We start from the raw sequence: 116,772 nt of genomic DNA, 5'->3' as shown, positions 1-116,772 counted from the left end.
TGTTCCAAGGTGAAAAATTAAAAAAATAATAATAATAAAAACATAAGGTTGGTATAGATATTGATGTGCTCAACAACTCTCAAAAGAAAAGCGAGTTCTAGTTTTGGTAATACTCGTTTAGTGAATACCAATAACATTTTCAACTTTGATGTCAAACATCTGTTAAATCCCAAATAAAGAAATGAAAAAAAAAAAAAAAAAAAAAGCCCCGAAAGTTTGCGTCCTCTGTTAAAAAAATACTGATAAAGAAATGTCTACAAGATGTCATGCGAAGTGTCAAGATTGATCTTGTACGGTCCTTATAAATGGGACTCTCTTAAGTGGCTGATCATCAATTGAACGTTGAATGGTTTGGTTTAATTAATTTCCCTCCATAAACTCTGGATCAAAAGTCGCCCACAGAAGATGCAGCGCCACGCATAGAACCCAACGTTTCCATAAAACAAAATGAAACTTCTTTTTATTATTTTCTAGACAAGAATGTTACAATGCCCTTCTACTTTTGCACCCACAGATTTAAAAAATAATAATAATAATAATAATAAAAAGGAAAAAAAAAAAAAAAAAGAGAAAAATAAAATAATAATAAGAAGCATCATCCGGCAACTCATATAGAGATCCTTCTCAACTATATCTCCCCCATACAGTATATTGACAATAAATTACAAGGTTACAGCAAAAGAGAGTTGCCCACATGTAATTCCACACTCATTCCTTTTTGCAGCTGTTGCACCACTCTTCAGAGTAGAAGAGAGAATGTGAATTGGTGAAACATTTTACCGAGTAGGTTCCCACTATGAACAGGAATGTACTTTTGCAGCAGTATCTTCCGACTGATGTATGGTATTCGTTTTTACAAGTCAAGCACTTCCTTTGCATCAAATTGGAAACAGGTGAGGATGTCAGCATATAAACTGGGTCAATTGCTTACTGAATCGGATTACTCGTGAAGCCATTTCCATGCAACAAGAAATTGAAGGAAAGAAAGATATTTAGCTCAAGGCATAATGAACTCGCTCTAGGAGTCGCACAACCTCATTCAAAGGGATGGATGAGGATGACCATTTCAATTTTGACCTTGGCGTATCTTTGGTGCCAAGAGGAAATGATAATATAGCCTCTTGTTGCAGATTTGTAAGCTCCAAGAATTGAGCAAGCATGTCACCATCAAGTATCTTAGGCACTCCGATCTGCACCAACTCAAAAGTAAAGAAAGACTACATTAAAAGACACTAGAATCTTACTTTACACAGTAGAGGTTGCTTCTACAAATACTGTTTTTGCTTACTCTTAAATCTACAAAAAGAAAATCTAGTATTGAACACAATTATGTTTGCGACTCTAATCACATACACCATTTTTAGTGAAAGCATACTAAATAAAGCTAGAACTATCTTTAGTTAAAATTAACTTTTGCAACCATACTATTTCACACATAAAAATTTAGTTAAAGCTCATTCTACAATCAGGGCCCTGATGAATTTGATACGAACAGAACTTCCGATGCTATATTTTAGGTAGTTCAGTTGTGTCTATGGCATGCTGATGAAGACATAGCCAAAAATACAAATAAAATAGATTTAGATATCCAGTTTATTCACCTGGTTTTCACGGCTACGGTACTCATTATGATCGTTTCCGAGGATAGGAGCTGTCAATCGATGAACAATGAGTCTAGCTTGAACAGCTTCTAAGAGTTCATATTCTTCCCTACAGGAAAATAATGATAGTGGAATAAAGCTTAGATTACACAATATTTTAGCTTTAATCACAACTCTGGATAGATTAGACAATCCTCAACTACCAGTAATATTTGTAGTAAGGGGGTAAGTTATAGCAGATTCCTTCTAAGATAAACCATACCTTGATAGTGGAATAAAGGTAATAATGCTTCCTAGCAATGTGCTAGCTACAAATGTGTTGTGCACCGAGTCAATATTCTCATTGCTTCCCTTCAATGCATCATCAGCTGGAAGTTTATAAGAAAATGAACCCTACAAGATAAACATGAGAAAAATCACAAGGATGGATATTTAAAGAGTAAACAAGTGCCTACAAAATCCATAAAATAACATTAGCATTTGACGACAAATTTTGGAACTTCAGAATCAGAATCCAGAAATTATGGAAGAGGTTAATTACAAATCTATATGGACCAAGCACATCACCATAGAGTCTCCATTCTTGAGACAATCATATGACTGACCCTTAGCTTGACCAGTTCCCTGACGCTAACCATTTAACGTGCTCTTTACATGATCACATCATCCAGATAAAATAATATATAATGTAAATCAACAATTATTAATATCTCTAGGCATATATTTGAAGAGCATGTCGAACAATAAACATCCCTTATAACAAAATGCTCTCCTACCAAGTCACGAAATCTGTTTTGTGCTTTGACGTTTCAACATATACATCTTTGACTCCATGATGGTATTAAAGTTAACATGAAAGTACAAAGATGTACCTTTCTGATGCTCATAGCTATTTCACCCATATAGTACGCACAGCTGACTGCCAAGTTGCACTCTGGACTTGCATTATCTGAAAAGCATGGTATTTTGGCATTTATTTTCCATGAAAATAAATACAAATAAAGTGAAGACTAAAACTAATAAATTTGTTTTGACTATATTTGAGGATTTTTCATCCGACCTGTGGTGTTTTCTTCTAACAATAAACCCACCTTTCCTAATAATAATAATAACAAACTAAAAAATTGGAAGTTTATACTCAAACGACCTCTTCATTTCCAGCTAGGGCACTAATATATCACTATTATGATAGGATCCTCCATTTTGACATACCCACACCTTGATGGTTGGATATGGGCTATGGAGTAGATCAGCATGCATAGTGAAGGTTTATCAGAAGATGAAAAGCTTTTTTTTCTTCTTTTCTTTTCTTTTTTTTTTGGGGGGGGCCAACTTGCAGAGGAAACGTTGGTAAGGGCTGTAATAGTGAAAGAAATATCAAAAGGTTTTTTTCAAAAAAAAAAAAAAAAAAAACAAAAACAAAAACAAAAACAAAAAAGAAGAAAGGAAAAAAGAAAAAAAGACAGAAGAAGAAGAAGAAGAAAAGAAGAAGAGATCAAAGTTCTTTGGAGAATAATAATGTATTTCGCTTCATTATCTTCAATCTCACCTTGCCAGAATAGGATGGGCTTCCGGTACTTTAATTACATAATAGGTTTCCTATATTCTCAATAATTTTCGTTTCTCATATAAACATATGTGGGTAGGTGTGGGTTGGCTCTCTGTGGGAGGAGGGGTGAGGCCGCTAATGGTACGTTAATTACTCCATAGTTTCCTATATTTTCAATAAATTTTTCTTTTTTTCTTTTTTTTTTTTTATATAAACATGTGTGTTCACGCGTGCGAACACGCACGCATGCACATATACGTGTGTGACATTCTAAGCAGATTGCGTTTTTATATGAAGACTTGAGTGCAAGCACTTTATTTCTCTAAATCTTTAAATTCATCATACAGAGTATTCCAACAAGGTCAAGTTTACATATAAATATACTTTGTTGCTTTAGCTTCTTGCAAAAACTAGAGCTACTTTTCAAACTCAATGCATGGAGATGCATCCTTAGTAATTTCTTACCTTCTAAACGATCTGAGCATGATAGCACAGCGATGCTCCCCTTCCGATCTGAAACAACAGCAGTATCAACATCCATCAGAATACAATCTGCAACTAATCTCTGTGATGGATCACAATAAAGTTGCTCCAGTTTTCTAGCCTCCTGCATAGAAGAAAGATATCAAACAATATCAACACAAATATAACAAATTAAAAGCAGTAACCCTACTATTCCGATAAACAAGATAGATTAGATTAGAAGCAAGAAAGAAACACGATTAACCCATTTAAACAAGATTTACTAACAGATTAAACTTGCTCACCTCATTGTAAGAATAGAAAAGTATACCATCACGGCAATCTCCGACAGCAATTCTTGTATAATGTGCAGTCAAAGAAGTAATCATGAAGCGTGTTCTCCCTACAGCTAACTTTCTAAACTTTTGGCAATTGTCACTAGGGAAACCACATACAAAAAACTGTAAAAAAGGAAACCAATATCCTTATAAGCAATGGTCATCAAGTAATTCAAATTCATCATACATCTGAACATATTTGATATGTAGAAGTACACACACACACACACACACACACACACACAATCACATACTAAATTATTACAAAAATATGAATAAAAATTTGAAAAATAAGAAGAAAGTTAGTTCCTACTTACAGCATTACCAGCAGATGCCAAGAAGTAACGATCAAGATAAGGACAGATTGCGAGTACCATTCCAGGCCATAAAACTGAGCAAGACAATCGTAACTGCCACGATTCAGTTTCTTCAAGTTTAATTCCATCACAGCTAGTGTTGTCATCTGGGCTGCTGCAAAGACTACTGCTAGATAGTTGCTCTGTGGCATATCCAACAATTTCACGAAATGGTGAAGCCCGTTGAGAAGATGAACCTGCCTTTGAACCTAGTGTCGTTGAACCACTATCTGAATTTTGCATGTGTTCTAGGCAGAGAACAATAAGACGGCCCTTGGTACTGTTGAGAACAATTCAGTTAGGATGGAAAGCTTCATGAAGCTAAATGCATAGAAAGGATAAATGATTTCCAATGAACATGATACATATTCAGTGAAAATTACATAAACTTCAAAGCTCATGAGATTTTTCGTTTCCAAAGCCACATACACTTCTAAGCACTTATGCATGCAATAATAAATTTTCTATAATAAGTAACCATTTACATAGGTAGAAAGAAGAGACATTCCAAGTCAATTACATTAACTCTATAGACCTTAAAATTGTCCTCAACAAAAGCAAGCCATTAAGTGATAAGGCATTAAGTATTTTTAAAAAAACAACATAAAAAGAAGCATTACTATTTGGAAACCAAAAAGATATCGAATTAGATGGTACACCTCTCAGCCTCACCACTCGGCATTATTGCTGGACCCGAAGATCGACTGGTTCCAACAATGAGAACTTGTTCATTTCCCACCCTCACTAACTGCATGGATTTTCCTGTTTCTCCGAGATCAAGTTTAAAAGATGATAGCACTGTACCACTGAGAGGATCCACGCAACATATATCAGATGAACATGTATCATTATTCAGTTCAGTTCTCATCACAATCAACAACTTGCTTTCACTATGATATAGGACCTTCCGAGGAGTGCCTTCTAGACTAAACTTCTGCACATTAAGCCTCTTACTCTGCCCCATCTCTACCTACAGCACCATAATGTACAAACTAGTATCAGAATGACCAACTTTAAAATAGAATTTACTAACCAACAGTCTATTCATTATACTGCCAGAAATTTATTTATTTATTTATTTTTTTCCTTATGATAAAAGAAATGTCAGATGCTGCAGCCTATAAAAATAGTCACTTCAATTAAGAAAAATAATTATATAGAACTAATAGCAAATGTAACGATATGTTAAAGGATCCATAAGCGCAAGATTCTTGACAGCATGAACTTAATACTTCATAGAGCATAAATTAAAATCCGATCATCCTGGAAGATAAATATAGACCTAATCATGATCAAATACTTTTTGTATCAACTCAAGTTTTCAGAACTAAATGGAACAATGAAATCTCAAACCTGAGATCCTCAGAGCATATAACTCTTCTACCCAAATCTTTAACAGATCTTTGTTTCCAAATTCTACTAAATAATGCCTATACTTTGTACACAAGTAGAACAAGAAATAATTACATATATAACTATATAGAAACTATTAAAAAGAAGGGAAAAGAAGTGAGCTCTACAAAATGGTTCCAATAATAATCCTAGAAAGCAAAAATAAACTTATATACGTTTCCATAATAAATGCCTAAAATTCTTATCATTGAACTGCATGGAATGAGTTGACAAGTCACAACACAAAGCATCATTCTTACAATTCTATGAACAGTATGCGACTGCTGAGAATTGCATAGCATTACATTTGATTCAGTCACTGTAGCACAAAAAGTTGTCAATTTTACAAAATTTAAATACTTATATGAGATCATAAAGATTTACCAACCCAACTTAGGGAATTAAATTTAGAAAAATATTTGGTAATAGCATGATATTTCTTTTCTTATATAATCCAAGCATCATAAACATAATTTCCAACAGTTAGAAAACAAAGACTAGTTTTTTAAAAAATGAAAGAAGAAACCCAAAAACAGCACACGATAATATAATCAAAATTCTTACCAAGTTTAGGCTGTTCTCTGCAACAAACAAAATTCCCTTGGGGCACTCAACTGAACATACAGGAGTTACATGTGTTGAAGACTGAAATGAGATAGATGTATAAGAAAGGCTATGCTTTGCAGTATGCAACAACCAAGGTCTGTCACTTAGTGTAATTATATCAGCATCAAGTGAGTCACTCAGGGGAACCAAGAAAACAGGAGTGATGCCAATGCGACGTATAGCAATCAATTGAAGAGTTATAGGAAAATTATAATTTGTCTTTTCAGATAATTGAACATCAAATCTTTGGAGGCCAAAAGCATTTGATGCTGATATGGTCAGGTTGGCAGCTTCTGCATTAGCTAAAAGGGAACAAGCAGGATTACGACCAGGTGTTGCTGATGAAGACATGGTCGAGGTAATGGGCCACTCAAACCGAAGCAACATTCCATTTCTCAATCCAGAAAGAACATAAAACCGATCAACTAATACAAGCCTTACATCTTGAGGGACGCAACCACTAATGGCAGTTCCCAAAGTATTTGTCAATTCAATTGTCCCAACAGCAAGAAGTCTTAGGCCTTTATCAGAATCAAAAGACAAAACTTCCACAGAGGGTTTATGTGTGCCAACAACAAAGCATTTACTGATGTCGACCTCAGATGGAAGGGCTGACACACAGCTCTTATCCACCAAATTTAAGGGTGGATTTGTATGCTTTCGCTCAAAACATTTTGGAGGGATGGAAACACAAGATAATTCATAATGCAATCTTAAATGTTGCATTTCATATATTTCATAGTGAAATGCCGACAGCAATCTGACCCCAAGAATGAACAAAAAGCATGGACTAGACGTTGAAACAACTATCAAATTATCTCCAACAGCCCCCAAATTAATACCCATACCATCTGGAAACCAAGATGTACATACTGGAGACGGCAAAGGAATACCTTCGGAATGGGCAACCTGGGTGGGCAAGCAAAGCCGAACTGCATGCTGGTGAATCTGGACCAGCAGCCCATCGTTTACAAGGCCACAAGCCAAAGTACAAACATCAGGCTGGAAACCAACTGAATCGGTCACATCGATAAAGCTTAAACCAACTGACAGTACCCTGGTTTCTTCAACAAATGATAGCACAAGAAAAGAATGGTATGAATCACTTACTTTCATTCTAACTGTCCAAGTACCAGTTATTCCTTGATAGATAGGGGCAGTCTTCAGTAGCTTTTCTACACTGATACCACTTCGAATGATCCTTAATGAACCCTCTGGGACCACTCCACAACAAGCAAACATTTGATCCTGCTTTTCATCATGCCAATTGACAACCGACATATCCAAGATGGGGGAAATGTTTTGAATAGGATTGCTGTATACCAGCCTTTCATTTTCCAGCTTCAGAACCATCCCATCCCCCATCTCCACAAGAGAAGCCACATAACCGCCTTCCACCCACAAAACCGCCTTGCATGGTAAACCTTTATAAAGACAATCAGATTGCTGAACCTTAAGGCCATCAGAATCAATGTAAAGCTCCATCAAGAAAAACTCTCCAGTATCGACACAAAAAATCATTCTTGGATTCTTAGCATTTCCTGGTTCCCAACTCCATGCACATGCACGTTTGTAGGTAGAATTTAAATTGTCACTGTCAGCATCTATACACATGGGATCATAATCCCTCAGCTCCAATAAAGCACAGGCGGCAACATTAAATAAACCTTCATCATCCACATCATGTACCCTACATGACTCGTCCACAAAATTCTGCTCCTCAACTGCATTAGGTGAAAAATTTAAGTTTGTTCTATACACACAACAAGGTGCATGAGCATCTCTAAGATTCATAATGAGAGCATCACCCACCCTAAAGATAATGGCAAACCCATAACAATGAGGAACTTCAGCAACATCATATGCGAAAGGTCCAGCTTCAACATACTGCGACAGAATACAAATAGAATGATCTCTAATATTCCATCCCAATAATAGCAGTTCAGTAAGAAGTGCTCCTCTCCTGTAATGAGAAAATAATTGCTTTATATTAAGATCAACACCAGAAAAAAATTAATAAATAAAAACAAGAAAGGCAAAAAAACTTTAAAGCATGGAACCTCAAACTCCCTAAACCATAATTATCATACCTATTTAAAAGAATGGCAAGTACAGGATCATGCCCCTTACTTGGTTGATTAGGATCTTTCGATATAAAGCACATGCTCCATATAGTACCAGATATACTGTTTTTATGGACACTTCTAGCGGTAATCACATCTGCTTCGTTCTCGGAAGGATACATTATTTTCTGAAGAAGTGTCACACGGCAGAAAATCAGAATCACTTAACATGGAAAGCATATATTTACAATGAAAAAAAAGTTTAATGTGTTGCTTTTTCTAATGCAAACAGCAGCACAAAACCTGTCGTAAGAAGCAAGTATTTCAACCTTATCAATAATATCACTGCCTGCAGACACTGAAACAGAGAACATAGCCAACCGGTTTTCATAAGCACTAGCAGCAATGAAACATCCACTGTAAAAATAAGAGTAAACAGATGAAGATTACAGAAAATCACAAAGAACTCCAAAATCCATCTTTTCTTTCATTTTCGATGGATCAATTCATGTTTGAGTAAGTAGGGAAACAAAAAAAGTAGAGAAGAAACATGTATCATACACATACACACTACTTCCAAAAGCTACATGATATTGGTTGATAAATTGCGATACAAAAGAGGTTGCACAAGAGCATTCATATCTAATTATAACTCCAGAAATGAATTATCAAGATGATAAAATGATAAAACATAAAAGTGACTTATGACACAGTGGTATAGAATTCTTCAAAACTCGCCATATTCAATAGTCTAAGTAAATCACATAAAGCTTCATCCAGAGGAGGGTATACACAAGATTAGCCCCATGCACATCGGGGTACTGTCAATTTAATTATTAAATTTTCAATTGAAACAATTAACTTCCTACAGTTTTTCCATTATGTTAGTTAACCCATCCATCAATGGAAACCGTTTGTTAAACAAATTTGAGGTACACGAACAAATTATTAAATACTCAACTGACATTTTTATCACTTGAATAGGACTTCAATCAAATTTAAAAAATAAAAAATAAAAATAAAAATAAAAATTGTCGATTCATATAACAATTAAGAAACAAATCGTTCCATATTTCTATAATAAAGCAAGTATAAGCCAAAGTAAACACACACAACATAAGGTAATAGACTAACCTGGAATCAACAGCTAGCATTCTTCCAAGCTGATTCCTAGAGTTTCCAGGATTGGAAAGTTGAACTTGCGTTACTGGGAAGAATCTATATGAACAGTCCATATAAAGAAAAGATTATGAATCACTTCACAAGAAGTAAAGTGAAAGATAGAAGACTTAGCAGAGTCATGTCTTTCTTTTCAACAAGCAAGAATGAACAAAGGGATAAATTTAAGATCACCTGTGCATTTCATTGCTAAAAGAGAGAAACGAAAGCTTCCCAGAATCAGAAATAACAATCAACAAGTCTTTACCCAGCATCTACCACAACAAGAGCAAAAGGACCATTATATAGCATTTATATAAATTCCTTTCAAAAATTAAAAATTAAAACAACTGACTAACCTGGGGATTACGAGAACGGAACTTGTCATTCCAGGGTAAGATGGCAAGGTCTTTAATTGTACCAAACACAGGCTGTTCGCTTACGGATTGAACTATTCCATCCTCACCAATTATTACCAATTCTATGGAATTCTCCTGAATTCATTTAACATTAAATCCAATTCAGAAATCACACTAGCAAAAGTTGCAGAGTTGCAGAGGAGAAGAGTGAGAATAGAATTAAAAAAAAAAAAAAGAAAAAGACAGAGGAGGACCTTTCCAAAAACGACGTCAAGCGAGCTTGGAGAGCGGATGTGACCATAAACAACCTGAAGAACGACGCTTCCTCTAAGGACGCACTTAGCCAAGTAGTGATTACTGCTGGAGGCCGATGACGATGATCGTGACTTGGCAGACGAGCATTCTTCCTCCGATACCGCCATTACCGTTGCTTTCTCTTAGTTTTTGTTTTTTTTTTTCCTTTAATTTTTATTTTTGTGCCAATCGCTGAATAAATAAAAGCAAGGTAGAGAGGTGTTTGTTTCTCGAGAAAACTGAAATATTAGGGCAAGAAACTAGTGAGGGAGAGAGGGGGGAAGAGAGAGAGAGTTTTCTGTGTTCTCATTCAGAAGGAGGAGCGTTCAATATCATGGTTCCACGTGGCGAAACAGGAACATCCCCTGCGTCCATAGCTGAGGCTGTACGTGTGTCCGCACGCATGTTATTAGCGTGATCTCTTCTATGCAACTTGATTGCCAATCTTCACTGTTCAGTTACCGATCATTGGACATGCTTCGCTGATCGTCTGACACTCGGTTGGGCCTTCCCCGATACCGGGGACCACTTTTCGCTTCTTCCCTTTTCTTTTGTTTTCCTTTTTTCTAGATATATACTTCCTTCTCAATTTTGGCTGAATAATCGTCCAAAAAACAAATATATATATTACTGGCTGAATAAAAAAATAATACATAATAGTGGATCCAGATTTTTGGGCTTTGTTGTTAAGAAGTAGCCCAAATAACCGGCACATTAATCTTAACAAGTTTGGGCCTAATGAATTCAGCCCACCAACAATCACTTCTTTTTAGTATAAGGGGTTCCTTCATTTTCAAGTTAGGTTTTTCCATTTATTCTTTTACTATGGAATGGAGTATTCCAACTTTGGTATTTTACAACAAAAAAATAATGAATTCAACATCCATATTGGTTTAAATTGTACTTATGTTTAAGTCCAAAAAATTTATTTGAAAGAAATATTGTTAAAGGTTGAATGAAAATCATGTATACACCCACCACCCAAACAAGCAAAACAGCTGAAAGCGAAGGGAGGAATCTCAAATATGAGAATACCCCTGAGTGCAGCATGTGAAACCAGAATGTTATATGGTTCCATTTGGCGGTTTGCACCCATTTTAATTTTATCACTTGCAGGACTAAAAAATTAAGACCTTCCTCACATTACCTTTAAAATTCGTACAAAATAATAGACACGGTAGGTGTCAAGGATGATTTTTTCCCTTTCTAAATTAGCATTGAAAGACACAAAAGAGAACCCCGGGTTACAAAAAAAAAAAAAAAAAAAAAAAAAAAGGAGAAGCAAAAACAGAAACAAAATCCAACAGCAGCTGAACCACGCAAGCCTTCCCAATTTCGACACCAAGTATGAAATTAATGTGCATCCAAAGCTCCCAGAGACTCCTTGAGAAGTCTTTGTGCCTCTTCTCTTCTCCTAAACAATCAAAAAACAGTGAAATGGAACAACAGTTAGGAGAAACTACGTACACAACAGGCCACATTGCGGTCTGCATGTGGTCATGCTGTTGGTAGATCTGAGGAAATAATAAACACTTTCAGTAATTACTCTGACCATACACGCGTCGCTTCTTTTTAAAGAAAAATTTATAGAAAAATTCCTCACAGTTTAATGCTAACATCTGCAAATAACTAGGCCGTAAATAGCCAAACCCAGTACCAAACTGCTCAAGCCTAATTTTATTTCTCTGATTTTTCTTTCTTCAATTCTTTCAATTGTTGATTTTAGCTTGAAAATATATGAGCTAAGAAATAGAAATGTTTTTTCTTACATCCGTCAAAAGAAAAATTCCTTCTGGGCTGTACAACAGGACACATTGAAAAATATACATAAAGAGCAATAGAAACTATCAACTCAAATGCTCAAAGGACAGAACAATTTTCTTTCAAATACTCCAAAAAAACAAAACAAAATATTTTATCTTGATACGCTTATCAAACATTTCACATATTATTAAACCATACCTCTTTATATCCTCAACAGCTTGTTTACGGCGCTGTATCTGGAGTTCTAGAATGTGAATAATAGTTGCTCTAGCCTGTAAGGTAAAGAGACTACATCAAGGAGCATATTCTCTTAAAACGAATTGAAACTGATATTCCACTTGTTGAGGTATTATTATACCTGATGAGGCCGTAATGAATTAAGAAGGTGATGTAAGTTTTTGAATATAAGAGATATGTCCTCCACTCTCCTAGCATATTGTGATGGTCTCTGAACAAGAACATCAGCTAGTTCCAAAATATGAAGCTGTAATTCCCTGTTAAGAGACCTCAGTTCCTTCTTGTAATCTATAAGGAATTATGATTTTTGTCAGAGGAGCAAAAGAGAATCTATCAACATTCCCAGTTTCTTTTTCATCATTGATATTCATTCTTAAAATAACAATCAACTAAAGTTTAAAAACCCAGCAACATAACATTATGTTATGAATCCCCCCATTGTCCATATTTTCTTGTCTGGAGGTTAAAATAGGACCCAGTGGTTCATCTCTTTTAGTTGATACCACTCTTCTTATTCATATTTACCTAAAATGACGGAACAAAGAAATCATATCTCGGCTTGCCTCTAAATGGACAGTAAACTAATTTTTTCAATGCATAATGAATCTCAAATAGCCAAATCATGTAAAAAATCCATAATGAAGACCACATCACTTCCAACCTTGACGTACTGTCAAAGCTAAAAGATTAACAGAAATATTATGCTTCATTACCATTAGCGTCACAACTATAAACAGTCTTATGAATTAACCAACCCTTATACTAAATTTGGTGATCAGATAATGGTTTGGAGCATGACGGCATTCAAATTAATTCATGCTTGCAAAAGTAATACTTCCACCTGAAATACAGACAAGCTAAAACCAGAGTGGAGGTAATCTTACCAACATTTGGTCCTTTTGGGTACAGCTGTCTCACACCCTGCTCTTCCAAGCTCGGAAGCACGTCATCAGTCTAGCATAAAAGAAACAGAAACAAAATCATCGAAAAGAAAATTTTCAAACAAAATTCAAATGCATCAAAAAGCAGCAACGTCTTTCTAAGATGAAAAAAGTCCAACAATTTTTCCTTTATTCAAAATCAAAATTTCAATGATGCGCCAAACATTGCATTCCTTGCCCCATCCCTTCAGCAATTTTCACCAAACTATTTTCCTTCTCACATCATAAGTCCATGAACAAATGGGTCATTAAATTCTTCTGCTTACAGTACAATTTACAGAGTTCAAATAAATTCTGAGAGAAGAATGAGAAGAAAGAGAAGCACTCACAGTGTAATTTCCACCAAAACAAACGTATGTCCCTTCAATTGGAGGAGGAGGCTCCGGAGCAGATTTAGGGTCTTGAAGATAATCTTTGTAGAGCCTGTAATAAGGCGGTGGTGGCGGGTATGTAGCTGTTGCCATTTGCAGCACTTTCTGACAAAACCTAAGCACGCAAAAAAAGCCCAACAACACAATTTAATTTCTAAGCTAAAAGATTAGATTAAAATTAAACGACTTCGTAGAAACCCTAGCTATCATTTGGTCCCTCATAAAACGCGAACAAAATTGACTTTTATGTAGGGAATTGCTACTTGTGTAAAAGTTAACTTTCTGTTCGTTCGACGGGAAACATAGAGAAATAGAAAAGGGTAAAGAAACCGAAAATTTTCATCGTTCTCTACCTGAAGAATGTGAACCTCTCTAGTCAGTAAATTTGAAATGTACAACAAGGTTGGCTTTGACTTCCGTTTATAAAGACGAACACTTAACAATGAATGCCACGGGCTTGAAATTTTTCTTTCGATTTTCCCCTCCTTTCTCAGCAACCAAACACTGCCACAAGACGCAGAGAGCGAGAGGGAGCACAAAGCTCTTCGACGACGACGAAATTGATAATTAACAAATCAAGCCTCCATATCAAGTGCGGTGAATCCAGACAATCAATAATACACCTAAGGCTCTTAATGGCATCAAAACCGTCCAGACATTAGACTCGCGGTTCATATCGTATCAAACGCCTACGAGTGGGACCCACTTAAAAATTTCACGTGGAATAGTAGTATTATAGTAGAGAAAATTTATTATTTAGTCAATGGGACAAATACAGTTAGAAACAGTTGGCTTAAAAACAGAGAACGAAACCGCTAATTTTCCTAAGCATCTCATCATCAAGACTTTGTGAAAATCTGCAGGTGTTCTCGAAAATGAAAAGTAATTAATTTTAAAGAAATCGTTAGAAATCTAATTTTCAAATTGCTCGGTTTCAATGAATTTCCATTCCTTTTGCGATTATAGAGATGAAATTGTTGTTGTTATCTTTGCAAAATGTTGTTCGAGTTCAATTGTGAAAATTGTGCTTATCCAGCGGTTTATTTTTATTTATTTATTTATTTTCTTTTGTCACTTTTCCCATTATGGAAATGTTTGATCTGATTATTGTGGGATTTGAAATGATAAAATTTACCGGGGTAAAGCGTTTCTGGAAAGTGTAACCAATTTTTTCTATAAATGGGATTTGAGCTTTATAATAGAGTTTAGAATTCAGGCTTTATCATTGACAATAGAAAGATAGATGTTTGAGCAAATGCAGCTCCACATTGATCATAGTAGGAGCTTTCAGCCAAAGATTATGCAACAATAAATACTTTTTTTTTTTTTTTTCACTTCAGACATAGTATAAAATGAAAATATGCAGAGGATAAACAATCATTTCAAGAAAAATATCTGGAAGTTATTAATATTTGTTCTGTTTTCTTTTTATTTTTTTCAAAATTCTTTATGTTTTTCTGTTTAATATTTAGAAATAGGGCTCCTGCATAAGTGGTTTCATTAGCCATATGTTTTTTTGTAGGTATCTTCTAGCATGGACCATCTTGAAACTAGCACAGAACATATATCAGAGAAGACAGAAGATGGTAAAGAGGGAGGTCCCTCATTCCATTTTGATCTTTATGATACAGAAATAGTTCACAAGATAGCTCAAGCTTTCCTCACTGGACTAGCTACAGCTTGCGTGGACACAACACGACTGGTGATATCTTCAAGAGCCCTGCTTCAGTGACCATTGATATGAGAAAAGAAATGGTGGACTATATTACTAAAAGAAGCAAAAATTTTGGTTCCAGAGTTTGTTATCCTAGACCAGAAATGATAGACTGGGGTTTTTGATTTCATTGATGAGTTTGCAAGTTCAAAGAGAAATTTATTTAGTAGGGTATCAAGGTGGATGGAAATTAACGGGTTTTGCAAATTTTGTTTTCAAGTGCAAAGTATATTATATTTGCTTCAAGCAGCCAAAAATGAAAATTTGGATGTAAGATCGTTTTACTACCGAAAATTTGGTTGCACCTCTGCCTGAACATTTTAAGCACATTACAGCTAATAAGAACACTTTTTAGGTTTTTTGAATTGATAGTGTGATGTTGGCTATGTATTTTCTTCACTTCCTTTGAACATTGTACAGGAATAAGACTGGCAAAAAACATATTCTGGATAAGTCGTTATTACTTGTTATATTTTGTAATTTGCACTCAATTTCTCAAGTTCATTAAACCACCTTCCTGTTTATTTCTAATTCTAGTTGGAACCATTTTTTATACTGCATGACAGGCATCATCATCTAATGGGTTAGCAGAAGCCCGAAATCTAAGATCCTTAACCTCAAGAATCAAGGATCTTAAAACAAAGCTAGGACCATTCGAAGTGAAGAGCAAAAGCAAGGATAACGAAGAAAAGAGTGTGGAAATTTCAAGTCCCATAAATTCATCAGAAAAGGCTGAGAGCTGAATTCATGGCGGTCAATTATACTATGTTAGCAAACCTTATTCATGAAATGCAAAAAAATAGTTAAATCCCATCCAAGTGGAATATGCAACTTTTCCCTTAGATTTTCACATAATTCTCTAAACCTCTTTTGGTTTAAAATCTTGGGTTATCTTTCTTTCCTCCTCCGTATTCTCTTTTTGTTCTTTTTTTTATTTTTTTATTTTCAGAAATGGCTTCATATAGCATTCTTTTCCCCCTATATGATATAATAAAGTAAATAGACAGACTTATTGTTCAATTTGGATATTTGTAATGACAACCGGTGATATTTTCCCAGAATTACCTAGAATATTTTTACATGGTCCCTTACATTTTCAGGTCATGTGAATGTTTGCTTCTCAATTGCTTCAAGCAACCGCCAGAAGAAAGTCCTACTTATGGCCTTGAGCTTTGCATCATAGACATTGGCTGCAATGTTGGGCATTTCAAGTAACACAGCATATATCAAATGGAACGCCTCCACGAGCTCAAGATTGAAATGCATATGATACGGCATGTGTTGTGTCCTCTCGAACCTTTCCTTAAGAAGAAGGGCCAGAGAAAGGCAGAGAAAAAAAACTAAGATAATTTGATGAAATTTATGAGTAAATCATAATCTACTTGGATAAGTTAAAACATTTTTATTTCTACTATAAAACAACAACAACAACTACAACAAGAATAATAATAATAATAATAATTCAGTTTTTGATATAAAAAAATATGTTTAGTTACAAATAGTTAAACGACTTGATATTGTTTAATGGATGTTTTCAGCTGGAGTCTAATAAACAATGATATGTTAAAAATACATAAAATGTAATAAGAGAAACAAAAGTGGTAGTGTAAATAACAGCACTCAAGGTGTTAATCACATTTTTGGACTCGTTTGTTTGGCCTCCAACTTCAAAATGGCTGTTCTATTTTCAGTTATTTCATAAACAGTGACTGGTTTGCTTCTGGTTTCAGCATAAATAAATTGAAAATGGAGATTCAAGGGACGTTTCTTTTAACCCCAATGACTCTCTTGTGCTAAAATTTAAACTATTTTTTGCCATTTTGTTGGTTTCACTCATTTTATTGGGGTGACCACAATATGGCCCATTGGGCAGTTCTCCAACAGAACTGAAAAAACCCATTCATGTTTTTGCTTCAGCCCAAATTAAGCCCATTCTATCACTCAATTGTCTTCCCAATTTCAGCCTACTCCTTATTAGGACCAGGGGCAATAAATATATATGTGGATATAAAGTGAAGCTAGATAAAATTTCAGGATAAGTTAAAAGCATCTATGTATAGATGATAAGAGTAAGCTTAGATGTCAACAAAAATATAAAATTAAGAAATTAAAATTAATAAGAAAAAATGAAATTATTACCCTTAAAATAAATGAGATGCAAATAATCCATAAAAAGGCATAAAGTTACCATCTATCCAACAAATTGCTAATTCCCCTATAAATTTTTCTTTATCTGTTGGGGATAAGAGGGAACTCACTCGAAAATTGTACGGCGTTTCCTGAAAATCTTAAGGGCCATTTTCTGATATGGTTTGACCAAACTTTATGACTAAGAGCATTCAGCTTTTGAAAGCCACAAAACGCAAACGACTAAACGGAGAGTGTCGGTGCTGTGTGAGAGAAGCGCGTTGTTGGACTTAGACATTGAAAGGCAAAAGCAGCATTCTCAGATTCCTTTAGATTCTGTCGAAACAAAAACAGAGAGGTCTACTACTGGAAAGTATAGCTGTCCGTAATACGAACTATACTCCAAACGCCGCGAACCAAAAATAATAGTAATTTTTTATTAAGACACACGTGCCCCTATGTACCTCTTGGTGCTTTCCAGCTGCACTGACTTTTATCTGAGCTTAATTCTGTTGATTACAAAATCAATCCTGAAACAGGTCATAAACATACCATCCAATAATCACTCTAAAAAGAAGTTCCACCAATCCCTTCGCTAAACAGAAGCAACTAAATAATGCTCAACCCACCCTAAACTCAAAAAAAAAAAAATATATATATATATATATATATATAATACACTTCCTTTAAAAATATTAAAAAAAAAAAAAAAAAACCACCTCACCTCCTATTTTCTTATGATTCTCTCTCTTTTGTCAGCTTCACATTCTTTGGTAAACTTTTTAACTGAAAATTTGCCTAAGCCACCATTATGAACCAAAGAGAAGATATTACCTAAATGTATGTTATGTTATCCTCCGTGACGTTCCATTAACATAAACTGAATAACCTATAATTATGGACAATGTTAAAATAAAATGTAAGGAACCCATGAAACAGATTTTTGAAAGATTTGTGACTTTGCATTAATGATAATATACATGCAAATATTGACACATGAAAAAAAGAATAATAATAATAATAATAATTCCTAATCCAAAAATCCTATTTAAATTTGCGGAGGTTCAACATAAAGCCACGTCTCAATGTGGGCTCCACTACACTTCAATGAAAACCGTACGAAATAAGTACATAGCTGTCTGCATGGGAATATGGAGCCAACAGCTGGCTCATGACGATGCGGTGTCAAATGTTAGTTTGACTTATTCTACAGCATGAACCTCACATCAAATGAGAAATCGGTGGGGACGTGGAACAAAAAGCGGGTGGGTCTGGTACGCTTTTAATATAGAACAACCTCGTTTTGTAAAGAAGCATTGTACTTTTGTGTACAAGCATGGTGTAGCGTTAAAGTGGGCGGTGATGGGTTGACTTTGAGCTCTCTCCGACAGTCATTATTGTTATTCAGAGAAACAGTGTACGGTGGAATAAGAAATCATATCCACCAATTAAAAAATAATAATAACAGAAACCTAAACTGCGCCGTTTCATAGCTGTTTTTTCATAATTACAATTTACATTAATTGTTTGGTTTTTAAAGTAAAGAATTTATATAAAAAACAATACCCAAAAAAAAAAAAAATTTTGGATGTAATTCTTTATTTTTTCTCAACAACAAAAAAATTGCCAATTTATTTGTTCTATTTTTTTTTAATTATGTCATTAATTATTTGATCTGTTCACATTTTGTTTTTTATATATATTTTTTCCTTATGGTATGCTTGGATAAATATAAAATTATTGAAAATCTAATTCTTTTAGAAAAGTGATAATTTTTTTTTTTATTTTGATACTTACTATAAAGTGGAAAAGTGTGGATCCAGGAAATTAGATTTTCACTAATATAGAAAAATATATGAAAAAGTTATTTTCATCTATATAAATGTTATTTTGAAAATTCCAAATAAAATAATTTTAAGTTTTTTTAAAAATACATATTTATTCTTAATTTATTATATAATATTAAATTTAATTACTTATCAATTCCATTTTTCCATTACTCACCAAACAGATCAAGAGAAAAAATAATTACCAGAAAACTAAATATCGAGAATCAAATTTTCTCTCAATTTTAATACTTCCCAAACACCCCATTAAATCTATTCATAAGGTTAGGAATTCTGTAATGCATGATATATCTTTGATATAGTCATTTCTTTTTTATTTTTATTTTCAAGGACCACATTTTTACTGTTCATAAAAATGATTACCACGGAAATCTCTATACAGGTCATAAAAGTTAATTAAAGCAGTTAGTTGATAAACCTTAAAATTAAATCCTTAATGTGATCTATATTAATATTAGAAAATGGTCAATTTGCCAACTCAAAGTTGTGCTGTGTCACTGATCTTATCCATCCGGGATATATAATACCTCAGTGGCTCAACTAAATCCTAATTACCCATACATTACAGAATCTAGTAGTAGGTACTTATATTCTCCAGTGACCAGTTAAGTTTGGCCATCTATGTTTTTTGGGTCACCCCCACCCATCTTAGGCAGATCTTTACAAAATATTGTATATGTTAATATAATATTATATGCTTTAATTAAGTCAAAAGGACTTACATTACATTTTCCAAGTGCCAATGAAATACAGGAAATATAGTGAACACATAATTTTCAAAACAAAGATGCATACATACACCTGAGCTATACAAATTATCATCACCATCATTATTATTATTGTTGTCATTATTTAATTATATTGAATGTCTTTGAAAAAATAATCCAATTAGTAAAAACTAATGTCTGTCTGTATCTCTCATACAAGAATTAAAATTTAAATTCTCCGCATTCAATATCACATATATATATATTAAAAGTTTAAGTATTTGAATTTAGAATAATTATTTAAAGAAATAATAATTCTGCATAAATATAATTATACAATTAAGCATTTTAATAATCTATGACATTATGTATTGTTTACATAGTTACCTTTAAAATCGGATTTTGGGTTTTAAGATGGATCTCAAGCTTGCCAACTTTAGTGTTCTGTTAGCCTATCCAAGGAAAAATAAAAACTCAAATGCTTTTTGTTCCAATGAACAATATGCTTGTGAAAAAAATGTTTCTTTATTTCAATTAAGCATAAATTAAGTATGTTTAAACAATGTTTTTTGTTCCAAATTTGTTAAAAAAAAATATAGAAAGTTATGGATTCATTTTTCTCTCCAATAGATTTTGCCTTCTAACAAAAAGGACGCTCATTTACTATTTATCTTAAAATCACCATTGTCTAAAGTGCCTCATAAACTCGTCTGCACCTTAACAGAAGCAGTGATCAGAAATACAACTTTTATATGTGGTTGAGATCAGTACAAAAAAGGTATTTGAGAGACTGCCCATCTGGAACTAACACTTTTTCCACTCTCTCTCTCTCTCTCTCTCTCTCTCCCCACTCCCTCCCCCTATATATAAATATCGCAAGAATAGCATCGTTAAGAGCCAAGTTAGCGGAGTTTTGCAAGAAAGAGAGAATTTGCGCCACAGAGAAAGAGAAAGAAAAGCTTTTCTTTCTCTCCATTGAAAAACCAACTCTCTGTAAAGATTGAACCTCAACGAAAGCTAAAAAATTTCATCTTTCATCTTCCCCACATTTCTCGGTCTCTCTCACGTTGTTACCTACCAACCCCATTTGGTCATTTCTCTTTTGGGTGGGTTTCCTTTCTCTGAATCTTTCTCTCTCTTCCTTTCCTTGATTCTCTCTTTCCCTCAATCCTGCCTTAAACAAAGTTGCCATTCTGATTTCACCTTTGTCTCCGATTAAGGAAAAGGTAATGTCTATTCCTTTCTTTGTTTTTGCTGCTAGTTGTTCTTGTAGTTTTTTTTTTTTTCAAAAAAATATTTTATTGTTTTTATCTTCCATTGCATTTCGATGATGAATGTAACACATTATTATTTGGTCAAAAATGTACACAGTTCTATGCATTTTTGGTGCATTAAACCCAGTTGATAATAATTGACCTCTCTGTTTTGTTCTTATGCCATTTGATTTTAATGGGCACCAAAAGATTGCATCTCTTGGTGTTTTCTTGTCATACTGTTTATTAGAGTGTAACATTTTGTACAAAACCCACATAGGCGTTTCATAAAAAAGGGAGGAATGCTAGGAACGCTAATAGATAGTTTACTTTTCTAGCATTTTCCTTTCCAATAAGTTGAAGGGCTATGTTTTTTCTTGTAATCTGTCTTATACCTCCATTAATGGAAAAAGTAGAAGGACTATGTGTTTTCATCATAAAATGAGCATTGGCTCATGACATGGAAAATACCAAAGCTTCATGCATATGCTATTCTCTGACTCTCTACACTTTTTTTTTTTTCCCATTTCACAGGTATCGAGACCCCATAGATCATAAGATCTTGGTTATTTTGGGGTGTAAACAAAGATATCCAACTACATTCAAATGGGGGTATCGTATTCATGTCCTAATTTTGATGATTTGGATAGTCGCTTTGAAGCTGTTCTGGTGAAGTCTATTAATTATGAAGGAGGAGATGGGAGGAACCTATCACGGTCGCTCAGCTTCAATGGCCGTGATTCCAATCCAACACCTACATTGGAAACATATTCTTCAGAGAAGGTGATATTTCATGGATCACTAAGCTTTAAGGGGAGCATGGTTTCCAACAAAACACCCGGGACAGGTGTGAAAAATGATGTGTCTGGTAAAGCATCAACCCCGAAAGTCCAAGATTTCGGAGACGAAATGCCAAGATCAGAAGATAGCTCTTCTGATGAAAATATTGAACCCCCACCAAAGGAGCCAAACCATAGATATCAGGCTGCATTGAGGTTGCAGAAAGTATATAAAAGTTTCAGAACTAGGAGACAGCTAGCGGATTGTGCTGTTCTGGTGGAGCAAAGATGGTATGCAATTACATTTCTTTTGTGCATTCATGGAGATCAAAAAAGCCGTGGAGTTTTTATTGATTTATTTATTTTCCTACTCCAAAGAAAATTGAACAAGATTATGTTTTGTTTGGTGTCCTAGCTTCCCTTGTTTGTCTCCAGAACAATGTTGCAAGATTTGTGATTTTAAGGCTTGCCATTGTAGGTGGAAGCTCCTAGATTTTGCTGAACTCAAACGGAGTTCTATATCGTTTTTTGAAATCGAGAAACCTGAGACCGCTGTTTCACGTTGGTCTCGAGCAAGAACGAGAGCTGCCAAGGCAAGTATTTAGAACCACAAAGTGCACAATTCTGTTATTGCTCGGTTTTTTGGTTCTAAATTTCTGGCGCTTCACTTATTTTGCAGGTTGGGAAAGGCTTATCTAAGGATGCAAAGGCTCGTAAGCTTGCTTTACAGCATTGGCTTGAGGCAGTGAGTCTTATTAACATAGAATCTTTTAGTCAAACTACAAGTTGTTTGTTTGTTTGTTTTTTGGATTTTTTTTTTTTTTTTTCATTTCTCCTTGATTGAGTTCCTTCTTACTAATAGATAGATCCGCGACATCGTTATGGTCATAATCTTCAATTTTATTATGCCAAGTGGCTTCATTGTCAGAGTAAGCAGCCTTTCTTCTATTGGTAAGATTACTTGTAAACACATACAGAACCATTAGAAATTTTTTATGTGTTTTACAATTAACAACACTAAACACTTATTTCGTATTTATGATATTTTGACATTGAAATTGTAGGCTCGATATAGGAGAAGGAAGAGAATTCAACCTTGATAGATGCCCCCGATCGAAGCTTCTACAACAATGCATCAAGTATCTTGGTCCGGTGAGCCTAATTTTCTCTTGTGATTTATCCTAAGTAGCTTCTGGCTGCAAAGAAAAGTTGGTAAAAAAAAAGAACATAACAAGTTAAATGTATTCAGTTGCATAAAGTAGTCATTTCTTTTATAACCTTTCAGAGCTTCTAAATGGCTCATTTAAAAAAAAAAAAAGAAAAAAAGAAGAAGAAGAAGAAAACGAAAATCTGTGTACTGATAACATGCTGATTGATTCTGCAGATAGAAAGAAAGGCTTATGAAATTGCAGTGCGGGATGGGAGGTTCATGTACAAGCAGAGTGGGAAACTTGTTGATACAAGAGGAGAACCAAAAGGTTCTAAGTGGATATTTGTACTTAGCACATCCAAGACCTTATATATTGGGCAGAAGAACAAAGGCACATTTCAACATTCAAGCTTCTTGGCAGGTGGAGCTACATTATCTGCTGGAAGATTAAATGTGGAAGATGGAATTCTAAAGGTAGGAAAAGCAGAAATTTATCAAAGAACTGTAAAAGTACATATGAATTCTTTATGTTCTAGACTATTATCATACATAATGAAATAATTTCATTTTCCTCTTAAATAGGCAGTTTGGCCTCACAGTGGTCATTATCTCCCAACAGAAGAAAATTTCCAAGAATTCATGTCATTCCTCGAGGAACACAAAGTGGATCTAAACAATGTAAAGGTAGTATACACAGACTTCAATTCTCATATAATGTCGACAACAAAATTATCTTGGATTTTTTTAGGAGGAACTAATAAAAAGTCCATCTTTCTTCAAATCATGATTATTTTGTGAATTGGAACGCATGTTTGTAAATTGTAGCTTCCTGTCTTCCATTTCGATATGTTCAACACATTCCTGTATCATGACATACAGCAACTAACTGATGTTACGTTTCTCCCATGTTATATCCACCAGAAAAATCCAAGTGAAGAGGAAGAAGAAGACGTTATGAAGAGCAATGTTGCTTGCATGCGAAGCATTCAATCAGAACCAGATTTGTCTACGGTGTCAAGAACAAAGAATGTCGAAAGCTTTGATCAAGAGAATACCAGTTCAAGATGTCAGGACTCTAATGCAACAGAGAATCCCAGTATACCAAAGATGTCCAGATTGCAGAAAAGACTAAGCAACCAAATAGCCAAACTCGAAATACCACAGAAAAGTAATGTTTTTGACATTTTCAAGAAGGATTCACTCCCACGAAGTTGCCGCAATCTTCAACCAGATTCTCCTTCCGAAGATGGTTATGAAACAGCTGAGGAATCATTTCTTACAGAGGAAGATTTCATGTGTACAAAAAGGAACTTGTTTGATGATGAAGATCAAGAAGAAGACAACGAAAAACCGATCCCAAAAGAGAAAATCATGCAGAGAATAGATTCACATAAGGGAATGAAATCATATCAGTTGGCTCAGCAATTAACTAGTAGATGGACAACTGGAGCAGGACCAAGGATTGGTTGCATGAGGGATTACCCTTCGGAGCTTCAATTCCGGGTTTTGGAACAAGCAAACTTGTCTCCAAGATCAAAAGGTGTTAATTCATCTTCGAGGAACTTAAGCCGGTTCAGTCCAAGGGTGGTTCCAAGTCCACCTTCTTCATGTAGAGAGACTTCTTCTGCTGCTTCTACTCCATGCAGAAGTCCCATTTTCCAAAATCAAGTGCTACTATCTCAGACAGCACCACCACAAATTTGAGAAACATATAGGATTTGTTTTGCATTCTTTCTTTCTTTTTTTCTTTTTTTCATGTGATTCTTTTATGAAAAAAAAAAAAAAAAAATTTACTCCATAGATCTTACGGTAAAAATTGGGATGAGAAATATAAGAGGGTTTTGCTTGCTCCACTTATCCCAAATTCATTTTCTTTTCTTTTCTTTTTGTTAAAAGATAACACAATTTTATAAAGTTGAGAGTATATTATAATTTCTAATATCGTTATTTATTTATTTTTCAATGCAACGTAAAGATGTGTATCTATTACTTTTTTTTGTTTTTTTGGGACAATTGTGTATCCATTACCTTGCTGTCGCTGTAATTGCCTCGTTCCAGCTCCCAAGCTGAGTTTGTTAAAAAAATTAAAATAACAACCACATTGCTAAATGCATATAATACATTTTTTTTTGTTAATTTCGGTTTTTATTTAATTTAATTTAATTTCATATCATTTTCGTTTAAATGAAGAGACATGTTATTATTATTATTATTATTTTATAATGGAAAAGAGTGACATTACTTTTCTTCTTATTAGAAAATAAAAATAGTAATAATAATAATATTTTTAAAATTAACGGTCCGCGCTTGGGCTCACTCTGTTGCAAAAGTTTAGTAGAACCGTCTGGTCTGAAGAAAGAGAATTATAATTACCCACTACACCCGCTGATCTACTTACCGCACCCACCTACTGCTCAAAAGTCACTGTCATTCCGTCAGCCTCCATCTTCCATTTCTCTCTAACGACCCGGGTAACCCATCACAAGAATCTTTACACGTACATACATATTTTTTTAATATTATATATTTTGTTTATTGGCTGTATGACTAGTAAGCATCTTTCTTGTTAACAATTTGTTTCGGAAAATTTATGAATGTGGAAGATATTATTGTGTAGCTGAAATCGGTAGTGAAAGATGGGGACGGTCATGTCATTGGGTGGTCCTGAGTCCGAACTTCCTTAGCAAGACCCAACTGAGAAGTGCCAGTATACAAAAGTGGTACGCATGCCATCATATAGATTCTGTGAGAAGGAAACACAAGGTGCTTTTTATTAGTTCATAACTTCATACTATATGATTTGTTGTCTTTGTTTTTCTTTTTTCTTTTTTCTTTTTTTTAAATTTTTTTTATCCTAAATTAGAAAGTTTAATGCAGGTTTCTGTGGAGAGTTAATATGCAATCTAGAAAGTAGGGCTGATCTATAATGTTATCGTTTTGATTATACCTATTTAATTGGATGTTTCACGTAGATGGTAGTGTTTTTCAGTCTTGTTTCTGGTATGTATGTCCCAATCTATAATTTTCTTTTCATTTGTTTTTAATTTCACAATATACTATTCGTACCAACTCATTAATCAATATTTTTTTAGATAATAGGCCCTATCATTTTGTCAAGTATTATTAAGGTATTACCTAATTAGTTAGTAATAGTTGTACACTTAGCATTATAGTCTTCTATAGTCCTTGAAAGGCAAGAACATCAACTTAAGATGGAGAATTTTTGCATATAGCTTTGCAAAATTTTCATTTACCCAGCCAGGAAAGAAATTATACTGATTTGAAATCAATTTGCAGCAGCTAGATTGTGCTGAACACAAGCAGAGTTCTATATCATTCTTCAAGGTCTAACATCCCGAGACCGCCATTTCACATTGGTCTTGCGCAATAACCAATGCTGCCGAGGTAAGTGTAGAACTACAAAAAGCACACTTCTGTTATTGCTCTTTTTGTGGTTCTAAAATTTTCTGGTGTTTTACTACTTTTCAGGTGTGAAAAGGTTCATATAACAATGAAAAGGCTCGTAAACTTGCTTTACGGCATTGGCTTGAGATTGTGAGTCATACATTATCACATCGCCTTTGGGTCGAACTACTAGTTTTTCTCGACAGCCACTAGTTAAAATTGATTCCCTTCTTACGAATAGGTAGAAGTGTTGTCAAAAATGGACGATTTGCGATTCGAATCATCCGATTCGTATCGTGATGGATGTTAAACGATACAAATCGTTTGTTTAAATCCTTTTGCAAGTGAATCGCACGTTTCATTGAAATGAATCTCACGATTCGATTGAATCGTCGATTCACCAATTTCAAACTTTGCGTTCTTTAATTCATTTTAACCCACCAATTGCAAAATAATTTAGAAAAAATAATATTTAAAAAGTGGAGAAGAAGATAATAATGATAGATGATCTATAAATAAGTAGAAAAGATGGAGAAGAAAAGAAGATTATGATTCATGATGAAAATAAAGAAGAAGAAGAAGAAGAAGAAGACGTAGAAGCAGAGAAGAAGACGAAGAATGAAGATGATAATGAATAAAATTTATTATTATTTAATTTTAATTTTAATTTTGATTGATCAAAGAGATGGTGATAAGATGGGGAGATCACGTGGTGCAAGTGGATAAAGATTAAATAAAATAATAAAAAATTTATTATTATTTTATTATTTTTTTAAATTTTTATTGGTTGAGGAAATTGATGGGATGGGAGACCACATGCAATAGCAAGTGAATAAATTTTTTTATTTTTTTATTATTTATTAAGGTGTGATATTTTAAATTTGTGACACATTATCTCAAGCTCCACGTGCAACTTCAAAAACAAATTTCTTTTTAATATTTTTAATATATAATAAAATAATAAATGATATGTAATGTAATTATGTATATATAACAATAATCATATAAATATGTAAATCTAATTTTTCTAAACAATAATAAAATGAAAGCATTTTAAAATTTTAATAAAACGATTTATGTTTGGATTCATGATTTGACAACGTATTATGGTCATACCCTTTGTTTCTATTAATACTACTCTGCCAGGTGGCTCCATTGTGAGAGTAAGCCGACTCGGTAAGATTACTTGCTAACACCTCCAGAACAAATTAGAAAATTTCATTTGATCTTTACAACTAAGAACATTAAACACTTAATTCATCATTATGATGTTTGGAATTGTAGGCTCAATGTAGGGGAAGCTAGAGAAACCAACCTCGAGGGAATGCCCTCGACTGAAGCTTCAAGAACAATGAATCAAGTATCTTGATGCGGTGAGCCTAAATTTTTCTTGTGATCCATCCTTCAAAATTTTTTGTGAGTTAAAACTATCTTCTGCAGGAAACTGTATGCAGATAACATGTTGCTTGATTTTGCGGATGGAAAGAAAGGCTTTAGAAATTGAAGTGCAGGATGGGGAAGTTTGTGTACAGGCAGAGTGGGAAACTTGTTGATACAAAAGGAGAACCTGAAGATGCTAAGTAGATATTTGTCCTTGGCACATCCAAGACCTTGTACATTGGGCAGAAGAATGAAGGCATATTTCAACATTCAAGCTTCTTGGCAGGTGAAGCCACATTATCTGCTGGAATTTTAGTTGTGGAAGATGGTGTTCAAAGGTAGAGAAATGAGAAATCTATCAAAGAATGTGCTAAACATATTTGTTTCTCAGACTTTTTCTTGCATCCTAACATGAATTCTTTTACAACCCAAATAGGCAGCTTGGCTACACAGTGGACATTATTGTCCAACGGAAGAAAATCCTCAAGAGTTCATGTCATTCCTCAAGAAACACAAAATAGATAGATGTAAGCAATGTAAAGGTAATATATACGGACATCAATTCATATTATGTCAAGATAGTTACTCTGCTACTATCAAGATAGTTATTCTAAGGCAAAAACTTCCTATCTCCACTTTTTGCTAAAAGAAACTTTTGTTTTCTATAGTTTTTAGCTGATTTTTATAGGTTTTAAGACATTCCTGTCTCATGGCATAGAGCCAATCACTGATATTCTACTTTTTATTTTCCATGTTTAAACCAGGAAAGCCCAATTGAGGGTATCATAATTTTTGAAAATTGCAAAGGATATAATCAAAATTGTTCCGACTTCGTTATTGTAATCAAAATTATTTGGCTTTTTATTTTCTCAAAAATCTACTCAATGGGACTTCCAGCAATAAACTTGTATGAAAGGGCCAGACGCCATGGAGACACAGGAGATGCAGAAGCGATCGACCAAGATAGACTTCTTCGTCGAATTAGTGATCCCTGATCCTATCTAACGAAGATTTGATCCTAAAATAGGGGGGTTGATCGGAAATCTCAGCCATTTCTTTTCTTGTATTTATTATTATTCTTACTGATCTGTAGTTCAAGGGCACTATTCCCAATCCGAGTTTGAGATGGAATAAGACCCAGAGGGAAGCAGTTTTGTCTTGATTTACAAGGTAAATAAGGGGTCTTCTCTTTCCCCACGAGGGAAATCCCTTTCCAGATGGAGGAGACATAGCTCATACGCACTTCTGATCCAAAACACACTTGCGGATTCGCAAAGCACAAACAGGTAAAAATGATTACAAAGAGTATACAAGGAAAGAAAACATCACAACTCGTGTTGAAAGGCAGATGCCCCCAAAATATAGTAAAGAAACATTAAATATGGGATTGAAAATTTAAAGACCATGATGGCTTTCCTCTTTTTAATAATAGCATTTTCTACATCCAGTCCATTGAAAATTTTTATGAAGCCTGTTAACCAAGCAAGTACAAGATAAAGGTCCTAACGCAAACTACAAACATTAGCACTGGGAGTATCCAAAAAGCCTTCTCTCCGGAAAAAAAAAAAAAAATATATATATATATATATATATATTTCGCTCTTTTCTCCTTCCACACAGACCTAGCAAAGACGCGATGACATCAGAATCCTGTTGATCATATTTCATTAAAACAACAGAATATATCAAAACTGCACACCACAGTACAAATATGACTTACCTAGTCAATCATCAAACTTTATCTTCTTTGGGGCAGGTTGGGTGCTACCAACCTGAAGAAAACACATAAATAAGGAGTAATTATAACAACTTAATGCAGGTACATCGATCTAAGAAATAGAATTGGTGCACCCATTTTTTTTAAGAGGAAGCAAAAAATATAAATTTGATAAAGATAAACAAGGAACAGCTTCTTACAATTTCTGGGCACTCATAATCAATACCAGCCGCCTCTATCCTCTTTCGACGTTTCTCATCTCGCTTAATAATTTGCTCCACCAACTTCTTGTGCTCTTCCAATGTTCTTTCCTGCATGTGGAATAATCAAAAGTCTTCAAAGGAAAGTCCCTTTTATTTGGTGAAGGACTATAGATGACCAACACACAATAGGTTAGTCTTTTTTTTTTCTATAATAAGTACCTTGTTATTCCGCTTTCGTTCAATTTGTACCCAATCCAATGGCTTGTATCGGTAATTAAAACCCTTCCATCTATAAAATCAATTTAAAAAGTCAAACATACATTACTGGCAATACCAGACCAAAGCTATAAATTGATTAGCACATGAAGAATGTAAGGCCCAGTATTCCCAACATATAAATGTATATCATGAGTTAAACAGCTTTAAAAAAATCCTTCCCATTTCTAGATTGAAGATTATGTCTTAACAAAAATAGAACGAACTTTCCAATACCTTCGTTGTTCTATTATCACCACCATGCTGTCAATTGGATATACATCTCATATAGGTGGAGAATAATGAGATATTTTAATTTCATGTTTTTGTTGGGTCCTTTACTTTCCTTCTTGGGAGGAAGAAAACAAAGCATAAAACACACACATACTCACATACACATTGTCATGGCACAATTACGATATGAATCAACAAATAACGGGCAAAGGAGAACAATTTAAGACATCATGATTGAATAACAAGTCAGTTGAATTGTTTGCTCCAGCAAGATGAATCATCAAACATGTTGAGTTCCTATCTACCGTGAATCCTTGATGATATGATTAAACTTGAAAACAGAAACTACGAACACCATATCCACATTACATAATTGTAAATATGATGTAGACAGAGACAATTTTGATATCACCCTCACTCTTTATCATAAAGACCTAAAAGTCTATGACAGTATAAGAAATATGATAAATTGCTTACAGTTTTGGATGGACATTCTCTGGGGGTATAACATGGACTTGCAGAATGTGTTCAAACAACAAATAATTATGCATAGTATCAGCTACAATTTTTGCCACCTGTATGCAACAGAAGAAACTGTTAATAAAGAGGAACTTTATAAAACAAAAGTTTTAAACCAGGTTCTAAGTATAAGACAATAACAGAAAGAATACAACCCCAGGATCCACAAACTCGATGAAACCATAATGCTTCGAATTTCCTGTCTGTTAAACATAAAATTAATAGGAAAATGTTACTATCAACATAATGGTATAAAGATGAAAGATCCAAAATAAAAACATATTATTAAAGCTCAGTTTAGATCTTGAACCCTTTTATTCCGGGCAACTCTAACTCTCTTGATTGCACCAAATTGTCCAAAGAAACCTGGAAGAAACTATCTAATTAGAATGAAACAAGTAAATAAGAAAGGAAGATATAAGGCATTATAACAGTTAGCACATCACTTTATCGGTCTTTATTTTGTAAAATATTGCATTATATGCTTATTAATAAACAGGCACCACTGAGAATAAATATATAGTATGAACTTAAAAAGCACCTTCCATTTCCTTCTCATAGAACCCATGTGGTATTCGACCAATATATACAACTTTTGCAGTGTCTTCTGTTGGCTTTCCTTCAGGAAGTTCACGCTCTGGACCACCCACTAATGGCTTTGTCATGGATTACAAGAAAATAAGTAAAAATTAAAAACCCCAAAACTTAAAAATGAAATCGAATGTTAGTATCTACAAAGCCTACAATTAAATACCGTGAAAACAGCATCTTCTTTCTTGCGACTGGAAATTGAAGCTTTAATCAATTTCTTCTTCAAGGATTTCTTTGCCTTGGCCCCCATGTAGCTACCAACTTAAAAGAATATACAATTAGTTTCAGCAAAGAGAATTTTCCCAAAATAATTACTTCCTATGGATTGCCAAATATAGAACTAAATGAAAACAAATCCAATTTCTCTCAGGCATTGGCTTTCAAATCATTCCAAGAACAAGGAAGTAACCAAAGAGAAAAAAAAAAAAAATACATATATATATATAAGGGTATTGGCCCAAACTAATGATAACATAATTCATTAGCCAAAATCCACCCAGAACATAAGCAAGAAACAGACTTATAGACAAACCAAAATCAAGTCTACAAAAAAAAATAATAATAAAAAAAAAAGAAAAATAAAAAGACTGCTATTATTTGAAACTAAATAATCCTGAAATATGTCACTGAATTTGATTTTGGCCTGCTTCGAACTACTGCCCTAGAGCAAAAAAAGACGTCTAGCCCTATGGGTAAGGGTCAAAAAATAAAAATAAAACATTTTTACAAAGCACTTGTACGATTATTGGATAAACCTAGAGCCAAACGGAAAAAAGGGGAACAGAGAGGTCAAGGTGAATATACTCTTACCAGCAGTGTGAGCCGCCGGTGAATGGAAGAGGATGATGAAGGATTGGGAGAGAGACGACTAGACGTCCGGCAGAGAAGAGAGATATAGATGGGCCTGGGGAGGGGAGAGTTTGCCGCCGAGTGAAGGCCAGGAGGAAGTATGCTATGGCGGCAGGGTTTTTCTTAGGGATTTAGGCAGAATCTGGCGCGTGGCTAAATCCTTACCGATAATATTCAACGAAATTATTTTTATTTATATATGTATATGTATTTTCGCTGAGATGTTTTTATTCATAAGTTACTGGTTTGGATACAAATTTGAAATTGTGAATTGGGTTTCTAGTAGGGATGTCAATTTACCCCGTTCATCCCCGAAATCGCGGTGCACCGCCCTTAACGGGGCGGTTTTTCCCCGAAAATTCGGGGATGCGGGGCGGGCTCGGGGCAAATACCTAAAAACCGAGTCGGGGACGGGCCGGGGACGGGGAATAATAACCCCGCCCCGAACCCGCCCCGATATATATATATATATTAATTTATTATTTTTTTTATAAAATTTTATTTATGTAAAATCATTTTCTTCTTTTTTTTATATTTATTTTTCTAAATATGTATTTTATTATAATTGTAAATTTGTTCCTTGATGTATTTTATTATATTTTTATTGTATTGTAGTCATTTTCTTTATATTTTAATCATAAAATAATTTTTTTATATAAATTTTTTTAAAAAATATCAATTAAAAAACAAAACGGGGAAAACCGTCCCGCCCCGTCCCCACCCTGCAAAATCCCCGATCCCGCCCCGCATCTAAAGAAACGGGGAAAATCGCGGGGATGGGATGTAAAATTCCCCGCGGGGACAGGGATGGGATTTTAAAAACCGGCCCCGCCCCGCTCCGTTGACATCCCTAGTTTCTAGCAAAAAAAGAAATTGTGAATTGGCTGCGTAATCATTTTTTTTATGGGTAATTAATTTTTTAACCCAAATTTCCTATTATGGAATGCACATTCTGTTTTTTTTTCTTTTTTAATTATAAGTTCAGTGTAAATTAGGACATTTATGTGTGCTTCACTAAAAATAAAAAATTAATCTTTTTAGAATACATCCTTTTATGGTATAAATTTTCAACTTTATATGATTTTTGAATTGTTGCAAAATATTAATTTATGGAGTTATAAACTCTGTAGTTGTAGATTTTTACCTAGTAATAAAAACTTTTATGATTGAGAATACATATTGATCGTGATAGAAAAACATTAAGATTATACTTTACATCTTGAATTCAAAATTTGATTTATGTGAAATCCACCTTCCCCCAATTTGTAATGTTATAATTTTTTTTTTAATCGAAAATGCAATAGTTATCCAATTTTGTGTAATAAATAATAGGACATAATATTATTGGATTAACTTTTAACAAATTTAAAATATAGTTTTTTGGTCAACTATTTATCTCATGCATATGATAAATAAAATTTGATGACCCTATCAGTATTTATTTATTATATATATATATATATATATATATATATATATATAAAGTTAAATTTTATTGAAAAAAAAGTGTTGAAGTTAAAATATTTTTCTCACAGCATTATTCAATAAATCAGGTTCATAGTTTTTTTTCAGTGAAAAGGTTTATTATTGTTACAACATGCAACGAAACTATAATATCTTTGTAATATTCCCTATATTACAATTTGCACACCATATTTTACAAATAAATATAATGATAGGAATGTAAACAGGGCGGATCAGTTTTTTAAATCTCATTCCTGGTTTTTTTCTTATCCTATTCCCATGACTTTTTTAAGTTTTTGGGAGTGGAATAAGGACGGGAATTTACAATTTTCCAATATTTTATAAAATTATTTAAATATTATTATTATTTTTTTTTTTTTTTGACATAGTTCAAGGTGTTGCTGTTAAAGTTGCTTACAATTTTTGTGTATTTAAGGCTTATATTTCCCAACATTGGGGATGTAGCTCAAACGGTAAAGCGCTCGCTTTGCATGCGAGAGGTACGGGGTTCGATACCCCGCATCTCCAACTTTGTTTATATTTTCCTTTTTTTATTACTTTTGTTGTATCTTTTTTCAGAAAAGGGCGTGTTGTTGATTATTCCGGTTCTACCTCCTGCAAAGAAATGAAGAACTGAAGCACTGTGTTTTTGTTTGCCCCCGAATTTCGTGTCGTAGTCCCTATCCAACCTCCTCGTTTAACAGCCACCACAACAAAGTTTTACTCCTGTTTTTCCCTCCCGCATGGAGCTCTCATTCTCTCCCTCCACTTCCCTTGGATTTCCAACTACAATCTCCCATTGCAGAGCTTCCTCTCATCATCAAACTAAGCTACCCATTAAGCCCCCAATCAAATCCTCCTTTTCTTTCTCTAAATTCTCCACCTCCCACCCAGTTGGTTTCTACAGTCACAGGCAAAGTTGCTCAGCTCCTCCTCTGTCAAATAGCCACCGGAGGAACAATTACATCCGCGTATGCTTCATATTTTCAAAATATTGTTGCTTTGCTTAATGGGTCGATATCTGGTTGTCTGTTTGCAACGAAAATAAATACTAGATGATGATTGAGAAATTAGAGCTTAAAAGAAAAGAAACAGAACCGAAAAAATATATCATTGGTGATTAACGGATAAAATCTCCTGTCTGGTAGAATTTCATGTCCTCCAATGCTTTCCTGCCATTCGCCATGTAGGGGCTGCTGGATCTTATCCACTACTGAACAAAGTTTCAAATCTTAAAGATGCTTTCTGGAGATCTTTTAAAGGCCCCATACGATACGCGGAACAGCTCTGGGATCATTGTAAGTGATTATTATATAACACTAATTGACACTGCAAAACAACTCAATCTTTTGAAGTCACGCTGACTATATGTTTTGCCATATTCATATGTTTTATTTTTGTTCTTTTGTCTACAGTGCTTTGGTGGCAAGAGCATTGATTGAGAACTCAAATTTGATAAAGTGGTCTCTGCTGTTTAAGGCATTCTCTGGTCTCTTTGCTCTAATATGTGGCAATGGTTATACTGTTGGCATCAATAAGATTTACGATACAAGTACGCTGCACGCATATATACGAATCGTTCTGTTACTTGTATAAACATTTTAGGAACCAATTCTTCAACTGCCTCAGAATTGTAACAGTCCGAAAACATAACTGGGCTTCTGATGCCTTTTTTGTGGTTTAGCACCTGGCACCATGCCTTGTTCACCATAGTTGAAGAAAAAGAAAAAAGTATAGACAAATTGTCTTGTTTATTGTCTTATTATTATTGCTAATAGTACTTGTAATATTATCGTCATCATCATCATTTGTTAGAGTCGGACTTAGGTCCACAAATGTGAATGATTTAGGTTTTCGATTGTTGAGTTTTGATATAATATTTTTTATTTACTTATTTAAATAAAATAATATTTTTGATAATAGTGAGAGAGAGTTTTACGGGAGAATAACTCCTTGGGGAGAATTTGAAGGTTACACGCACTACAACGTTCTTTTCAATTTTAATTTTTGGAAGGAAATACAGAAAAAAAAAATAGTAGTAAAGTGAAGATACACAGAGAATTCGAAGAGGAAAGCTTCAGAGGTGCTGAATCTGAAAACTTTTGCAGCCGTTGTATCCTGGGAGACATTCGCTACAAAACTCCTGCACCGGTGGGCTTAAAACGTCTTAAGGACACTGTGGTATCACACAGGCCTCGATCAACCTTTCTAGAAAGTAAATCAATTTCAAAGACCTACAGGTTCTAAAATGCTTTATTTATTTTGTATTTATTTTTATTTATTTTGTATTAAATTGTCCACATGTATTTACATATATTCATCTATGATATTTTCCCAACAATCTTAAGACGTTTTATTAATTTTTATATATGTAAATATAATGTGGAAATTTAAGTTGTTTATTATGTTATTGTTTACTATGTATATATTGCATTTTTATGCTTATATATATATATTGATTAAATATTTCCATGTGTGTTTTATCGTTGAAACAAGAGAAGAAAAAAAAAAATTTATTAAACCCGTGGGTATAAAAAAAAATCTATGGGTAATTATTAATTTTTTATTTTTGATCAAAAATCTTTCCAAAATTGAATTGCCTATAAATTTTTAAACATTTTGGTGTATTTTTGGTAATTTTTTGGCCACTTGGTGACTGGAAAAGAGAAGGAAAATTGTTGCTGGGTCGTATGACCCGGTTTACCTGAGAAACCGGGTCAAAATGACCCGGTTGAAGGTTGAAGAAGAAAAGAAATAGGATTTGGGCTGTATCTGAAAGGCTGGGCCAGTTTTTCTAATGTAATTGGATCAGGCCCAGTTCTAAACCCAGACTAGGCCCGATTAAGATCAAGGCCCAATAGAACCGGTCCAATGGCAAATGGGCTTACCACGTGTCGCCAAAACAATGAGCCACGTGTCGCCCAACGGGTGGAACACGTGTCGACCTGACACAGACAACACGTGTCTCCTTATAGGACGGCCACGTTTCATGTTCTGGACAGTCCACGTGTCGACCTGCTACAGGTTACACGTGTCTGTCTCTAGTAACGACACGTGTCGTAAATAGTACCAATAGGATCGCCACATGGCATATCCACGTCATCAATGTGATGACGTGGCCTGGGGACACGTCAGCATGGTTATGACGTGGCGATGACACGTCACCAGGATGATCACGTGGCGGGGCACCACGTCAGCGACCTGATGACGTGGCAAGTGTGCCACGTCAGCATGGTGACACGTTGCATGAACAGTATCGATGAATAGTGACTGTGAATAGTATTTTTGGGGTGTATACAGTAATTTTTGTGGTGTATTCAGAAACCCTAAAAATCATTTTGTGTGTGTTTTCCTTATGGAAATTGCATATAATTAGTTTGTTAATATAGAAAATAACAACTAATTGATTTCTATTTTGCGATGTTACAGAAATGGCAAGTGGAGACAACAGGATTGTGCCCACTCAGACTTCTGGAATTCAGATGCCTCCTTCTGCTAGTCATGCAGAGAAACCTGAGAAGTTTAATGGAGCAAACTTCAAAAGATGGCAGCAGAAGATGCTATTTTATTTTACCACCCTGGGACTTGCGCGGTACTTAACTGAAGATGCACCACCCAGTAATGAAAAGAGTGATAAGGAGACTCTCATGGCGGTGGATGCATGGAATAATTCTGATTACTTATGTTGGAATTATGTCCTGAATGGCCTGTCTGATGCCCTGTATGGTGTATACTGTGGCACGAAATCAGAAAAGGAGCTGTGGGAAACACTGGACCGAAAGTACAAGACCGAGAATGCGGGTTCAGGAAAGTTTATTACAAGCCGATTCTTGGATTACATGATGGTGGATGCAAAGCCAATAATGAATCAAGTACATGAGTTGCAAGTGCTGATTCATGAAATGCTTGCTGAAGGGATGATAATGAATGAAGCATTGCAAGTGGCCTGCATGATTGAGAAACTACCTTCGAGTTGGAGTGACTTCAGGAATTATCTGAAGCACAATAGAAAGGAGATGGATATGGAGGCTCTTATTAGCAAGCTTCACATAGAAGATGACAACAGGAAGTCTGAGAAGAGAATTTCGAAGACCATGTTGAAGGCTAATGTTGTGGAGCATGGTTAGGGCTCCAAGAATAAGAAGCAAATTGGAAAAGCTTCTAAGCTAGGGCCAAAAGGAGGAATCTCCAAGAAGGCCAAATTTCAAGGCAGGTGCTTCAACTGTGACAAGATGGGTCACAGAGCTACTGAATGTTGGCTGCCAAAAAGAAAGAGGAACCAGGCACAAGTGATGGAGGACATCACTAAAGAGGTTGACGATATTGACCTAAGTGCTGTGATATCTGAGGTGAACTTGGTGGGATCTAATCCTAGAGAGTGGTGGATAGATACTGGTGCGACCCACCACGTGTGTTCGGATAGGAGTATGTTCACTTCCTTTGAACCAAAGAAGAATGGGGAGAAGCTATTTATGGGTAACTCCGCTACCTCAGAAATCCAAGGTGAGGGCAAAGTAATCCTGAAGATGACCTCAGAGAAAGAGCTGACTCTGAATAATGTATTGTATGTTCCAGACATTCGCAAGAATCTGGTATCTGGATCGCTGCTGAGTAAACATGGTTTTCGCTTAGTGTTTGAGTCAGACAATGTTATTTTATCTAAATTTGGGATGTTTGTGGGAAAGGGCTATGTAGTCAATGGTTTATTTAAGCTGGATGTAATGACTGTAAAGCCTAAAGAAATGAATAAAGCTAGTAGTTCTTCTGTTTACTTGCTTGAGTCTTCCATTTTATGGCATGGTAGACTAGGACATGTTAATTTTAATTCTCTGCGGAGATTAATTAACTTAAATCATATTCCCACATTTGAAATTGATTCCAATTATAATTGTGAAACTTGTGTGGAAGCAAAATTAACGAGGTCATCATATCAAACAATTGATAGAAATAACGAACCTTTGGATTTAATACATAGTGATATATGTGATTTAAAATTCGCACCGACTAGAGGTGGTAATAAGTATTTTATCACCTTTATTGATGATAGCACGAAATATTGCTATGTATACTTGCTTAAAAGCAAGGATGAGGCTATAGAGAAATTTATTCTCTATAAAATGGAAGTTGAGAATCAACTCAACAGGAAAGTTAAAGTGATCAGAAGTGATCGTGGTGGAGAGTATGTAATTCCTTTCGGAGAGTATTGTGCTCAACATGGCATAATACATGAACTTACTCCACTATATTCGCCACAATCAAATTGTGTGGCTGAACGGAAAAATAGAATCTTGAAAGAAATGATGAATGCAATGTTGATAAGTTCTGGAGTACCTCAGAACTTGTGGGGGGAAGTCATTTTGTCGGCAAATGACCTTTTAAATAAGGGGCCCCGAAAAGATAAGGTAAAGACACCTTATGAGGTATGGAAGGGTGTTTAGCTAAAGTAGTAGTACCTACACCTAAGAAGGTGAAGATAGGTCCCAAAACTGTTGATTGCATCTTCATAGGATATGCACAGAATAGTAATGCATATCGGTTTCTTGTGTATAGGTCAGAAATTTCTGATATACACAAGAACACAATAATGGAATCGAGAAATGCATCATTTTTCGAATATATTTTTCCATATAAAGTGGAAGAAGGACTGAGTACGTCTAAACGAACTTATGATACTATTTATGATGATAATCATGATAGTGATCAAGAACAAGAAACTGAAGTTGAGCTTAGACGTAGCAAGAGAGTAAGAACTGAAAATTCCTACGGTCCGAATTTTCTTACTTATATGCTAGAAAGTGAACCTCAAAGCTTCCAAGAGGCCATAAATTCTCCTGAAGGGAATTTATGGAAAGAAGCGGTTAAAAATGAAATTGATTCCATTCTGCAGAATCACACTTGGGAGTTGGTAGATCTTCCTCCAGGTTGTAAACCTTTGGGTTACAAATAGATTTTTAAAAGAAAGATGAAAGCAGATGGAACAATAGATAAATACAAGGCAAGGCTTGTAATTAAGGGATACAAGCAAAAGGAAGGCCTTGATTATTTTGACACTTGTTCTCCAGTAACGAGGATAAATTCCATAAGGATGGTACTGGCAATCGCAGCATTGCGGGATCTTGCAGTACATCAAATGGATGTGAAAACAGTCTTTCTGAATGGAGATCTAGAGGAAGAGATCTACATAGAGAAACCTGAGGGTTTTACTGCTCCAGGACAAGAAATGAAAGTTTGTAGATTGGTAAAGTCCTTATATGGACTTAAACAAGCTCCAAAGCAATGGTATCAAAAATTTGATAATGCCATGCTAAAAGATGGATTCAAAATAAATGAATGTGACAAGTGTATCTATGTAAAAGATACAGAGAATGGATATGTTATTCTATGTTTGTATGTAGATGACATACTCATAGTAGGTAGTGACGACAATATGGTCCGAACTACAAAAGCCATGTTAAATTCTAAATTTGACATGAAAGATATGGGGCTTGCAGATGTGATTTTAGATATGAAAATCACGAGAACTTCGAATGGAATCATTCTTAGTCAAACTCATTATGTAGATAAAATACTGGCTAAGTTTACTAATGATGATACTAGTATAGCCAGAACACCCATAGATATGAGTTTACGCTTATCCAAAAATAAAGGAGAATGTGTATCTCAATTAGAATATGCTAGGGTGATTGGAAGTCTGATGTACTTGATGAGTTGTACCAGACCAGACTTAGCCTACGCAATAAGTAGACTAAGTAGATACACCAGTAATCCAAATGAAGATCATTGGAAAGGGATCGTTAGAGTACTAAGATGTCTACGATATACTCGTGAATACGGACTGCACTATACAAGATATCCTGCTGTATTAGAAGGATACAGTGATGCAAATTGGATATCAGATATAAAGGATTCAAAATCCACTAGTGGCTATGTATTCACATTAGCAGGTGCAGCTGTGACATGGAAGTCCTCGAAACAAACTGTGATAGCTCGATCCACTATGGAATCCGAGTTTATTGCTCTAGATAAATGTCATGAAGAGGCAGAATGGCTACGCCAATTTTTAGAGGACATTCCGAGGTGGCCTAAACCTGTGCCAGCAATAAGTTTACATTGTAATAGTCAATCTGCGATTGGCAGGGCACAGAATATTATGTATAATGGAAAGTCTAGACACATTCGTCGTAGACACAATTCCATTAGACAATTAATCTCAACTGGAGTTATCTCAATAGACTATGTAAAGTCAAAAGATAACATTGCGGATCCGCTAACCAAAGGGTTAAATAGAGAACTAGTTGAGAAGTCATCGAGGGGAATGGGATTGAAGCCCGTGAATAAAGTCAATACAATGGAAACCCAACCTAGTTGACTGGAGATCCCAAGATCTAGGTTCAATGGGACAACTCAATTGTAAAGACTAGTATAGATCACTGTGGGTGGTTAATCCTCTGCCCATTCCTATGATGAAACAGTGATAAAAAAAGGTTAAGCATAAAAGTATGCTTTTAACGATTCATATAAGCGTGTGTTTAGTAATCTATGCATAGGTATGCTGATTATAAAAGAAATAGGAATCACCTATGTGAGAGAGAAGAGTGGCCGCTTCAAAGGAGAATTGTTTAGGGCACAATTCTTTAGAAACTCTCACAGAACCAGGGAGGTGTTCAGGGCCAAAATGAACACAACAGTGAGAACTGAAGTGTATCAAGAAGGAATCATGTGTGGGCTATGTTGTCATTTACACAAAAAACAAAATAGTTCAAAGATATCGCTTCTACCATAAGTCAGTAAAGAAAATGTAGTCTACCAAGGGAAGGTTCAAAGAGTAACATCTACCTATCCTATGCAGGTTCCGACTGTAGAGCTTTACCACTAGAGTCATGTTTGTATTTTTAAATCAAATTATTCATGTGGGGGATTGTTAGAGTTGGGCCTAGGCCCACAAGTGTGAATGATTTAGGTTTTCGGTTGTTGAGTTTTGATATAATATTTTTTATTTATTTATTTAAATAAAATAATATTTTTGATAATAGTGGGAGAGCGTTTTACGGGAGAATAATTCCTTGGGTAGAGTTTGAAGGTTACACGCACTGCAACGTTCTTTTCAATTTTAATTTTTGGAAGGAAATACAGAAAAAAAAAATAGTGGTAAAATAAAGATACACAGAGAGTTCAAAGAGGAAAGCTTTAGAGGTGCTGAATCTGAAAACTTTTGCAGCCGTTGTATCCTGGGAGACGTTCGCTACAAAACTCCTGCATCGGTGGGCGTAAAACATCTTAAGAACACTGTGGTATCACACAGGCCTCGGTCAACCTTTCTAGAAAGTAGATCAATTTCCAAGACCTACAGATTCTAAAATGCTTTATTTATTTTGTATTTATTTTGTATTAAATTGTCCACATGTATTTACATATATTCATCTATGATATTTTCCCAACATCATTATTATAGTTGCATCAAATTTCGTTTCAACTGGATCCACTTATCAAATTCTTAATTGTCCATGTAAACCGAAAAGAATTTCATTTTGATTTCTGAGTGTTGTCATCTAAATTTCTTTTGATCTTTGGCCATTGTTTATGGAAGTTGATGCATGTAAACTTCTTTGAACTTACTTTCCCTATTTTTTGTTGCATTTGCAGGGTAAATAAACCTTATTTACCTAGAGCTGCAGGGGATCTCTCAGTTAAATCGGCATGGTTCTTGGTGATATTTTTTGCAGTGACTGGCCTGTTGACTGTTGGATTAAATTTTGGGCCATTTATTACTTCTCTCTATACTCCTGGTCTCTTCCTTGGTACCATCTATTCTGATCCTCCATTTAGAATGAAGAGATTTCCTGTTGCTGCGTTTCTTATAATTGCTACGGTATTGTTATTTTTCCTTGGTTGTTTTCATGACCTTAGCTCGTTAGAAAATTAGTGACATGTCAATTAAAATTGAGAAATAGGGACTCTGTAAGTCAGACAAAATTGAATTACTTTATTGTGGAATCCAAAAAAAATAAAATTTCCAGGAGTCAGTTTCCTTTTCTTGTTATTTGCTTTATCGGTTTATTCTCATAGATCTCTGAACATTGAATATACCATATTAAATGAGGTAATGATTTCTGAAGTTAAAGTAATAAAATAAATTAGCTTGTCACTTTAGAAACTGTTGTATCTGAATTAAGGACTAACAAAAATAACTTTTGCAGGTACAGGGATTCCTTCTCAACTTTGCTGTATATTATGCCACGAGAGCTGCCCTTGGTCTTGCATTTGAGTGGAGGTGGATTAGAAATTTTGTGATATTGATTAGTGATGTTGTTGAATCAGATCAAACCATAGCATCATACATAAGCATTAACCGTTGATCCACCCAACTTATGTTTTAAAAATTAACAAAATAACAGTTGAGTTTTTTATAATGTTTGTTTTTTTGGTGGTCAAATGTTATAATGTATTTGACCCAAGAAAGGTAACAACAATTTCTCTGATTCATTTGTCTGAAGATCTGAAGTCAGTCAACAATCAATGCATTATGATTATAGGCTTGATCAGAAGCCGTGTGTATAGCAAAATCGACCCCTGTAGCTGAACAGAAGATAAATATAAAATGGTAAAGCAAGTTGTTCTCTGTTTTGGTCTTGAGACCATTGTCCTTGTGTTATGGATGCCCTTCATGAACGATGAGTTCTCAGTTATCCAGCGTTGAATATGACATTTACTATGTTTTTCCTGGTCCTACATTGTAATTACTGTCTGGCTGAGGATGGTTATGTGTTTCCAAAATATCACACGTGAACACCACCATTCCTGGGTAAATAGATGATGATCCTATGATGTAGAGGATCCAATTCTGTAGTTCGGAATATAACTTTAATTTTAACTTTTGATATTTGAGCTGAGTTTATACGTGTTCATAATATTTAGAGAGTATCTCATGTTTGATTTCAAACTCTACCTGGCAGTGCACCAGTGGCTTTTATTGCTACTTTTGTGACATTGTTTGCTCTGGTGATTGCTATAACAAAAGATCTTCCAGATGTTGAGGGAGACCGCAAGTAAGTTGCTAGGCTTTTACATGGTTGCTGCTGGTAAATTTACTTTTATCTTAAGAGCTGCTGATTAGTTGTATGATTTGAAATTACTTTTTGTGTGAAAGAAACAAACAAGGATCCAAAAGTGTGGTTATTTATCCTGATTTTACCCACAGACATCATGTTTTCTAATTTGATCACTCCAACTTTAACTTGCATTTTTTTGGGTCCAGAACTATTAACGTGAATTGGAGTTGTAGTATTATATTTATATGAACTTAATCATTATTATAGCTTTTGGATTTCAACTTTTGCAACAAATAGTAGATATTTACAATTATCATTAATTTTATTTTCTTTTTGAAAAATAAACCAGGTTGCATTTTTTTTTTTTTAACAAAACCACCTGAATTGCACGGATATAAAATCCAACAAAAATTAAACCTGTCATCCCAAAACATTCTAAAATCCGTTTGGTATAGTTGAAAAAAATATAACTTTAGTCTGTAGAGTTTTGTATAATAAATTTTTTTGAAAAAAAAATATTAAAAAATTAATAAATATTTGATTATATAATAAACTGTATTAAATGTTCATTAATGCTTATTGAATTTTCATATAAATTAAAAAATTAATTTTTTTTAAATATAAAATTTAAGCTTTTATAAAACAATTTAAAAAATTATTATTTTATCAACAAATACTTGTTAATTTTTATTAAATATTTTTATCTTTTAACAAAAAATTTTTTGACCTTTAAATAGAATTTTTAAACAAAAAAAAAAAAAAAATCTGCCAAACATGCACTAAAATCGCTGTCTCTCTCCGTTCTTCTTCTCTCTATAGCTCTTTCGTCGTCAACCTCAAGATAAATATAAAAATAAAAAATATATATAATGATAATAGATAAAAATAAGATGCAATTCGTATCTAATAATAATAGATAAAAATAAGATGCAATTCGTACGAACTTACCAAACAACTTCATCTATAAATGATTATCAAATAAAATAAATAATTTGAGATGCTTAATAATGGATTACAAATTAAGTATAGCCTTCATTAGTTGATGAATAATATTAATTTGGATCCTTGAAAATTTGTTTATACTTTGGGCTTTAAATTATAGTTTTTAATGCACTTTAATTTTTAAACTATTTTTTATTTATTTTCTAGTAGTTTTAAGATGTCTAATATATTTAATGTATGATGCAAAAATTTTATGCAGTTGTTTGATTTTCTAATTTTGTTACTTTCTATTAAGATTAAGTATATTGCATATCTCAAACATTTTAAAAAATTATATTAAAAAAAAATTAATAATCGCGATTGTTACATTAAATTACTGCATATTTTAAAACTGTTAAAGATTAGATTAAATATTAATTTAAAAACTAAAATGCAATAGAATATGAGGTTTAAAAATTAAAATGCAAAGGAAAAAAAAGCCAAGAATTAAACTGCAAATATAGATATAATTCAAAATTAACGGTGTCAATTATCTCAAAACATAAACTATGTTAAATGTAATATTTCTTAAAAGAAAAAAAAAACAAAAACCACGAAATTGCACATGGATATAAAGCTATAGAAGAAGGGTTTGCGGCCTCCTTTATCTCCCAAGGCATTCAAAATCGACTTCTGTCTCTTCGATTAGCCTCTCTTGTATTTCTTTGGGCTCTCGAAACTTTTTCCTTTTTGAGTTTTCCAAAGGTAAAAATATCAAAAATAAATTAACTTAAATGTGAAAATATAAAAAACAAATTTAAGATCACAAGCGTTCCTATTTAACGATATTCATTAATATTAATTAAATTGGACCTATATTATAACTGTAATAAAATCAATTTTAAAAATCAAAATAAAATTCAATAATTTTAAAACGTAGTAAAATACAATTATCCCTTAGTTTTATTTCCTTTTTGGAAAATCACCCACTTTACGAGGAAAAAAAAAAAAAAAAAAGAAAATCAACCACGTTACAATTTTCTTTATTAAAAAAAAAAAAAAAAAACACGTGAATTGCACATGATATAAAAAGGGCCAGAAGAGTTAGGGTTTACATCTCTCACTCCCAGACGCTGTGTCTCTCCTTCTTTCCCTTTGTTCGTTTGGCCTCCGTTGCTGTTTCGTCTTCTGTATCTTCTTTCAGTCTCTGAGAATGGCTGCTGCAATTGGAATCGCTCCGGATTCAGTTCAGCCTCACTTTGAGGTGAAGCTCTTCAACAGATGGAGCTTCGACGAAGTCCAGGTTTCGATCTCGTTCCCTTTTATACATGTCTTTGTTTGTCACCGAACTTTGGCTGAATCATTTACCCTTCCCCATAAATCTCGTAAAAATAATTATCTGATTTTCGTTATGCACTCGTGGATCTATAATTACATGTTTGTATATTTATATATGTATATATGTTTATGTCGATGTAGTTCTATGCTTTTTGCCTGTTATTGATGTGGGTTTATGGAATAAGATTCTCTTTACTATACAAGAATAAATTGATATTTTAACCTTAGCATTTTCTAGGCTAAACTGTTAATGTTATAATGACCTTTTTGATTTCCTGCAATCGCTTGTGCTTTCTTGGTCTATGAAATCTCTGGTTATGGAATTTCACTAGCTCAAAAGTTGTTTTTAAGTTACCATGTTTACGCACTCTTAAAGGGTTCTTCTCGACTATCTGAAATTTCATGTTTGCAAACTCATATGCTAGTTATTATGTTATGTTATGTTTCTTAAATTGAGCATTTATAATTTTGTACTGTGAATTTGCATAGGTTAGTGACATCTCTTTGGCCGATTACATTGGAGTTGTCCCGGCCAAGCATGCCACCTATGTTCCTCATACTGCTGGGAGGTACTCTGTCAAAAGGTTCAGGAAATCCCAATGTCCGATAGTGGAGAGACTTACAAACTCACTGATGATGCACGGGAGAAACAATGGCAAGAAGCTCATGGCTGTGAGGATTATCAAACATGCTATGGAAATTATCCATTTGCTGACTGATTTGAACCCCATTCAAGTCATTGTTGATGCCGTTGTTAACAGGTATTTGAAAGCTGTTTGTTTGTGACTTAGAAGGGTTTTTAAGTTTTAACTGGTGGGTAGGAGTAATTTTAAGTGGTAAGAACATTTGTCTTAAAAATTTTCGTCCGGTTTCTTCGCCGCTTGTTAAATTAATATCAATCTCTGATACTTTGTTTTTTTGTCTTTCTGAATTATTCAGTGGACCAAGGGAAGATGCAACTCGTATTGGATCAGCTGGTGTGGTCAGGCGTCAGGCTGTGGATATTTCCCCTTTGAGACGTGTTAATCAGGCTATCTATCTCCTTACCACTGGTGCTCGTGAGGCTGCTTTTAGAAACATCAAAACAATTGCAGAATGTTTGGCAGATGAACTCATAAATGCTGCCAAGGGTTCATCCAACAGGTATAAACAAAGATTATTTTCAATTATTGTATTTATATTAAAGATTATTTTCAATTATTGTATTTATATTAAAGATTATTTTCAATTATTATATTTATATTAGTATCACAAACTATTTTATAAGCTATCCTTTTATTTTCGTTTGTTATTCTGCTGGTTCTATTTGTAGCTAAAACTGGCTTTTTGTATGCAGTTATGCCATCAAGAAGAAAGATGAGATTGAGAGGGTTGCCAAGGCCAATCGTTGAGTTGTTGGAGATACAATGTTTTGGTTCAACAAGAGGAGAATTTTGTTTGTGATTTTCTTTTTATGTAGTATTTAACGTCACCAGAAAAACGTTTACGTAAAGATTTTAGTGGGCTTCTGTCTTATGCTAAAACAATGGTGATCTGTTTTTGTGCTGCAGAAGATTAATCGGTTCCTCTTACTTCGTAATTTATTTATAACTCTTAACATTTTTGAATATTTAAAGGGTGTGTCTTCGGAAATTGTTCCGATTTGGTTTACATTGTAGGCTATTTCATTATTCTCCTTCCAGAGAAGGAAGGGAGTTTCTTTCAAGCTTTGATGGGAGTTCCTTGTATTATGATGCATGTCGCGAATGTCATGTATGTCCCATAAAAGGTCACTTTTTGATGAAACCTCTGAAATTTTAGTCGTTACTGAGTCAGTGTGAATAAGACGAGGTTGTAGTGGTGAAGTGGCGGATTTCTTCGATTAGTGTAGAACTTGCACAGAAAAATAATAGAAATTTGAAGGACGACGGTTTGAGAAGGATAGTTAGACATGATAGCAGTTATTGTTATGGAGCTTTCGAATTGCCCTTTTACGAAAATTTTTACTACATAAATTGTAAATATTGGCTAAGCGGTTGGTATCTAGGGTAGAGTCTAACATTTGCGTATTGGTGAATGAATGTTTTCTCAGAAAATCTTAAAAAAAAAATTTGTTGCATAAAGCTGTATGGGAAATACGTTTGGGGCTTTTAGTTTTTTTTTTTTATGAGAATTGCGTTTTGGGCTTTTAGTTTGCGAAAAAGTAAAGGGGAATTTGGCCCAATATCCCTATGGAAAACCTTCTACGGAAATTTACCCCTTGGGTTTCAATATTTTTTGTTTTGCCCTTTTATTTTTCAATATTCTTAAATTATCCTTTCAAAAGAAAGATTAATAAAAGGGTATGTGTATTCTATTTTTCCCCTTAACCTGAACGACATGAACGAAGCACAAAGAAAAGAGGAAGAGAAAGTGAGACAGAATGCCGAACAGAGCTTGGGAGAGAGATGGTTTGTGTAATGGGTAATGCAATTTTTAAAGTCTTTAAACTCAAGAGCGAGGGAAAATGACTTATTCTGGGAAGATCATCAGCTTGACTCTCTAATCCCTAAAGAGGAAGGGACCCATGTCTGTTTCAGCGATTTGAGCTCGAATGGTGCTTCATTGATGGCTCGGAAAGAATCTGTGGACTGGATTTTGACTGTTAAGGCGCACTATAGGTTTTCTGCTGTGGCCGTTGTTCTTGCCATGAACATCTCCCGTAGAAGCGTTCTTCGTCTTCTTCTTCTTCTTCGAGCTTCGGCCTTTTCTGTAATTCTTCCAACACAAAGAAGCATTTCGGGTGAGTTTTCGTTTCATGACGAAAAAAAAAAAAAAAAAACAGATAACACTTTCTGCTTGCCTCCCCATTTCTTGTCTTTCCTGCTCTTCTTTTCTCTTTTGTTGTCCAACATTTTGTTTAAACCATGGCCATTTCGGGCTACTTTGTCCCCTGGTATCTCTTTAAATATCTGTAATTTCTCATCGATTTCTCACTTGAATTGGGTATTTTTTCAAAAAATTTCAAAAACCCACCATTTTTGTTAAGGGCATGGAAATAAGAGAAACTGTGATTTATTATTAGCACTTTTGGTATTGTGCACTTTTGGTCTTTTTTCAGTCATTCAGGAAATTAGACCCAGAAGATGAGAGCATAGACTTGTATATGTGTAGAAATATTTAGGACAAATACCCTAATTTCAAATTTAAGTATACACTTGATTCAAACAACCAACTATAGAACATTGTCTGGTCATATGCATCTTCTGTCAAGTCATATAAGATCTTTGCAATGGTGTTTGATACAACTCATTGCTTGACTGTATTTGATATGCCACTTGGGATATGGGTTGGAATGAATAATTATGGTATGCCTTGCTTCTTTGGTTGCTTGCTTCTGCGAGAAGAAAATCTGAGGTCTTTTGATGGGCATTGAAGGTAATAGAGTGAAAGTAGAGTACATACAAATATATTCTATTAGTCATTTTGTGTAGAAAGGAAGTGGGGTTATTGGTCATTTTGTGTAGAAATTATGATAATACAAATTTTCGGTAATTCTGATAATATAAATTTTTTTGTTAGTCAAACCATCTATTGTATGGCTTGTTGGTGTAATTGCTGTTTTGAAGGATAAGACGTGAGGTTCCTCATGCTCATGACTAAATTTTATATTGATTACTCATATGACTTTATGGAACTGGGTTAATTAATCTTTAGACAAGCATGTATTCTATCAAACTGTTCTAATAGTATCATCACCACTTGCTTATTTCCTTCTCTTTCTGTTATGAAGAGAAAACTAATTTCTACTTATACATTTGTTATGTCACTTAATTTTATTTTTCTAAAGCCTACTTGACAAATAATCTGTTTTACTATTTGTGAAAATATTAGTCATCTTTGTAAAAGTCATAAACTTCATATTTCATTTGATTATTGTAATGTTTTACGCTTTGATATGTTATTTTGCAGTTGGGTTACACATTATTGATTGATATTTATCATTCTCTTGTTTCATTTGGATATGTTATATTGCAGTTGGGTTAAACATTATTGATAAATATTTATCATTCTCTTGTTTTTGATTGGATATTTTTTAGTGTTGACGAGTTAAGGAAGCTTTTGTTTGACAAGGATGCATATCATCAATTTTTACTTTCGCTCGATCAAGTTAAAATTCAAAATAATGTACGTACATAAGCTTTTTCTCTTATTTGGGAATCTGTTTGTAGTACTTAAGTGCATAAAGTGCATGCATCAACCCCTTTTTAAAATGCTTGTTAGTGAATATTGGGTATTGTGCTAATACAATGACTTTTGTGCTTGATTTATATGGTTTATTAATGAGCATGGTGGTTTATGCCTTCCCAATATATAGTAGTTTCGCTATTGTGATACTTGAGTCTATGTTCTGATTATTTTTCCTAGATATTTTTTTGCAACTTGACAATTATCAGCTTAGAGATGAAATTCGCAAAGAAACACTGCATCTAGTGAGTTATTCTTTTCTTGTTATCTACTAGGTTTTGTTATATGAGTCATGCACAATTGGATTATGCATGGAGAAATCTGCTAGTTCTTTTTTTTTTTTTTTTTAATTATATATATATCAATCAAGCACAATTGAATTATGCATGGAGAAACAGATCCTGAATTTATTTAAACTCACAGGGGAGAACTTGGAAAATGAACCATGCATTATGGAGCTCAGAAATCAGGTAATATTTATCTTGCTTTCTTTAGGTAGTGTCGAATTTATTGTGTTGATTGTGAAACATTTTCTCCTGTTTGTATGGTCACAGTGTAGAATTATTAGAACAACAGAGTTGGCTGCTACATAGGAGAAGCTACATGAGCTTGAGAGACAAAAGGAAGAAATGTTGAGGTTCGGTTCCCCTGCTTCCCTTCTCCAAAGGCTTCAAGGTATAGAATATGATAATTTATAGTTGGAAATCTACATTGTGTAGTTTCTTTGTGTTCAAGCACATGTTTTATTCTATTGTTTTGTACCTAGTGGCTATGCTTAAACATAAAAGAATTAATGTAGAGAAGCCAAATTTGATAATAAGCTACTTTATCTTAATTACTTTTAACTTTTATTTTACTGGTGTTTGTTTGCAGATGCAATGAACAAAACCGATGAGGAATCTGAAAATCTGCACAAGCAGCTTCTTGATAGGGAGATCGAGCTCGGTCCTTTTGTGCAGATATACAAGAAGCTTTGCACCACTTAAGCGAGCACTCATTCATCTTGCAGCTAAAACAAATTCACTTAGTTGAATTGATATTATAGAAAAATATATACTTGGAACACACTGAAATCTTACTTGCAGTTTCAATGCATTGGCTAGATAAACATGATTGTCTGTGTATTATTTGGTTAAATATTTTCTCTTTGTTACTATATCAGTTTTGACAGCACTTGTTCATGTACGTTCAACATTCATCGTGGTATAGTATTGTAAAGTTACAATTTTATCAGTTTTTGCCATAATTACGTTTACATTTATGATTTTTAACTTGAAAAAGCAGACGGATGCAGTCTATTGCATGTTTGATAACATATCATTCCGTGTTCAGTTTTTGGTTAAGTTGTTTGTATGTTTCTTACTATTGCATGGATGATATTACTGCACAATGGTAATGACCGATGCATCGTCGATAATTGACATTTGTGCACCGTCGTAAAAGAATCACCACAATACCATCCGGCAACTTCAATCATGTGTGTTCCAACCAATAACATGCTAAATGTAGCCTTATTAATGATAAATTCTGACAAAGTAAGTGATCAAACGACATTAAAATATGACAATGTTCAATTTGTTTTTGATTCAAAAATTACCGAAGGTTTCGTCGATAATTACCGAAACCCCTATGGCAATCACATTTTACCAATTTTTTTGGCCCCACAAGTCTCAATACGTGTGTTAAATGAAAAAACATGCAACATATGGATTATAAAATGATCTTAAGGAGAGAAAATCCCAAAATTGCTTAAAAATTTCTCAAATTGGCCAAAAAATTATGATGACTGTAGGCTTTCGGTAATTCCCCATGAAATCCTCGGTAACCAACATATACTCTCTGGAAAAATTACCAAAGGTTTCGTCGGTAATTACCAAAACCCCTATGGCAATCACATTTTACCAATTTTTTGGGCTCCACAAGTCCCCTTACGTGTGTTAAATGAAAAAACATGCAACATATGGATTATAAAATGATCTTAAGGAGAGAAAATCCCAAAATTGCTTAAAAATTTCTCAAATTTTCCAAAAAAAATACGATGACTGTACACTTTCGGTAATTCCCGATAAAACCGTTGATAACCAACACATACCCTCTGGAAAAATTACCGAAGGTTTCGTCGGTAATTACCAAAACCCCTATGGCAATCATATTTTACCAATTTTTTGGGCCCCACAAGTCCAATAATGTGTGTTAAATGCAAAAACATGCAAAATATGGATTCTAAAATTATCCTAAGGAGAGAAAATCCCAAAATTGCTTAAAAATTTATCAAATTTTCCCAAAAAAAAATACGATGACTGTACATTTTCGGTAATTCCCGATGAAACCGTCGGTAACCAACACATACCCTATGAAAAAATTACCGAAGGTTTCATCGGTAATTACCAAAACCCCTATGGCAATCATATTTTACCAATTTTTTGGGCCCCACAAGTCCCATAATGTGTGTTAAATGAAAAAACATGTAAAATATGGATTCTAAAATTATCCTAAGGAGAGAAAATCCCAAAATTGCTTAAAAATTTATCAAATTTTCCAAAAAAATACGATGACTGTACACTTTCGGTAATTCCCGATGAAACCATCGGTAACCAACACATACCATCTGGAAACATTACCGAAGGTTTCGTCGGTAATTACCGAAACCCCTATGGCAATCATATTTTACCAATTTTTTGGGCCCCACAAGTCTCATAATGTGTGTTAAATGCAAAAACATGCAAAATATGGATTCTAAAATTAACCAACAGCACCATTCAACTGAAGGACCATAAATCGCTCTACGCTCTATTAAGACAATGGGGGCATGTTATGCGGCATGCGTGTGTTATGTAATGTAGTAAGGAATGCAATTAGTAGCTCAACTGCGTAACATGTGTTTTGGCTTAATAGACATTGGTTTTATGTGTTGTTTTGTTGGCAAAGTCATCTGTTGTATTGTGTTTCTAAAATATCACTTTGTGTTCAGTTTTTGTTCAGTTTTGTAGGTTTCTTATTGTTTCACGGATGCTATTACTGCCTAGTGGTAATTATCGATGCATCATCGGTAATTGACATTTGTCCACCATTGTAAGAGAATCACCACAATTCCATCCGAAAACTTCAATCGTGTGTGTTTCCACCAAGAACATGCTAAATCTAGTTTTATTGATGATAGATGTTGACAAAGTAAGAGAAAAAATGACATTAATAAGTGAAAACATTCAATTTGTAATTGCTTGAAATATTACCGTAGATTTCATCAGTAATTATCGAAACCCTTATGGTAATCACATTTTACCAAATTTTTGGCCCCCACAAGTCCTTTAATGTGTGTTAAATGCAACAACATGCAAAATATACATTTTTCAATGATACAAGAAGAAAAAACCCCAAACGTTATGAAAAAGTTTTTAAAAAGTTTTAACACACATTAGGAGACTTGTGGGGGCCAAAAAAGTTGTCAAATGTACCATAGAGTCTTTGGTAATTACCGATCAAAATCTTTGGTAAATTTTCTAGCCAGTTTAAATGGATTATCGTAGGTTTCATCCGTAATTACCGAAGACCCTACGGTAATCAAGTATTTTTTGCCAATTTGAGAACTTTTTCCTAACGTTTGGGATTTTTTCTCCTGAGAATCATTGAAGAATGTATATTTTGCATATTGTTGCATTTGACACTCATTAGGGGACTTTTGGGGGCCAAAAAATTGATAAAATGCGATTAACACTGGGGTTTCGCTAATTACCGATGAAACCTACGGTAATCAATTTTTTTTGCCAATTTGAGAACTTTTTCCAAACTTTTGGGGTTTTTTCTATTTAAGGTTAGTGATGAATGTATATTTTGCATGTTGTTGTCGGAAACACGCATTAGTGGACTCTTTGGAGTCAAAAAATATGTGAATTGATGTTACTGAAAGCGTATCGGTAATCATCTTTGTTTGAATTTTTATCACTACCAAAGGTCTTCTTTTCTTTTATTTTGTCAACGGTTATCATTACTAAAGCTAGATTCTGCATATTAAAATACCATTAATATAGGATGTCATAATATTAAACATACGATCTACATTGAAAATTTATTAAAGCACAAGTCAACAACATATTTTTTTCTAAACAAGCTAATGTCTTCTAGGCCAAATAAAAGGTTCTCCTCACTGCTCTTGTATTCAATAAATTTCAAAGTGAAGACGCCACAATCACCCCTACAGAATAGCATTAATGAATAGCATTAATGAAAACCAACCACGTGAATTTCTACACGTAAGCACAATTAAACAGCAGCAATAGAAGTGGTTGCAAATGACTACACATTCATACTCATTATCTTGGCAGGGTGCATCTTTGATCATGGTCATCTTGAATGGCTCTAAAGTGGGAAGCACTTCCGGATTCTTCTCGTAATATCCCCCATACCTCAATAGGTAAGGCAGCATATACTTGAGGCATTTCGCATTGTCCAACTCTTTATTCTGGACATATTTATTTCTTATATTTGAATCGTATAAATCAATATGTCGAGCCTTCAAGTCCACACATGCTGCCAACCAATGGGCACCTCCATTGTTGACAGGGATGTACACCTGAAAATTAGAACGTAACGTCATTATCCACAAATTGGGAAACTTTGTCAGAATTTTTTTAAATATATGTATAGACTTACATAATCACATCTCCACCACGGCACGCTAAGTAGGAGTGGACAAAAACCGACCTGACCCGACAAAACCGACCAAACCGAAGAATTTGGGTCGGTTTGGGTTGGTTTTTATTGTTTAATCGGTTTGGGTCGGGTTATACATATAAAAATGTTAGATTTTCGGTTCGGGTTACGGGTTGGAAGGAATTTTAACCCACCCAACCCGAACCGAACCGTTTCATAACCAAAGAGCCATTTTGCAAAAATTATTTTCATTAAATTATTTCTATGAAATTTTGTAAGCCATTGATCTCTCACCATCTAATTACCACCGTTGGATTTCAAGATGAAAACACAATACACAACAGTGACAGCACTCAACAGTCAACACAATCTCAGATTCTCACAAAACGAAATTGAAGCCCTAGCATTCGCATCGCCAATCGCCACTCGCAGGCAGCATCCTCCGGCCAGCCACCACCCGATTGAACTCCCAAGCAACGCCACCACTTGAACAACCGCCGGCACCGGACCCAGTCCACTCGTCGCCCTCTCGCCGATCGCCATTCGCCACCACTCGTCGCCCTCCCAAGTCCCAAGCTCTGCAGGTAAAAATCATTATATTTCTTATTATTATTATAGTGATTATTGATTGATTGAAATTGAAAGGAAATCTTTCATAATTTTATTTTATTTCGAGTTAGCAACTTCTATTTTATTTTTTTTTCGTTCCTTTCTGCTTCCCTTCGGATTGGAAAATTAAATAGATCTTTGCATCTCACACAATTCAAATCTTGTAACACTCAACACTTTCACGAGGCTCACTCTACATCCTAATTACACAAACACTGAAACACCTATGCACAAATTAAACAATTTTCCGGGAAATTGCAATCATCCTTCACAACCCAATTAAGCTAAAAACCCAGAAATGAAAGCAATGAAACACAGAAAACAAAGAGACAGGGACAGAAAGAGACCGACTTAGCTGAAGCAGACAAACGGAGTCTGGGCTCCACGGGACTCGGAGAAGCTCCTCTCATCTCAATCGATACAGCAACAAGATGAGAATGGCACCATCTGATTCTGATTTAGAGAAAAAACAAACACAAGCAGAAAAACAGAAAAATAGTATTTTTATTACTTTCTGGAAACACCCAAAAAAAAAAAAAAACAGATTCAGAGAAAGCAAATACAAAGAACTGAAAACGAAAAGTAGAAAATACCCAGTTGCTGTGATCTATTTAAAAGAGTGAGTAGCGGAGCTTTTGCTGGCTTAAAAAGAGTTAAAGACTGCCATAGAAGGCAGTTAATTCATTACTTTTTCATGCTCTTGTCTAAAACCCGGTAATCCAATAAAATATTGAGTATTGACTCAGACTAGTCAATGTTAAGAGTTCTTTAAATATATTTTCTAAATTTTACATTTTAGAGAATTAAATGGACAAAAAAACTTTCTCCTTTTTTTTTTTTAATTCAATAAAAATATTCACCTGGTTTTTCCTCTTAAAAGATAGTCAAATTTCACTTTTTTTCTTTTCCTGTTATTTGGGTGATGTTTAAGTTTATTCTTTTCTTGTGTAATGGTGTAGGTGCAGAATGATTTGGTTGGGGATAAGTGATATAAAAAAGAACAATGATTAAGAAAACTAATAAGTGGAAACTTTTTGGGTTATGTACAATTTCTTTATCAAATAATAGTAATTTTGAATCTAGAACTTTAAAAATATTTGAAAATTAATTTCTTTGTTGAACAATCTGTCATTGCCAATTTGATTCTTGCTCTTAATGGTTAAAAATGCATACTTGTACTCAATTATGTCATTTGCATGAATGATGGAAAATAAATATTATTTTTTTATTTCAATTCATTTATATTTATGCCCTAAAATCTTGTGCAAATCAGAGTGTTTATATTGTTGTTTGTTTGATTCAAATGGCTTATTTTGTTGAATGGTGGACTTGGCAGTATCTGTCCAATTATTATATAAATTCATCATAATAATGTTCATAATTATGTACAAGCTAAACTTAAAGTACAAGCTGCATATATATATATATATATTTTTTATTTATATATTTATATATAATTATATATGAGATTCTTTTCCTCAAGTCACTCAAAATTATTTATGCATAACTAAAACTTTTTGTCTTGATAAATATGAATAAAAACCTTAACCTGCATTTTTTATTCACAATCGCAGAATATATTGGAAGAAAGCTACTTCTTCAGTCACCTTCAAGGACCAAACAGCTTGCCTGAATCACCTGTTGGACAGGCTTCTCAAACTCTCAGCAGTCAGCACTAATTTGGGCAGTGAATCTAATTCCTCTCCAAATGGTAGAACAGATGTGGCAGGTTTGATAAGCTTCTAATTCTCTAGAATTTATTCTCTTTTAATTTCCTTTGGTGGTTGTTTCCCATTACTTAAAGAATCTATGCTATTTTAAATACATAAAATATTATACATGGAAACTATGGAATGCTGTTTTTTCTAATCAGTCTTAACACCAGGAGTTTGGATGGAAGAAGTGTATAGCAAACTTTTTTTTTTCTGTTTTTTCTAATTAGTATTGCAATTTTATTTTTTTTATTTTGCTTTGTGGTCTAATATATTTTTTTCCCCTGTTTTGTAGATAAAATCAAACAGCCTATCGTGACTTGCATAAATCGAATAGCATTCCTTTTCTTCGTTTAATTCCAAGATCACAAACAATTGTGTGATTGTCTATTATTTGGAGGTAAGTTACTTAGCCTTTTTCTCGTTATTTTTGCATGTGGGAAGGTCAAAAATTGCTTTTGGAAAGTGTAGTGAAGCATAGGCTGTGAAATTGTTTGCTGTGAAGTTTGGAGATTGTGAAGTGATGTTTGACTTGATTGCTGTGAAGTTGTTAATATAACCTGGCCTGCTGATTTTGACAGCTATATGTATATATATTTGTATATATATATATATATATATACATATATGTATATGTTTATTTTGTTTTTAATAGGTTCTAGATGGATGAGGGCCACAATGATTTGTATGATATTAATGAATTGGAAGAGTATTTAAATGAATCAGATAAAGTTGAATCTCAACCTTCACAGTTGGATAAACCTTATAAAACACAAAAGAGAAAACCTTCTAGGGCTCCATCTTGGGTTTGGGAACATTTTGAAAAAATTCCAGATTATGATCCAAATAATCCTAGGTGCAAATGTAAACATTGTGGGGTAGATTATGCATGTAATACCAAGAGATGTGGAACTAGTACATTGCGAAACCATTTGATGAACCAATGCAAAAAATACCCTAATAGGATGGAGGATAAAAAGCAACAAGTTCTTTCATTTGAAAGTGGTAGTAGCAATTTGGTCTCTATGAGTACAACATTTAGTAAAGAGGCATGTAGGCTTGCATGTGCAGAAATGATCATCATGGACGAGTTACCATTTAGCCACGTTGAAGGAGAAGGGTTTGGAAAGTTTTGTAATGCTTTGAACCCTAAGTTTGAACCGCCATCTCGTAGAACAATTTCTAGAGATGTGTTTCAGTTGTACTTAGATGAGAAAAAAATTTTGAAGAGTGTGTTTTCATTGAGGAAGCAAAGGGTTTGTCTTACGACGGACACATGGACTTCCATTCAAAATAACAATTACATGACTCTTACCGCTCATTTCATTGATGATGATTGGAAGTTGCATAAGAGAATTTTAAATTTTTGTATTGTGCAAAATCATAAGGGTGAGACAATTGGTAAGGTTATAGAAAATTGTTTGATTGAATGCGGTATTGAAAGGGTTTTCACAATAACGGTTGATAATGCTTCTTCAAATGATGTGGCTGTTAATTTTTTGAAAGAAAAATTAAATTATTGGAAAGGAAATGTTTTGGATGGTGAGTTTTTACATGTTCGTTGTGCTGCACATATTGTAAATTTAATTGTGACATTTGGATTAAAGGAAATCCATGATAGTATTGCTGGAATTCGTAATGCTATTAGATATGTTCGATCATCTCCTTCAAGGTTAAACAAATTTAAAGAATGTGTAGAGAAGGAGAAAATTGAATATAAAGAAACCGTGGTTTTGGATGTGTCTACTAGGTGGAATTCCAACTATTTGATGTTGAACTCGGCTTTGAAGTATCAAAAAGGTTTTGATAGGATGATAGATGCTGATGGACATTATCTTGGATATTTTGAGGAAGATGAAGTAGGAAGGAAGAGAGCCGGACCACCTCTAATTAAAGATTGGGATAGTGCAAGGGTTTTTGTGAAATTTCTTGCTACTTTTTATGAAGTTACCTTAAAGTTTAGTGCCTCTTTGACTGTTACTTCTAATATATGTTTTCATGAATTGAGTTTGATGTATAATGCACTTGTTGAATGGAGTAATAGTCAAAATCATTTGATGGCCGATATGGCAAAGAAAATGTTGATAAAGTTTGACAAATATTGGGGTTCACTTGGAAATGTCAACAAGTTGTTGCTTATTGCCATTGTGCTTGATCCACGATATAAGCTGGAATATGTATCATATCTTTTTGAGGATGCTTATGAAAGTGGTATGGTTGAATCTTTGACTAGGGATGTAAAAGATACTTTAGTTAACCTTTACAACTTCTATAAGGAAATTGATTCTATGAATGGGAGTTCTAAAGTATCAAATTCAAATGATGGTCAATCAATGCAAGCACAACAAAGTGGGATGATAATGGATTCATTGGATGATGGAAGCATAGATGATCGTCGGTGTTTGAAAGAATCACAATTTAAAAAAAGAAAAATGGAAAAAAATGAATTGGAAATAAAGAATGAGGTTGATAAATTTTTGTTTGATCCATGTGAGGATGTGGAGAGTGAGAAATTTGATATTTTGGCTTGGTGGAAAAATAATTGGACAAAATATCGAATTTTATCTCAAATTGCAAGAGATGTATACGCCATTCCAGTTTCTACAGTAGCATCCGAATCTGCTTTTAGTACCGGAGGGCGTATTCTTGATGCATTCCGAAGTTCATTGGGTCCAAAAATGGTGGAGGCTTTGATTTGTTCTCAAAATTGGTTGCAATCAAAGCCTATGACGTATGATTATAGAGTTGAAATACCAATAGAAGATGTCGCATATTATGATTCTATTGAATCGGGTAAGAATTTTTTTTACTATTATTATTTGTAATTTTATTTTTATTATATATTTTAGAGTTTTTAGAATTTTTTAGTAATATTTACAACTTCTTTTAGCTTACTAATTAATCTAATATCATATTTTAATTTGTTTAGGAGCATCTTGGGTTACAAAACAAAGTTTACCTCCACCTAATTGATATATGATTACTTGGTAAGTTTGTTGTTAATTCCAAATCATCAATTATCTTTTAAGTTAGATAATATTTTAGTAATACACTTAATGTTTATTGATTGCTAATTCTTTACATTTAATGCTTAATGTTTAATGTTTATTTATAATTTTAATGTTTGTTGAAGGATGAATGGAATTTGGTTTATTGAGGTAGTGAGCTTGTGGTTGCTGCTGGTGGCTTTTCATGCAATGGAGAATGTGGAAGAAAACAATATTTAAACTAATTTTTATTTTTATGGATTATTAGTTTATTTAATTATAAGTTTATTTTAAAATTTTAGATTTCAAATATGGGTTGTATTTTATTTTGTAGCTAATAATGGTTGTAGACTTGTTATATACTTTATTTGTTGATGTATGGTTTATAATTGGGTGGTGGTAGTTGTAGATTTGTATTATAGTTGTATGATTATGTGTTGTATTATTTAATATGTTTGATGCTTAATAATTAACTTATTTGGTATTTTTGTTTAGGTGGATGGATGTATGTTAAAATTATTTAATTTAAAGAATAATTTGAAAAGAATATCTAATTTAAAATATAAATTGATGATTAAAAAGGTCTAAAAATTTTTTTATACAATTTTGGTCCAAAAAATACCAAATTCGAAATATATATATATATATACAATTTGGGCCGAGGCCCAACACGAAGCCCAGACCGGCCCAACCCGCAAACCCAACCCAAACCGATCAAGTATGGTCGGTTCGGTTTGGTTCGGTTTTTGTATTGTGTTCGGTTCGGTTCGGTTATGTAACCAATCCAAACCGAATTGGTCGGTTAGGTTTAAAAAAACCCCAAAAACCGAACCAATCCGCACCGAGCCCACCCCTAACGCTAAGTTTGGGTGACTTCCCACGCACATAGCTACGAAGTGTCGAATCATATGAATATGTGCTTCGAGATGCCTCCCATATGGGATAACGGCCTTTGATGGATGACTGCCAAATAATTAAATAGATACAATATAAAATGTCATCAATATAACATTCATGAATAAATACCGACAGATGTATTATCACTTACCGCACCAAACTACATAAATGAATATAAAACTTACCATCTCAGATGAGGAAGAGGAGAGTGGAACGTGCCCTGGAAGTTTGGTGGTTTCTTTCTCAGCTTTGGGTTGTTGGCTAGTAGTTCGTCGACGCTTAGAGTTGGGTGCTGATATGCTGCCACTGCGTCTCTTAGTTTGCATCTTCTTAACTCCCTTCTTCGATTGAGATCGCAAATTCCTTTTTGGTGCCATTATAAAATACAATCTATAAATGTAACTTGACAACATTAATAACTTTTTAACTACCTTTAGCCACATAGTCAACTATGTATGCATATATAAATAACCATAATCCTAAATTACGAATACATAATTTATATAATTCTAAACAATACAAAATAACCATTTCAATTTAAATTGCCAATGCTGCTCATTTTCATCTACATTTAAAGTGTATATATATGTGTGTGTATATATATATATATATAACTACGTATAAACAACTTAAAATAACATAAAATTTGATCAAACACATTTATTTATCCAACCAATTCCACATTTTCTATCACTTCCAAAATTAATTTATATCAGTTTTAATTTTTAAGCTTGTGCCAAACTATAAACCTTAATCAACTCCATATTTTTTTCTCCTTTTGAACCCCAAAACTCTTTATTAAAAAAAAAAAAAAAAAGTTGACATCATCGATTACGTCAGCAAAACGGTAAGTAGTCCGTTACACACGCACAAAAACGACACGTCGTTTCTAATTAACGACATGTCGTATTAATAGGATGACGTGTTGTAGGGGCTGGCCGACCGAACGACATGTCGTTAGTAAAAGACGACACGTCGTTCGCTTCTCCTTCAACCTCCAGCCAGTCGACCCGAACCCGCCCAAACCGGGTCTCGTACCCAAATTACGATCCGGAATTTTCTCCCACCTCCGGCCACCGTTTCAGGCCAAACCGGTCCCATTTTTTTCGTCTCTTCATTTCCTACTGATACCCAGTGTCAATCTATCCTAAAACTTAGATTTTAATAACTTCCATATAAAAACCTTAATCTAACATAAATTTTTAACCGGTTTTAAACATCAATAAAGCAATTCACATTCCTAAACATATCACATTGTACTCAAAAAATGTTATATATTCTTAAAATTCCAAGTATTTGATGTAAATATGAAATCCACAATATATATACATCACACACGGCAATAAAAAAAAAAAATTTAACTGATGATGCTTATAAGTGGATTAAAAAATAGAAAAAAAATAGATTTTTCTTTTTTAGTTGAAAAGTTAAAAGGATTTTTCATGGTGTGGGATGTGGGATATGATGTGGAATGGGGTGAAGTAAAAGTTTTTTGTAGAAATAGATTGGAAATTAATATAATAGGATATGAATGTCTTTTAAAATTATTTTAAAGTTATAATTGATATTAAAAGGTAGAAAAAAAAAATTTGAGAAAGGGGGTATATTTCGTTACCGCCTTACCAAGGAGGGTAAAGGGCCAAATTCCCTAAAAGTAAATAAGGCTGCCTGTAAAATAATAAGATATGGGTAGGAAAAAATTACCATAATCTCAATAGTTTGGAATTTAGATTGCAAATAATAATTTCTCAACCAAATAAATTGTATTATGTGTATGTTCAGTTCTCCTACGGATTATTTCCAAAGTCCCAACCCGTAGATAAATATAAAAATAAAAAATTATAATAATAATAGTTAAGAATAAGATGTAATATATTTCAATGAAATTTTTTTTTTTTTTTGGTTTGCTTGAATATATTTCAATGAACTTAGAAAACAACTTCATTCATACATGATTATTAAATAAGTTATATGAATTAATCTGAATAATGGATTATAAATTAGTTCGTCCCAACCAAGAATAAGATGAAGTATGTACAAAACTTCTTCATCATACATGATTATTAAATAAACTATTGAAATGCTTAATAACGGATTATAAATTAATTGTGAAAATAAAAAAAATAAATTTAAGATCACAAGTGTTTCTATTTAACGGTTTTCATCAATATTAAATAAATTGGACCTATTTATAAAGATATTGAAAACAAAATTATAACTGTAATAAAATTAATTTTAAAAATCAAAATAAAATTCAATAATTTTAGAAAGTAGCAGAATACAATTATCTCTTAGTTTTATTTCTTTTTTTGGAAAATCAACCGCGTTTCAATTTTCTTTAAAAAAAGAATTTTCCTCAAAAAAAAAATTTCTTAAAAAAAAAAAAACACGTGAATTGCACATGATATAAGAAGGGCAAGAAGAATTAGGGTTTACCGCTCACTCCCAGACGCTGTGTCTCTCCTTATCTCCCTCTGTTTGTTTGGCCTCCGTTGCTGTTTCGTCTTCTGCATCTTCTTTCAGTCTCTGAGAATGTCTGCTGTAATTGGAATCGCTCCGGATTCAGTTCAGCCTCTCTATGAGGTGAGGCTCTTCAACAGATGGAGCTTCGACGAAGTCCAGGTTTCGAAAGTGTGCTTGCTCCATCATAAGAACTAACTAGAGAAGATGACCATCAAAGGCTTCCAACTTTAGAACCATTAGTAATGATTACTTCAAACAGAGCCAAAAAGATTGATAATTTTCTACGCTTTTTTCTTTTTTAACTAATTAAGAAAGTGTTTTTGATGCAGGATACCAAGATAGAGAACTAGATTAAACTAAAGATCAATTCTAAAAGTATTCCTAGCCCTCTTCTTCATCAACTTCCCTGGAAACTACAATTTATAGGAGAGTAATAAATGAAACAAACCTGTAGTTTCTGCAATAGGTTGATCAACAACACAAGAGAAGGAACCAAAAGATCAACTAAGCTTTGCTCACGATTACGTTCGAGCAGTATATCTGATGTAGAATTGCATTCTGTGCCGTCATCAGGTAATCTGTGCAAGACAAATAAAATGCACATGTCTTAAAAACATTACAAAAAGGTTTAAAAATTGTGGATAAAAACCAATGCTTTTAGGATTTTTAAGGTTATAAATGTTGGGCTATCTTTTTTGGTATTTTTTATAATTTTATAATTTTTAATTGATCTTTAATTTTTTTATTAATTTTAAATTTTATTATTTTAAATAATATTTATAAAAATATTAAAAAAAATTATAAAAAATTTAGAAAAATAAAATAACAAAAGAATTTACAAAAGGATCAAAGCTTCCACATAATTTTACTTCCTCAAATTTTTTTTTTCAATATTTAATTCAACCCACAACACCATCATTTCAATTTTTGTTCTTTGGAATCTCACAACTCTAACTCTTCTATGATTGTCTACTTGTCTCTCACAGTGCAATTGAAACTCTCCAAATATGAACTTCTTAACCCCATATCCGATCAATATTAAGGCTCTAAAACTCAAAAGAACCCAGCCAAACGAGATTCGATTCTCAAGGCCATAGCCACTTTTTCTACTCTGGGCAACGATACAATCACCATCGGAATTTCGCTCTCGGCCACGACAAGACTACTCTGGACCACCAAGAAAGAGCAGCTCTTAATCTGGAGGAAAATGCCCACTTGTTTGGTACATAAGCCGGTGACGTTTTGCAGATTATCGATCTCTTTTTTTTTTTTTGAGTTTTTTGTTCACACTTAAAAAAAAAAAAAAAAAAAACAACAATGGCTCATAAATACTAACATTTAACCCAAGTTTTAAATGAATTTTGGATTGTCGAAAGAGGCAATAGAAGAATATTTGGAACTGAAATGATGGAGATAGTGGATTTTATTTGAGAATTTTAAAATGGTGAGAGATTGTGTATTTTATTTGAAATTTCTCAAATGGTAAAGTCTGTGTGAAACAATGGTGCAAATGGAAAAAGAAATGATATTTTAAAATGGAAAGGTTGAAGGAAATTTGTAATTTTCTCACGTATGACAAGAAAGTATCTGAGCCGTTTATTGGATAAGTTGAAATCCAATGGCTTGTTATTTTTCCACATTTTTGGACCGTACTATTTTCGTCAGATCGATCTTTACCATAGAATGATTCTATATATATATATATATTTATGTATATATATATATATATTTATGTATATTCTGCTGTTTCTTTGTATCTGAAATATTAATTAATTATTGGTAAAATATAGAAAACTGAATTTCAGAAATCTCTCCTCAACTTTATTGTCTTGTACCAGCTTTTCTCTGAATTCTTATTGTATTAACGCATATTCTCACAAGAGTATAATTTTTCTTAGATCACAGGTTATTTAATTTACATCAAAATTGCAAACAATTTGTCAAATATTTTTAACAAAAGGGATGGATTCAACTTAATATACGTATTTTAGGAAAAGAAATCTAATTATTCGAAAGTGGACTGACAAATTAAAAATTATAAGATTCTTTCCTGGTAGTCTAATATTGAAATTCAAATCCATCATTAGATAAAATAAATAAATGTAGAATTAAAAATATATAATTGGAGTGGATTTCAAACGTAAAATGTAATGATTAAAGTAGTGTTTCTAGTAATCAGTGAAAATATATTGTAAAAGATAAAAACAGAGAAATTGTTCCTCGAACCATACCAAAATAGAAAGGTTATACAAACAATATTCTTGATGCCAAACTGGCAAGGTTTAATTCCTACGTGCTTAATGCATAATCAAATAAAGTAATCAAGGAAATTAAGCATAACAAGAAAGAAAAATTTATGCCTCGTGTGACAGAATTTGGTAGAGGGAAATCCTTGGAGCTCCGATTGGCTGACGGATGAGGTTGTATTCCACCACCCTCACGTTGCTATAACACTTCCTGAGCCTCGTAACAGTTTCAAGAATTTCTCCACCATCTTTAATATCCACAGCACTGATGATTTTCCATCCTAGTTCAACGGGATGATACAGACTTTGCGGGCAAAAATAATAAGTGGCTATGAAAAAAGAAATATTAATTCAAAAAAAAAAAGAAAAAGAAAAAGAAATAAAAAGGAAAACATAGAAATGTTACGAATACACAAATCGGGAAGCTAGTAATGAGGGAGTGTGAAGAAATCGGTGGCATTGCGTTCGACAAATAGCACCGAATGGACTCAGGCAATTGAACTCCAGAAACTCGACGTTGCAGAATGAATCTCATTAGTAAGTTTGGAGTCAGATAGAATCTATTGACAGAGAGAAAGGAATTAATAAGGAAAGGTTCTGTCAGAATGGATCTGATGTGCAAGGAAACTTATACCCATTAGGAGTGGTTGACTTCTACAAAAGGATTTAATTTTAATTTTTATTTGTATATAGAAACTTTCTTAAGACACTCCTTAAAGGCCTTTTGTATCTAGCCTTATTGAGTAGTCTATTTCTTCTGTATAAATACCATAGTATTCTTTCATAAATATATACAAGTATTACAAACCTTGTCGAAACTCTTCTTCAATTTCTTCATGGTATCAGAGCAGGTCTAATATCTTTTTCTTGTTTCATCTACATTTTTTTTTTCTCTTGCTGCGTGTTTGACTATGGCAGATTCAGATCCTAGTCTAAAGCTTTCATCTATTCCTTTGAATGGATTTAATTTTATATCGTGGTCAAAGGCTGTTCCTTCGTCGCTGGGTGGCAAGCGAAAATTGGCTTATGTAGATGGCAGCCTTAATTGTCCAGAAACAGATGATGCCAAATTTGAAGATTGGATAGCTACTGATCAACTTGTTAGATCATGGATCTTAAATTCTATGGATCCACAAATCAGTGAAATATTCACCTATTCAGAATCTGCAAGAGAGTTATGGGAAGCTACACATAATTATATGGTAACAAAAATAATGCCTTTCATGTTTATGAGTTAAAGCTTGAGATTGCAAGAGCAAAACAAGGTGACAAAACATTAATGAACATCTTGGCCATCTCAAAAAATTATGGGACAAATTGAATCTATATTGTCCACATAGTACAGATGCAAAAACATTGCTGCATAAAGCTGAGGAAGATAAAATCTTTGCTCTACTTAGTAGTTTGAAACCTGACTATGAAATATTGAGAAGCAACATCCTCATGGATGCTACACTCCCTCCATTATCTATTGTGTGTGCAAGCATTCAACAACAAGAAATTCGTAGGCGAACCATGAAAGTGGCTGAACCAATCCCAAATGTAGAAACATGTGAATCTCATGCTTTGATAACTGGAAAATTTGATAAGAAAAATTTTCCAATTTCAGAAAAGAAAGATCATTCAAGATACAAAGGAAAGAAGGAACTCTTCTACTGTGAGCATTGTGGTAAGCCTTGACACACAAAGGACCGATGTTGGGAGCTGCATCCACATCTTGAATTGAGTTTTGAGAGAAATAAAAAAGATTATGCTGCAATGGCTGATGCATCCATCTCTAAAAATCAAATGAATCGGTTCAGTCAACGCTTTCAACAATTTTGTAAGACCATTACTGAGTCAGTTTCTTCTTCTACATCATATACTCATCTTTCAGGTAATTTGCAAGCCTATCTCACTTATTCTCCTAATGTCTCTTCATGGATTATTGATTCTGGAGCTACAGATCACATGACCAATAATATTTCTTCTATATATAATTTTATTCCAAAATCCAATAACCATGAAGTTTCTGTAGCCAATGGTTCTACTACTCCTGCCATAGGAAGTGGAAAAATAAGTTTCTTTCCTCATTGTCCCAATTCAGATACTTTAGTTGTTCCATATTTCCCTTTTCAACTTTTATCTATTGGAAAGATAACTAATTCCTTAAACTGTGACTTTTTTTTTTCTCCTACTGGTGTCATTTTTCAAGATCGAAAAACAAAGAGGAAGATTGATGAGGGAACCTATTCTAATGGATTATGTCTGTTGAATTCAAGCCTTCCTGAAAGAGCCTGTCATACAAAGAGTGTTAAGGAGAGTCAAGTGTTACATAAAAGACTTGGCCATCCATCAACTCATGTTTTATCGAGTATTTTTCCATCCATTGTTGTTGAGTCAGATGTTTGTGATGTTTGTCAGTTCTCTAAACAATCTCGTTTACCTTTCCCTAAGTCTTCTTCAATTTCAAATCAATGTTTGAATTGATTCATTTTGATTTATGGGGCCCTGTACCTATTGATTCTTATGATGGATACAAATATTTTGTTCTGTTCATTGATGACCATGGTGACTACTCAATTTGATGGAAAAATTAAATTGTTTAGATCTGATAATGGAACAGAATATACCAAAGGTCTGTTACGTGAATATTTACGCAGCCATAGCATCATACATCAGACTAGTTGTGTTGGAACACCACAACAAAATGGAGTGGTTGAGAGAAAAATTACACATGTTCTTGAAACCACACAAGCAATCATGTTTCAAATGCATGTTCCAAAGAGATATTGGTCTCATGGTTAATTTCAAATCATATTTATCACACTTATGTGTGTTTGGTTGTAGCTGTTATGTGCACCAACAGACAATTCATCGTGATAAATTGGATGCTCGAGCAGTTAAATGTGTATTTTTTTGATTATTCCTCCATAAAAAAATGATACATATGCTACAATGTTAGTAATCGAAAAATTATCATATCAAGTGATGTTGTTTTTGTTGAATCAGAATCTTTTTTTCAGGCTACAAAAGATTCAAAGAATTAGTCTTAGGGGGCGAAATTATCAGATTTGGTACCTCTTCCAATTGCCTCAACTATAGAAACAGAAGCAACAAAGGATGGTCATGCTACAGTACAGGAGGATGTTGTAGAACCAGTAGTAGAAGAGGCTCAAGGTGAAAACAAAAATGCCACAAAGGTAGAAACAACATCATCATCATTACCTCAACACAAAGTCAAGCAGAGTGACTCGTCCTCCTGAAAGAATAAAAGATTTCTTTACATATCATAGTATTTCTTATCCTAGTGAGACTCATTTGACATATGATAACATCTCTAAGTCTCATGTCTCTTTTCTAAAAGATGTCTCCAGGAATCATGAACCTAAAACTTTCAAGGAGGTGAATTTTAGTCCTATTTGGAAGCAAGCAATGAAAGAAGAATTACAGGCACTTGAGGACAACCAAACGTGGGATCTTGTTAAACTTCCACCAGGAAAGAAAACAGTTGGTTGTCGTTGGATATAAAAAATTAAATTTAAAAGTGATAGATCCATTGAACGCCATAAGGCCAGACTTGTTGCAAAAGGTTTTACTTAGACCTATGGAGAGCATTACATAGAAACTTTTGCTCCAGTTGCAAAAATGAATACAGTTCGAATTCTTCTGTCTGTAGGTGCAAATCTAGACTGGAAGTTATTTCAAATGGATGTTAAAAATGCATTTCTTCAAGGTGATCTTACAGAAGAAGTCTACATAAGTATTCCTCTAGGTCATCCACAAGAATCCAGAAATGGTTTGGCTTGTAAATTAAAGAAGGCAATATATAGACTCAAAAAATCACCTAGAGCATGGCATGCCAAGCTCTGTTCTGTTCTACTGGCAAATGGACTTAAAACAAGTGCTGCAGATTCCTCATTGTTCATTAAGAAAGGTACTTTCGAAACTACTGTTGTACTGGTATATGTTGATGACATAATAATTATAGGTGATGATCATTCTGAAATTCTAAAACTTAAGGACTTGCTGCATATAAGATTTGCTATTAAAGATCTAGGAATATTAAAGTATTTTCTTGGGTTAGAAATTGCTTATTCAAAGAAAGGCATATTTCTTAATCAATGAAAATATGTGTTAGAAGAAACTAGGAATCTAGAAGTCAAACCAGTAGACTCCTACATACCAGTAAGCTTGATAATGATGGTGAATTATTTTCTGATATTGGAAAATATCAAAGATTAGTTGGCAAACTAATTTATCATACCATCACACGTCCAGATATAACCTATGCTTTATGCATGCACTAAGAGTTAATCACATGGCTGCAGTTCATAGGATTCTACAATATCTGAAAGGATCACCAGGAAGAGGCATTCTAATATGCAACAATGGTCACTGTTCCATTACAGCCTACACTAATGCACATTAGGCAGGTTGTCCAGATGATAGAAAATCAACAACAGGATATTGTACATTTATGGGTGGTAACTTGGTAACGTGGAAAAGCAAAAAGTAAAATGTGATTGCAAGATCAAGTGCTGAAGCAGAATATCGCTCTATGGCATATGCTACTAGTGAAATTATTTGGCATAAATGTTTACTACAAGATTTGAGCTGTCATACATCTCAACCTGTCAAACTGTTTTGTGACAATCAAGCAGCTATTCATATTGCCTCAAATCTTGTTTTCCATGAACGCACAAAACATATTGAGATGGATTGTCACTTTGTTAGAGAAAATGTTCACAATGGTGTTATTAGTACTCCCTTTGTTCAAAATGGTCAACAACTTGCAGATATCTTCACAAAAAGCTTATTTGTTATCAAGTTTCATGACATTTTGTCCAATTTGGGCTCTGTTGACATCTTTGCACCAACTTGAGGGGGAGTATTGATAGAGAGAAATGAATTAATAAATAAGGAAAGGTTCTGTCAGAATGGATCTGCTGTGCAAGGATATGTTGTGCAAGGAAACTTATACCTGTTAGGAGTAATTGACTTCTACAAAAGGATTTAATTTTTATTTTTATTTGTATATAGAAACTTTCTTAAGACACTCCTTAAAGGCCTTTTGTATCTAGCCTTATTGAGTAATCTATTTCTTCTATATGAATACCACAGTATTCTTTCATAAATATATACAAGTATTACAAACCTTGTCGAAACTCTCCTTCAATTTCTTTAGAATTGGATGCAGAACATGTTATTGATCACCACACGCTCGGAATCTGAGGCTCCAGGAAGAGGTAGAGCAGCCAGCGGTGGGGAATGGTGACCATTATCACTATGTTGATCATCGTCGTTGTTGGATGGCAGATCATCACTATCACTATCATCATCATCATGGATCTCCTGGACCTATTGGTTCGGGCCCACCATGAGAGAGAATAGAGATAGGAGAAGGAAGCAGGAGCACAGAGTGAGAGAGAGATCTTGAGTTCACCATTACAGAAGTGGAAACAGAGAGAGATAAGCAGTTGAAAGAGAGAAAAGAGAGATGGAAGAGGGAACAGAAAAAGAGAGAGAGAGAGAGCGGGAAATTTTTGTTTTGAGACGTGGGAAATAAATTAAACTATGGGGAGGCTTATTATAAAATATATATGTTTTAGCTCCGAAATTTTTTACACATGCTGCGCCTCAAACGAATTAAGCTTTATTGTTAAGGCCTGCCATTCCAAACGTGGGATTGTTGCTCAAACGGTAGAGCAATAGTTTTGAATGCGGGGTTCGATACTCCGCATCTCCAGCTTTGTTTATATTTTCTGTTTTTCTTTTTTCTTTTTTTTTTTTACTTTTGTCCTATCTTTTTTCAGAAAACGGCGTGTCGTTGATTATCCCGGTTCTACCTCCAACAAAGAAATGAAGAACTGAAGCACTGTTTTGTTTGCCTCCGAATTTAGTGTCGTAGTCCCTATCCGACTTCCTCGTTTAACAGCCACCACAACAAAGTTTTACTCCTGTTTTTCCCTCCGGCATGGAGCTCTCATTCTCTCCCTCCACTTCCCTTGGATTTCCAACTACAATCCCCCCTTGCAGAGCTTCCTCTCATCATCAAACTAAGCTACCCATTAAGCCCCCAATCAAATCCTCCTTTTCTTTCTCTAAATTCTCCACCTCCCACCCAGTTGGTTTCTACAGTTACAGGCAAAGTTGCTCAGTTCCTCCTCTGTCAAATAGCCACCGGAGGAACAATTTCATCCGGGTATGCTTCATATTTTCAAAATATTGTTGCTTTGCTTAATGGGTCGATATCTGGTTGTCTGTAGAAATTAGAGCTTAAAAGAAAAGAAACAGACCCAAAAAAAATCATTGGTGGATTAACGGATAAAATCTCCTGTCTGGTAGAATTTCATGTTCTCCAATGCTTTCCTGCCATTGGCCATGTTAAGCGGGGAAGCTCAGTCTCCATCCAATGAGGACCTGATTTGAATCATCCCCCTGAGTTTATATAATCTCCTTTTGGTTGGTAAACCTGAAATTTAAGTTCTTTTTGCTAAATTCGAGAAAAAGAAGAAGATATCAATATTTGTTAGACAGTATCATATGCATCTCATATTCTTTAGTTTTTCATGCTAAGTAACATTACAGGGGAAATTCTACTGTTTTTATTTTATTTTATACGTTCTAGATGTTTGGCAATAATGAGTTTGTTTTGGGCATGTTACAAAACTTGATTTCATTCCAATTTATTTGTTGCGTCCGGATTTGGTTCACTATGTTAATGAGAGTTAGAAAGTGCGTTTATACATTAAAATGAAAGTCAATGCTGTCAGGCATGCACTCAAGTGGGAGCTGCTGGATCTGATCCACTACTGAACAAAGTTTCAAATCTTAAAGATGCTTTCTGGAGATTTTTAAGGCCCCATACGATACGCGGAACAGCTCTGGGATCATTGTAAGTGATTATTATATAACACTAATTGACACTGCAAAACAACTCAATCTTTTGAAGTCACGCTGACTATTTGTTTTGCCATATTCATATGTTTTATTTTTGTTCTTTTGTCTACAGTGCTTTGGTGGCAAGAGCATTGATTGAGAACTCAAATTTGATAAAGTGGTCTCTGCTGTTTAAGGCATTCTCTGGTCTCTTTGCTCTAATATGTGGCAATGGTTATATTGTTGGCATCAATCAGATTTACGATATCGGAATTGACAAGTACGCTGAACGCATATATACGAATCGTTCTGTTACTTGTACAAACATTTTAGGCACCAATTCTTCAACTGCCTCAGAATTATAACAGTCCGAAAACATAACTGGGCTTCTGATGGCTTTTTTGTGGTTTAGCACCTGGCACCATGCCTTATTCACCATAGTTGAAGAAAAAGAAAAAAGTATAGACAAATTGTCTTGTTTATTGTCTTATTATTGCTAATAGTACTAGTGATATTATCATCATCATCATTATTATAGTTGCATCAAATTTAGTTTCAACTGGGTCCACTTATTAAATTCTTAATTGTCTATGTAAACTGAAAAGAATTTCATTTTGATTTCTGACTGTTGTCATCTAAATTTCTTATGATCTATGGCCATTTTTTATGGAAGTTGATGCATGTAAACTTCTTTGAACTTACTTTACCTATTTTTATTTCATTTGCAGGGTAAATAAACCTTATTTACCTATAGCTGCAGGGGATCTCTCAGTTAAATCGGCATGGTTCTTGGTGATATTTTTTGCAGTGACTGGCCTGTTGATTGTTGGACTAAATTTTGGGCCATTTATTACTTCTCTCTATACTCTTGGTCTCTTACTTGGTACCATCTATTCTGTTCCTCCCTTTAGAATGAAGAGATTTCCTGTTGCTGCGTTTCTTATAATTGCTACGGTATTGTTATTTTTCCTCCCATCCTTGATTCTCAAATGAAATTTTGTGGTTGTTTTCATGACCCTAGCTCATTAGAAAATTAGTGACATGTCAATTAAATTTGAGAAATCAAAAGAGACTGTAAGTCAGAGAAAATTGAATTACTTTATTGTGGATTCCAAAAATAAAATAAAATTTGCAAGAATCAGTTTCCTTTTCTTGTTATTTACTTTATCAGTTTATTCTCATAGATCTCTGAACATTGAATATGTCATATTAAATGAGTTAATGATTTCTGAAGTTAAAGTAATAAAATAAATTAGCTTGCCACTTTAGAAACTGTTATATCTGAAATAAAGACCAACAAAAATAACTTTTGCAGGTACGGGGATTCCTTCTCAACTTTGGTGTATATTATGCGACGAGAGCTGCCCTTGGTCTTGCATTTGAGTGGAGGTGGATTAGAAATTTTGTGATATTGATTAGTGATGTTGTTGAATCAGATCAAACCATAGCATCATACATAAGCGTTAACTGTTGATCCACCCAACTTATGTTTTAAAAATTAACAAAATAACAGTTGAATTTTTTATAATGCTTGTTTTTTTGGTGGTCAAATGTTATAATGTATTTGACCCAAGAAAGGTAACAACAATTTCTCTGATTCGTTTGTCTGAAGATCTGAAGTCAGTCAACAATCAATGCATTATGATTATAGGCTTGATCGATAAATATAGAATGGTAAAGCAAGTTGCTCTCTGTTTTGGTCTTGAGACCATTGTCCTTGTGTTATGGTTGCCCTTCATGAACGATGAGTTCTCAGTTATCCAATGTTGAATATGATATTTACTATGTTTTTCCTGGTCCTACATTGTAATTATTGTTTGGCTGAGGATGGTTATGTGTTTCTGAAATATCACAGGTGAACACCACCATTCCTGAGTAAATAGATGATGATCCTTTAATTTCTTATGTAGAGGATGCAATTCTGTAGTTCGGAATATAACTTAAATTTTAACTTTTGATATTTGAGCTGAGTTTATACATGTTCATAATATTTAGAGTATCTTATATTTGATTTCAAATTCTACCTGGCAGTGCACCAGTGGCTTTTATTACTACTTTTGTGACATTGTTTGCTCTGGTGATTGCTATAACAAAAGATCTTCCAGATGTTGAGGGAGACCGCAAGTAAGTTGCTAGGCTTTTACATGGTTGCTGCTGGTAAATTTACTTTTATCTTAAGAGCTGCTTATTAGTTGTATGATTTGAAATTACTTTTTATGTGAAAGAAACAAACAAGGATCCAAAAGTGTGGTTATTTATCCTGTTTTACCCACGGACATCATGTTTTCTAATTTGATAACTCCCATCTTTAACCTGCATTTTTTGGGTCCAGAATTATTAACTTGAATTGGAGTTGTAATATTATATTTATATGAACTTTATCATTATTGTAGGTTTCAGATATCAACTTTTGCAACAAAACTTGGAGTTAGGAATATCGCATTCCTTGGCTCTGGCCTTCTGCTGCTAAATTATATTGCCTCTATAGCAGCGTCAATCTACTTGCCTCAGGTAAACAGTTTTCCCTTTGGAAGATTACCTCTATATGTTTTGCATAATCATCTATGACTCATCTTTCATTGAAATAGCCCCCAAAAGTCTAATAAGTCCTTAAGTTTATTACTTGCAGGCTTTCAGGCGCAACTTAATGATACCCACTCATACAATCTTGGCATTGAGCTTGGTTTTCCAGGTTTGTTTCTCTGATTCATAGCTCATTATATCACTGGACATGGTAAGATCATATGAATGTTTTGCATTAACTATATTTACAGGTTGCTATTTGCTATTTTTTTTTTTTTTTTTTACCACCAAAAAAAAAAAAAAAAGTTCTCTTTCCAGATGATTCTTCTTACTGAAAGAGATACCTACCTTTCATTATATTAAATTGTCAAATTTCTTACAATATTATATTATTTTGTAAATCTCAGGCTTGGGTATTGGAACAGGCAAATTACACCCAGGTAATTTTTTCAATTAGTAAATATCACTTAGATATGATCTTTTTAAGTGTAATTGTATTGAATGGGAAATATTGAATTTTATTATTGACTGCAATTTTGACTGCATTTTTCAGGAAGCAATAGCAGCCTTCTATAGATTTATATGGAATCTCTTTTATGCCGAGTATATTATATTCCCTTTCATCTAGCAAATTTATTTTTCATTTTCCTGATCCTATACTATTGAGAGAAAGAGAGGAATATCCAAATTTGTACTGCATGAATTGTAAATATTGGCCTAGCAGTTTATCTGTAAAATGTATCCAGAAGCAGTTTAACATTGTCATAGTAGTGAATGTATGTTGTCTAAGAAATCTAAAATCTATAAATTTTTGGTGCATAAACTGTATGAGAATTATGTTATAGATTTTTTGGTGCATAAACTGTATGAGAATTATGTTTTGGTTTTTTGGTTTGCTAAAAGGTAAATAAGGCTACCAGTCCTGCCTATAATTGTAATGATATTAAGAAAATGGGTGGCAAAAAGATCACTATAATCTCAATAGTTTGGATTACGAAAAATAATTTCTCAACCAAATATATTGAATTGTGTGTATTATTCAGTTTTTCTCTATGGATTATTTCCAAAGTTCGTCCCACCCCAAGATAAAATAAAAAAAAAAAATTTAATTTTTCTAAGAATAATTGATAAGAATGATTAAAACTTAACCAACCAACTTCATTCATAAAGATCATTAAATAAATTGAATAATTGGAGAAGCTTAATAACGGATTATAAACTAATTATAATTATAATGAGTGCAATTGTGAATTGTACGCCTCTTAACGGGGACTCAACTCATTAAGCCTTCATTTGTCAATAAACAATCTTAATTTTAGAGACAATTGCATTTTAATACCTTCTAAAATTATTAAATTTCATTTTGCACATCTGAAAGCAATTTTGTCACATTGATATTCAGGTTTCGAAATGTTTACAAATTTGTTAAATTTGACTAAAATTGATGAAAACTATCAAATATGGATCATGTACTGTGCATGTGACCCTCAAGTGTATTTTTTTAATCTATTTTTGATATTTTTCCATTTTAAAGTTTTGAAAAAGTTTTTAAAAAAATACTAAATGTTAAAAAAAAAAAAAATCAATCATCCAAAAAATATCTGATGGTAAAAAAACAAGGTAAAAATACCATACGTTCAAAAATTGAGAGCTTAAAAAAATACTTTATGGTTAAAAAAAATTCAACGGCCTAAAACAAATACTATATGTTAAAAAAAATTATGACAACTCGAATAAAAATAGAACTAGATGTTAAAAAAAATTGAGAGTCAAAAAAACAAAATGAAAAAAAAAAGATGGTTAAAAGTTTCAAATAACCGAAAAGAATATTAGGTGGTAAAAAAATTATGAAAACTAAAAAAAATAAAAAATTCAAAAAAAAATTTAATAGTTAAAAAATACGTGATGGTTAAAAAAATTCAGTGCCCCATAAAAATATCATATGGTAAAATATCATTTTAAAAGCTAAAAAAAATACTACGTTAAAAAAAATTGAAAGTAATAAAAAAAATCAGATTACCAGAAAAATTCAAGCACCAAAAAAATATGGTAAAAAAATAAGAGCTAAAGAAAATACTAGATGTTCAAAAAAAAATTTAAAAGCTTCAGAAAATTTTTGATAGTTTTATCGAACTCTTAGAATTTTTTTGTACTATCTATTATTTTTTTGGACATTCAAAATTTTATTAACAATCTAATATTTTTTTAGGCTTTTATAATTTTTTTACAATATTGTATTTTTATCATGCTCTCAATTTTATATTTGTTTTAGACTTTAAGATTTTTTTAAAAATATCTGGTATTGTTTTTGGGTCATTAAAATTTTTTAAAATATATGATATAGTATCTTTATTAAGTTTTCAAATTTTTTTGAATATCTAGTATTTTTATCATGCATTTGAAATTTTTTTACAATATGATTTTTTTTTAGATTTTTAGATTTTTTTTCGACATCCAATATATTTTTTGAGTTCTAGAAATTTTTTTTACCATTTAGTTTTTTTTTTTTTTTTTACCATTTGATTTTATTTAGGCTACTAGAAATTTTTTGGCTTTTTTTAAGCTTTTAACTTTTTTTTTTAATATCTATTATTCTTTTTGGACATACAAATTTTTTTTAATCATTTCGTTTTTTTATATAAAAATTATTTGAACATTTGATATTTTATCAGGTTTTTGAAATTCTTTTTTAATATCCAGTATTTTTATAATGTTTTCGAAATTCTTTTATCATCTAGTATTTTTTAGATTGTTGATTTTTTTTTTTCGAATATCTGACATTTTTTAGGCTGTCAAAATTTTTATTTACTAATTGGTATTTTTATGGTTCCCTCAAAAAAAATTTAGCATTCGATTTTTTTAGGCTTTTATATTTTTTTAAACCTATGAGATTTTATTTAAGCTCTCAAAATTTTTTTAAAATATCATTTTTTTCACTAACTCAAAAATTTTTTTAACCATTTGATTTTTTTTCTGGCTGTAAATTTTTTTTTTTAACATCTAATATTTTTTTATTGTGCTATCCATTTTTTTTTAATCATTTCTTCTTTTACGCTCTTGGATTATTTTTAAACATCTTATATTTTTTTAGGCTTTTGAGTTTTTTTTTTTTAAAGTTTATAAAATGTAAAAATATCAAAAATAAATTAAAAAGTCAAATTTAGTATCCCATGTGTTTCTATTTAACTGTATCCGCAATATTAATTAAACTGGTTCCATTTGTAAAAATATAAAAAAATAAAAATAAAAATATGATAAAACTAATTTTAAACATCTAAAATAAAATTCAATAATTTTAAAAGATGGTAAAGTATAATTATCATTAATTTTATTTTATTTTTGAAAAATAAACCAGGTTACATTTTTTTTTTTTTTTTATATAACAAAACCACCTTGATTGCACGGATATAAAGCCCCGTAAAAATCAGAGCTGTCACTCCCAAAGCATTCTAAAATCGCTGTGCCTCTCCTTCTCTCTCTGTTCGTTTGGCCTCCATAGCTCTTTCATCCTCAACCTCAAGATAAATATAAAAATAAAAATATATATAAATAATAATAGATAAAAATAAGATGCAATTCATACGAACTTACCAAACAACTTCATTTATAAATGATTATTAAATATAATTTGAGGTGCTTAATAACGTATTACAAATTAATTATAGCCTTCATTCGTTGATAAATAATATTAATTTGGATCCTTGAAAATTTTTTTATACTTTGGTTTTTAAATTATAGTTTTTAATGTACTTTGATTTCTAAACTATTTTTTAGTAGTTTGAAGATGTCTAATACATTTAATGTAAGATGCAGAAATTTTATAGAGTTGTTTGATTTTCTAATTTTGGTATTTTTTATTAAGAGTAAGTATACTATATATCTCAAACATGTTAAAAAATTATATTAAAAAAATAACTTAATAACAGTGATTGTTATATTAAATTATTGCATGTTTTAAAACTGATAAAAATTAAACTAAAAATTAGTTTAAAAACTAAAATGCAAAGGAAAAAAAATCAAGAATTAAACTACAAATATGGATATAATTCAAAATTAACAGTGTCAGTTATCTCAAAACATAAACTATGTTAAATGTAATATTTTTTTAAAAGGAAAAAAAATAAAAAACCACGAAATTGCACATGGATATAAAGCTACAGGAAAAATCGACTTCGTCTCTTCGATTGGCCTTTCTTGTATTTCTTTGGGCTCGAAACTTTTTATTTTTTAGAGTTTTCCAAAGTTAAAAATATCAAAAATAAATCAATTTAAATGTAAAAATATAAAAAAACAAATTTAAGATCACAAGCGTTCCTATTTAACGGTTTTCATCAATATTAATTAAATTGGACTTTTTTGTAAAGATATTGAAAACAAGTTTATAATTGTAATAAAATCAATTTTAAAAATCAAAATAAAATTCAATAATTTTAAAACGTGGTAAAATACAATTATCCCTTAATTTTATTTCCTTTTATGAAAATCGACCACGTTACAATTTTCTTTTTTTCTTTTTTTTTTATTTTTTATTTTTTAAAACATGAATTGCACATGATATAAAAGGGGCAAGAAGAGTTAGGGTTTACCGCTCTCAGTCCCAGACGCTGCGTCTCTCCGTCTCTCCCTTTGTTCGTTGGCCTCCGTTGCTGTTTCGTCTTCTGTATCTTCTTTCAGTCTCTGAGAATGGCTGCTGCAATTGGAATCGTTCCAGATTCAGTTCAGCCTCACTTTGAGGTGAAGCTCTTCAACAGATGGAGCTTCGACGAAGTCCAGGTTTCGATCTCGTTCCCTTTTATACATATCTTCATTTTGTCACCGAACTTTGGCTGAATCATTTATCCTTCCCCATAAATCTCGTAAAAATAATTATCTGATTTTAGTTATACACTCGTGGTTCTAGAATTACATGTTTGTATATTTATAAATGTATGTATGTTTATGTCGATGTAGTTCTATGCTTTTCGCCTGTTATTGATATGGGTTTATGGAATAAGATTCTGTTTACTGTATGAGAATGAATTGATATTTTAACCTTAGCATTTTCTAGGCTAAACTGTTAATGTTGTATTGGCCTTTTTGCTTTCCTGCAATCACTTGTGCTTTCTTGGTCTATGAAATCTCTGGTTATGGAATGTCACTAGCTCAAAAGTTGTTTTTAAGTTACCAGGTTTACGCACTCTTAAAGGGTTCTTCCCGATTATCTGAAATTTCATGTTTGCAAAGTCATATGCTAGTTATTATGTTATGTTATGTTTCTTAAATTGAGCATTTATAATTTTGTACTGTGAATTTGCATAGGTAAGTGACATCTCTTTGGCCGATTACATTGGAGTTGTCCCGGCCAAGCATGCCACCTATGTTCCTCATACTGCTGGGAGGTACTCTGTCAAAAGATTCAGGAAATCCCAATGTCCGATAGTGGAGAGACTTACAAACTCACTGATGATGCACGGGAGAAACAATGGCAAGAAGCTCATGGCTGTGAGGATTATCAAACATGCTATGGAAATTATCCATTTGCTGACTGATTTGAACCCCATTCAAGTCATTGTTGATGCCGTTGTTAACAGGTATTTGAAAGCTGTTTGTTTGTGACTTAGAAGGGTTTTTAAGTTTTAACTAACTAATGGGTAGGAGAATTCTTTAAGTGGTAACAACATTTGTCTTAAATTTTGGTCTGGTTTCTTCGCTGTTTGTTAAATTAATATCAATCTCTGATACTTTTTTATTGTCTTTCTGAATTATTCAGTGGACCAAGGGAAGATGCAACTCGTATTGGATCAGCTGGTGTGGTCAGGCGTCAGGCCGTGGATATTTCCCCTTTGAGACGTGTTAATCAGGCTATCTATCTCCTTACCACTGGTGCTCGTGAGGCTGCTTTTAGAAACATCAAAACAATTGCAGAATGTTTGGCTGATGAGCTCATTAATGCCGCCAAGGGTTCATCCAACAGGTATAAAAAATATAATTTTCAATTATTGTGTTTATATTAGTATCACGAACTATTTTATAAGCTATTCTTTTATGTTCGATTGTTATACTGCTGGTTCTATTTGTAGCTAAAACTGACTTTTTGTATGCAGTTATGCCATCAAGAAGAAAGATGAGATTGAGAGGGTTGCCAAGGCCAATCGTTGAGTTGTTGGAAATACAATGTTTTGGTTCAACAAGAGGAGAATTTTTTTGTGCTTTTCTTTCTATGTAGCATTTAGGGTCACCAGAAAAAACGTTTACTTAGAGATTTTAGTGGGTTTCTATCTTATGCTAAAACATTTGTAATCTCCCTTTTTTTTTTTTGTTTTTTTAATTGGAGAAGATTAATCGGTTCATATTACTTTGTATTTTATTTTATTTTTTTTAATATTTAAAGGGTGTGTCTTTTGAACTTGTCCTTAGATTTTCCTTCAGGTTATTTTATTGCCTATTATTTAGACTGTAGCCTATTTCAAGCCCCTTTTGTCCAAAGAAGGGAGTTTCTATAAAGTTTGATGCGTGTTTCTTGTATTCTGATGATGTTTGTGGGGATATCATGTGTGCCCTGTATAAGGTCACTTTTTGATGGACCTGAAAAATTGTACTTGTTGGTAAGTCAATGTGGAAAAGAAGAGGTTGTTGTGGTTATGTGGCGGATTTCTTCGAGCGTGCAGAAAATGCTCAGAAAATAATAGAAATTGAAAGGACGAGGGTTGGAGAAGATGGTGGACATGCTGCGAGTTATTGGTGTGGAGTTTTTCAGTTGCCCCTTTGCGAAAATTTTAAATTAAACATTTAATGATAATCAAACTCACTTTTTGACAAGATATTTGAATTAGGATTAGTTGTTTTGCAATTTAGATTTTTAATTTTAAAATATGGTTTTGTTTTTTATTTAATTTTAGTTATTAGGAATTTGTGTTTGCTACACATATAAGTTAGTTATATAGTTAAATTATTTAATTTAAGTATTAGTTATTAGGAATTTGTGTTTGCTAGACATATAAGTTAATTATAAAGTTAAAGAAGAATTCCCCTTAAAAAGGTAAAAAATAAAGCTAAGCTTTTTTTTAATATTTAATAAAGTTAAGTAAGGGGGAAAAAAAAAAAAAAAAAAGAAGAAGAAGAAAAAACTAAATTTATAAGGCAGAATTCCACCAAAAAAGAAGAAAAAAGTTAACTATGTAACCAAATGACATATTAATAGAATGAACATAATGTATAGGTTTTAAAATACACAATTTAATAAACATATATATTAATCATTAACATCGTATTAGTCCCATTTTGACATCATATCGATTGGATAAAAAAAAATTACTAGAGGAATTTAATAATTTTGTGTATAATTTAATTATTTCATTGTTATAATTTTATTAAATTTATTAGTTTGGATTACAGTTCGAGTAGGAAGAGTTATTATTTTACTTTCAATCTAATGTGCGATAATCTTAAGAAAAAATATTTGTGTGATAACAAATATAAGATTAAAAGTTTTAAGTAAATAGTCGTACAAATAGCATGTGACAACGTTAAGTTTTCCAGTTTGTGTATAATTTAACTATGTCATATAAATAAATAATACGTTGACTAGAAAAATTGATATAAATTAATAATAAAAAATTTGTGAATGAAAAAAAAAAATATATATATATATATATTTTTTTTTCCCAACGAGTGAATTTATGTATAATATAATTATGGTCAACTTTTTTCTCAAAAGAATAAACGTTTAGTCTAAGTTTTTTTTTTTTTTTAATTTTTTGATAATGTTTAGTCTAAGGTTAAGATTAAGAAAAATGTTTTTACTATTTAAAACATATCAATTTTCAATATTTAATTGAATACATTATAACAAAACAAAATCTTTATCTAATATTCAGCAACGAATTGAAATTTGTAAGGAATTTAAAATTGAAAAAGATGTTCATGTAAATAAATTTCATAATTAACCAGAAATGTTATTGGCCGCGACGGGCTAATAAATTGATTTACCTCAAATAGGCATCCAAACTTTGTGAGCAGAGTAGACCCGCCCGAATTTGCAGATCCGAAAATCCAAAACGTAATTAGGAGGACTTTTAGGAGTGTTCGAGATACATGGCGGTTGACGCTTTGGCACTCTTTTTAAGCGAATAGATTTCAAACAAAGTCGCCAGCGAGCAAGAACAAGCACCAAGAAAATGAGACCCAACATTGTTTCTGAGGTGAGAGCTATATCTGATCTAACATGTTTTTTCTCATATTCTATTTGTCTATGTATTTTGCTCTCAAGCGCAGTCACTGCTTCGTTAGAGAACCCTAGCTTCCATTGCAACGCTCTGTTTGGTTGCCGTGAGAAATGTGAGAATTATAAAGAAATCTGAGTTATGGGTCTTCCAAATGTTCTCCTTTTAGAGTGGAAAACATTATCAGGTGGAATTTTGCAGTCCAAGTTGTGTACGGAATGACAAGTGGACTTGTTCGCGTTTGAGTTTGCTTATTTGAACAATTTTAGAATATATTTCACTTGGGTTATCTGAAAAAATATTAAATGGGATTGCTAGAAATGTCTTGGTGTTATTCCTTAGGGTTTATGGTTTTAGCTTAAATTTTCAGAAATTCAATCTGTGGATCTCTAGTTTAGTCTTCATCAATTATTGCTTTTCTTTTGCATTTCTGTGTTTGGTGACTAATATTTATCTAGAACGGCTACCTAGAGGGTTTGCAGATTTGTATGTAATATTCATAAGAGAACTCGATACATTTACTTTGATGTTTAAAAGTTATTTTTTGGATATTCAGCGGAGTACATTTAAGTTATTGATGATTAAGTTGAGTTATCCCCATGGAGAATATATGATTTCTTTTTGCATTTTTTTTTTTTTTTTTTTTTTGTTTGTTTGGGGGGGGATAATTTACACTTCCATTGCATTTCGATTTTCTGGTTGGTATTAAAAAGGTAAAGTAATTTGTTGGATGAGTGTGGTAAGTATCATTTGGATTAGATGCTTGTCTCATTGTTTATGGAAATGCCCCAATCTAGTCGGAAATGCAATGGGTAAAATGTATTTGATACAGTATCTTCTTCTTCTTTTTATTTATTTTTTATTTTTTATTATTCTTTAACTTTTGCTATTTGTTGTTGTGGCACTTCTGTACAGGCAGGATTGCAAACTAGGTTGTCGCAATGGTGGGACAGCGTTCCATTTCTTACTTCAGCTGTGGTGGTTGTTTGTGGAACTATTTACTTGGTGTGCCTCTTGGTTGGTTATGACTCCTTTTTTGAGATATGCTTTCTTCCCTCTGAAGTTATCTCTCATTTCCAAGGTACTCTGTCAAAGAATAATCGTTAATTAATATAAAGAAGAGTGAAATTTATTGTCTCTTTCGTCATAATATAAGATTTATTGTTGTTTTGATTATTTTCTAAAAATCAGCTCATTTTTCTTGCTAATTAAACTCTTTCTTCTCAATTTATGGATCTGCTTCATTTGTGAAACTCTTTTAAGTTATTAAATGTCCATCTTTTCCTACTTGGTTTACCCTGACATGCCGTCATGTATGTAGCAGGGTTCATCGTATTCACCTGTCATTATATTTGATGTCTGTGACACCATTCCTTTATATTTTGTTCATTTGTCTTTTTTGGTTGCTTCTAATGTATTGAAATTCTTGGGTTGCTTCTTATGTATTGACATTCATTTCACTTAGAATTCCAGGCATACATCTAATTTTAGGTGCTATCTGTTAGAATTCTGTGTTGATTATTGCTTATTATTTTAGGTGCATCATGATCTTGCTGCCTTAGTGGTTTAGTGTGAATCATAAAATCTTTAATAGCATGGCTGCTATTTTGATATTTGGGGTCTTTCTATAAACCAGAATTCTAAATGTAGTTTAAATTGCAATAACGAATGGGAAGATATTTTTGTTGGAATTTAAACTAGGTAAAATGAGGAGGAACTTCTTCTTCTGTGAATATGTAATTAATAAGATGTGTGCTTTTACTGTAGCCTTCTCACTCTCTTAGATCCTGTCTTCTTACTGTCATCAAGCTTTCATTTTCTCTTGCAGTCTACAGGATATACACGGCCATTCTGTTTCACGGTTCACTGCTTCATGTTCTGTTCAACATGATGGCATTGGTTCCTTTGGGTTCTGAATTGGAGAGAATCATGGGATCTGTCCGGTTGTTTTACTTGATAATTCTGTTGGCCACCTGCAATGCTATTTTTCATCTTCTAATTGCATTGGTTGTGGCATATAATCCATTTCGCACTTATCCGAATCTTATGAATGAGTGTGCAATAGGCTTCTCAGGAATATTATTCTCAATGATTGTCATAGAAACAAGTCTAAGTGGAGTTCAATATAGAAGGTGGGTTTTGTATTTGCTTGTTTGAAATTTTATATGACAGCTACTCTTTTTCCCCAGTAAGTTGATTTTTCTAGATGCTATATTATCTTACCCATGAACCTGTAACAATTAGATTCTTAAAGAATCAAGGTGAATGTGCAAGCTCACACATGAGCACACTTACATAAATGTTTATGTTTAGGCTATTTCCTTAATTCAATATTTCTATCATTTGGTCGCTATAATGGCTTTCAGTATTACATGCCAGTATATTGGGTTCCACTAACTTATGTTGTCTTTCCACTCTGCAGTGTATTTGGACTATTTAATGTGCCTGCAAAATGGTAATTGTAGCAGCATGCATTTATGATGTTCAATTATCTCTTTATGGTAACTTTTTGATTTCTGAAAAATGCAACATTTTTATTTGTATTTTATATTCAGGTATGCATGGATCTTGTTGGTAGTGTTTCAGCTCCTCATGCAAAACGTCTCATTACTGGGACACTTATGTGGCATTTTGTCTGGCTTTGCATGTCAGTTTGCTTCCCCTCCAAACAGCAACCTCCTTTGTTCAGCCCATTATTTGAGGAAGTTAATGAGAATTATTTAATGTTGTTTTTATAATACAGATACTTATGGCTTGTTCAACTTCCTCATGCCTGGAGCTTCCTTTTATTCTGCCATTGAGGCGTCTTCTTTGCTTGTAAGTCTTAGCTTTTGATGATAAATGAATTAGGGGAAATCTACCTTTTATCCTTTTTGTAATTAGTGAGGGAGTTTAATTCTTAACCAATGAATATCCCTAATTGAATTGTTAATATTGGCCTTCAAGCACCAAGTTGTATATATATGTGTGTGTGTGTGTGTGTGTGTGTGTGTGTGTGTGTGTGTGTATCTGCTTTCTTTAGTTGCCCAAGTATCCCATCTTGTAGCATTTGCAAATATGTTCCTTTGATTGTTTGACTGAAAACGAGAAAATTATTCATGCCTGCTGATTTATTCATTTCCTTAACATTAATATGTTTTGTATGTTGTATATGTTGTAGCAGAATTCTTGCTTTTGATCTTAATCTTATCTTAATTTTCTAGATGAGGCACTTTGTGCGGATAGTAACTTTATTTGAGGCTCTGCATAATATTCTTGAGAATTTCCACTGGTTTGCCTCTTAATATGTTTCCGTTTGTATTTTTGAATATTCGTTTACTCTGTTCTGTTATAAACATTTTGCACACTTGATTGGTATGTTATTCTTTGTCATTGACCTTGTTTATCATATCTTGGTAACTAGTCAAACGTTTCTTTGCTTAGACCTTAGTACTACTGATCTTTTTATTGTGTTTTATGACTGTTTACAGACATCTTGTGTTAGGCGACCTAAATTTATTTTGTGCACTGGTGGGAATCCTACAAGCTACATCCCTACATATTCAAACCAAAATACAACATCCAGGTGAGTTATGCTATGCAACATCAAACTTGCTCTTCTTATCAGATAATATAATTCAATCTCTTTTCTTGACCAGTGGATTATTTTCTGGAAATATATTGAGGAACTGGACATCATGGATGCCACAAAGGGAAACATCGATTCAGGTATTAGGTTAATATATTTTTGGTTTTTTCCGAAGGTTTTTCTATGGTTTTTTCATGTTTGTTCTTCACAGAGTACACTTGCTTGACCAAGCTGGGACAAAAGGTAGTTTGAGAAATGTTAGGCTTTTTAAATTTCCTTTATATTATTATGGCTTAATTGAGAGTATGCCAAAATGGCATAAAACATGGGAGGTGTCATCACATTGGCTTATCATAAAACATGGGAGGTAAGAGGTTTTCATTCCCCCCACCCCCTCTTCAAAGTCGAACAATCTTTTCTTTTTCTCTTCTATTCATTGTCTTCCAAGTCATTCTTGACCTATTAGTCCCTGATGTTTATACAGAGGATTTTAGTTTTAAAGCATGTACAGGTAGCTGTCAAAAATTTATTTCCTCTCCTTGATTAAAGTCAAACCGTCCTTTTTAACCATCATTATTCTTCTACTTTTTCTTCGTCCATGTCATTCTTAAATCTCTGTTCTCTGATGTCTGGTAAAGTAAGTTGGATTTTTGGATCTAATACAATACTTACATAAAAATGCAGCCAACAGATGACAGCCAGAGGTTTCCAGGGAGAGGAAGGACGCTCAGTGGTGGTCGAACTCAGGGGGTAACCGTTGATAATTCAGATTCAAACCTGCAGGTTAGACTTTTGGATAGTAGCAACACAGACCATCCATCAGACACAACAGCAACTGGTGCAGGACAGCAGTTTCCTGATGGAACTGCAAGGTATTAGGATTGTTCCTTAGAGATTCTTTCTAATTCCAACGTTGTTTCTGAGCGTTAAGGCTCCCAAGCTTTTTGTCTTGTCTTTTTTCATTCTCATGTGTCGCTCATGTTTGAGAAGCTTTTCCGAGTACTTGGATAGTGCTAATAGTGTGTATATACATCAATACGATGTGCTTTTGGGTTTGAAAGCTGACACATGTACCGTAATTGTAAATACTTAATACTGATAAGCTCTAACTTTGCTTATGGTCTCGCTTTGAATGGATTATTTTCTCCCAACTTTATTTCTGTTCAATTATTGATTGTTTAGTTGTTTGTTCTTCGGGATTTGGCTTTCTGGGTATTTGATATGTCAGTTTTGGCATTTGTTTGTGACTGAGACACGGTTATTCTTTGTCAATATTTTTAGGCGGTTGACAGTAGAAAACCCAGCGGTAATTCCTGCAGAAGTTCCTCACCGTCAGGTTTTTATTTTTTATTTTTCCCTTCTAAGAGTCACCGTTCCTTTCATTTCTTCGTATCGATTGCTTCATCTTATATATATATATATATATATATGTATATATGTATATTTTGTCCATTTGGTTACAGGATTCAGTTCCTTCTGAAGAAGAAATTCAGAAACTTGTGTCAATGGGCTTTGATAGGGTAAATAGTCCACATCCTCATCGTTTTACTTTCATTGTCTTTTATGCTTGTTATTTCTGGGCTAAACGAATCTGATTCCTCTTTTTCTACAGCAAAATTTAGGAGGGAAAAAAAATAAAAAAAATACATGACTGATATCTGAGTGTTTTCAAATTCCAATTTTTTGATTTTTTTTTTTTTTTTTCCCAGACACAAGTAGAAGTTGCACTGGCAGCTGCAGATGGAGATTTACATGTGGCAGTTGAAATTCTTATGAGCCAACAGGTTTGTAGGTCTTCTACAAAATGATTTCGACAACCAAAAAATTTTGTTTCATCTTTCTGTTCTAATCATGGTTGATTATCTATGTTCTGCAGGGATAAATATCTGGCCACGCTATTTTAATCTTCGAGGTTTTTATGTAGTATTTTCTTGGAGAGTAAATTGTGTGAAATCATTAAGCTGAGGAGGGTAAAAAGATTCTGAACAGCAAAGGCTCTGTACACTACTAACATACCATTGAAAAAGAGAGGGAAAAAAAAAAAAAAAAAAGGTACAGAAGTTTGTTTGTAAATAAGAAAAAACATGTCCTGGATATTACAGAAAATGAGTAATTTGCATTGAAATGAGTAGGCTTTTGAATCGCCCAACTCAGCCCACTCGGGCTGCTTCCTTGGATGGCTTCACGATGAGAATGGGACAGCTTGCATGGTGAGCACAGTAATCACTCACGCTCCCTAGAAATGCTGTGCCAGACACACAGACAAACCATTGATTTCTTTCTCTTTTTTTTCTTTTATTAAATTTTTTTAGTTCTATTTATTTAATTGAAAAACAATATTTAATTGAAAAACAAACTTATAAAGGAAAAAATAAAAAAAAGGAATAAAAAGTGGTTGTAAGCTGTAACCTCTTGATCTTGCCAAGACCACGACTACCCAGGACCAGGAGATCTACATTCATTTGCTCAGAGGCCTGACAAATCATGTCCTTTGGATCGCCATCGAGAATCAGAGTCTCTGCTTTGACCTGTATAACAATGATTCAACGCCAATATCATAATTATATTGAAAATGCATCGCCGTCCTGATTGGATCAATTACAAAACCCCAAGTTTACCAATTACCAATAATCTTTATTATATGTAATCATAGAGTATTTAAACATATTTTATTTTAAACTACATGTAATTAGGTCTACATCATGGTAGTAAAATTTTTTGGATTACCAATTTGGCTTTGGCTTTGGCTTTGCACATTTCAAGTGCGCGAGACAGCAAAGCAGTGGAAATCTCTTCCTGAGCTTTCCTCACAGATTCCACAACCGATGATGTCGCATAAATTGCTGTCCCCACCAAAATTTAAAAAAAAAATAGATAACACTTTGGAAGGTAAGAATTAGTTGGCAAATTCAAATTTTTTTTTTATTTTATAAAATATCTGTCAAAATAAATAATATATAATATTATATAAATAGTTATATATACGTCTTATTAGACGAGCACAAGACAAACCGGTTCCACCAGGTCCGACGGGGTAAGCGTAGTGATGGAAAGGTTGCTGAACATGGACGAGGAAGAGCATATCCACTTCTTCAGGGAACTCTTTCGCCGGAGCTGCAGCGACTCCGATTGAGGTGGTAAAGAGGTGGTCGAGTGCCCAGGTCAGAGCGTAGAAGCTGGAATCGCTGTCGTCCAGAGCTACCATCACCTTCATCTTTTTCCTATCCGTCGAAGCTACCTTTTCCTGCCCCTGCAAACTCGCTGTCCTAGCACTCGTCGCCGTCGTTGTTTCCGTGGTCGCCGTCGTTTTCTCCATTGGTAGTACTTGTAGTCTCTGTTTCGATTAAGTTTCAGCACGAGCTGCGCTTTGCTTAGTTGTAGTTGGATCGGCTTAGTGTTTAGTTGCATATATATATATATATATATATATATATATATACAGAGAGATAGAGAGGCATAGATGGTTTGGACAATTGGATGTGAAAATGTCCGCGTGGGAGTGCAATCTTACATTTGGTGACATGTTGGGTTAGTTACATGGCCAACATGCATACTTCCACCTAGGATGACATACCACCACATCATATAAGTGTGCGTGTGTGTTTATTTTTTAATCAAGAATACTTAAATACTTTTGTTGATTAGAAATATAGAGAACATATATTTGCATTTTCCAATATATATCCACGTATACATATACATATATATATATATATATATATAATTTTTTTTTTTTCAGCTATGAAGTGGGTTATATAGCCTCCTTTACCATATATGACGTAAGGACAATCGGTAAATTACACATAGTAATATTAATTTATAAACTTTGCTTTTATTTTTTAATATTAGCCACTTTGATTTGTAGATCCAACTGGAATTCCAAAAAAAAAGAAAAATTTACGGTTTTTTTTTTTTTTTTTTTTGTTCCAACTCCATTTAGTATTGTGCCATACATAAGTAAGCTACTAGTTATATATTTACTCATATTTGATTTTTATTGTAATGTCATATATATATATATATATGTATATCATTTGCATAATTTTTGCTGATCCACATAAATGAAATGTATAACCATAATTGTTTAAAATACCAGAAAATATTACTTATATTCGATAAAATATAAGAAATATTACTATTACTTTTTCTATTTAATAAGTTTAAAATAGTTCACTCAATAAATAATAATTTTAAAATATTAATAAAATCATATTTTATTATATTGTGATTCATACCGTATAATGTATTTTATTACTTTACCCAGAGAAATTCATTCACAGTTTTTTTTCATGTTGTGGGTGTGAATTTTGCTTACTGGACAAAATTACCTGTATGATTCTCCAATTTGACCATGCATTGCTCCAACATTTTTATTGTTATTAATTTTTCCGAATGGCCCAAAAACAAAACGAAGCACTAACACTCAGAAGTCTAACAACATAGCAGCATCAGCTCTGATCTTTGTTGGAAATGGATTGCATAAGAATCTATGCATAAACCTAGATAGTTGATGAATTAAAAATTAAGAGTATAAGTAAAAAACAAAAGTACAAACCACGAGGCAATGGTAATTTCAAAGCTTTATCAGCGCCAAATTATATTTAAAAAAAAAAAAAACCTTATTAGTCATATATTAAAATATAAAAGCAATAGTTTTGGGTTCTTAATTAAACTTCATTTTAGTGAACACTTGCATCCTGCGTTCCTTAAAACAATGCATGATCCCTAAAAGTGTAATCTATTTAATATATTTTATTGTTATTTCGTTTTTATATTTTCCCCCTGTTTTAGAAAAACGACAAAAAAACTGATATGGATTCCATGTGGCTGAGCGCACCAATGAGAAAGAGGTCCCAGTACCATATGTCATCTCCGAACTTCTCCAGTAGGAATGTAATAGCACTTGGAAGCCAAAAAAAATAAAAATAAAAACAATAAAAGAATAAATAATGTACGAGCACCTACTACCCAGGAATCAAGATGACAAAGACATTATTAAACAGATAATCTTTATTTTGTATTTTTAATAAAAATGAATCTCTTTTTTTTTTTTTTTTTTAAACACAATAAAAATGAGTACTTCATTATTTACTTCTATTGTAAACTATAAACAAAAGTATAATTATTTCACTTTTAAATTTAAGTTATTATATTAATTAACCAAAATGAACTAAATTAAAATAAAAATTACTGTAGGAAGGAATTAATATACCAGAATGCAAAGCAGTCCTAGGAAAGGACTACATGGAGTGCAATTTGGGCGATATTTTGTCCATGTACACGCACGTGACCTCCCGCAGCCGCCACGTAACGTGGTTGAACATTCTCCAACCTCAGTCGTTGTACGTGGCATGCTCCTTATGGTCCTTGTGAACTCAGTGAAATTGTCATCGGACAGAAACACACCTCGGCAGACGCCATCAACATCGTTCCCAGAAAGCCCCAGAGATTTTGATAGAATACCCAACATATCCCACCCACCCGCGAAGTAAAACTCAGAGGCTTTTTTCGGAGCCAGTTCCTTCGGGAGTGTCCCCTCCTTTTTTCCAAAGCCCCTCCGCTTGGCTTTCCTTCTCACTGTTTCTTCTTCAATTCTTCACATTTCGTCTATCAGATTCGTTTGATCAGACGGTCCAGCTCTCTCCATCAATGACTATGATGACTCCTCCACCAATAGATGTACATACCAACTTTTTCTCCATATCGTCAACACTTCTCTGTGTGTGTGCATCTATGTTTGTGTGTGTGTGTTTTTTTCTTGTTTTCCTTTTTTTTTTTTTTAAATTCCTTTTCGCTGCGTCTCTGTTCATGGTTGAGTTTCTTTTTCGCTGTTTGTACGGCCAATTTTGATCGCATAGGATTTTTGGTTTGAATTTGGCTAAATTTAGAAAATACACAGGAGCCTGAGAGTGTTTTGTTTTCATCTCTAGGGTTCTGATTCAGTAGGATAGGGTTAGGTTTTGGTCGATCAGAGCTCTGATTTTGCTTTTATGTCTTGGCAGCAAGAAGACGAGGAGATGCTCGTGCCGCATTCGGATTTGGTCGAGGGACCTCAGCCTATGGAAGGTTCGGATTTTTATGTTTCAATTTTGCTGAATAGTTCTCTGTTTGCATTCAATGAATTTGGTGTTTATAGCATGGTTTTGAAGTATTCAATTTCGCATGATTGATCTATTCTTTTTTTTTTTTTTAAAGTTTATTTCTGTATGAATATTATATTATTCGTACATTTAGAGTGCGACTGATCGGTTTGATGTTAGGGTTTAGATTTTGTTGTTTTGTGAATCTAAATGGTTTTTGATTTGTGAATAGCAGCTCAAGTGGAGCCCGCTAGTACAGTTGAGAATCATCAAGTGGAAGATCCTCCAACTATGAAATTCACCTGGACTATTGAGAACTTCTCTAGGTTGAACACTAAGAAGCATTACTCTGAGATCTTCATTGTTGGCGGTTATAAATGGTACTTTTCAGTATTTTATTTATTTATTTATTTTTTAGACATTTCTGAACTACTCTTACCTGCCTTGGGAGATAGTTTCTAACTTTACGGTCGATTTATGATTTGCCTTTCATTTTCAGGAGAATACTAATATTCCCCAAGGGTAACAATGTGGACTATTTGTCCATGTATTTAGACGTGGCAGATTCTTCGACATTGCCATATGGTTGGAGTAGATATGCACAATTTAGCTTGGCTGTGATTAATCAGATTCATAATAAGTTTTCGATAAAAAAGGGTATTATTCTTTATCGTTCCTCATGTCTTTTCGTATTTAATCTTATACGGTTTTTTCTTAGTTGTTAGTTTTTGTCAGATTTCTCAATAGCACTTCTATTACAATCGAATTTCATGGTGTGAAAGTATTATCTCTTATCATAGTTTGTGACTACTTATAGTTTGTGAATACTTGTCTAAACTGGATAACAATTTTCTTTCCTTTTTTTTAAATTTATTTTTCCATAACACTTTTTTTTCTTTTTTTTTTTAAAATTCATAACCTTTTTTTTTTTTTTTTTTTTTTCTCATGCTGAATGTGCCAACTTTTAGCTATTTGTTCTTTTTTATTTTTGTATTGCTTACTTGAAAAAATAATGACAATTCATTTGCTTTTTTTGTTTGGTCAGAAAAAACATTAATTAATGTCATAATAAAGCTAAACCTAAGCTGTTCTATTATCCTTTCTAGAGTAAAGGAAACAATTACACAGTGATCCATAGAGGTTCTCTATCTCACTGATCATGAAATTATCACCTTATTTGATTACTTGATTTCAAACATTAGAAAGAGAACGTAATTTGTGTCCATCTCAATATGGTTGTTTTGCTATCCACTGATGTACTTTTTCTTTGTTCGTTAATATGCTTATTTAGTTTATTTTGTATGAAGGAAGTTAGGTTTGCATATCGGATTCATTGTATGGTTTATGTTTCACTTGGCTTCTTTGCAGATGTACTCTTATTCACTTCATTATACTTATTTTTTTGACTTTTCACTTTTCATCATTATGTTGATAAAAATATTGTTAATATTATTATAGTTTTCTTTTCTTGTAACCAAGCTTTTTTTTCATTTTGTAGACACACAACACCAGTTTAATGCAAGAGAGAGTGATTGGGGATTCACATCATTCATGCCTCTGAGTGATCTTTATGACCCTAGCAGGGGATATTTAGTGAATGACACCTGTGTTGTTGAAGCTGAGGTGGCTGTCCGTAAGGTTCTTGATTACTGGTCATATGACTCAAAGAAGGAAACTGGTTATGTTGGACTCAAAAATCAGGGGGCAACTTGTTACATGAATTCACTCCTTCAGACATTGTACCATATTCCTTATTTCAGAAAGGTTATTCTATGTTCTGTGCTTTCATCAGTGTAGTGGCCAAAAATTGTCTCAATGATTTTATGTGAAGGGAGTTTTCCTAAATTTGGGCTAATATTTATCAGGCTGTCTACCATATGCCGACGACTGAAAATGATATGCCTTCAGGAAGCATACCTTTGGCACTGCAGAGTTTATTCTATAAGCTTCAATACAATGACAGCAGTGTTGCAACAAAAGAATTGACCAAATCTTTTGGATGGGATACATATGATTCTTTTATGCAGCATGACGTGCAAGAACTCAACAGAGTTCTGTGTGAAAAGCTTGAAGACAAAATGAAGGTATAGGTCGTTAACCGTTTATACCTGTTATGTCTGTCTCTGTCTTATTGTAATTATTATTATTTTAACTTCTGTCTAGGGAACTGTTGTTGAGGGGACGATACAACAGTTATTTGAAGGACACCATATGAACTACATTGAATGCATCAATGTGGACTACAAATCTACAAGAAAGGAGTCTTTTTACGGTATATTTTTCGTTAAATTTTTGAGATGTCAAGAATTCAAAATTAATCATCAATGCCAGGCATGATAAACAATTTTTTTTTCCTTGGCAGATCTCCAGCTTGATGTTAAAGGGTGTCGTGATGTTTATGCTTCCTTTGACAAATATGTGGAGGTTGAACGACTTGAGGGTGATAACAAGTACCATGCTGAAGAACATGGTTTGCAGGTTAGTTGCTGTATTTGGCTTGGTAGGATGTGTAATATTCAATTTTATCTAAGTTTTAGTTAAACTTTTATTTGCAGCTTTTTTTTTTTTTTTTTTTTGGGCATTCACTTTCCTGTCAATTAGTTACAACATTTTAGTATGGTTCTCAGGGCATATGTTGGAATCATTTTTATATTGCAGGATGCTAAGAAGGGCGTCTTGTTTATTGATTTCCCTCCAGTCCTTCAGCTTCAGCTAAAGCGGTTTGAATATGATTTTATGCGGGACACGATGGTAAAGGTTGGTATTGGAAAATCCTGTTTTAGCTCTTTTGTAAAATCCGTGTTAAATCTTGGAATGCTTAGCTTATGGTTAATAAGCATTAAAATTGCTGCTGAAAGCAATTGTATACCCTTTTGACTCTGTTTTGAAAAGTGGATTAGCTTTTATATTGGAAACTAGTAAAAATATCTTTGTTGGTAATCTATTTTTCTTAATTGGTATTTTAACTTCTTATTGAAATATTAAACATTAGAGCCTCATGCAATTTGCTATCTTTTGTTGAAATTCTATGTTGAGTTAAAAATTTTTATCCAATTTTATTAATGTTTGCATATTTGCAGATAAATGATCGCTACGAATTTCCTCTTCAACTTGACCTTGATAAGGAGAATGGCAAATATCTATCACCTGAAGCAGATAGGAGTGTCCGCAACCTTTATACCCTTCATAGGTATCCTGTTATTCCCATGCTTTACATCATGGACTTGATTGAAGTTTTACTGATGCTAGTCAGTGTTGATTGCTCTTTGATCTTTTTGATTCTCATTGTACTATCTTTGCTTGGGTAAATATAACGTTAATTTATTAATCTTATTCTGCAGCAAGTAATGTTGATATAGCGTGTTTGTGTGTGTGTATGTGTATTGTTTTTTGTTTTTTTATATCATTTTTCAAATGTACGAAGTGAAGAACTATATATCTTTTTAAATTATTACCCAGTCCAAATATTAAATTGATTTGTCACATGATTACATTCAATATCTTTATTCTTTAGATGTTTTGTTCCTGACCTCCTTTATATCTTGTTTTGGTAAAGTATTCTAAGTGACTTAAGGTGTTTTTTGACATTCAAGGATCCTCTGTAAAGGTTTTTGAATAAATGCATTTTCCCGCCCACGGTTTAACATCTTGGAATTTCCTTATATCTTTTTATAACATTTTTCTTGCAGTGTTTTGGTTCATAGTGGTGGGGTGCATGGCGGACATTACTATGCTTTTATCAGACCAACCCTTACTGATCAGTGGTATGCATATGTGGAATCAATTATCTATGTGTGTGTGCATGGACGTTCTCTCTCTTTCTGTTTCTCTGTCTCTCTCACATGCACTTGGACACATATATAGATACCTTTATTTTCGACCATGTGGTCTAACATTGAAAGGAAAAGCCTTATCTCATCTATTTAGTTAAGACAAAATGAAAAAAAAAAGTTTTTTGCTTCACTTTAACAGAGGCATGGATAAGTGTACATTTAAGTTTATGTAAGCATTTTGAAGGCACTTATGTTGGACTTAGAAATTTTATGAGCTCTATGGACACTGTTTGGCTGTTAAAATGACACTTTAAACTGGTAAGTGGTAATTCCTTCATTTAGTTTAAAGTGATTGATTAGCTTGATTTCTGTCGAGCATTAATTTTATATTTGTCTCCAGTTTCATAGCTAAGGAGTGTCTGCCTACGTTTTGATGCTGGGTTATGAATTTATACTTATTTTTTTTATTAAAAAAAATAAAATTATTTAAGGTACAAGTTTGAAGATGAACGTGTGACAAAAGAGGACATAAAGAGGGCTTTAGAAGAGCAGTATGGTGGTGAAGAAGAGGTAAATGATTTTTACTACGCTCCAATCTACATGTATTCATAATGATTTATCCTTGACTTATTTCTTAACTAATTTGTTTGCCTTTACTATGTTCAACAGTTGCCTCAGACCAATCCTGGCTTCAACAATACTCCCTTCAAATTTACAAAATACTCTAATGCATACATGCTTGTGTATATAAGGGAAAGTGACAGAGACAAAATTATTTGTAATGTTGACGAGAAGGACATAGCTGAACACCTAAGGGTAAGATGCATGTGTTCACTTTTAGTTGATTGATGTTAATCATAGTTATGTCTATATCCAGGCATGGTGTGAAGCTAGACTGACATTCGAAAAATCATTTCAGATAAGATTGAAGAAAGAGCAGGAAGAGAAAGAGGATAAGAGAAGATATAAAGCACAAGCCCACCTATTTACTATCATTAAGGTAAAGGCTTCTTGGTCTTGCCCTTTTCAATAGTCCTTATGTTTTGACGTTCTTGGGAACTAACGAGTAAGGTGACAAATTTAGGTTGCACGCGATGAAGATCTTGCAGAACAGATTGGAAAGGATATCTATTTTGACCTTGTGGATCATGACAAAGTTCGCAGTTTCCGTATCCAGAAACAAACGCCCTTTAATGTTTTCAAGGTAGCATTTACCATTATGTATCTGGTTCTTTCTTCATTATTGTACTAGTTATACCCGGTTGGATTTGTTTACTATCCTACTGTTCTTCTTTTTTCTTTTAATATATATGTCATCTTCTTCTTTCAAAAGAATATGAAGTATTTTTTCTGCATATTTATTTGTTTTGTTTAGTTGTTAGAAACTGTTTTCATTTATTTTATTTTATTTTATTGTTTGGAATGGTTCACAGGAGGAGGTTGCCATAGAATTTGGCATACCTGTGCAATTTCAACGGTTCTGGATTTGGGCAAAACGGCAAAACCATACATATCGCCCCAATCGGCCATTGACCCTGCAGGAGGAAGCACAATCTGTAATTAGTCAACACTTTCCTAGTGCTTTTTTTTTTTTTTTTTTTTCTGTAATGAATTTTCATTTGGGCTTTTACTTAGGCACATTTTTATTCATAAAAGATGATGAAATGATTTTTCTTAGTTTTGTTTTAGATAATTGATGTAAAAATTGCAAAAGTGCTTGATGAATGGATTTGTTGGCAGTCTCAGTTAACTATCCAATGTTTTGTCAGTCATGGATTGAGATGAAGATTTTGATACCAAACTTCAGAATGCGTACTATTATTTTGTAGTGCATTTTTGTTAAATCTATACAGGCTTTGATGATAACATAATGCCTTTTTTAGGTTGGACAATTGAGAGAGATTTCAAACAAGACACATAATGCAGAGTTAAAGTTGTTTTTGGAAGTGGAGCTTGGGCCGGTAATGTACTAATGTTGTCTTTCTGTGTCAATGATCTGATCCATGTGCTTCATTTTTACTTTGTAAAGTTGGTGCTTTCTTAAGACTCCTGATTCAATGAAATGCTTCAGGATTTACATCCTATTCCTCCACCTGACAAATCTAAGGAAGATATTCTACTATTCTTCAAGTTTTATGATCCTGAGAAAAAGAAGCTAAGGTACCTACAATCTTGTCCTGCATTTTTCTCTCTCTATTTTTTCGCTCATATGTTTTTCATTCTTACTGATTCCAGAATTCCCTTTATTTTGCCAGATATGTTGGTAGGCTTTTTGTGAGGAGTTCTGGTAAGCCAATTGAAATTTTGGGGAAACTTAATCAAATGGCTTGCTTTCCTCCTGATGAAGAGATTGAACTCTACGAGGTGTGTTATTCCAATCAAGCAGCAGTTGTATCATAACTTCTGTTAGAATGATATTATGTCCTTTATAGTTGCAGACTAACAATCTTTGTCAAATGTCATCTGTTTTTATGATATCTTCAGGAAATAAAGTTTGAGCCTTGTGTCATGTGTGAACACCTTGACAAGAGGACCTCTTTCCGGTCAAGTCAGGTACTTCATTTAATTATGCTTGCTATGTGTTATTAACTCTATACTGACATGGTAATTCGCCATTATGAGGGCTTTTATCTTTCCAGATTGAAGATGGAGACATTATTTGCTTTCAAAAGTCTCCTCCACTTGAACGTGAAGAAGAATGCAAATATTCAGATGTTCCTTCATTTTTGGAATATGTACACAACCGTCAGGTACCAGAGGATCAAATTTTAATTAAATCACCAAAATGAGAATGTGCCATAAGTTCTTCCTTACATGTTAATTTACTGCGTTTTAGAGAGTTTGTATTTCTTTTATTTATATTTTTCTATGGCAAGGTTTGGAGGAATCCATGCTGACTTGGAGACTCCTTTATCAAATGACTAATAGTTCCAGTTATGATTTGTCATACAGAAGCATGAAATACATCATGGCATAACGGCCTTATAGAAGATCAGATGTTACAAAGATTACATGTTACATGTTTTTCTTCTAGGTCGTTTATAGTTGCATGGGAGGATTACATCTTATGTGAAAATGGCTTGTTATGAAAAACCCTAGTTCATGCATAAGCAAGCATTATATCTCAGGGAAAATGAGTTTTAATGTTATTTATTTATTTGTTGTTTCATTTAAACTATAGGGGCCATATATTATTATCTTAGCTCTATCAGTTTTTAGTTTATAGATGAAAGTGTAGTCATTATATCACACACTATTGTCATTATATCTCAATTCTTATCTTGATGTGGCTATTACTAGCTTGACGTGGTTATTACTGGTTAAGTCCAAACTTCTTGAGGATTAGCATGTTTATTTGTGTAGATTTGTTATGACACGCAAGTATACATGTTACCATTCCAATTTTATGTAAATAATATTTTTTCTATGTTATGTAAATTTTTGTATGGAGGTAATTATAATGGTGCTGTGTGTTTTAAATTGTTTCACCAAGTTCTTTTAGATTCATGAAATGTGTATGCATCCAGTGCATTACATTTGAACTACAGTAAGTTATGGTAACTTGTCTGCTGCCTTGGATGTGATAATCTGACATGTTAATTAATTAATTAATTAATTATCATATCCAATATGCATTATTTACAACTCCTTTCTCTCTTTATTTTAATTTTTAATGCTTCATGTATTTTGCAGTGCAAACCTCATGTTAAACTTGGTTTAATTCTTTTTCAGATTGTTCATTTTCGATCTTTGGAGAGACCAAAGGAAGATGATTTTTGTTTAGAGTTGTATGTGATCGCAACTGAAACCATCTCTCCATGCTTTATGAGAATCATTATTGTTTGATATTATCCATTGTTCATTATTGTTTGATGTCATCCATTGGTCATCCTATGCTCTAGGTCAAAGGTACATAGTTATGATGAAGTAGTGGAAAGAGTGGCCTGCCGAATTGGATTGGACGATCCTTCCAAAATCAGGCTCACAGCTCACAACTGCTATTCACAGCAGCCTAAGCCTCAGCCAATCAAGTATAGAGGAGTAGAGCATTTGTCAGATATGCTAGTTCATTACAATCAGGTAGGTGAATCTCGTTTTGAAAATCTCCTGTTGGTCATTCATGCTTATCCCATTAACATGTATTATGGCTTCTAATAATTCTTTTGTTCATGCGCTTGACAGACTTCTGATATTCTATACTATGAAGTTCTGGACATTCCCCTGCCAGAATTACAAGGTCTAAAAAATCTCAAAGTTGCTTTTCATCATGCAACAAAAGATGAGGTCTGTGTGAAATTTGTGCCTTTTGTGGATTATGATTAAACTTTGCTGCTGATATTAATCTTGTTTATGTTGTTTCCAGGTGGTGATTCATAATATCAGATTGCCAAAACAGAGCACTGTTAGAGATGTGATCAACGTACTTAAAACAAAGGTAACCAATTTTTTTGCTTGTTTACTTGTTTAATTATTTTGTTCATGTAGTTCATCCTACTGAAGTGGTAGGTATGTTTCAATATAAACGCACATGCTACATAATATAGGTGGTATTATTTTTTACTTTTTTTTCTTTTTTTTGGCCTAATCTTGATCCTTGAAGTTATTCTACATTAAGCTGCTTCTATGCATAATTTCTGGACAAATTTCATGATAACATTTACCAATAATATTATATACCGTGAAACAGGTAGAGTTGTCTAATCCAAATGCAGAACTCAGACTGCTCGAAGTTTTCTATCACAAGATCTATAAGGTAATAATCACAAATTGTGGACATTATTATTTATAGAAACTAAGTTTTGTTTTTTCATGTGGAAATTATTATACTAAATTTTCTCTCATTTCAATGTCAAAATTATGTATCCTAATTCTTCAATTTCATTTCTCAGATCTTTCCTCACAATGAAAAGATTGAGAATATAAATGACCAATACTGGACTTTACGAGCAGAGGAGGCAAGTAAACTTTTGTTTTTGCTTTTTCTGTTTTTCCTGTTATTCGGGTTTAGCATTCTTTTACATTTTGTTTTTGGATTTGACATTGTAATTTGAGATCCATACTTGTATTAGAAAATTCTGTTGAGGTTGTGTATTTTGAATATCTTTAGGAATTTGTCTTAGTTTATTAGAATGAAACATAGCTTCAATTTCTTGCCTAACCAGATTTGGCATTCCTACAATTCTATAGTATTATCTTTGCTTCATTATATCCCTCCAATTATGTGGTGTATTTTTTAGGACTATCCATCCATACCAGGTGCAATGTTCTTATTCTGAAACTCACTTTTATTATTTCTTGAGTTTCAGATTCCAGAAGAAGAGAAAAACCTGGGTCCTCATGATCGCTTAATTCATGTTTACCACTTCACTAAAGAGACTGCACAAAACCAGATGGTATTGATCCATAATAAATCAATTGCATTAGTTTTTTTTGGAACTTTTTTGTGGGTGCTTTGACTGGAGTTGGGTGAATAGTTGTACTAAAACTTGGGAGTCTTACATTCTTTATTTGTACAATTTGAACAGCAAGTCCAAAACTTTGGAGAACCCTTCTTCTTGGTTATTCATGAAGGTGAAACTTTAGCTGAAGTTAAAGTGCGTGTACAAAAGAAGTTGCAAGTTCCAGATGATGAGTTTTCCAAGGTACTTTTTGGCACTACTATTCCTCGGAGGCTTTGGCAAATGAAGATATATTTTGCCGTTAAATCTTCTGTGCTTAATTTATCTTCATATTGTTTCCTTTTATTTTGCAGTGGAAATTTGCATTCTTGTCACTGGGTCGTCCAGAGTATCTACAAGATTCTGATATTGTTTCAAGTCGTTTTCAGGTTAGTGCTCTCTCTCTTTCTCCCCTCCATCTCCATATGTACTGGGTAGACTACTATAATATTTTTGCCAGATCTTTTAAGTTCATGTTTTTAATTTATTTTCTCCAGAGAAGAGATGTTTATGGTCCTTGGGAACAGTACCTTGGGCTGGAGCACTCAGATAATGCTCCAAAGAGAGCTTATGCTGTAAACCAGGTAAATACAATATAAATGTGTACTGATAGAAGTTTATGAAAATGTAGAAATGTAGAAAAAAATATATAATATTTTACCTGAAATCTATGTGTTTTTAGGGTTGCATTTTGGTATCCTCAAGTTTCGGAGTTTTGCAATTTAGGCCATCTATTTCAAAACTCACCACATTGAGGCCTTTATTTTTAGGTTGGTGCACATTGATCCAATTTGCATGATTCCAAGAATGGCATTGGCATGATATTAATGGTTTAATAAGAAATATCAAATTATGTTTATTAAAGTATGTATTTTAGAACCTATAAAATATGTTATTATTAATATGAAAGAAATGAAGTAAATAACTATTGGATCATTGGATCAATATGCACCAAATCAAAAATGGACGACTCATTGGATCAATATGCACCTCATTGGATCAATATGAAAGAAATAAGTAATGGGTTAGGATTAAACCTCATTGGATCAATATGCACCAAATCAAAAATGGACGACTCAATTTAGTGGGGTTAGGATTAGATCTTATTGGATCAATACGCACCACATCAAAATGGAGGACTCAATTTACTGGACTGCAAAACCCCGAAACTAGAGGGCAAAAGTGCAATTAACCCATAAAATTATATTTGGTTTGTCAAATGCACTATCAAAGGGGTTCAAATTCTCTTTCAATCTCAAAGCCTCATATAGGAATAGGCAAGGTAAACTTAATCCAAAACTCTGTTACTAATCTACCTCAAAAATTTGCAGAATCGTCACACATTTGAGAAGCCTGTTAAAATATATAACTAGGTTAGAGATGATGATCCTCCGGAGGCGCATTTAGCTTACATCGAGCAGTCCTCACAGCCACAATGAATTGATGATCAAATGGAAAAGGTAAAGATGAAAGTAAAGTGGCGTATTGGAAAAGGAACGATGAAAAGCCCAAATGGAGGTGATTTGTGTAGGATTCAATTATTGGTTTGTAGGTTGAATTATTTTTTCCTGATATGGGTGGGGAAGGAGAGAGATAGTATATTGTTATTCCCTGCTCGAGTTCTAGTGTCTGTTCCCATCAGGTTTTGTTTTCCTTTTTCCTTTTTTCCAAATATGAAAGCCCCTCCTTTTGCCTTCAGAGGTTGGTGGCTTTCCATATATATACAGCTCCATTGTAATTTAGCAGTACATAAGGAGATTTTGAGGGGATGTATATCAGGTATAGTCGGCTGCATTTGACACATTTTTCAACTTCTTTTTTTTTTTTTAAATCCTTTTATGTTTGACTTGGAAAAAGATGCAAAGGAAAATGATTATCTCTGGAGGTGGCTGAGTTTGTAAATGGTTGATCGTTAAACCTGGTTGTAGGATTGTGTAGAAATTACCTTGCTGCTTTGCAGTCTGGATTGTTTAACTAATAGAGCATTTTCATAATTTATGATTTTTACCCTTGATTTATTTTTGTGGTTTGCCCTTGTGTGTTTCTTTTTCCACTTGTACACAATGTTTGACATCCATGTGCACGTTGGATACTCTATTTCCATAAAAAGGGGAAAGGATCTCAAGCTAGTTTAATCATATAATATGATCTTCAAGGATTTTTCATTTTTCTAAAATAAAATATTATTTATTATTAATAATTTGCTTATATTCAGAAAGAAAATAGATCATATAGTGATGAGGTTTCTTATTCCGAAGTTTAATATTTATTCAATGTCTTTGAACTGTATAATAAGAGTTTGCTTAATTTTAGAAAGATAGATCATAAAAGGTTTTTTCTTTATCTTTGTTTCCTTTTTTCGTTTTTGATTGAGGTGTTTATATGTAAAGGTCAATTCATTCAATCTTTTTAAATAACGAAAAATACCAACCAAAAAAAAAAAAAGTTAATCAAAATGGCAAAAAAGGTAACTCAAATTCTTTTTTTTTTTTTTTTTTTTTTTTGCCTTGAAAAACGATGCTAAACAATATAACAAGAAATCAAAATCAATATGATTGTCATTTTTTTCCTTATTAACTAATTTTTAAAATTTACATAATATTGTACTCCTAAAAAGATTTTTAAATGATTTGTTTACCCATCTATAGAACTCGGTATGATATCAGCCCATCTATTGTCTCGACGACCAACCGGTTCATGCGTACGAGAAGCAGCAGGTAAGACCTCCCTTTTGGTCCTATGCAAGCAGAGCAGCAACAAAGCAACATTATTAGTGTAGTTATCAATGAGATTCTATCAACATCAACATAATAACTTACCCAATCCCATGGAAGAAATTTCATCTTGGTGAAAGAAACTACTTCCAGTTGTTTTCTGGTTCAGGCTTGAATTAATCTTCTCAACCGCGGCAACCAGATCCTTTCACCAGAACATAAGAAAATGTAAAAGAATTTCAGATAATCCAGTTTTCAAAGTGAACTGAGATGATGACTGGTTATAAATCCTGATGTATTATTTGCTAAAAAATAATACTAATAAAATATTAAAACTACTCATTTCTCTATTCAACATCCAGTTTTTCAATGTATTAGTGTGATGGATGAATTATTCCACCATCTTGTCTCTTTGACAAGTTTTGCATTTCTTATTCTTAACAAAGTTTAAACTTTAAACGCATTCTCAATTACAAGAAAAGTAGAAGTAGCTATAAATTTGTCATGTTAGTTTTGTAAATGCAGATAGATCAAACTCCCTCAACCAGAAATCCAGAATTAGGTGCGTCCTAAATTTAGTATGCCGCTTGCAAATATTAGTCAAATCACAAGACTAGTGAAGAATTTCATACCTCCCATGGTGCCAGACCCTTCATATAGGAAGGAAGACACTCGTAATCATCCTTTGATAACTTGACAACCGGTGAAAGGGCTTTGACAGGCTTCAAGTCATTGTCCATTTCCTCTACATTTTCATAAGAATGGTAGCATAATAATAATAAAATTGAACTTCCTATAATGAAATTAGATTCACAAACAAAGCCTACCAAAATCCAATTGCATGTTGCTCTTGGATGCTCCAAAAGCACGATGATCTCCTTCCCCCTCCAAGCCAATTGGGCTATCCTCAGTGTTAAAAGGTAATAGAACACGTAAGGCAGTAAGGCAGTGATTAGGATACATGAAAAAACAAACACGAGTGTTTATCCTCTAGATATTTAACTTTCAGATCTTGAAACTTACTTGATTGGCTCTACCAAAATTTCATCTGTGTCATCGAACCTACTCTTACCTGTGTGTGAGAGATTAGTAAAAGCATAATTAGAGGTGCAATTTGTATGAGAAAATTCAAAATCCTAAACATATTTCCATCAAAAGTAGAATAAAATTGTATTTCAAGTCAATGAAAACAGCAGCTCAGCACCAACCTCTAGATGCCAGAGAATCGAGACACAAATCAGAAAATCCTAGATCTTTTAAGCTTGATGACAATCTATAGAAAACATTAAGTTTGACAAAGATAAGCTAAATATTATATTAGTATTCTCGGCTCAAGATTTTCAACATCTTACTTCTTAAACCATCGTTTGCAATGCCTAGAATTCTTTTTCTTTTTTTTCTTTTTTTTCCACATTTATTGTATTGCCTAATTGGAACCAGTATATCATTTCTCCTAGACAAATTAAGCTTGTGAAACAGTTATATCCAGAAAACTAGGTTTGAACACAAGGATACAAAGCGTCATCATCGTCCAAAATCTTTGAATTCATAGCAACAGGCGTCGGCAGATCGTCCGTTGCATCATCCTCTTCATCAATCTCAAATTCTAGAATGAAAAACGGAACAGAATCAAAATCGAAATTGAAATTGGAACGAAAATTTTCCAAAATGAAATTATCAAAGTAAATAAGGATAAATTCAGCGCTAGTGACGTCTTTTAGATTAAGATTTTTCCAAGTAGTTGCCTGTTTGGTTGCTAAGAAATATTTGATTTCTCATTTAAGGACCTAGGAACAGATTAAGCAGTAATTAGGAGTTAAATACCGGGAACATATCCTAGTGGCTCGAGACAGTCTTGGAGGCGAAGAAGATTTTCCTCATTGTTCTTGTAGATCTCGTTGCAGTGACCTAACAGTTCCTCAAAAGATACGGTCTCCAACGACAACGATCCGAGAACGTTGAGCTCGCTGCTCGCGCTCGACACCTTCCGATTCAGACATTGTATGAAGGTCGAGGATGCCGAATCTGCAATCCATCAAATTGACATAAAAGAAATTGAAAAAAAAAATTAGAAATGAAAAAAGAAAAAAAATTTGTTATCTTGCAGAGAAAGGGAAGGAAAATGGTAAAACCGAGAGGGATGGGATGGCGGTGAATGGATTGCTTGAGGGCGTTGCAGCTGGTCTCTATGTGATTGCAGAAGGACGCCACGCTCTCGCAGAAGCTTGCTATCGACTCCTCCATCTCTCTCTCTCTCTCTCTCTCTCTCTCTCTCTGTGGAGATTTGCTTTGCGCTTTCGATTCAAATGGGCGCGCGGGAACTTCTCCCGTTTTTATAGCCTGCTTTTCTTTTCTTTTCATTTTTTTTTTTTTTTAACCTCTCAAAATTGCATTTTGATTTTTGCAAAAATTTTTTCTTTTGGTAAAATTGATTTTTTGAACTTTAGAAATGCAATCCTTGACGTCATACTTTTTTATTACAAAAAGATGATTTTAATTTTTTTATTGAAATATAGAAAAGATTTTTCATTTTTTGAAACATCAGAACAGATTGATTTGTTTGTTCCTACCGTTCTTATTATAATATAACATCTATCCTGGTTCTAGGTTCAACCAAAAAAAGAAAAGAAAAGAAAATATATATATATATATATATATATGTATATCTATAAATTAAAATATTATTAGGAAATACTGCAAATGCTCCAATCAGTAAAGCTGAAAATAGAAAAACAAAAACACATAAAAAAATAAAAAATAAAACGTAACGCTCCAAAGTCCAAACGTTTCCGGTTTGTATAAGTTGGTCGAGCACTCATTGATTTCATAAAATAATAAATAAATGACATGGCAAGGCCCTTACTAATTTACATATTCTCTGTAACTAATAATTAAGGTCTAATTGATTTTTTTTTTCTTTTTTCTTTTTTTGGCTGAAGAAAATGAAGCGTTTTGGTTTTCATTGTTTGGTCACTGGTTCAGTAAAAAGCGTTATTTTAATAACCAAAAAAAAAAAAATGTTTAAATTTTTAGGAATTATATATATTTTTCATTAGCTGATCATAATTAATACAAAAACAGTGCGAGAGGAGGGAATCCAAAGTTAAAAAGTAAAAGCAATACTACTACTAATTACTTACAATTAAACAAAAAAAAAAAAAAAAAAAAAAAAAAAAAAACCTACTTCACATGATGGAGATACTCATCTCACATATATACAAATCGTACATAGAGTTACCTAACTCTTCCACCACCCCCCCAATATGATGCAAGTTTTTCCAATATTTTCTCAGGTAAATTGTCCTCTAAGGACACTGGCAGCCCTCTGTATGGCTCTGGCAACCCTCCATATCTCATGCTCAATTATGGCCTGCCCTTGTCTCTCACTCATATTTCTTGCCCGAGAAATTGCATCGGATATTCCAGGAAACATCTGGAGTTTGCTTTCATAATCAATAGGACCATAAATCTGCAAAATTAGATTTAACTAATTTACCAACAAAGTCTATGATTATTATGTCTTAATGACTATTCAATAATAGTCAACAAGGAAAATAAAAAAATAAAAACAAAATAAAATCAATAAATAAATAAAAAGTATTCCTCAAGTTGCTTAGACAGATTTATCCAAGGTTGCTTAGATAGAGGACTTTCTTCATTTTAATTTAATCAACAAGGAACAAGGGAACAAAAAAACACTTACAAGATGCTTGAACCACTGTCGTCCTTGAAGTCCATCTGCATCAAGGAAGCCTCTTTCAGCAAGCATGAGCCGATCGTTTAATGCCCGCTTCTTCAATGTTACCAAGTCACTTGTTGTTTCTTGCTCTCTCAGTTTCTGCACTTCAAAAACAAGAAATGTTCTTGTATAGACGAAAATATGACCATTATGAAAAAAGTACTAAATAGGAGTTTTTCTTGACATAAAACTCAATAATTTCTTCTTATATAATTTACCTTTGCTTCAATCTCAGCCTCTTTGGCTGCAGTGACAAATTCTTGAATTGATGTCATTAGTGGATTTAGTGTAACAGGCGTGTCCAACAAGTTGCTCCAAACATTCCTATATCCCTCCTGGCCAAAGAAATTAATATAGTTTTATATTTGGCAAAATATTATATGAGTTTGATGGCAGAGTCATGACTTTTGAATTCTTTTTTCCATTATTCCTTTCCATCTTATTTCAGGTCATTTTGGGCACTGAATCTCAAATAGATTATAAATTGACCCAAACTCAGACTATGCATTGGCATACCTTTAGCTGATCTGCATAAGAGAGGTAACTGAAAGGAAGAATTGAATCATCAGCCAAGTGAAGGCCTAGAAGTCCCCAAACTCCAGCAACTGTGATTGCACAAGTGGATAAGTATATAACTAGATTTAACACTAAAGCTATAGGACATGAAAAGTGAAAACCATGTCAAGTTGATGAACACATGCCAAGAATAAAGGAGGTGAAGGGAACTAACCTGCAACATGGCGCTGAAACAAAGGATCTCCATAGTTTGTCATCCATTCATAGGAGTCAAAAGCAGTGTGATAGACAGGGAAATCTGAAGAAGCATGGAGATAAATCAGACCACCAATTAACTCACTTCTGCTAGGAAATAGGAACCAAATTATGGATGACTACAATTAACAGCTAAATTAATAACTCAATAGGGACACCAAAAACCACGTGGAATTGAAATAGTTAGTTCCTCCAGTCACATCAAGATGCTGTTTAACATCCTGAGGAAGAAGGTGACATGGTTACTGCTTCAAAAAGCCATCCACTTAGCCTTACTAACATGAGAAACTACAAAATGCAACCTACCAACCTCACCAAAAACACAAGAAACTTTATAACAATAATACTTTTAAATCCCCTAACTAATATTATTACAGCCAAATAAAAAGAGAATACAATTCTGCAAATGAGCATGCAGACCCAAAATTTTCATACTGGCACACCCACCCATCAGCTAAGCATACTAAAATCAACAGTCCACACTTCATTAAATTTTATTGTGTGACCAATAATTGCATTGCTTCTCACATTTCAACCCAGAATCAGGCAGATGTAAGAGGGATTTACCTCTTCCATAGTATATATCAACAGAAGGAACCCCTGCATGCTGCACAAATGGGGCAAAATCAGAATCCACCCCACCAAGTCTCTGAATCTGCAGTGGCAAGAGGAGATCCATTCACATCATTAAGATAGTCAAAGCAGATAAAATGAAAGTATGAAGAAAAAAAGATAGATAATTTTTTTTTTCCTTTTAACTTATACAGCAAAAGGTACTTTTTTGAGACAGTATTCACTGATGCCTTTGTCCTTCCAGTAACATCATATCGCCACTTATCATAATTATATAATATTACAAAGGAAGGAAACCTAAGTTAAGATCAAATTTAAAAAACAGGGTTAAGACTCCATCCAGATATGCACTCACAAACAACACACATGGGGAGCACGCAAAGAGAGAGAGAGAGAGAATGAGAAAGAACCATTTCATCATGATGGGAGCCATCAGAAAAATAACTGAGATTGCTTCTTAAAAGGGAAAAACAGACACCTCATGAAATAGGAAGAAAATTACAACATCAAATCCTGTCTCCGACTTTTCTTCCAAAAAAGTTGTGTGGAATCATTAAATATTAAGCTTGAGGTAAGGACAAATAATTAAATATATTAAACACGTTACAGAGATTACATATCTTACCAACATATATGTCTGATACATCTAACCGCATGCATAAACAACTTAGTATTTTACAAGGGAAAACTAAGATTATGGTGAACTTACGCTGATGTCAGTATTAGTGGCTGTCCACTGCTGATATATTGTCACAGCCTCCGAGTCAGGATCCTTGACCTGAAATCAGTTTGACAGCATCAAATTTGCATTACTCAAAATCAGATCTTTGTAAGAAGTCATGTCTAAAGGAAGTAACAATGGAATTCACTATGCTTTTCACTTGTTTACCTTCTTCGTGACTTCAAGAAGGAGACTGTCAAGTTGGGGAGTTGCGCCAGCAAAGAATCCTGGTCCTTGAACTGCACAGTCAACATTAAGGTAGGCAACAGCTTTGGATCCCAGATTTACAAGGTTTTGCTCAACCCACTCAGTAGATCCTATCTGGAATGTGACAGTACATAAATTTGGTTTAGACCATAGAGGGCTCAATAAATGAAAGCATCCATATGAAACAATGTTTCTCTAATATGTATATGATGATTTGCCAAAAGTGTCTGATACAGAAGCAACCACATTGATGAGAGAATAAACTGTATTGCTGTCTAAATATGTAATTTAAAGCCTAGAAGAATTCTGCAAGAAGGCAGTAATTTTCTTAGCAACATATGAGCAAAGCATGAATATTATCATTCTCAGAAAACATGCCATCGAAAGAGAAAACTATATTTAATGATGTTGGAGCATTACCTACCATCCCAAACTCTTCTGCATCCCAACTGCACAGGATGATTGTCCTTCGAGGGTTCCACCCTGAGCGCATCATGAGGGAGAAACGACGAGCAATGTCAAGTAGTGCTGCAGTTCCACTGTTGGGGTCAACAGCCCCATATGTCCATGCATCTCTATGGTTGCCAAGCAGCACATAGCGGTCAGGCTCTTCTAACCCTCTTATAAGACCAAAAACGTTATGGATTGTTGCCATCTTATTTTCCCCCTAAAATTGAACGACAATTAGTTTAGAACCAAAAAACACGAGAAAGGGGGAAGAAGGTAATCATCTCTACTTAGACCTTTTTCCTTGAGTTCATTCTCTAAGAGAAAGATTAAGCCCAAAAGTACTTCTTGAATACAAAAAAACTGCTTGCATGATGGTTAATGCAAGGCATAGTGATAAGAATCAAACATAAGCCTTATGCTTCACAAAGCTAAATTCCCTCCATCATATAAGAAAATACCAAGTTTTATTATTATTATTATTTTTATTTTTTTTATTTTTTTAAGATGGACAACATGGCTATTGAAATTCTCAAAATTGAATGGTCAGGAAGCAAGCGCTTTAAATTGGTGAGCTATTGTGAACCCAGTAGTTGCAATCCACATCAATTAGCAAGTCTGAATATGGTACTCTATTCACAAGGTAGCATATTCGAAAAATGAATGAAGGACATGTGTATTCTGTACGCTACTGAAGTCGACAGCAACCACGAAGATACAATGACCCATATAAAAAGCATTATTAATCCAAAACAAAGAAATATTCAGTTTCAGTTAAGCAATTCCTCATGTCTTCTGTAGATAAAGGAAATTCTAAAATTTTCCATAAACAGTATTGTTTCAAAATCGATACAACAATTTATTGGAACGAGTCAAACATGTCCCCTTTTTTTCTTCCTTTTTTTTTTTTTTTTTTTTTTTTTGGCTTCTTGGCAAAAGTTTGCAAACTTTCTGATAAATATGGAAAAATCAACCAAGAAATTATCTAAATCTGCTCAAAATTCAGGTTTAGTAAATAAGTTCATAAAAGAAGACCCAACTTTCCAAAACATCCATAAAACTTTCTATTTCCTTCCGAAGTTCCAAAATTTGCAACTAAATTAATCATAACATGGTCCAATCAATTCACAACCTGACCCTATCTCAAAGGCCCCAACCTCACACGGCTCATTACGAAGTCTAAACGACAAAAAAAAAAAAAAAAAAAAAAAAAAAAAAAAACATAAATAACAGAAAACACCAAAGTCAAAGACTTCTTAATCATAGACCTCAAACAGCAAAAACGCCATAAAACAAAACACTTTCTTTGTGTTTTTTCCGCAACATTTGACTAACAAAAATAAAAAATAAATTAATAAATCCCATCCAAAAAGTAAAAATATAAAACATAGGAAACCGAACCTGGTAGGTGAAGTTCACAGTTGTCGGGCCCGGACCGACACCGCCTACCTTCGACTGAAGCAGCGGCGCCGTGTCTCTCCACTCGTTTGGCACCGGAGCTCCGGCAAGCGATCCCAAAATGATCTCGGCGGCCTCAAAGGACAAGGGCATGGATGGAATTTTGGGGAATCTTTTCAAAACTTCACTGTCCTCCAACTCCAAGCTCTCGGCACCGTCAACCCCAGCCCAACCTGGGCTCAGTGGGTCCCCCAAACCCTTCATCACAGTCCCTCTTTCAAAACCCTTCCTAAACCTTTCACCCTCGGCGTACAATAGCACCGCCAGAGCCCCGTTTGCTTCGGCCTTCTCCACAACCGCACCCCTAGACAAACCACCTTTTCTCGCTATCACTACGCAACCGCTAACGTTCACCCCGAGCGCAGCCAGGGCAAGATAGTCCTCATCCCTACCGTAGTTCACGAACACCGCCTTCGCGTGCGCCGACCCAGACGGAGAATACGCGTGATAGGGTTGTACCAAACCCTGACTCGCCTGATGATCAGGCAGACCGAGCTCCATCAACGGCAATTCCACGTAACTCCCGTTGCTAAAATGCGCCGAGAGCGAGGCGTGCGCAGGGTAAGACAGAAGGGTCTTGTACTCGACCCTGTGCGTTTCCAAACCGTAGTCCCTGAAGTGGGTTTCGACGTAGCTTGTGGTTTCCAGGGACGGTTTTGTTCCGGCGAGGTGAGGGTGCAGAGTGAGGGCGCGGAGGTAGGAAGCGATCGTACGGTTGGTGGCGGCGGAGAGGAATGTTTGGCGGAAACGGAGAGCATTTCGGAGGGCGGAAGATGATGGTGCAGACTGTGGATAATGCAGCGCATAAAAACCCAGAATGCAGAGGAGAACGACGAAGAGGAAGGAGCAAGAGTGGTGTGTTTTTCCTGTGAACATGGCGGTTGTTGGCTTGGAACAGAGTTGAGCCATTTTTTTTTAGATGGAGAAAGTGAGCTGCGAAGTGTGAGAGAGAGACTGAGTAATACGGTTCTTTTTCTTTCTTTTTTTTTTTTTTTTTTTGCTTATTGGATATAGCACTGCGAAAGAGAAAACAGTGTTAAAAAAAAAAAGAGAGAACCAGAATGAAACCAGGGTCTCTGGACAGTTTCAGTGGGAGAGTTCCTTTTTAAAAAAACCAAAATAAAATGTTTTATATTTATAATTTTTTTTCTTTTTCTTTTTGAAAGAAACTTCTTTTTTTTTCTTTTTGCTAATTTTTTTTGGTCTGAATATTATACAGTAATGGATAAAACAAACATAAAGTTCCTTCCATCAACTTCGGTATCTTTCTTTAAAAATTCTGGTAAAAGTAATAAAATCAAAATTAAAAAAATAGTGTTTTTATAAAATCCATACAGTACATAAGATCATTAATAGTGCAAAGCTTTGTGAAAATTAATTTTATAACCCTTCATTTCCTCTACACATACGTTTCAATACCCACCAAAAGTTTTCACTTAAAAATTTTAAAAACGTAAAATAAAAAATAAAAGATGAATTCAAATTTTTATGAACGATGAATTCAATTTTTAATGAACAATCATGCAATAAAAATCAGTAGATTGATAAATCGCAATCTTTTATTTTTCTTCATTTTTCACACATATTGGAATCCTAATGTATTTAAATGACTTTAAGTCCCTTTTTTTTTTCTTTTTTTTTTTAGTTATGTACATGAGAAGGAAAAATATATATTAAAAAAACAACAAATTGCGGAAGCATGGCCCTTTTATTGAGAATTATTATTATTATTATTATTTTAATAATTGCTAGGATTGATAGTTTTTTTTTTTTTTTCTGGGATAAAATTTGCTAAAATTGATAGATTGTGATGTCCATATCAAGCATGGAGCATGAATAACCTGAAAACGTGACAGTTTTCTATGGTGGGGGAATGGCTACAAGGAGAGAGCCATGTAAGTAGGGTGTCCCCCCGTCTCCATTTCAGTCAATCTGGTGCCCTTCAATTTGGTGGGTCCTTGTTTTAACTTGACTATAATGCTCAAAGATCCCATTAATTTCAAGGAAGATTGTTTCCTTCGTAATGTCATTTTTTTCTACTTGTTTTCTTTCATAAAGATTGGAGATGATACTTATGGTAAAAATCTTGATTTCTCCAACCCCCAACTTGAATTTCGCATTTACCCAAAAAAAAGAACTTTGAATTTCACATTATGTTCTTTTGGAGCTTCAACCGTTGATTATTAAAAAAATTAAAGTTAGATGAATTTGAATTTAAAACCACTTTCTGATGAGACAATGGTTTTATTATTGAATTATATATTTATGAATGGAATGTTAATGATGCTTGAGATACTCATTATGCGCTCATCGTTTTATTTTTTGTATTTTCATGTTATTTAACAGTCAGAGTATTGCTTCAATTTTTTAAAAGCTAGAAACCAAAACGAAAGTTGGTATGTTTCCTGACCTTAAAAGGATATAGCAAAATAAATAAATAAATGTAGCATTTCTAAACCAATAAACAAATATATATATATATATCACTTTAAAAATTACATCTCTTATTTTTTTTTTTTTGGCTAAAATTAAAAATTACATCTCATGACTGAAATATAATTACAACCTGCACAACCATGTGAAGGTAACTTCAATTGGCATGACATACAGCTATATACAGCTGCGACATCATAATCTGTAAGTTGGATTATTTATCTTGCGGTTTAATTTTTGAAACAAAAACCATCATGCAAAAAAAATTATTATTTTGAAGGTTCGAGATAATTATAAAGATAAAAATTATCTGAAGTACATGTTTAGTAAGATTTCTAACTCCAGCAAAATTTTTTGTAGTAGAAGAAAACTCAAAATAGAAATCCCTTTTACCTAACATTTTAAGACTTACCAATTAGCTTTGCTTAAAAACTAATCTTTATTCCCTACCGCCTTTCCGACTTTGATTAAACCGGAGGTTTTCGATAGCCACAAAAATTACTAATAAACTGATTTATGCCATCATTCGGTCATTCTCCCTCCTTTAATATATATTAACATATATATATATATATATTTTTTTTTTCTTAAATGAGAACAGACCAAAAATAATCTCCGCCAAATTGTTTCACTTTCTTTGCTTAGTTGGATAACTTGGTAACAATTTGAAACGACAAATGGAATAAAAATTTCAGAAACATGTTCATTTTTTTTAATACAAATTGGCCCCAAAAAAAAAAAAAAAGGGAAACAAACAAACAAAAGTTTCACTTGGACAGCTAGGCTACATTGTTGTAATAATTGGTATAAAGTGAAAATATGCCGGGACCACAGTATTTTATTTGATTTTATTTTTCTTCATGCTCGGACGGTGAGAAAATAGGGAAAAGCCCCTTTCATCTTCAGCAGCAAGTACTACCTCTCCCCACATGAATATCTTCCTTTTTATTTCTGAGTGGCATATCTTTATTTTTTCAAAACAGAGATACTAAGATTAACCAAACTTGTGGCTGTGAATTCACACAAAAGGAAGTTTCGTGAAAATGACATTTGGAACTTTTTGCCTTTTTAACTTTGATTTTTATAATAATCCTCTTGCTTTTGTGAACAACAGAATGTGAAACCCTGTCCTCTCCAACCCACTTTCCCTTTCACTTCCCACTTTGTGTAATCTATGCCAAAAGCAGAGTTAGATTGTTCGGGCCAGAGTGAGTGGGGAGAGCATTAGAGGCTTTGGAGCATCCCAAAATGTTAGTGTCCCTCACCTGAAAAGTTATATGCCAACAAATATGTAATCATTAAGATAGTAGTGTAAGGGAAAATTTTTGGTAGACTTGCCCTATCTTAAGCGTTCTTGTCAATGCCCAATGCCATTGCTCCACTTATTTGTTTCTTTGTATTTTGCCCTTTCTTTGGAGGATAATTCTGAATATATGGTATTTTCTTATTGGACATTGTTAATTTTTCTTCTCCTAACTTGAATGTTCCATATTTTGCCCATA

General features: G+C 33.5%; 14 protein-coding genes, 3 long non-coding RNA genes, 1 other non-coding gene and 1 pseudogene across 33 annotated transcripts; 11 read left to right on the top strand and 8 right to left on the bottom strand.

Moving 5' to 3' along the window:
- Positions 1-556: 556 nt before the first annotated feature.
- On the bottom strand, positions 557-10,766 carry LOC107432303 (uncharacterized). 3 transcript variants are annotated; one of them, XM_016043414.4, is made up of 15 exons: positions 10,139-10,766; positions 9,885-10,019; positions 9,721-9,800; positions 9,502-9,585; positions 8,697-8,784; positions 8,395-8,555; positions 6,263-8,267; positions 4,966-5,276; positions 4,268-4,586; positions 3,918-4,073; positions 3,616-3,757; positions 2,474-2,550; positions 1,864-1,994; positions 1,602-1,710; positions 557-1,190 (listed from the first exon to the last, which is right to left on the bottom strand). In XM_016043414.4, exons 1-15 carry the CDS (start codon positions 10,304-10,306, stop codon positions 993-995), a joined length of 4,164 nt encoding a protein of 1,387 aa, XP_015898900.3. In that variant the 5' UTR covers positions 10,307-10,766; the 3' UTR covers positions 557-992. The 3 variants fall into 3 exon arrangements, with proteins under 3 accessions (XP_015898900.3, XP_024935329.3, XP_048320895.2); XM_025079561.3 differs by lacking the exons at positions 9,721-9,800; positions 9,885-10,019; positions 10,139-10,766 and having other exon boundaries at positions 8,671-8,725; XM_048464938.2 differs by lacking the exons at positions 9,721-9,800; positions 9,885-10,019; positions 10,139-10,766 and having other exon boundaries at positions 8,697-8,725; positions 9,502-9,519.
- A 531-nt stretch (positions 10,767-11,297) lies between these two features.
- LOC107432291 (mediator of RNA polymerase II transcription subunit 7a) lies at positions 11,298-14,082 on the bottom strand. Its single transcript, XM_048464930.2, has 6 exons — positions 13,845-14,082; positions 13,450-13,606; positions 13,064-13,133; positions 12,301-12,467; positions 12,141-12,214; positions 11,298-11,592 (listed from the first exon to the last, which is right to left on the bottom strand). The coding sequence occupies exons 2-6, from the start codon at positions 13,582-13,584 to the stop codon at positions 11,532-11,534; spliced, it is 507 nt and encodes a 168-aa protein (XP_048320887.1). The 5' UTR covers positions 13,585-13,606; positions 13,845-14,082; the 3' UTR covers positions 11,298-11,531.
- Positions 14,083-20,678: 6,596 nt separating this feature from the next.
- LOC125419287 (IQ domain-containing protein IQM6) lies at positions 20,679-25,019 on the top strand. 2 transcript variants are annotated; one of them, XM_048464903.2, is made up of 9 exons: positions 20,679-21,112; positions 21,674-22,209; positions 22,334-22,511; positions 22,598-22,663; positions 22,781-22,869; positions 22,983-23,070; positions 23,303-23,542; positions 23,651-23,752; positions 23,990-25,019. In XM_048464903.2, the coding sequence occupies exons 2-9, from the start codon at positions 21,746-21,748 to the stop codon at positions 24,770-24,772; spliced, it is 2,010 nt and encodes a 669-aa protein (XP_048320860.2). In that variant the 5' UTR covers positions 20,679-21,112; positions 21,674-21,745; the 3' UTR covers positions 24,773-25,019. The 2 variants fall into 2 exon arrangements, with proteins under 2 accessions (XP_048320860.2, XP_048320861.2); XM_048464904.2 differs by having other exon boundaries at positions 20,681-21,112; positions 22,397-22,511.
- A 552-nt stretch (positions 25,020-25,571) lies between these two features.
- LOC112493547 (uncharacterized) lies at positions 25,572-29,381 on the top strand. 2 transcript variants are annotated; one of them, XR_009634978.1, is made up of 5 exons: positions 25,572-25,788; positions 26,366-26,473; positions 26,558-27,846; positions 27,914-28,191; positions 28,290-29,381. It is a non-coding gene; the product is annotated as an uncharacterized LOC112493547 (long non-coding RNA). The 2 variants fall into 2 exon arrangements; XR_003057992.3 differs by having other exon boundaries at positions 25,573-25,831.
- On the bottom strand, positions 29,241-32,399 carry LOC125419684 (uncharacterized). 5 transcript variants are annotated; one of them, XM_048466147.2, is made up of 10 exons: positions 32,177-32,399; positions 31,536-31,633; positions 31,323-31,437; positions 31,092-31,147; positions 30,937-30,984; positions 30,740-30,837; positions 29,993-30,062; positions 29,771-29,881; positions 29,574-29,625; positions 29,241-29,503 (listed from the first exon to the last, which is right to left on the bottom strand). In XM_048466147.2, exons 2-9 carry the CDS (start codon positions 31,620-31,622, stop codon positions 29,578-29,580), a joined length of 633 nt encoding a protein of 210 aa, XP_048322104.1. In that variant the 5' UTR covers positions 31,623-31,633; positions 32,177-32,399; the 3' UTR covers positions 29,241-29,503; positions 29,574-29,577. The 5 variants fall into 5 exon arrangements, with proteins under 5 accessions (XP_048322104.1, XP_048322105.1, XP_048322106.1 ...); XM_048466148.2 differs by having other exon boundaries at positions 31,536-31,626; positions 32,177-32,398; XM_048466149.2 differs by having other exon boundaries at positions 32,183-32,398.
- A 1,741-nt stretch (positions 32,400-34,140) lies between these two features.
- On the top strand, positions 34,141-34,213 carry TRNAA-UGC (transfer RNA alanine (anticodon UGC)). The gene has a single exon. It is a non-coding gene; the product is annotated as a tRNA-Ala (tRNA).
- An 8,004-nt stretch (positions 34,214-42,217) lies between these two features.
- LOC132799977 (homogentisate solanesyltransferase, chloroplastic-like) lies at positions 42,218-43,896 on the top strand. The gene is made up of 3 exons (XM_060812799.1): positions 42,218-42,554; positions 42,883-42,956; positions 43,639-43,896. Exons 1-3 carry the CDS (start codon positions 42,276-42,278, stop codon positions 43,733-43,735), a joined length of 450 nt encoding a protein of 149 aa, XP_060668782.1. The 5' UTR covers positions 42,218-42,275; the 3' UTR covers positions 43,736-43,896.
- A 1,871-nt stretch (positions 43,897-45,767) lies between these two features.
- Positions 45,768-47,643, top strand: LOC125419480 (small ribosomal subunit protein uS7). Its single transcript, XM_016043410.4, has 4 exons — positions 45,768-45,958; positions 46,483-46,754; positions 46,933-47,136; positions 47,330-47,643. The coding sequence occupies exons 1-4, from the start codon at positions 45,869-45,871 to the stop codon at positions 47,382-47,384; spliced, it is 621 nt and encodes a 206-aa protein (XP_015898896.1). The 5' UTR covers positions 45,768-45,868; the 3' UTR covers positions 47,385-47,643.
- A 147-nt stretch (positions 47,644-47,790) lies between these two features.
- LOC107432299 (vacuolar protein-sorting-associated protein 37 homolog 1-like) lies at positions 47,791-51,479 on the top strand (annotated as a pseudogene).
- Positions 51,480-54,223: 2,744 nt separating this feature from the next.
- Positions 54,224-56,182, bottom strand: LOC132800065 (uncharacterized). Its single transcript, XR_009634958.1, has 4 exons — positions 56,052-56,182; positions 55,810-55,911; positions 54,850-55,427; positions 54,224-54,769 (listed from the first exon to the last, which is right to left on the bottom strand). It is a non-coding gene; the product is annotated as an uncharacterized LOC132800065 (long non-coding RNA).
- On the top strand, positions 55,313-57,689 carry LOC132800066 (uncharacterized). The gene is made up of 3 exons (XR_009634959.1): positions 55,313-55,433; positions 57,033-57,187; positions 57,466-57,689. It is a non-coding gene; the product is annotated as an uncharacterized LOC132800066 (long non-coding RNA).
- Positions 57,690-60,708: 3,019 nt separating this feature from the next.
- LOC112488888 (uncharacterized) lies at positions 60,709-64,186 on the bottom strand. Of its 4 annotated transcripts, none has more exons than XM_048464723.2 (4): positions 63,966-64,186; positions 63,491-63,712; positions 61,240-61,417; positions 60,709-61,120 (listed from the first exon to the last, which is right to left on the bottom strand). In XM_048464723.2, the coding sequence occupies exons 2-4, from the start codon at positions 63,565-63,567 to the stop codon at positions 60,929-60,931; spliced, it is 447 nt and encodes a 148-aa protein (XP_048320680.2). In that variant the 5' UTR covers positions 63,568-63,712; positions 63,966-64,186; the 3' UTR covers positions 60,709-60,928. The 4 variants fall into 4 exon arrangements, with proteins under 4 accessions (XP_048320680.2, XP_060668730.1, XP_060668729.1 ...); XM_060812747.1 differs by having other exon boundaries at positions 61,240-61,444; positions 63,491-63,742; positions 63,966-64,178; XM_060812746.1 differs by having other exon boundaries at positions 61,240-61,444; positions 63,966-64,178.
- A 7,372-nt stretch (positions 64,187-71,558) lies between these two features.
- Positions 71,559-75,906, top strand: LOC107432279 (homogentisate solanesyltransferase, chloroplastic). Of its 3 annotated transcripts, none has more exons than XR_009634893.1 (10): positions 71,559-71,947; positions 72,519-72,640; positions 72,758-72,904; positions 73,353-73,578; positions 73,940-74,013; positions 74,656-74,748; positions 75,018-75,135; positions 75,240-75,316; positions 75,555-75,587; positions 75,701-75,906. XR_009634893.1 is itself a non-coding variant. In XM_060812744.1 (10 exons), the coding sequence occupies exons 1-10, from the start codon at positions 71,720-71,722 to the stop codon at positions 75,773-75,775; spliced, it is 1,179 nt and encodes a 392-aa protein (XP_060668727.1). In that variant the 5' UTR covers positions 71,559-71,719; the 3' UTR covers positions 75,776-75,906. The 3 variants fall into 3 exon arrangements, 2 of the variants coding, with proteins under 2 accessions (XP_060668727.1, XP_060668728.1); XM_060812744.1 differs by having other exon boundaries at positions 75,254-75,316; XM_060812745.1 differs by lacking the exon at positions 74,656-74,748 and having other exon boundaries at positions 75,254-75,316.
- A 3,817-nt stretch (positions 75,907-79,723) lies between these two features.
- On the top strand, positions 79,724-81,534 carry LOC107432284 (small ribosomal subunit protein uS7). Its single transcript, XM_016043390.4, has 4 exons — positions 79,724-79,920; positions 80,446-80,717; positions 80,897-81,100; positions 81,231-81,534. Exons 1-4 carry the CDS (start codon positions 79,831-79,833, stop codon positions 81,283-81,285), a joined length of 621 nt encoding a protein of 206 aa, XP_015898876.3. The 5' UTR covers positions 79,724-79,830; the 3' UTR covers positions 81,286-81,534.
- A 1,615-nt stretch (positions 81,535-83,149) lies between these two features.
- On the top strand, positions 83,150-89,065 carry LOC107405391 (rhomboid-like protein 15). Its single transcript, XM_016012429.4, has 13 exons — positions 83,150-83,327; positions 84,264-84,429; positions 85,177-85,480; positions 85,771-85,803; positions 85,904-85,995; positions 86,092-86,165; positions 86,819-86,913; positions 86,987-87,056; positions 87,601-87,788; positions 88,198-88,252; positions 88,380-88,436; positions 88,626-88,700; positions 88,793-89,065. Exons 1-13 carry the CDS (start codon positions 83,304-83,306, stop codon positions 88,796-88,798), a joined length of 1,239 nt encoding a protein of 412 aa, XP_015867915.1. The 5' UTR covers positions 83,150-83,303; the 3' UTR covers positions 88,799-89,065.
- Positions 88,879-90,334, bottom strand: LOC107405392 (universal stress protein PHOS34). 2 transcript variants are annotated; one of them, XM_060812757.1, is made up of 4 exons: positions 89,902-90,334; positions 89,644-89,759; positions 89,326-89,444; positions 88,879-89,161 (listed from the first exon to the last, which is right to left on the bottom strand). In XM_060812757.1, exons 1-4 carry the CDS (start codon positions 90,230-90,232, stop codon positions 89,140-89,142), a joined length of 588 nt encoding a protein of 195 aa, XP_060668740.1. In that variant the 5' UTR covers positions 90,233-90,334; the 3' UTR covers positions 88,879-89,139. The 2 variants fall into 2 exon arrangements, with proteins under 2 accessions (XP_060668740.1, XP_024924825.1); XM_025069057.3 differs by having other exon boundaries at positions 88,879-89,163; positions 89,929-90,331.
- Positions 90,335-92,323: 1,989 nt separating this feature from the next.
- On the top strand, positions 92,324-104,214 carry LOC107405398 (ubiquitin C-terminal hydrolase 12). The gene is made up of 32 exons (XM_016012440.4): positions 92,324-92,595; positions 92,919-92,982; positions 93,229-93,376; positions 93,496-93,653; positions 94,495-94,760; positions 94,862-95,080; positions 95,160-95,268; positions 95,359-95,474; positions 95,655-95,753; positions 96,077-96,186; positions 96,686-96,760; positions 97,261-97,339; positions 97,439-97,585; positions 97,689-97,769; positions 97,854-97,973; positions 98,203-98,325; positions 98,653-98,730; positions 98,841-98,929; positions 99,025-99,133; positions 99,254-99,322; positions 99,409-99,519; positions 100,502-100,557; positions 100,672-100,849; positions 100,952-101,053; positions 101,133-101,204; positions 101,457-101,522; positions 101,659-101,724; positions 102,076-102,162; positions 102,295-102,411; positions 102,522-102,596; positions 102,705-102,791; positions 103,539-104,214. The coding sequence occupies exons 1-32, from the start codon at positions 92,566-92,568 to the stop codon at positions 103,578-103,580; spliced, it is 3,348 nt and encodes a 1,115-aa protein (XP_015867926.2). The 5' UTR covers positions 92,324-92,565; the 3' UTR covers positions 103,581-104,214.
- A 523-nt stretch (positions 104,215-104,737) lies between these two features.
- Positions 104,738-107,255, bottom strand: LOC107405389 (uncharacterized). The gene is made up of 9 exons (XM_016012428.4): positions 107,054-107,255; positions 106,746-106,946; positions 106,437-106,527; positions 106,130-106,194; positions 105,945-105,993; positions 105,749-105,822; positions 105,554-105,666; positions 105,027-105,126; positions 104,738-104,944 (listed from the first exon to the last, which is right to left on the bottom strand). The coding sequence occupies exons 1-9, from the start codon at positions 107,163-107,165 to the stop codon at positions 104,850-104,852; spliced, it is 900 nt and encodes a 299-aa protein (XP_015867914.1). The 5' UTR covers positions 107,166-107,255; the 3' UTR covers positions 104,738-104,849.
- Positions 107,256-107,939: 684 nt separating this feature from the next.
- LOC107432285 (probable glutamate carboxypeptidase AMP1) lies at positions 107,940-113,945 on the bottom strand. 2 transcript variants are annotated; one of them, XM_016043391.4, is made up of 10 exons: positions 112,781-113,939; positions 111,357-111,599; positions 110,894-111,046; positions 110,714-110,782; positions 109,999-110,086; positions 109,391-109,474; positions 109,177-109,265; positions 108,879-108,995; positions 108,625-108,759; positions 107,940-108,390 (listed from the first exon to the last, which is right to left on the bottom strand). In XM_016043391.4, the coding sequence occupies exons 1-10, from the start codon at positions 113,744-113,746 to the stop codon at positions 108,211-108,213; spliced, it is 2,124 nt and encodes a 707-aa protein (XP_015898877.3). In that variant the 5' UTR covers positions 113,747-113,939; the 3' UTR covers positions 107,940-108,210. The 2 variants fall into 2 exon arrangements, with proteins under 2 accessions (XP_015898877.3, XP_048321259.2); XM_048465302.2 differs by lacking the exon at positions 107,940-108,390 and having other exon boundaries at positions 108,627-108,764; positions 112,781-113,945.
- Positions 113,946-116,772: the final 2,827 nt, after the last annotated feature.

This window comes from Ziziphus jujuba, chromosome 11, assembly GCF_031755915.1.
Source record: "Ziziphus jujuba cultivar Dongzao chromosome 11, ASM3175591v1".
Taxonomy (NCBI): domain Eukaryota; kingdom Viridiplantae; phylum Streptophyta; class Magnoliopsida; order Rosales; family Rhamnaceae; genus Ziziphus; species Ziziphus jujuba.
The sequence above is the reverse complement of the archived record's forward strand: the minus strand, read 5'-3'. Positions and strand labels throughout refer to the sequence as shown.

Coding starts and splice junctions, on each gene's coding strand:
- LOC107432303 (XM_016043414.4), bottom strand. CDS start 10,306: ATGGCGGTATCGGAGGAAGAATGCTCGTCTGCCAAGTCACGATCATCG. Junction 2,551..3,615: donor ATGCTCAGATCGTTTAGAAG/GTAAGAAATTAC, acceptor CATGCTTTTCAG/ATAATGCAAGTCCAGAGTGC. Junction 1,995..2,473: donor TAGCTATGAGCATCAGAAAG/GTACATCTTTGT, acceptor TTTATCTTGTAG/GGTTCATTTTCTTATAAACT.
- LOC107432291 (XM_048464930.2), bottom strand. CDS start 13,584: ATGGCAACAGCTACATACCCGCCACCACCGCCTTATTACAGGCTCTAC. Junction 12,468..13,063: donor CCCAAAAGGACCAAATGTTG/GTAAGATTACCT, acceptor AATTCCTTATAG/ATTACAAGAAGGAACTGAGG. Junction 12,215..12,300: donor ATTCATTACGGCCTCATCAG/GTATAATAATAC, acceptor TTTACCTTACAG/GCTAGAGCAACTATTATTCA.
- LOC125419287 (XM_048464903.2), top strand. CDS start 21,746: ATGGGGGTATCGTATTCATGTCCTAATTTTGATGATTTGGATAGTCGC. Junction 22,210..22,333: donor GTTCTGGTGGAGCAAAGATG/GTATGCAATTAC, acceptor TTGGTGTCCTAG/CTTCCCTTGTTTGTCTCCAG. Junction 23,543..23,650: donor TGGAAGATGGAATTCTAAAG/GTAGGAAAAGCA, acceptor CCTCTTAAATAG/GCAGTTTGGCCTCACAGTGG.
- LOC125419684 (XM_048466147.2), bottom strand. CDS start 31,622: ATGGGGGCCAAGGCAAAGAAATCCTTGAAGAAGAAATTGATTAAAGCT. Junction 30,985..31,091: donor GAGTTGCCCGGAATAAAAGG/GTTCAAGATCTA, acceptor TATGTTTAACAG/ACAGGAAATTCGAAGCATTA. Junction 29,626..29,770: donor ATTATGAGTGCCCAGAAATT/GTAAGAAGCTGT, acceptor TGTTTTCTTCAG/GTTGGTAGCACCCAACCTGC.
- LOC132799977 (XM_060812799.1), top strand. CDS start 42,276: ATGCATGTAAACTTCTTTGAACTTACTTTCCCTATTTTTTGTTGCATT. Junction 42,555..42,882: donor CGTTTCTTATAATTGCTACG/GTATTGTTATTT, acceptor TAACTTTTGCAG/GTACAGGGATTCCTTCTCAA. Junction 42,957..43,638: donor GGTCTTGCATTTGAGTGGAG/GTGGATTAGAAA, acceptor TCTACCTGGCAG/TGCACCAGTGGCTTTTATTG.
- LOC125419480 (XM_016043410.4), top strand. CDS start 45,869: ATGGCTGCTGCAATTGGAATCGCTCCGGATTCAGTTCAGCCTCACTTT. Junction 46,755..46,932: donor GTTGATGCCGTTGTTAACAG/GTATTTGAAAGC, acceptor TGAATTATTCAG/TGGACCAAGGGAAGATGCAA. Junction 47,137..47,329: donor GCCAAGGGTTCATCCAACAG/GTATAAACAAAG, acceptor TTTTGTATGCAG/TTATGCCATCAAGAAGAAAG.
- LOC112488888 (XM_060812747.1), bottom strand. CDS start 63,567: ATGCAGAAGACGAAACAGCAACGGAGGCCAAACAAACAGAGGGAGATA. Junction 61,445..63,490: donor ACAGCGTCTGGGAGTGAGCG/GTAAACCCTAAT, acceptor TTACATTTATAG/ATTGTATTTTATAATGGCAC. Junction 61,121..61,239: donor CCTCTTCCTCATCTGAGATG/GTAAGTTTTATA, acceptor ATTATTTGGCAG/TCATCCATCAAAGGCCGTTA.
- LOC107432279 (XM_060812744.1), top strand. CDS start 71,720: ATGGAGCTCTCATTCTCTCCCTCCACTTCCCTTGGATTTCCAACTACA. Junction 74,014..74,655: donor GGTCTTGCATTTGAGTGGAG/GTGGATTAGAAA, acceptor TCTACCTGGCAG/TGCACCAGTGGCTTTTATTA. Junction 75,317..75,554: donor CATTGAGCTTGGTTTTCCAG/GTTTGTTTCTCT, acceptor TGTAAATCTCAG/GCTTGGGTATTGGAACAGGC.
- LOC107432284 (XM_016043390.4), top strand. CDS start 79,831: ATGGCTGCTGCAATTGGAATCGTTCCAGATTCAGTTCAGCCTCACTTT. Junction 79,921..80,445: donor GGAGCTTCGACGAAGTCCAG/GTTTCGATCTCG, acceptor GAATTTGCATAG/GTAAGTGACATCTCTTTGGC. Junction 81,101..81,230: donor GCCAAGGGTTCATCCAACAG/GTATAAAAAATA, acceptor TTTTGTATGCAG/TTATGCCATCAAGAAGAAAG.
- LOC107405391 (XM_016012429.4), top strand. CDS start 83,304: ATGAGACCCAACATTGTTTCTGAG. Junction 85,996..86,091: donor CATTTTGTCTGGCTTTGCAT/GTCAGTTTGCTT, acceptor TTTATAATACAG/ATACTTATGGCTTGTTCAAC. Junction 87,057..87,600: donor AAAGGGAAACATCGATTCAG/GTATTAGGTTAA, acceptor ATAAAAATGCAG/CCAACAGATGACAGCCAGAG.
- LOC107405392 (XM_025069057.3), bottom strand. CDS start 90,232: ATGGAGAAAACGACGGCGACCACGGAAACAACGACGGCGACGAGTGCT. Junction 89,760..89,928: donor CGTCGGACCTGGTGGAACCG/GTTTGTCTTGTG, acceptor TGGTGGGGACAG/CAATTTATGCGACATCATCG. Junction 89,445..89,643: donor CCAAAGCCAAAGCCAAATTG/GTAATCCAAAAA, acceptor ATTGTTATACAG/GTCAAAGCAGAGACTCTGAT.
- LOC107405398 (XM_016012440.4), top strand. CDS start 92,566: ATGACTATGATGACTCCTCCACCAATAGAT. Junction 92,596..92,918: donor TGACTCCTCCACCAATAGAT/GTACATACCAAC, acceptor ATGTCTTGGCAG/CAAGAAGACGAGGAGATGCT. Junction 97,974..98,202: donor CGCCCTTTAATGTTTTCAAG/GTAGCATTTACC, acceptor AATGGTTCACAG/GAGGAGGTTGCCATAGAATT.
- LOC107405389 (XM_016012428.4), bottom strand. CDS start 107,165: ATGGAGGAGTCGATAGCAAGCTTCTGCGAGAGCGTGGCGTCCTTCTGC. Junction 106,528..106,745: donor GCCACTAGGATATGTTCCCG/GTATTTAACTCC, acceptor TTTTCATTCTAG/AATTTGAGATTGATGAAGAG. Junction 105,823..105,944: donor ATTTTGGTAGAGCCAATCAA/GTAAGTTTCAAG, acceptor CACTGAGGATAG/CCCAATTGGCTTGGAGGGGG.
- LOC107432285 (XM_016043391.4), bottom strand. CDS start 113,746: ATGGCTCAACTCTGTTCCAAGCCAACAACCGCCATGTTCACAGGAAAA. Junction 110,783..110,893: donor TTCTTGAAGTCACGAAGAAG/GTAAACAAGTGA, acceptor AACTGATTTCAG/GTCAAGGATCCTGACTCGGA. Junction 110,087..110,713: donor CCACTAATACTGACATCAGC/GTAAGTTCACCA, acceptor TTGCCACTGCAG/ATTCAGAGACTTGGTGGGGT.